At 50.0% G+C, this 144,179-nt stretch overlaps 2 protein-coding genes across 10 annotated transcripts; both read right to left on the bottom strand.

Annotated features, from left to right (window-relative positions):
• Window positions 1-12,607: 12,607 nt before the first annotated feature.
• On the bottom strand, window positions 12,608-62,608 carry KLHDC3 (kelch domain containing 3). Of its 9 annotated transcripts, none has more exons than XR_012945626.1 (13): window positions 62,208-62,608; window positions 59,541-59,793; window positions 54,530-54,608; window positions 51,909-52,070; window positions 51,332-51,447; window positions 50,159-50,230; window positions 42,398-42,611; window positions 38,794-38,880; window positions 32,850-32,958; window positions 22,190-22,263; window positions 19,296-19,374; window positions 14,193-14,442; window positions 12,608-14,138 (listed from the first exon to the last, which is right to left on the bottom strand). XR_012945626.1 is itself a non-coding variant. In XM_032962871.2 (13 exons), exons 2-12 carry the CDS (start codon window positions 59,613-59,615, stop codon window positions 17,981-17,983), a joined length of 1,080 nt encoding a protein of 359 aa, XP_032818762.1. In that variant the 5' UTR covers window positions 59,616-59,793; window positions 62,208-62,608; the 3' UTR covers window positions 12,608-14,442; window positions 17,941-17,980. The 9 variants fall into 9 exon arrangements, 7 of the variants coding, with proteins under 7 accessions (XP_032818762.1, XP_032818760.1, XP_032818758.1 ...); XR_012945625.1 differs by having other exon boundaries at window positions 12,608-14,159; XM_032962871.2 differs by adding an exon at window positions 17,941-17,993 and having other exon boundaries at window positions 12,608-14,442.
• A 10,129-nt stretch (window positions 62,609-72,737) lies between these two features.
• LTK (leukocyte receptor tyrosine kinase) lies at window positions 72,738-141,135 on the bottom strand. The gene is made up of 24 exons (XM_032962863.2): window positions 138,678-141,135; window positions 127,402-127,497; window positions 126,164-126,458; window positions 123,329-123,471; window positions 117,747-117,935; window positions 114,743-114,814; window positions 113,178-113,358; window positions 109,612-109,762; window positions 105,758-105,889; window positions 104,368-104,512; window positions 100,976-101,158; window positions 98,980-99,078; window positions 98,568-98,720; window positions 96,434-96,544; window positions 91,748-91,970; window positions 90,615-90,705; window positions 90,083-90,147; window positions 88,536-88,668; window positions 87,268-87,365; window positions 85,598-85,690; window positions 80,455-80,556; window positions 79,477-79,611; window positions 77,517-77,607; window positions 72,738-73,914 (listed from the first exon to the last, which is right to left on the bottom strand). The coding sequence occupies exons 1-24, from the start codon at window positions 139,528-139,530 to the stop codon at window positions 73,042-73,044; spliced, it is 4,707 nt and encodes a 1,568-aa protein (XP_032818754.2). The 5' UTR covers window positions 139,531-141,135; the 3' UTR covers window positions 72,738-73,041.
• Between the last annotated feature and the right edge of the window lie 3,044 nt (window positions 141,136-144,179).

Genomic DNA, 144,179 nt, shown 5'->3' on the forward strand with positions numbered 1-144,179 from the left:
GATTTCTATTCACTCCGTTGCTCTTAATTTTATTTGTTTTGTTTTCTGTTGTTGTTGTTATTTGTGTGACTCAGGCGACTCTTGCAATCGAGACTCGCTATTCCGGTGCTCTCTTGACTTGTCACCCGGGGTTAAGCGACATTAACCCGAGGCAGTGACACGGGCACGGAGATAGACGTCAGCAGCAGGAGGAGGTAGGATGAGCATCAGCCGGATTGACGCGCAGAGACAAACACGGACACACATTCACGCAATTACAAAATCCGCCCGTTTGACCTCAACGGGCTCTTGGGGCAAGTGCTGTTAGCGAGTAGCACCTATGAAGTGCCGGCACGACACACGAGGGTGTGGCCAACACCACGCCCGGCCGCCTTTGTCTCCCCAGCGGCGATATTTACACACCGCACTAGGGTACTCATTTGAGGCTGAGTCGACCTAGGGGAGCCCCAGGACCGGTTCAGATAATCGCCACCGGTGTTGGCCGCGAGTGGGAATCGAACTCGGGTTCGTAGCGCAGCGCGCTGACCGCTACGCTACCACGCACGCGCACACACACACACCACACGCACGCGCACACACACACCACACGCACGCGCACACACACACACCACACACACGCGCGCACACACCACACGCACGTGCGCGGACATACACACACCACACGCACGTGCACACACACACCACACGCACGCACGCGCGCGCGCACAAACACACACACATGCGCACACACACCACACGCACGCGCACACACACACACCACAGGCGCACACACACACACCACACGCACGCGCGCACATACACACACACCACACGCACGCGCGCACATACACACACCACACGCACGTGCACACACACACCACACGCACGTGCACACACACACACCACACGCACCTGTGCCGAGCGTGCGTGCAGCTCGCGCCCGCACGCACGTGAGCGCCATGACGTGCAGATGCGAGAGGCGCGCGCGTTCCCCGCGCGCCACGGGGAGGAGGTCCCGCAGAGCGCGCAGCTCCGCGCCGAGGAGCGCGCGGCGCGCCTTGGACGCTCCCTTCGTCGACCTGCGCGCGCGCACAAAGGCAAAAGCGTTTAGCGCCCGGATAGCCTCGGCACGCTGTCGGGGGCAAGTGCCGTTTAACGAGCGAGAGAAACCTGCGAAGGTCCGGTAACGGCACACGACGGGCCGGTGTGGCGAACACCACGCCCGGCCGCCTTTGTCTTCCCATTGTTGATGAGTTTTTGTTTGTTTTGTTTTACTATACAGCGCACCGGGTACTAATTTAAGGCTGAGTCGACCTAGGGGAAGCCCAGAACTGGTTTAGAATTCGTTAGTGGTTTGGGCCGTGAGCTGGCATTGAACTCGGGTCGCACGCTTCGCGCTAACAACTGACTTACAATGACAAAGATCCCACGTATAGCCTCAACAGACTCTCGGGGCAAGTGCTGTTAGCGAGCAGGACCTATGAAGACCGTCACGGCACACGAGGGGGTGGGTGGCCAGCAATCACACCCACGCGCGCATTCACACATCCGTACACTACTCGTCCACTCACACACACACACTCATCGACTAGCCGATGAGGATGATAAATAACAACCCAGGCGAAAACTTGGCAAGACCCCTCCTGAATATGAGTCATGAGTCTCGGTGAGGCTTTCTTGGGTAACGCAGCAGAATAATAATCATATAAATAATGCTCATCAAACCTCCCTTTCCCCGCTATTCCCTTTTCACTTCTTCTGCTGTCCAGCGTCTTGAGATGCGGGATTACGACGGCTTTATAAATCCGGAGAGTATTGTATCGTCACACCGTCACCGCGATCACCATCATCATCACCATGGTCATCATTATTATCATCACTATCATCATCATCATCACCATGGTCATTATTATCATCACATGGCATCATCACCATAATAATCACCATGGTCATCATCACTATGGTCATCATCACTATGGTGATAATTATCACCATAATCATCACCATCATTACCACCATCATCGCCATCACGTGAAGTGCGCACCCACCGGAATGGCTTCCGTGACCGGTGGCTGGGTGCTGAGGGGGCCCTGCTTAAAGGGACCCCTGTGAGCGATGGGGTCTTCTGTCCATTAGCCCAGCCGCCATGATCACAAGGGGGCTCTTCCCCTCCGTGGAGCTCCATCATCCTCCCAGTCACCTGGAGAACAACACGCGGGCACGCACACACGCCGCTAACTCTACTGCTGGATGGATAGTTAACATCGCAGGACACGTCGCTGAGAGAGGGGTGATCAGTGTTATATTCCCTGCTATGCAGTGGCGTAGTAACTACGTCATTGGTGGTGTAGTAACTACATTATCAGTGACGTAGTAACTACATTATCAGTGGTGTAGTAACCAAATTATCAGTGGTGTAGTAACTAGGTTATCAGTGGTGTAGTAACTACATTATCAGTGGTGTAGTAACTACATTATCATTGGCGTAGTAACTACATTATCAGTGGTGTAATGACTACATAATCAGTGGTGTAGTAACTACATTATCAGTGGTGTAGTAACTACATTATCAGTGGTGTAGTAACTACATTATCAGTGGCGTAGTAACTACATTATTAGTGGTGTAGTGACTACATAATCAGTGGTGTAGTAACTACATTATCAGTGGTGTAGTAACTAGGTTATCAGTGGTGTAGTCACTACATTATCAGTGGTGTAGTAACTACATTATCAGTGGTGTAGTAACTACATTATCAGTGGTGTAGTAACTAGGTTATCAGTGGTGTAGTAACTACATTATCAGTGGTGTAGTAACTACATTATCAGTGGCGTAGTAACTACGTTATCAGTGGTGTAGTAACTACATTATCAGTGGTGTAGTAACTACATTATCAATGGCGTAGTAACTACGTTATCAGTGGCGTAGTAACTAGGTTATCAGTGGTGTAGTAACTACATTATCAGTGGTGTAATAACTACATTATCAGTGGTGTAGTAACTACATTATCAGTAGCGTAGTAACTAGGTTATCAGTGGTGTAGTAACTACATTATCAGTGACGTAGTAACTACATTATCAGTGACGTAGTCACTACATTATCAGTGGCGTAGTAACTACATTATCAGTGGCGTAGTAACTACATCATCAGTAGTGTAGTAACTACATCATCAGTGACGTAGTAACTACATCATCAGTGACGTAGTAACTGCATCATCAGCTCAGGGGGTACGGCAATCGGTCAGGTGGGGGTCACCCAATTTTTGATTTGTCTCGCACGATCGCCCCTCGAGGCTCTTCTCCATTGCGGCTCCTCTTGCCCGAATCGCGGCGTCGGCGGCGGCGTTGCGCGAACGCGCTCTGTCTTTGCAAAGTAAGTGTTGTTGTTGTTGTTGTCTGACACTGTTGTTGTAAAGATATCTCATGGTGGTTGTCAAGGGGCCCCCCACCAACTCGTAGGTTAGGTCACGGGGAGGGGGTGGGGAGGGGACAAGGCACCCCCCCCCCCACCTTGTCCCCCAATGCTCGTCGTGAATCAACGCCGCTGGAACGGCGTTGATTCCCGCAGGGCGGCGCGGGGTGTCGGTGGGGTCGCTGGCTACAAACAAGTTTTAGTCGCTCTCTATTAATTCCTTTATTTAGACGCGCCGATCGCCGATTGCGCGAAGGGTTGGGGAGCTAAGCATCATGCGGATCCCAACCACGGACATTGACAGCTAACACGGAGGCGACGCTTCAGGAGCGCGCAAAAAGAGGCACGGCGAGACGCGATGCTTGGAGCTGCCTGCACGCGTCCGAGCGCACAGGGGAGTGCGATTGAGCGATCCACTGCTGGATGAAGGCCTCTCAAAGCCGCCACTCGCCGCCCGTGTCACGATCCTGGCGATGCAAAGATTCACCACCCAAGCCCCCAACCACCCGCAACGGATTTCGGATTTCATCGCTCCACCTCCTATCGATGGTTTACGGCCTCTCTCGAACGCGCTCAAATTTAATGCGGCTGCATCTCTATTATGGTTGTTGTTGTGGTTAACCATAGTCCATCATCCGTTCTAAACACGACCACATGTAAGCCTGTCTTCAGGGTGTTGAATGATCTCAGTTCATCGGCGTATGTTCCCCAAATGCACGTGCTCCTCTTTCCGTCACTCAAATGGGATGCCAAACATTCGTCTCAACAACAAGAATAATGATAACATATTAAAAATATATACTATATTGCTACAAGCTTGCGTGGAGAGAGAGAGTGAATTGAGTTCCATAAGCACAATAATTGGATGCAATTGAGAGGAGTATCCAATGCAAAGTTGGTGAGAAACGACGCACGGCTCATAGACACAGACAAACATTGCCCGTGGACTATCACTGTCCATGAACTATCATTGTCCATAGACTATCACTGTCCATAGACTATCATTGCCCATAGACTATCATTGTCCATAGACTATCATTGCCCATGAACTATCATTGTCCATAGACTATCATTGTCCATAGACTCTCATTGCCCGTAGACTATCATTGCCCATGGACTATCATTGTTCATACAGTGAAGGAAAAAGTATTTGATCCCCTGCTGGTTTTGTACGTTTGCCCACTGACAAAGAAATGATCAGTCTATAATTTTAATGGTAGGTTTATTTGAACAGTGAGAGACAGAATAACAACAACTAAATCCAGAAAAACGCATGTCAAAAATGTTATAAATTGATTTTGCATTTTAATGAGGGAAATAAGTATTGACCCTCTCTCAATCAGAAAGATTTCTGGCTCCCAGGTGTCTTTTATACAGGTAACGAGCTGAGATTAGGAGCACACTCTTAAAGGGATTGTTCCAAATCTCAGCTTGTTACCTGTATAAAAGACACCTGTCCACAGAAGCAATCAATCAATCAGATTCCAAACTCTCCACCATGGCCAAGACCAAAGAGCTCTCCAAGGATGTCAGGGACAAAATTGTAGACGTCCACAAGGCTGGAATGGGCTACAAGACCATTGCCAAGCAGCTTGGTGAGAAGGTAACAACATTTGGTGCGATTATTCGCAAATGGAAGAAACACAAAAGAACTGTCAATCTCCCTCGGCCTGGGGCTCCATGCAAGATCTCACCTCGTGGAGTTGCAATGATCACGAGAACGGTGAGGAATCAGCCCAGAACTACACGGGAGGATCTTGTCAATGATCTCAAGGCAGCTGGGACCATAGTCACCAAGAAAACAATTGGTAACACACTACGCCGTGAAGGACTGAAATCCTGCAGCGCCCGCAAGGTCCCCCTGCTCAAGAAAGCACATATACATGCCCGTCTGAAGTTTGCCAATGAACATCTAAATGATTCAGAGGACAACTGGGTGAAAGTGTTGTGGTCAGATGAGACCAAAATGGAGCTCTTTGGCATCAACTCAACTCGCCGTGTTTGGAGGAGGAGGAATGCTGCCTATGACCCCAAGAACACCATCCTCACCGTCAAACATGGAGGTGGAAACATTATGCTTTGGGGGTGTTTTTCTGCTAAGGGGACAGGACACCTTCACCGCATCAAAGGGACGATGGACGGGGCCATGTACCGTCAAATCTTGGGTGAGAACCTCCTTCCCTCAGCCAGGGCATTGAAAATGGGTCGTGGATGGGTATTCCAGCATGACAATGACCCAAAACACACGGCCAAGGCAACAAAGGAGTGGCTCAAGAAGAAGCACATTAAGGTCTTGGAGTGGCCTAGCCAGTCTCGAGACCTTAATCCCATAGAAAATCTGTGGAGGGAGCTGAAGGTTCGAGTTGCCAAACGTCATCCTGGAAACCTTAATGACTTAGAGAAGATCTGCAAAGAAGAGTGGGACGAAATCCCCTCCTGAGATGTGTGCAAACCTGGTGGCCAACTACAAGAAACGTCTGACCTCTGTGATTGCCAACAAGGGTTTTGCCACCAAGTACTAAGTCATGTTTTACAGAGGGGTCAAATACTTATTTCCCTCATTAAAATGCAAATCAATTTATAACATTTTTGACATGCGTTTTCCTGGATTTTGTTGTTGTTATTCTGTCTCTCACTGTTCAAATAAACCTACCATTAAAATTATAGACTGATCATTTCTTTGTCAGTGGGCAAACGTACAAAATTAGCAGGGGATCAAATACTCTTTTCCCTCACTGTAGACTATCATTGCCCATTGACTATCATTGTCTATAGACTCTCATTATTCCATAGACTATCATTGCCCATGGACTATGATTGCCCATAGATTCACATTGCCCACGGACTGACATTGCACGTAGATTGACATAGCTCTTAAGACTGATATTGCTCGTTGACTGTCATTGCCCATAGACCCACAAGATCTTGAGTGAATATCATGGAAAAAGGTGATTGAAAAGAAGACAATGATGAGAAATGACATGTCCGGCACAAAGAGAGAGAGAGAGAAAAAAAAAGGCAATTAATCAATACATTCATTATTATAATCTAGACCACTTACCGTGAGAGCGGCAGATGGCGCGCGTGCGCGCGCGCACGTGCCGAGATGATCGCTCCCACCCACCGCTGCAGTCCCCTCTCAGCCACCACCACCACGACCACCGCAGGGGGGGGCCACGGACTCCCTCCTCGCGCTCTCTGCAGCGCGGTGCGCGCAGTGCGCGGATTTTATGAAGCTCCGCCAAGGAGCCACGGGGCCAGCCCATTGGCTGTCCCAAATCGTGAAGGGCACGCGGCTTCCGACTCCTCCTACCGCTCCGACTCCTCCAACGCCGCAGCAGCAGCAGCATCGATTACGCTACAGCGATGGTGACGATGATTGTAATGAAGAAGGGTCATTGCTCGAAACGCGTACCTGTCAAGCCCTTATCAGTTCTGCCCAACTAATTACAGACCCATTCAGACCTTATTGGTCACCCCGTGCCCCTTATAAATCTCAACGTTCATCCTACGAAGTCCCATCACAAGGGAGAAACACAAACAAGACATTATATTTTTGTTGCCCGTATTGAAACGGCTGTACGCCGTGTAGAACTGACAACTCATTTTCCCTCGACAAGAATACGGGGTGAGCCGTATGGGTTGACACGGTATGGAAACGTCGAGTTTGTTGCTAATTGTGTTTGTGCATCACTGCCAACGCAACAGCGGAAACATCACCACATTATTCGTTGAATGGCATTGCGGTGGTCAGTTTGCCCTACAAATCATGCCGAACAAAGTTTTTGCTTAGCCACTTTTTTTTTCAAATTTTCTTGCCGTGGTTTTCACACCTGATGATGATTGCCTGTGTTGCAGTCGAAACGTCGTGACAATTTTATTGTTTTATATTTTTATTGTTTTATTGTTTCCCTTCTACGTGACTTTACTGAAAGAACCAAGAATATGTCTTTTGCTGTTGAGCGGCATGTTCTCTTTGCGTCGATATTATGAGCGGTCTGCGCCAGGCTACCTGGCCTCATCTGAAGCGTCCCTGACGTGAGCAAGCTTTCATCCAGCAGTGGATTTTAAAGGCTGTCAATGCATTATTGGAAACGTGAATAAGACATTTCTATTTGTATATTGGATTAACCATACACATGTTTTCGGGTTTATTTAAAGTCGTTACCACAGGGGGACCCATACTCACACACAGAGACCCATAGACTCACCACACAAGAGACCCATAGACTAACACAGAGACCCATAGACTCACCACACAGAGACCTATAGACTCACACACAGAGACCCATAGACTCATCACACAGATACCCATAGACTCACCACACAGAGACCCACAGACTCATCACACAGAAACCCATAGACTTATCACACAGAGACCCATAGATTCACACAGAGACCCATAGTCTCACCAGTGAACCATAGACTCACCACACAAATACCCATACTCACACAGGCCCAGAGACTCACACAGAGATCAAAGAATCACCAAAAAGAGACCCATAGACTCATCAGACAGAGACTCGTAGACTCACCGCACAGAGACCCACAAACTCACCACACAGAGACCCATAAACTCACCACACAGAGGCCCAGACTTATCACACAGAGACCCAGACTCATGACACAGATACCCATAGACTCACCACACAGAAACCCACATACTCATCACACAGAAACCCATAGACTCATACAGAGACCCATAGACTCACACAGAGACCCATAGACTCTCCAGTGAACCATAGACTAACCACACAAATACCCATACTCACACAGACCCAGAGACTCACACAGAGACCAAAGAATCACCAAAAAGAGACCCATAGACTCATCAGACAAAGACTCGTAGACTCACCGCACAGAGACCCACAGACTCACACAAAGACCCATAGACTCATGACACAGAGACCAATAGACTCAATACACATACCCCAGAGTCACCACACAGAGACCCGTAGGTTCACAGATATCCATAGACTCACACAGAGACCCATAGACTCACACACTGAGACCCAAAGACTCACCACACAGAGACCCATAGACTCACCACACAGAGGCCCAGACTCATCACACAGAGACCCATAGACTCATCACACAGATACCCATAGACTCACCACATAGAGACCCACAGACTCATCACACAGAAACCCATAGACTCACCACACAGAGACCCACAGACTCACACAGAGACCCATAGACTCACCAGTGAACCATAGACTCACCACACAAATACCCATACTCACACAGACCCAGAGACTCACATAGAGACCAAAGAATCACCAAAAGAGACCCATAGACTCATCAGACAGACTCGTAGACTCACCGCACAGAGACCCACAAACTCACCACACAAGAGACCCATAGACTTACCACACAGAGGCCCAGACTCATCACACAGAGACTCATCACACAGATACCCATATACTCACCACACAGAGACCCACAGACTCATCACACAGAAACCCACAGACGCATCACACAGAGACCCAAAGACTCATACAGAGACCCATAGACTCACACAGAGTCCCATAGACTCACCAGTGAACCATAGACTCACCACACAAATACCCATACTCACACAGACCCAGAGATTCACACAGAGACCAAAGAATCACCAAAAAGAGACCCATAGACTCATCAGACAGATGCTCGTAGACTCACCGCACAGAGACCCACAAACTCACCCCATAGAGACCTATAGACTCACACAAAGACCCATAGACTCACGACACAGATACCAATAGACTCACCACACATACCCCATAGACTCACCACACAGAGACCCGTAGGTTCACAGATATCCACAGACTCACACAGAGACCCATCGACTCGCGGTGACGTGGCCTAGCGATGCGAGAGGTTCGCGGTTCGAACCGAGCGTCCGCCCTAATTAACACTGCGTTGCGTATTCACGGTAAGCACACCCCGACGCGCCGCCTGCTTCGCGATGGACGTTAAAGATCCAGTGGCGTCTTTCGCGCAAGAGTAGGCCATTGTGTGTCGGCGGTCAATTATCCAAAATTTACCAAACTTGAAGTTATTCCGCGAATTACTCAATAAGGATTACACACGCAAATTACTCAATAAGGATTACACACACTCAGCGGCTATTATCGTCCCCCGCACCCCCCCCCCCCCTACTGCTGCGAACAAGTGGCAGGACCCTCCAAGGGAACAACACGCGAATCATGAGACTCGGTAAAGCCTTATCCGGGAAACAAGCGATATAATGTAAGGATTAAAGAATAATAGAAAATTCTCCCAAAAACCATCATCAAAGTCGCCGGGCCCTTGTGATGGGCGAGCCTCGACGCTCAAACGAGGCTTTCCCGGGCAAAACAACGGCCATCAGCATTGTATTGTTGTTGTTCTAAGCTAACGTTTCGGGTAATGGCCCTTTCTGCTCGAACGTGTTGTGGGTTCGGGTCACGAGGTCGCCCCCTCATCCGTCCACACGTCACTCCCCTCCCACGCGCGCGCACCTCCACACTGCCCCTGACGTCACGCAATGCTATTTTTAGCCACGGGGGCTATTTTTAGCATCGGCGTGCGACGGGGTGGGGGTCTAAAGGGGTTTGGGGGAGGCGAGGGAGGGAGTTTAAGGGGTGGCGGGGGGAGGGAGGTTAAGGCGGGGGGGTTGCAGCGATTAGCGCGCCGAGGACACGAATCGGGTGCCCCGAGTTCGATTCCCGCTCACGGCCAACATCACAGCAGTGACGATTGATCTGAACCGGCGCTGGGGCTCCCATAGGTCGACTCAGCCTCAATTGAGTGCCTGGTGCGGTGTGCAAAACATCGCCACTGGGGAGACAAAGGCGGGCGGCTGTGGTGCTGGCCACCCACCACCTCGTTTGCCAATTATGTTTTGAGACTAAATATAATTGATGGATTTTTCAAAGATTACACCTGTAACCTTTAAACAAAAACGTCCTGATTTACTTTCAAAATAATTAATGCACGGCCGCACACATGAATGTCAACACGTCAGTTTGACCATTTGTGATGTTAAAATAAATAATAATCCATGTGTGTCCTAACTTTTGGGCCATCATGTAGGTTCGGGAAATTTGTTGTGCTGTTGATGCTGCGTTGGTAATGGCGCAACAAGCACAGCCAATACCACGGTGCGTGGGCATAAAAGGGGGAAATAAATAGACGTTTCGAGCAATGGCCCTTCATCACATGGAGTGCTCTCAGTTGTGCTATGAAGGGTCATTGCCCGAAATGTTGCCCTAATGACGTGTGTTGAGCTTTTAAGCAGGGGTGGGGAACCTTTTTTTCTGCCAAGGGCCATTTGGATATTTGTAACATCATTAGCGGGCCATACACAATAATCAACTTAAAAATTAGCCCGTTATATTTGGTCAAACGTTTAATTAACTCACCCCTAATGTGATGGCTGGAACTGCTTCTCTTTGGCGAGGCGTGTGTGATGTTAGCCGGTATTGACGATGTTGCTGCTACTCGCAACTGCTTTTCCAGGTTTGCTCCTAGATTTATTGAATTTCGAGTCCCGCCTGCGGTTGCCTTGGCAGGGCCAGAGACCCAAATGATTTCGCGGGCCTCATACGGCCCTTGGGCCGGACGTTCCCCACCCCACTGTTTTTGGAGACAAAATTAGGTTGTCACCTTCAGCAAGCAGTGTATCCGTGCTCCGAGCCAGATATCCTAAAGCCAATTGGGGAAATTCCACACTACGATGTAACCCGTTGATATCTAGAAGAATATACAGTACACTGAAACTCTATCCTTAACACAACTCTTCAAAAGAAAAGGTAGAATTATTTGAACAAACTCTGCAAATGCTACCAGTTGGACGGTCATTCATTGAATAGAAAGCGTGCACGCGTACAGCGCTTTCGTCAACCCACTGCTGGATGAGGGCCTCCACCATGGCGTAGGGGGGGGGGGGGGTCGAGGGATGGTTATTTGAGCATACTTCATCACGCTGGTCAGTGCGGATTGAGTGAAGGAAAGCAGATGACGTGCGGGATTATATATATTAAAAAAAATCTGCACTGTCCTCTACTGCTCACCACGTAGCCCTAGAGTGGCCTTCACCACAACCGGCGTACATCGTGGCAGGTAACCATTCACGCACTGTCCAGGCTCACGCCTGCTTAGCCTTCCACGATCTGGCGAGATCCGGCGTAATTTGTTATTTTGGTCATTGGCAATGCTCCTACAATCTAACAGGATTGCAACAGATCACTACGTAATCCAATCACCTGTATGAAATAAATACTCTACAGACTTATTTAGTCTACGATTAAAACCCTTTCGCACCTCCCATTAGCACGGTTGGCTATGTAAGGTGCGAAAGAAGTTCGACATGCACACATTAATTATGGTGTATGGTCAATTTAACACTTCAACTGGAGTGAACAACACCCTCTCTGGCACCTCGTGGCGGTGGCGTTTGCGAGGTGGTAGCTACGTCCGCCGTTTCTTGCAACAGAGGCTCGTGGATTCGAATCGGGCAGGCTGCCCTGGCTTATTGCTGCGGCGTACGAATTCACCAGTCGGTACCACGCGCCGCCTGCTTCAGAGCGGGCGCTAAAAGATCCCGCGGGACGCTCTTCGACACGGGTGGGCCAATGTCGCGTGACGGCGACGCGCTACAACGAATGTAGCAAACTTGACGACAAAATGTTTTGACAATTTACTCAACCTGCTTTTGCACATGGCAGGCAACACGGGTCACGTTGCTGAACTTCTTTCGCACCGTACGTGGCCAACCGTGCTAATCGGAGGTTGGGCGCAGAGGTAGCACGCCGATTATTGCAGAGGGTTCTCTCTGAAATGCCACGGTGGCTGGGAGATGTTAACTCCCTCGCCTGGTATGCGGGAGGTCGTGGGTTCGATCCCGACCCTCACGCCTGCTGCTGCTGTATATTTGGAGTTTGCGGTGTCCCTCTCCCCGTGCTGGCGTGGGTTTCTCTCCGGGCCCTCCGGGTTTTCCCATTCACATTTAGAATCAACATCACGTTTAAGCGCATTTGGCTGATATACATTTCCTCATGATAAGCCACTTCTCGTTGAGCTATTATTTGCAGATCGGTCACTTCTGAAAAAGAGCTACTTAGCTCAGTGGGGCCTTACCTGGTAAAATAAAGTTTCGCTTTTAGTTTCGTTCCTTCCCTCGCGATAAGAATGCCGCGACTAACAAAACGTACCAATTACTATGACAGCAGATAAACCCACACGCAACGCGACGAGTTAACCAACGGGTGGAGACTTTAATCATTATTCTCCCATTTCAAACCTGCACATTTACAGCACACGCAGCACACATCCCTCCACGCGTACGTACGTGCGTGCGCACATACGTACGCACGCACGTACGCACGCACGTACGCACGCACACACGGCGAGCTTAGCTCTCTTGGCTAGTTCTCAAAAAGGCAAAAGCTGAACACGGCACACGCATTAAAATAACTCTTGATTACGGGCAAACCCCATGGCGCTACATAACACGCATACGAGACCTGGAGGTTTTTTTTAATAACTGGAGCACCAAGCTGTAAACAACTTCACCGCACAAGAATATGTCATTTGGCTTTGCTTCATTCTGTTGTTCAAAAACTGAAAGTGACAGCGTCGTGCAATTCTCGACATTTGGCTTAAAAAAATAATAGAGGAGAGCAACGCGAGTTCAAGTGGACGAGCGTACGAACGTACACACACGCACGAGATTCCTGTGTTGTACATGTACGCGCGCACGAGAATCCTGTGTTGTGCGTGCGTACACACACGCACGAGATCCCTGTGTTGCAAGTGTATGCACGCACGCACACATGCAAGAGATGTGTGTGTTGTACGTGTATGCATGTGTCCAGTGGCCCAAAAGTCAGGACGCGTAGGGTTATTTTAGGAATTTTAACATTGGCTTTTTAAAATATTAAAATCCATTTTTTCCGTTTTCCTTTTCAGGCGACATTCAAAAATGGCAGGGAAATTGACAAAAACATAAATTGATGAATGTTCTAAGAGTACACCAAAGAATCAAGTCTAAACTCAATTCCCCAAAAAATTACATGCATGCTTTCATGTTAATGGCAGTAAGTTAATGGACATAACGCACTGTGATCGGTTAAAATATAATAACTCCGTGTGTCCTGATTGTCAGAGCACTGTGTTTATATATGTATAACGTGTGCATGGTCTGTACGCGACGTGAGAGAATGCACTCGTAACTCGCCCGGTTAAAAATGTTTGCATCGGAACAAAAAAACCCGACATCTTCCAATTGTCATTTCTAAAATTCAGGCTAGTCTACCCAGTACTTAAAGAACACTAAATCACTATAAATACTGATTTTAAGAGGAAACGATAATGCAATCGGACTAGCGATGAAAAATAAAATACGACATTTCCGATTTGTGTAACGTTTAATTCATTTCCCTTTGAGTACGAGTCCCTGTGTGTTTTGAATTGTTTCTCACGCTCCGACAGCAAAAGCGTTCCATCATCCGTGTTAGATGTCGAAGCTCGGAAGAGACGAAATGTCTATCCAACTGCTGGTGGTCAGTCCGCTCGCTCTCTTTCTCTCCAGGCCACGCGACGTCACGTCGAGAAGCGAGGACACACCCAGGCCAGAACCGACCCTGTCCTGACCCAGGCCAGACCCGACCCAGGCCAGACCCGACCCAGGCCAGACCCGACCCAGGCCAGACCCGACCCAGGCCAGACCCGATCCAGGTCAGACCCGACCCAGGCCAGACCCGACCCAGGCCAGACCCGACCCGACCTAGGCCAGACCCGACCCGACCTAGGCCAGACCCAGGCCAGACCCAGGCCAGACCCAGGCCAGACCCAGGCCAGACCCAGGCCAGACCCAGGCCAGACCCAGGCCAGACCCAGGCCAGACCCCGATGATGAAAGCATCTGTTATGTCCGGGGCGAAATGCCAGGCGAGTCGCAGTCCAAGAATAAAAACCTCCACAAACAATCGCCGAGCAGCGAGGACTCAATATGTGCCTCCAATTCATCCGTGTGACGAGAAGATGGGCCGGCTGATGTTGCTGTTGGTCGTCATGGCCGTAATCTCCCACCTGATGGGTAAAAAAAAAGAACAGACAATGATAAACATCCGCCATGTGAGGGCATATTGGACTGTTGCTATTCGCTAGCACCCTACGCGAAGGCCGGCACCTCGCACGAGGGGACTGGTGTGGCCAGGCCAGCACCACGCAGTTGCATTCGTCTCAACGGGGACGACGATTACACACCGAACCTAAGTCGATGTTTAAGGCCAAGTTAACCTAGGGGAGGGCCCACGGCCAGTTAAAATATTCACCAATTGCGTTGGCCCTGGCTGGGAATCGAACTCGGGTTGTAGGGTTCGCACAGCGATAAACCAACCACCACGATGCTACTGCCCCCCCCCCCCAGGGGCACAGCTTGTCAATCCACTGCTGGATGAAGGGCCTCCCCCGTGCGGTGTCAGAAATGGGGGTTCCAAAATCACTCACCAACTCATATCAGCTTTGGCCCAGGAATCAAAATCAGGGTCAGAGGGTTCGTAGCGCTGGCACGCTAACCATTTCACTACACCGCTCCCCCAAGCAGACACACACATGCACGCACACACACACACAAAACGTTTGCAGAGTCATTCTTAAAAAAAAAACCATATCGCCACCTCCGCCAATTAAGCCGGCTACCGCGCGGATTACATCATCAACACCGCCGCCGGTGTAGAGTAGCGGTCCCCCGTAGGAGGCGTGCGTGCAATACGGAGGGCAGCCGTTCTGGGAAAAACGAAAAAGAACCACCCACACAGCACGGGGGAATCCGTGTTTACTTAAGCTGCTCTTGCAGGCAGTAGTGAAGAAGGGGTGTGGGGAAGGCAGGGAGCGAGGGAGGGAGGTCGGGTGTTGGTGGCTGATAACGAGAGAACCATCTGGCCCGTATGCTGGCCGCTGATAAGGACCCCCCCCCCCCTCTCGGCTCCAGTGGAGCCCTGTCATCCTAGCAGGGGCCGGTGGCCCCCTTTAACCCCCGACACATCCCACACTGAGAGACGCGTGCGCGCCGCTGCTCCTTCGCTGCTTTGGGGATTAGCGGCGGTTGTTTGTCTACGCCGACACCGCACGAGACCTTTTTTTCCGCTTCTCCATTCATCAATTTCATCGAAGGGTTCTCCTCTGCCTTTCTGGGGAATGGTGCACGGTGCGTGCCCATGCGCTGCAATGTATTTGCGTGTGTGCGAGGTGGGGGGAGGGGCTGTGGGGTGGTAGCGTAGTGGATAGCAGCGCACTGCACTGCAAATCTGGCTGCTCAAGTTTGATTCCTGGCCACGGCTAACATTCAGTGTTGATTAAAACGAAACCAAGCTATTTTATTTTACCAGGTACGGCGCACAGATTTTCCGAAGCGGTCCTGAATCTCGCCTGGTTTCATTCAGTAAAGGGAAGGGCTGGGAGAGGCACAGGCAGGCGAGCGTGGTACGGGCCACACCACCGCCTATTGCGGGTAGTTTAGATGCGCTTCTGCGATATTTGGAAGACACTGGAGCTATGCACTTTTAAATCTAGGTTGAAAACACATTTTTTTTAGAACTGATTTTTGTGTTAAGTTTGTTGTCCTTCCCACGCACCTCCGATTAGCACGGTTGGCTACGTACGGTGCGAGAGAAGTTCAACATGCATGTGTCCCATGTCGGCCTTCAAAGGTGATACTCACAAACAGCACTCGCCCCAACAGCCTGGTAAAGGCTATACGGGGGGATCTGTCTTGAGCAGTAGCATAGTGATTAGCCCACTACACTATGAACCAGGCAGCCCAAGTTTCATTCCCAGCCAAAGCTGACATCAGCGGCGCAATATCTGAACTCAGTCCCGGGTCTCGCCTAGGTCAATTACGCCTTAAATAAGTAGCCAGTGGGCTTTGTAAGCATCAATGCTGGAGAGACAAAGGCTGCCAGGCGTGTTTCGTGCTGGCCATACCACCCACTCGTGCACCGTGACGGCCTTCATAAGCACTCGCTAACAGCACTTGTCTCAACAATCTGTGTCAGGCTATGTGGGGGGTGGGAGCTTTGTATGTGCGCGTGTCTGCGTGTGCCCTCTTTTTTATCATCGCCACTTCAAATGGGGCTATCCTGTTACCTTCAACCGAGCCATAAACGCTTAACAATGCTCGGAAGCGGCACTAAAAGGCACTGCTGCTGCTGCGCCCGCCGGCGGCGCGTGCCTGCAATATCTACACTGGAAACCAAAGCCCCCTTGGCGCACGTGGCCAAGGCAATTTGGGGGGGGCTGTGTTCTGTCCTGCGGAGCGGCGAGGGTGCCAAGTTGGCGTAGCGGCGAGTTCGCTCCGGGGTTCCAGGAACGCCATTTGGGCACCCGAGCGGTTGTCAAGTGGCTGTGCTTGTGCTCCACTCAAATGACCGATGCGCGTTGAAGAAAGACGGGCGACACAGTGGCGAGATGTTAACTGCCTCGCTTGGTATACAGGAGGTCGCAGCTTCGATCCCGACCCTTGACGCCTGCTGTATATTTTGAGTTTGCATGTCTATCTCTCTCTGTGGTAGCGTGGGTTCTTCTTGGGTTTTAGGTTTTTCCCTCAACATTTAGAAACATGGGTTTATAAGATTCAGCCGCTATACATTTCCACGTGATAAGCCACTTCGTTGTGCTATTATTTTGTGGCCAGGTAGCTTCTGAAAGAGAGCTATATAGCTCAGTGGGCCTTACCTGGTCAAATAAAAAATAGTTTCGTTCATAGTTTTTATTTAAAAACAAGTAGATCTTATCTCCTTTGCAGTTCTTATCTTATAGACAGGGGTACCTTGGCTGTATGTCGCAGATTGCCCAACACTATGTAAATGAGAAAGAGGTTTTAAAGTTATCGAGGGAGTGTCGTCATGCGCCACTTGGATAAGAGGGTCGCTGTGGTGGCAGGTTGTTAGCTACCTCGCCTGATATAAAGGAGATCGTGGGTTCGATGCAGACCCATGACGCCTGTATATTTGGAGTTTGCATGTTTTTCTCCCGAGTGGTAGTCTGGATTTTTCTCCGGGTCCGCTGGTTTTCCCTGCACATTTAGAATCGACATGGGTTTAAGAGTATTTGGCTGCTATAAATTCCCACATAAGCCACTTCGTTGAGCTATCATTTGGGACGCCCAGATCGCTTCTGAAGAAGAGCTATTAACTCAGTGGGGCCTTACCTGGTCAAACACAAAAAAAAAGTGTTTATAGTTTCAGTTTCAAAAGAAGTAGATCTTCTGCTACGCAGTTCCTATCTTATACACACGGGTTACTTGGCTGGATGTTGCAGATTGCCCAACACTTCGTAAATGAGAAACAGGTTTAAAATGTACCCGGAGGGTATGTCGTCACGTACCACACTTGGATAAGAAAGCGAAGAATGATAGTGGGTTAGCAAAGAGGGGAGCAGCCTGTGACCGATTCAGATATCACTCGCCACCGATGCAAACCGTGGCAGGGAATCGAACTCGGCTCAGCTGGTTCATAGCAAAGTTTTAACCCCCACCGTGCCACTGCTCCACCACCATGTGACACATCATCATCATCACCCCCGCACCTCGGATTCCCACGCACGTCCAACTTCCTCGCACCTCCGATTAGCACGATTGGCTACGTACGGTGTGAAAAAAATGTCAACATACATAGACAACCATGGTCAATCAACTGCTGGATGAGGGCCTCCCCAAGCCGCCACCACCGCCGCCTCTCCAGATCAGGCGCAACGCATCTCGCGGCAAATACTTTAAAGTCGACGGGGGTTGAGCCGCACGTGGCAACAGACGGCAATGGGCAATAAACAAACAACACCATCACGCCTCGGCAAAAGCCTCAACAGATATACAAGTGAGTAAAACAAAACGGATGCGAGTTGTCCGCGTCTGATCTCTCCGTCTTATGGCATTAAGGAGGGGGTGGAAGGAAAAACAAAAGGGAAAGGAGCAGCGAGATTCGGGGGGGGGGGCGTGGAGGAGGAGGAGGAGAGAATCGCCTGTTGACACAAACGCACCTCCATCAGAAAACAAAATCCGATCATCGGAGCTTATTGTTTTTTAGACGAGCGCGGAGTTAATAGACCTCTGAGAAAGGGGGGAGGCACATTTCACTTGGCGAACCTGCAGCTGAGACAACACCCGGGGTGGTGACAACGTAACGGAGCGAAGGAGGGGAGGCGTGGAGGAGATGCGTAACGGCATCTCGGAGCCACGCGCCTCTCGCTGCTTTTCTCTCTCCGGCAGAGAATTTTGGCGCGGGCGGGCGGGGTGGGTGGGTGGGGGGCGTCAGATTACAGCCGAGATAACGAACGTTGAAATATACGCAAGCTGTGCAAATCCAACGATGCGTAATTGCACCTGTACACTAACTCTGATGACGATAACGGGGATTATAATTATTAGTTAATATGAAGGTGGGGAGTTGTACAGCGACGTTTGTATGTTCACGTCGATGTTGGCGAGCGAGTTCAGTCAGTGGACGACTTGCGAGAGTCGCCGCACGACGAACATCTGAAATGCCCCCCCCCCCCAGCCTCTGTAGAGTGGCGGCGGTCGCGTCGCTACGGTTCTCTGCGGTGAGTAACAACGTTTTTAAAAACAACGGCGCTGCTCCTACAACTCTCCGAGTAAAGTGTATGCAGAGCCGCTAGCTAGTCCCGAGATTCGGCGAAGGGGACCCCTCGCCCTGCAACTCGCAGGCGTCTCGCAACGGGGAAAGGGTTAAGGAGACTCGGAGATACCGACAGAGTGCTAACGGTGAACAACGCTGCATTGAGCTTTTGCCATCAATAGAGGGAAAATAAATGAAATTCTGCCTTAAGACGCACGTGAAAATTGAGATTAGACATTGCAACGTCGCCACCTGCTGCGAAAATTTTAATATTTAAGACGATAAAAAAATGTTCCTGCAATAGTTTACCGGATGTCATGAGGGAGGCTGGACAGATCCAACTTATACTGCACGACCGCCAGTGTGCAAAGGGTTTTCAAACTTGGTGCTGAAAGATAAAACGTACAAAAACAACGGTTATGATCGACAAGAGAGGGCAGTAGTCTACACACCTACACACAACAGTTAAAATCGTATGTTTCTTGAACGCAATTTTCAGTTGTAACGTAGTTGTGATTTAAAATAATAAACTAAACGATAGGAGATAAGACTACTTATTTTTAAACTAAAACTATAAACCAAACTTTTTATTTTACCAGGTAAAGCCCACTGAGATATATCGCTTATTTTCAGAAGCTACCTGGCCACAAATGAAAGCTCAACAAAGTGGCTTATCACGTGGAAATTTATCGCAGCCAAATAATATAAACGCACGTTTCTAAATGGACAGGGAAACACCGGAGGAAAATCCACATGACCACGACGAGAGAGAACAATCAAACTCCAAGTATACAGGTCAGATTTTGACTTAAAACTTTCGTGACTGCAGGAATTCATATTCTTTGGTTCTTTCGGTAAAGTCACTTAGATAGAAAAAAATAAAATAAAAATTTTAAATGAAAAAAAAAACTCATCGAAGTTTTGTCGACCATAATAATACCAAAATATATTTATTATGTTCTATCTACGTGACTTTACCGAAATAACTAAAGAATATACAGGTCAGGGTCGAACCCACGACCAGGGGTTGGTAGTTAACATCTCACCACCGTGGCACCCTCTCGTCTTGATTTGCCTTGGCGAATGCTCAGCCACTAACCCGACTCCTCTTGGGATTTGTATTGTAACGCTCTCTTCAAGCAATACCAATGCGGCAGACCTTTGTGGGCAATTAGGTTTTGATAATTTGTCTGTATTTAGTTGTTTACCCCTCGGTTTGTGCAAATGATGAGCAGATTATCTTTTCATAATAAAAACCAGGCAAAGTGATAGTGGATATTCATTTGTCCTTCCTGGGTTGAGTGATGACATTTACCAAAATTAGAATATTTATTTATACTGGAGGGAATCCGATGAGCTATAAAGCTCTTTTTCAACGATGTCCAGTAGGGGCATGGGGTCAGAACGTTACAACAACAATACAACACAATAGGAGTGGCATATATAGCAAAGGTAAACAGATCACTTAAAAAATAATATCCAACTAAAAAAAACTATTTTTTTATCTTGCCAGGTAAAGCCCACCGAGCTATTAAGCTTCTTTTTTAGAAGCGATCTAGCCTAAAATGACTCAACAAAGTGGGCTTAAATGACGGCATACGGTACGTCGTGTGATAGGATACGATGAATAAACATCGTACTACATACCACCGCAGTTAGTCAATCGACAGATCGCGTGCCATGGGGTAAAGTGTGGGTAGCTCCTATTTCAGTGAGTAGGCCAAACACCCTCCAGGGAGCTCTCTATAGATGAAGACCCCTTTTCACTAGCAGGGGCGTGAGCAGGCCATTGCAGGGATGCGCCTTTACCTTCAACTTCATGCTCTATACCAGGGGTCGGTAACCACAACAACAAGAGCCATGGTGTTTTCGACTTCGGTAAAAACCTTAATATTTCAAGAACCGCAATGGACGTGGTGAATATGAGACGGTGACTCTTAATAAATAACGTCACAAAGGAGTCCTTAATGAGCTGCATGCGACTTCGGAGCCACAGGTTGCCGACACCTGCTCTATACAATATACGGACGGTGCTTATTTTTGCAGTTTCCAGCACACCGCCGCATCCAACGGTACGGTACGGATGTCCCATTGTTTCTGGTGAACGTTTCCGAATAAGTAAGCACACTCAAGTCTTGCCAACGCTTAAGACGCAGCGGCCAGATCACGCGCGGTCGAAGCGAACGCACGTTTTTACTCTCACGGCGGCTTCCGAGGCCATCTCAAACGTCAGCGGAAACGGGGAGTGAAAGTGTATTTGGCGCACCGATAACAGTTCACTTCGCAGCTGTATAATGAGCAGGTTTGTTGAATCTTCGCCCTAAGAGGATATACGTCGCACGTGTACAATCGGGCCCCTTTTATAAATACACTTTCCCCTCGATCGTTTCCTCCCACACACCAAACCACTCGTTAACGGAAATTGGCCAACCGTCCCAATGCAGGACCCCCTTGACACGAAAACGTTGAGGCTCGGCAAAGCTCCCCCACACCAACTAAGTGGTCGACAACACCTTTTCACGTACAGAGAGATGATGGCAGAGCTTCAGTGTACACATCACCAATGTCGAGGTCCGCCCTTCGCACGGGATGCCCGACAAGTGCATGAAACGATCAGAGCCACAAGACTTTAAGCCGCCCTGCGGACACGTCGCCCGGGCGGACGCATCGACGGATCGCACCAGAGCTCTGCGCGCGATCCGTCGACGGGCCCACCGCGGCACCGGAGGGGCGCCGCCCCCCCCGGGGCAGACCACGGCCTGACGTGGACACGCCCCACCCAGGGACGATCTTCGACACCGCGGCCTTGGCGTGCATTCAGCGTGGCGGCTAGGGCAGGACAGGATTGCCTGGTGGCGGCTCGTGGGGACTGCTATGCCCCGAGGGACATGGTGATGATGATGATGATGAGAGCTTGAGGGTGGGAGAATTTGGCACTGGCTCGATGCCTGGCTGCTGCCTTCCCCGCTCCTCTGAATCTTCGCGCCTCCGAGTCGTTTTCTCTCTCTCCCTCTCTCTCTGTGCGAGCGCGAGCAGATGCTGCACGGGCGCGTTACAAGTTGCAATTATTATCATCATCATCATCATCATTTATTTCCCCGAGAATGTTTATTATCGATGGACGATTCTCGTACGTACGAAGCGCCATGTTAGGAACTATCGAGATCATGCACCAATGCTTTGCACGGAGATTCACGACGTACCAAAGTCGAGGATGTAGAGGTCTGAGTGATCCATCAAGTTGAACTCATCCCCCATGCCTTGCTCTGGACAGGGACTGCGAAAACATAAAAAAAACATCGTTATATTCTTAAAAATTTCACAAGGTGCACCAACACCCATATGCTGCCATCATCGCCATATTCATCCAAATCACTACCACTAACTCAATCATTCTCATCATCCACGGTACGACACAACCACTGCCGTCATCGCCATCATCATTGTATTCATTGTTATTGCCACCAACTGCACCACCACCATTATCATCATTATTATCAGCAGCCACAGCACAACCACCGCCACCATCGTCATCGTAAAGTTTATGTATTTGTACACGTGGGAAATTTAATTCACGATCTGAAATCTGTACTCCGGTCTATGTCCGACCTGAATAGGCAGTTTTCATTACACAAGCGTCTTTGCCGAGATTATATTTGCGAAATGTTAAATGTTTTTTTTTTGCGAAATCCGACGGCAATCCACAAAAACGACTGCTCCCTGTCAATCAGCCCCGCACTTAACGCGCCGACGAATTTTCCTACAACAGAAACCATCCTGCCGTGACCCCTCTTAGCCTGGCGAGTGACCTCGGGACCCTCGCAACTCCCTCTCTGCGCCTGCCCCTTGCCCACCCCGCAACCCCTTTCAATCTCTCGGCTGTAAATCTTGTGCGAGGGAAACGTGTTAAAAAAAAAGGGGGGAAAATAAAACAAATAGAAGAATAAAATAAAATAAAACAACGGCGGAAACAGCAGCTATGTGTAAACACCAGGAAGGGGATCATCTTTCCAGGAATGGGAGGGGCAGGGGGGAGCCTGCCTTCCTGCCTACACGTGTTTCGACCCACATGAACCCTCCCCGCCCCCCCCCCCCAAAAAAAGGGGCAAGTTTTACAAGCAAGGATTTTATCGTGGTAAATTACACCCAATGTATTTACAGCACCTTGGGACGTTCAACGTCGGTGTACGGAGAGGTGGGGGGATGCATATTCCGCTGCGTTTCAAGAGTACAAATGTAAGAAGCGTACAACGCACCAACTCGTCCCTCCGCCGGCAAGCCGAGCCAGCGGCCGGCAGATTGTCCATATTCCTATGGCAGGGGCCATTTTAAGCCGCCTTATCAAGACCACCAACCCCCGAGTGCACGAGCGAGGGAGACAACGGCTCCGAATCGACAGACATCGGCGGCTGTGGCCGGGGGGCGATCGCAATCCAGATCGCAGCAAGGCGAGACGACGCTGGGTGAAGCCGGCCCCGCACGCGCCAGCGCCGCAGCCGTTGCCTGTGATCTGCGTGGGTCCTATCAGCCGTCTCCATCTCGGAGAGCGTGCGCGGGTGCCTTTGTGTCAGTCACCGTTGCTCTTTCATGCCCGCTCGCTCGGGCTCTCGGGGAGAGCCGCTATCTCTCCCGCGCGTGCGTCTGCGTGCGTCTGCGTGCGTCTGCGTGCGTCTGCGCCGTGCCGGCGTGTCTGCGTCTGCGAGGGCGGGACAAGGGCCTGCTTAGCTTTACTGTGTCATCGGCCCCCCGGGGTCTTCCCCCGAGTGGCGGCGGTAGTGGCGGAGAAACTGAAGTGCGGAGACGTTCGGAATGGAACGGGAGAGGCGAGGCGCAGCTCAAATTATTTAAGAATCGGATTTTTTTTTTTTAGCCGATTGTAGTGACTGTAAAACGGTTGTCAAAACTAACTCGCGTTATACCGACACATTCTGCTGTTGTGTCCCTACGACAGATATTTACTTAAGATTTATTCTCAACGCGTGTATAGTACCCAAGTGGCGTATGGACATTGATGAGGCAAAGATAACAAAATCTGAAAAACTGTGTATAGACTTTGGTTTAGTCGATTTTCGAATTTGCCAAATTTTGCCGGCACGCAACGGCCGACTCTTGCGAATGACGTCACGGAATCTTTAAAGGCCATGGTGAAGGATTATTATTACAGTTGTTACACCCCGCAGGATTAAAATCAGGCCAGCCGCCTGGATTCGAACCGCGAACCTCTGCAACGCGTGACAAACACGCTACCGCGCGTAGGGGCCGGATGGGATTGTCACATCGCGGGATTGTCACATGGCGGGATCATGCGGGATGGCGATGGCTTGGGAAGGCCTTCATCCAACGGTGGATATGTTGCTGCATGAATTTTTATTGTTTTTCTAACATATCGATGACTGATTTGATCACTAAAGAAAAGTGGGATGATCTTAAACTTTAAAAAAACACCACATACCTTGAGTGACAAGGTATTTCAGTGAGCAACACGTTCTCTTAATAAACCCCAGTTAAATTAAACGACGGTGAAGGAAAGACGAGAGCTTTATTTGCCACGCAACATTAAGCAGGCATCATTAAGACACCCCCCGACCACACCACCAAGTTTATACAATGGGTGTATGGGGGGTGAGGGTGGAGTCCAGACTACGAGCCACCAACTGCTCAGAGCTACTGTTTACAAGGCTGCAACACCAGGGAGCATTGTGGGCGGGCGGCCGCCACAAGCCAGCTTATCACATCTCACTCTGCTCCTCCTCCTCTGTAGCATCGACCATACCAGCTCCCCCCTGCCCCCATACCTCTCCAACACACGACTCCTGCCACACACATCTGACAGCCTAACAAGCACTCACTCATTCACTCACGAACCCGGCCACTCCCAAGTCTAGAATTATAAGACTACATGGCCTATGTGGGCGCAAAAGATACCGATGGTAATGAAATGAATGTACGGTTAAATAATCATTTCATTTACAGCCAAGTGTTAATTCAATGCTGGATGTATTTTGAACTTCTTTTGCACCGTATGTAGCCAACCGTGCTAATTGGAGGTGCGGAGGAAGGACATCAAACTAAACACGAAAATCAGTTTGAAAGAAATTAGTTTTCAATCGAGATTTGGACGAAGGGACTTCCCCCTACACCGTGCCACTTTCATATGGGTTGTTTGACCAAACTTCGCCACACCGGTTGGAGGTTAGGTTGGTGTAGGAAAGGTGCCCTCTCATCTTGCCACCGAAGTTAGCCTCGGTCAGGAATAGAACTTCACAGTGCAGTGTGCTAACCGATTTGACACCGATCCCACCCACCACCTCCTCAAGTCCACGGTAATAGCCGACATTAATTCACCGAAACCATTCACAGACCGTTCTCGTGCCAGCACTGCTACAGCAGGCACTAGGAGCGAGTTGCCAACTCCAAGTACGTCTTTGACAACAATTCTTTAAACTGGCCTTTTTACCCCTCCGTTCTGGCCATTGCCCTGGTTCTGTTTATTTCACACTTTCAATACATGGCAACATTAGGCTCTTTGGATGAAATGCGCCTGAGAAATGGAAATTACCATTAATGTGGACAACTGTTTTCAAAGCAATTATATCAATAACCAACAATTATTAAAATGTACAGTCCCCTCGTCAATTCACTGCTGAACGAAAGCTTCCTTAGGCCGTGTCGGTCACGGGGGTCGTTTGACCATACTTCACCATGCCGGTCGGTGCGGCTTGGTGAAGGGGGTGGCCAGGACGAGGCGAGATGTCACACGCCACTGATATTCACCGTAGGCTTGGAATCAAACTTTGGTCGCTGGCTTCATCGCACGGTGCCCCATAACCATTGCGCCCATCCACTCTCCCTTCACAAATACAGGCTCCCCTCGCTCTATGCTGGTACGGCTTGAGCGATTTCACGCCGTATATGCGGCTAACATATTTCTATCCATAATCAGCAATATTATGCAGTTTGAATTCACTCGACATGCGGCTATGCGGTCGGACGTGGGACAACACTGCGTGTGTACTACCGCGTGCGCTGCTCGGCAGGCAGCGGTCTCACACACAAAGATACGCACGAAGATACCCTAGGACAAAAAAAACCCCACAAAGATTCTTCCATACAGCCTAAACATAGCTGGGGCAAGCACGGTTAGCGAGCGCCCATGCAGGCCGGCACGGGACACGAGAGGGTAGGTGGCCAACACCACGCCCGACCGCCTTTGTATCCCCAGTGGTGATGTTTTTACACGCCGCACCAGGTACTCACTTCAGGCAGAGTTGACACGAGAGAGACAAACACGGAGATACATACAGAGACACACACACACAGCAACAGCATTGCGTACTGTGCGGGCCGTGTGTGCTAGCCGGCAGGCAGCTGTCTCCTCGTGCGGGTTCTCCTTGTGCTCCACCTTTTTTGGAACGCACCTACTACTACCTCCACCGCAGAGCGCGAGCATAAATCAGCACATCGTGCAACGGTCATTCTAAGATATTTAAGTAGAAATAAAGCAACCAGCAATCAGATGTCAACAAGAGACAAGGGCATGCATGGGAGACACCGGTGCTCCCTCGGTGAACTTAGAAGCGAGTAGAAAGAGGGAAGATACTATACATAATCCCACTCCCTGCTGGTAATGAAGAAATGGCATTAAGGAAATAGTTGGGCTTATCACATGCAGTTGGCCTTTTCTCCTTAATTAAGACTGGAGGCCTATTCCAGCTGGGCATCTCTTCTGCATGCTTATCTCGTGCCAGACGACTGTTGCAAGTGATAAAGTAACATCTGTGCTTTAAATCTACCAACCGGTAGCCTCTGTGCAAGTATGCGATGGGGGGGGGGCATCAAGCCTACTGATTGGCAGCAGTCGCATTTAATTGGCTTCACGTGGTGCCTTGGTACAGAGAAGTCGCTCGATAGATGACATCATTTGCGTAGCTGGCGGAGCACAAATGTTTTGCGCGGGTTTTTTGTTGTTGCGAATTAAATAACAGCGGCAAACCCAAGCCGCAGCAGCGCATTTAAAAGTTTACCTCCTTGCTGTGACAAGGTTGACTTCCATGAACATACGAATTTAACTAAACTATTTTTTTATTTTAGCAGGTAAGTCCTACTGAGCTGTATTGCTCTTTTGCAGAAGAGACCTGGCCACAAATGATAGCTCGACAAAGTAGCTTATCATGTGATAATGCATAGCACTGCCACGTTTCTAATGTGGAGGGAAAAACCTGAGTGCCCGGAGAAAAATCCACGCGATTACGGGGAGAACATGCAAACTCCAATTATACATGCATCAGGGTCGGGATCAAACCCACGACCTCCTGCATACCAGGCGAGGGAGTGAACATCTCACCACCGCAGTGCCCACATTTGTCAATAACAATGCCTGAACGAGACGAGTGTTGAGGTTGTGCTGTTGGTGATTGGCTTTGACATGCACCATTGCCAATGCAGCTGTATCACAACATTATTTATTTTAACAGATTAATTATTCGGATTGTTTAAATAACTCAACTAAATTGTGGGCAGCAGCAGGCAGTGCAAAAAAATCCACCGTTATACTTCACTTCTATGCTCCCTGCCTTTACAAACCCACACTATTTAGCACCGTTACGCGTTGTCAAATCACTCGCATGACCCGCACAGGGAGGGGAGGGGCCCTCATCCACCAGTGGATTGACAAAGCGGCCGCACATCTTAATAAGATGACGAAGGTAAGAAGATGTACACTCTTCCCATCTCGATGTTGTATTACTTATTTACTTAATACAAGATCGAGTGAGAGCCTTAAATTAACATGTAATTCCTGTATTACAAACTATACGGTACGCATACAAAACACTTTTACGATGCATAATAATACTTTGACTCATGGATTAAGAATGATTCATGTATTGAATAATTTGTACAAAAAAAAAGAATTGACGTTTTTTTAGGTTTGTATATATTCTTTTTTGGGTGGAGTGGTGCCGTGCTATGAACCTGGCCATATGAGTTTGATTTCCAGCCATGGTTAACATCAGTGGCAAGTGACATCTGAACTGGTGCAGGGCACCAACCCACACTAACCCCCATGGAGAAGTATGGTCAAACCACCCCCAGGAACAAAAACATGTGGGGAGGTCTTCATCCAACAGTGGAGTGACAAATTAATGTAAAAACATGGGCACGATGAGTTCACATAACCACTGCAGCCACCAGTGGCTGTTGCAATTGTAAATGTGCCAAGGATAATAAATTCTTAAATATATAATCGTGGTCTCAAATTACTACATTTTCCGACACCTTTATATTTCTCTTCCAGGAATCTATTGGTATCCTTTATTGGCATATTTAGAGGCGAATCAACAAAGTTGGTGTTATTTATTTAACTTGAGGTGCTGAAAACCTCAGGCAGTTTAACTCATTGTTACTGAAGCCGAAATTGACGTCGTGACGCCTCCGCATTAATAGGCACCGCAAAACAGCCGTCGCAGCGCTGCAACCTTCCCATCGGCCAAAAACGAAACGTAAACAAAGCAGAGCCTCCAAAACGCGCGCACACACAGGGAAGGAAGAAAGAATAAAAACAATCGCCTCGCTCAAACCAAGTGCGAGGAGATTACACGGAGGGAAGGGGGGCATACACGGGGATAGAGAAAGGAGGAGATTCGAATTGGGTCCATCGGAGGAAGGGGAAGTGAGAGAGGAGCTAATCTAGCGAATTAACAGCCCCACGATGTTTTTGGAGAAAAAGCACGAGGGGGATTGTTTTCTTTTTTGTTCAACCTGAGAGGCCAAACCGTGAGCCCTCAATCAGCTGTTTCCTGTCCGAGGAAAGGGGTCCTGTCGTGAGCAGTGGCAAACTTCCGGTCGTGGAGACACGATGCCGAGGAGATCAAGAGATTCAACTTCACTGCCAACCTCGATGAGGAAGCCACCAGAGCTATTCACTTTTAAATCTAGATTGAAAACTCACTTCTTTAGAACTGCTTTTTGTGTTTAGTCTGTTGTCCTCCCCCCCCACCCACACCTCCGATTAGCGCGGTGGGCTGTGTACGGTGCAAAAGAAGTTCACACTTTCATGTTTTTCTAGAGCCGCAATGCTCACAGATCAGAATAAGATGCTCCCAATTGTAAGTGACGCTGACATTCATTCGGCTGCTCACAATTAATCGTCAGGAAGACATTTTGGTGATGAATTAATACTAAAAATGTCACTTGTAAAACAATAATACATGTTGCTTTTATAGAAGGTGGGCAAGCTGCAATGCAGAGATTCGTGGGTTAAAATGAACCCTTAAGCTCAGGACACACGCGTGGAATTGCACGTGTAGAAATCAGTTATTTAATAAATATTCAAAAAGTATATTTGCATATTAATTCCAAGGCAGGCTGAAAAAACGAAAACCTACGGGAGAAAGTGACCAAGAGAGTGAGAAACGATACAGCGAGATGGCAAAAACGAGACAAAACGGAATTGATTCCCCAATCTAATTGCAACCAATGCCCAATCGCGTCAAGTCGTCAAATCTCTTTCGATCAGGTGCCGGATGCAAAGAAATTTTTTCCGCACGCTACAGGAAGCAACGACCTGCTCTTGACGCTAATCAGCTTAAAAAAAACATTTGAGAAGGAGCAGCACCATCTATCTAAACTAATAAAACACTAAATCTATTTTCTTTTACCAGGTAAGGCCCACTGAGCTATGTAGCTCTTTTTCAGAAGCGACCTGGCTATCACAAATGATAGCTCAACGAAGTGGCTCATATTGTGGAAATGTATAGCAGCCAAATACTCTAAACGCGTGTTGATTCTAAATGTGGAGGGAAAAACCGGAGGAACCTGAGAAATAATCCACGCTCGGAGGAGAGACCGACACATCAACTCCAAATATAGAGCAGGCATCCGGGTCGGACCCACGACCTCTTGTATACCAGGTGAGGTAGCTAATATCTCGCCACCGCGGTGCCTTTTTGATATCTCTTCCTAGCCGACTCATCCCCAAGGAGAACGAGGCACAGATACGATACGACAACGTAAGAGGGCGGGAGCGGGCGGTGTGCGCGTGGTGGCAGACAGACAGACAGCCAGCCAGCCAGCCAGGAGAGGGTTAAGTGCTGGCCAAACAGGAAAAAGGAAAACGCAACAAGTGACAGTGTTTTGACTGAGGTTGCCCAGCAGCGGTTACCGCCTCCCCACCCCCCACCACCACCACCACCACCGCCGCGTCCTGAGCGAGCCGAGCAAAACACCGGCGCGTGCGCTGCTAACGAGCCAAAACGAGGTGGCGGGGTGGGTGGGTTACGCACACAGGAAACGGCGAGGCTCGCTTTTCACCACCGCAGGTTAAGGTTCTCGCTTCGATGTGCAGCGCGCGTGGAGAAAAGTGGAGCGCGCGTGGGGAAATGTGCAGCGCGCGTGTACGCCGCAGAGGTGCATCCGGGGAGGGGGTCGGGAATGGGGGGGGGGGAGTTGAACCCCCACACCTCCCCCCTACCCAAATGATTAAAACAGCTGTTGTACATAGCCGCTAATGATTATGCTGTGTTGTGTTGCGCCCGTCGAGAACAGGCGGCTCCGGCAACCGAAATAAGGAGCCATTTTTTTCGAATTCGGCAAGACAAAAAAATATACATTTCAAGAGCCGCCAATGCACACGTGGTGAATACGAGACGGTGGTCGTTGATTACATAACTGTCACGGAGCAGTCCTTAGAGAGCCGCATGTGGCTCCGGAGCCGCATGTTGCGCGCCCCCGATCTAGAAGCCATGCCTTGTAATGAAAGGCTCCTTGCTGATAACGTCCGGCAGTTTACAAGCAGGGAATCCAAGCGAGCCTGACTCTGCTGATGAGACACTGCTGTCGAAACCGGTGCGCTGTTTGCTTGTACTCAAGCGATGCTGTTGAAACTATGCACTCCCAGCAGCACATGGTGCCGACTGGTGTGACTAAGAAAACAGTTAATTTGTCCACTTAAATATTTCATTGCATGTCACGGATAATTTTTTTTTTTCAACTTGTAATTATCAATTAATCATTACCGATGCGCGTTTCATTTTAGAAACATTTCAAGTTCTAGCAATTAAAACGTTATTTACATGCAATCAATGTTGTTTCGCTGAATGGGTGACCATGCATAAGTCAGGGCTTAATATCAGCCCAGTCTCTCTGGGTAGGTGACCTGGAAATTATGCATCAAACACCCAGCGCATTAAGGTTGGCTACATGTGACAAACGCCTCTTGTGGGCGAATATAAATTATATGCCCCCTGGTGTGGATAAAAGGGTCTTTTGAAGTGATTTCAGTAGCAGTTCTGTGACGTAATCATTCACATGACATTCCCTGCCACAGTATGTAGTGGTTGGGTGCACTGCTCGCTGCAGGGTTATGAACGGAAGTAGACATGGAATCGCCACGCGGCGCAATTGCCGACAGCACAATTGTAATACATTGTGTGGCCCCAAACACAATTCTTGCTCGGACAAAGCAATTGCATTATTATTTGTGTGGTATTTAGTTATTCAGAATCAGAATCTTTCTTTATACTGGAGAAATCCGATGAGCTATGAAGCTCTTTTCCACATATGTCCAGTAGAAGTGGGTCAGATATCATGGATCACAACACGTTTTAAACCATTAATCTTCCGTCGGTGAACACACGAAAAATCTAACCGCTGTCGAGAGCGTTCCTTTGAGGTGAATGATTTTCCTGTTGATGGTGATAAGTGGTGGTACTGTGCAATGAATCGTACAGTGAGCAACATTAAATACGCAATAAATATTTCACAATCGACCTTTAAGAACGTACAAACAACCGGAAACATCTAGTGCAGCGGAGAGCACCACGACGCCCTTCGTACTGCACGTGTGCGACTCTTATTTTGGAAAGGCGTCTTCTCGAGTAAGCCTTCATCTTTTTATAGGTTTATTTTGGCTAATAGCTGACCAGCTTAGTTGTGAGCGCCAGTGTTTGATGTCTGCAGAATATCGAGTAAAGAGGCTTGAATGTCAGGACTATTCTAAAAAAAAACCACACGCACGTTGCCTACGCTGGGAAGCGGGGTGATGTAATTCTCACTTCTCGGGAACCCCGCCTGGCAATATGTCCAACGATGACAATGTTCTTTTTGCAAATAAAAAGCAACGTCTTCATATTTCTTATTTCACCACGCGTAAAAAAAAGCAAGTAGTAATAAAATGAATGTGAATTTTTTTCCACAAGGTTATTGTTTTACTACGTAACGATTATCGACCGTCTCTCCTTTGCAAGACATCAAATAAACCCCGCGGGCTTGCGTAATGGCAAAATAACGTACAATGCATGTACGTTTAGACTTCTTTTGCACCACACGTAGCCGTCCGTGCTAATCGGAGGTGGATTGCACAGGGCAGCAACCCAGCGTATAATTGTCACGTTAAGATATCTCGACAACAGAGGGAAAGCAAAGGCCTTATATAATAACACTCGATGAGCAAATTTCTAGCAACTGTGAATTGAATTGCAACTCGCGTAGCGAACGTCTTCAAAAGGCGTCTTGGTCAGCGTGCAAGATGAGGCTGCGATACCCTCTCAAGAGGGGCTCTATTAGAGCTCCCTCTAGTGGAGACGCCTGTGTCATCACATGTGTGAGCAAGATATTGCAGTGCTGCGCCTTTACCTTTTACCAGTACCAAATTATAACATTTAAAAGTTAAGCCCCAGCACGTGATAGGGATTGGAAAAAAATATACAAAGTTCCGGATGAACCCGGGAAAGCTGTTCCTATTCAGCGACACATTTAAAAAGCTGCCTTACTTAGCGGCGACTTTGCTCTTAACACTGCAGTTTAATTGGGGGGTGCTGCTGTGGGGGGGGGGGGGGGGGAGTTATTTTTCTCTGTTCCGCTGACCTTGTTCCGCCAAACAGAATGGCCTGGTCTCCGATCAGGCAGCAGCACTGGCGTCTGCGCGGGCAGGGACCCTTCTCTCGCACCTCCATCCGCTGCCAGGTCATCGTTTCTGAAAAGCAGATGGAAAACAGTGGTTAACACTAAACTATTTTTTATTTTACCAGGTAAGGCCCACTGAGCTACTATACAGCTCTTTCAGAAGTGACGTGGCTATCGCAAATGATAGCTCAACGAAGTGGCTTATCGTCATGTGAAAATTTATAGCAGCCAAATACTCTACACGCGCGCCGATTCTAAACATGGAGGAAAAAACGGGATGGCCAGGAGAAACATCCACACGACCACGGGGAGAACAAGGAAACTCCGAATAAAGAGGTGTCAGAGTTGGGGTCGACGCACGCCCTCCTCTGTACCAGGCGAGGTAGTTAACATCTCGCCACCGCGGTTACCGAATCGACGCCCATAGCCGCAGAGCTGGGGGCGCTCAACCTCGCGGCTCGGGACGGGAGCCGGGGGCTTGGTGTCAACAGATGCGGGACGTGGCAGCGCACTCCTCTAAGCCCGCGCTTTTGGAAAGGCAACGGCTTTGTGGATCACGTAGAGATTTGCGGGAAAAAAAAATTCCCGTGCCGCGTTTTCCGCCCGTTACCGCGTGTTGTTCTATTTTTAAAACTATACACTTTTTACTTTACCAGGTAAGGCCCACTGAGCTATATAGCTCTTTGCAGACACAACCTGGCTATCAGAAATGACGGCTCAACGAAGCGGCTTATCACGTGGAAATTAATAGCAGCCAAATACTCTAAACGCACGTCGATTCTAAAAGAGGGAAAAACCGGAGGAACCGGAAAAAAATCCACGCGACCACGGGAAGAACACGCAAACTCGAAATAGGCAGGAGTCAGGGTTGGGATCGAACCCACGGCCACCTGTATACCAGGCGAGGTAATTAACAGCTTGCCACCCTTTGGCATCTTGTCCCGACGTTTTGCGCCGCATGCAAGGAGATTCTCAAGAATGCAATTGCCCAAAAAATGTTTATGCAGGGCAGCCCCTGACAAAAAGAGCCTTCTGAATCATCGAGGCTCTGCTGGATTAATACATTTATCATCATCATCATCATCACGATCCATGGGCAGATAGCTCTTAGGTGTCCACTGCACATGTCGTCATTTGTTATTTTGGCCGTATCGCGTGTTTGGTCGGCGTGATATTCTAACGTGTTCCGGGAGCTTCTTCAGGAAATTATGAAGCTCTCAGCACATGATAGGGATTATTTGCACCTAAGATGGTACAATAATAATGTTACATTGAATTTGCATTCCACCCCACTCCCGAGGATTTAACTCTCATGCTCCCTTGAACCCTGGACAGACATGCAAATGCGATGTTCCATCTCAAGCTATGACTTAACCCTTTAAAATATTTCACTCCCGCTCCTCTCCGAGTGAATGGAGATAACTTGATTGATGACAAAGGGTATGCTTGGCCTTTGCACGGTTTCAATGCTGCCAAAGTGAGGTTTGGACAGATTACATCTGCAGCAATTGTTTTGGCAACAAAATCCCTGCAACCCCATCGTAAAATGTAGCATTTCAATCTCAGACTTTGCACAGCGTTCACACCGGACGTCTTTGTTGCAGCATTGCAATGTTAATCAGTCACAGGAAAGTGTGGATTCATAATATTTCCAGACACACACCATATAAAAAAATGATGCGTGACCGTGTGTTTTTCACACACCATGAAACTCTGCTAAATGGATAATGATGTACTCCCCCCCATGTAGGTCTTGGGTGCTGTTTGACCATACTTCACCGCACTGGTCAGTGTGGATCGGTGGAAAAGGGAAGCATAGACCTGGGGAGCATTGAAATACAGTACAACAATAGATTTTGCTGCTCTGCTCACCATGTAGCCCCACAGCCTACAAATGACCATGCTGAACTTCTTGATTGCGGGTACTCATTCGATCACCCATCGAATGAGAACCCGCAATCAATCCTGCTTAGTTTCTGAGATCTGACGCCAATCCGGGCGATTTGGTCCAAGGTGCTACATCTTCACGCGCTAACCACGCCCTACCTCTAACCCCAACCAAAGCAAACGTCTGGCACAATTAGTCACGTAAAATGAGTAATGCTCTGTGGAATATTACACCGTGTTTGTACGAAAGCACTCAAATAAAAAAATCCACCCGTTTGAATTCATACAAAAGAGGAGATTATAAATAACTGGAGAGCTGCGTCGAGCCATTACACTCAGTTCCCTTTTGAAACGTCAATGATGCCATATACGGAAATGATGCGACGCTGTCCTTCCGGGGAGTTACAGAGCAGGGGGGGTGGGGGGGGGGTGAGAAACTAAAACTGAAAAACACAACAAAAAAAATGAATGAGCAACCGCCCACACCCGCTGTCGCGCACATTAGCACATGTGAGTAGCCGACGCATGCGGCCTTTGTGAAACCAGCGGCGCAATGATGAAGGACGTTTTATAGCGGCGCGGGGTCCTGTGTTGCGGACGCGAGTCTTATTTTTCTCCCCGTTCTGACTAATGTATGATCGATGCGAGAAGACGAACACGGGGTTGCTGCAAGATTACGGTTTGATGAGAGAGAAAAAAACATTTCAATGTTGTGCGCAACATCAACGCGCAACCTTCGCAGCGCGACGGCTCGCTGCCGGATCTCTCTTGGCTACACGCAAACGTTAAAGGTAACGTGGGCTTGGGCAGAACAAGAATGCTACAAGGGATGCTGATGGCCGGAGGTCGAGACCTAGCTAAAACTAAACTATTTTTTATTTTACCAGGTAAGGCCCACTCTTGAGCTACTTGGCTCTTTTTCAGAAGCGACCTGGCGATCACAAATGACATCTGAACGAAGTGGCTTATCATCATGTGGGAATTTACAGCAGCCAAATTGCTCTAAACGCATTTTTTCTAAACGTGGAGGGAAAAACCGGAGGACCTGGAGAAAAATCCACGTGACCACGGGGAGAGAGTCACGCAAATTCCAAATATATAAACATGGGTCAGGGTCATGATCGAACTCACGACCTCCTATATACCTGGCGAGGTAGTTAACATCTCGCCACTGCGGCGCCCCAGACGTACGAATGGCAGACCAAAAGGTGGGAACAGGACCCGAGAGCGTGCCCGGACAACGGAGATGGGAGCGGTGAGAGATTGGTCACGTGTGCAGCTGCCAGATGGGTCGCTACATCACAGGGCCGCGAGAGACGCCGATGCCTCGGGGAGTGACACAATCATCCAGCGGTGGACTGAGCACGGCTGATGAATTATTGAGGAAACACCGTTGGATGATGGCAACTCTGCGTCGTACGCATCTGAAACACATTGCGTGCCCACTTGTTCAAGGTGCTTTCACCAGGTATCTCCGGGAATATGATAAAAAAAATCCGACGTATCAAGCAGCCAATCTGCAGTTCTTAATAATCGCCCGAAACTAGCGTTTTACATCCACTAAAATTAAAATGCAAGCAAATGTCGCATCGCTTTGTTTTTTTAATGAGAGACGTGAATTAATTAGCACCCCGCTTCTGTGAAATTCATTCAATCGTAAATTCAAACACGTACGAGCCAATTAATGAAAGAGGAACTTCCAGGCACTTTACCTTTGTAATCTCCATAGTTACAAGAGAGCTATCGCCATGGCTACAGCGGTTTCCTAGACACGCATGCACGCACGCACGCACGCACACGCGATCCCTCTTTCTCCGTTTCCAGCTACCAGAGGAGCCAAACGCACGACGAAAGCGGAAACCGTTGGTCGAAATGTTTGCAAAATTGTGAACTATTACACACCAAGTGGTCAACCACCAAGGACCAGTACCAAGTACTGTTGGATAATATTGGCCTGGAAAGCCAAAAACCTAAAAAAATATTTATTTTACCAGGTAAGGCCAACTGAGCTACGTAGCTCTTTTTCAGAAGCCAACCGGCCAGAAGTGATAGCCCAACAACAAAGCGGCTTATCACATGGAAATGTATTACAGCCGAAAATTCTGAAAGGACGTCTACAGTGAGGGAAAAAAGTATTTGATCCCCTGCTGATTTTGTACGTTTGCCCACTGATAAAGAAATGATCAGTCTATAATTTTAAGGGTAGGTTTATTTGAACAGTGAGAGACAGAACAACAAATTGTTTTCTTGGTGACTATGGTCCCAGCTGCCTTGAGATCATTGACAAGATCCTCCTGTGTAGTTCTAGGCTGATTCCTCACCGTTCTCATGATCATTGCAACTCCACGAAGTGAGATCTTGCATGGAGCCCCAGGCCGAGGGAGATTGACAGTTCTTTTGTGTTTCTTCCATTTGCGAATAATCGCACCAACTGTTGTCACCTTCTCACCAAGCTGCTTGGCAATGGTCTTGTAGCCCATTCCAGCCTTGTGTAGGTCTACAATCTTGTCCCTGACATCCTTGGAGAGCTCTTTGGTCTTGGCCATGGTGGAGAGTTTGGAATCTGATTGATTGATTGCTTCTGTGGACAGGTGTCTTTTATACAGGTAACAAGCTGAGATTAGGAGCACTCCCTTTAAGAGTGTGTTCCTAATCTCAGCTCGTTACCTGTATAAAAGACACCTGGGAGCCAGAAGTCTTTCTGATTGAGAGGGGGTCAAATACTTATTTCCCTCATTAAAATGCAAATCAATGTTTTTACATTTTTGACATGCGTTTTTCTGGATTTTTTTGTTGTTATTCTGTCTCTCACTGTTCAAATAAACCTACCATTAAAATTATAGACTGAGCATTTATTTGTCAGTGGGCAAACGTACAAAATCAGCAGGGGATCAAATACTTTTTTTCCCTCACTGTATATTAAAAGTGGAGGGAGAAAACCGGAGGACCCGCGGATATATCCATGTAACCACGGGAAGAACATGCAATCTCCAACTCAAAAATATAAAAGGCGTTCAAGGGTCGGGAACGAACCCACAACCTCCTGTATATTAGGCGAGGTAGATAACATCTCGCTACCATGGCACCCCCTCTTCAATAAATAGGTTGACGACCTAAAACATGTTTGTTTATGTGTAATTACAGAATGGGAGTTCTGCTTATAATTTCTTAAACTCAACATCGCTCTGCAACAATATAGCCCCCAGCTACTGTACAGTTTTAATATAATTTAACAGCAGCTGGGATTAATTAAAAATCATTTTTTTTTAATAACTCGTGGTGGAATAATGATACCATTGATTCATTGCCTTTTGCTTCTTAAGCTCACACGATTCATGCATTGAATTGCACGTTCAAAAATCAACGGTCCACAATTTATGCACCATCACTGAACACAAAAGTCTTTCATTGTTAAATTACTGTTATGAATCGCAACTTCGAATCGCAAGTAATTAATCGAATCGCCAGCACGGGGGGATACGAATCATTGAACTCATGAAGAGTCCACAGAGGTATTCTACACACCTCATGTACACCTTACGTACACCCCGTTTGTCAATCCACTGCTGGATAAGGGAGGGCCTGCTCAAGCCCCACACAAGTCGTGGGGGTCATTTGACCATACTTCGCCACGCTGGCCAGTGTGGCTTGGTGAAAGCACAGGCGAGGGAGCATGCAAGTACAGGGCAATGGTGGCAAGATGTTAACTACATCGCCTGGTATGCAGGTCATGGGTTATATAGCGACCCTGACACCTGTATATTTGGAGTTTGCAAGTTCTCCCCGTGGTCACATGGATCTTTCTCTGGGTCCTCCAGTTTTTCCCTCGACAGTTAGAATCAACGTGCATTTAGAGCATCTGGCTACGAGAAATGTCCACGTGATGAGACACTTCGTTTGGGCTATCATTTGTGATAGTCAGGTCGCTTCTGAAAGAGAGCTATATAGCTCAGTAAACCTTACCTGGAATAATAAACGTTATAGTTTTACTCTGCTGTGTTGCAGGTGTACATCTCACCTGGACTGAATTTCCACAGGTCATCGAAGTGCCTGTCCACCAAGGCGTTGTACCCTCCAAAGATGTACAGCTCTCCCTTATAGGCAACTGCAATGGGGAAAAAAACGAGTAGATAAGTTAATGGGACACACAGACACACGTAACACATATACACATATATAGAGGGTTCAAACTAATTATTTGGTGAGCTCTGCATTGGCAATGGTGCACAAGCTTAACAAACAAAAAATCTCACATTTGTCAACTACCACCGAGACCTTTAAAGGAATAATGTACAATAGGCGACGTTTTGGGCCATGACCCTTTGTTTACTTATGTGCCGTGAAGATGATAAATTTCCCGAAATGCCACATATTTTTTCATTTAAAAGCCACAAGTGTTATTTGACAAATGTGTTGAGTTTTTACACGCTTGTATTTTATAAAGACACTCACACACACAAGCTCATCCATTCAGACACGCAGCCGATTTGTAATGCCCCTAAATTACATTCAGCTCAACAGGTGACAATATCGTGAAAGCGTTGATTCCATGTGCACAGAACGACGCATGGAGATTCAGACCTGTGGCTCGCGCAAACACACACACACAATGTCAATTCCAAGAAAAATGTAGGTGTGAATCACTTGCAAAGGAAAACGATCCATAACGGATCGCAGATTTTTACGATGTGGGCTCATTACAAAAAAAACACAAGCAAAAAAACTGTGAAGAATTGTGCAGAATAAGTTGTTGCATATACAGCGTGCCACATGCTTGACAGCACTTCAATCACAATCTAACCTTGTGTAATTTCTATCCATCGTTTAAGCGGGGTGTCCATGAACGGATCGGATCGCTCCAGCGCACGCGACGTCAATCTATTTGCACTTGGGCAAAAATCATCAATCAAGATTCCTTGCCTGAGAGCAGGTGTGGTGGAGGTGAGCTGCTCAATCGCCCTTTTGATTTCCCATCCCCACGTGATGTCCGTGCTCCACCTTTTCATGTCCAGACGTTTCCTCCCTCGTTTCAACTCAACCGGCAGAGCTTTCATTATTGTGCCCTCTACATCTTCAAACACGTTTTTTTCTTCTTCTTCTTCTTAACAAGGTCTTCTGATCTCACCTACATGTTACCGTCAGCCCTTTGTCAATCCACTGCTGGACGAGGGCCTCCCCATGTCGGCCGTGCGTGGTAGTGGGCGCCACGTGACCGTATTCTCGACGCGCCCTTCATTGTGGGTTGGAGAATCCATTCTGCTGCACTGTTCCCGTTTGTCAACACATGGGCCCCCACAGCCTATAAACAACCTCTTGTGCCTGGGTGGTTGCCCATCTAATCACTTCTCCAGACTAAGTGTACCAGGTTACCAACGAAGGTCAACTATCGATTCCCATATAACCATCTTTCTGTACCTTTATTTTATGTGCCCAGCCCTGATCCTATGTACATAGCACATACATGGTTTTTTTTTATAAGGTACCACGGCACTCCCTGCATGGCATACTTTAAATCAAGCTAACTCTTCATATTTGTGTTTAAAGTACACAGTTTTATAGGCAAATTGTACAAATGATTGGCTGGTGCTTGTACAAGCTACTGCACGCTGTGCCCTGCTCAAAGGCAGAAAGGCACCCCCTACTGGCAGACACCAGAGTTGTATCTTCACAGTAATAATGTAACTTGTTAATGTGAGCATTCGAGGTTTGCCCCGTTCCTCGTCGTGTCTACGAGTTTAATACCAAGCATGTGCCTCTTTGCATTTCATTGAACACTGTTCAACTACTGTTGTACTTTTCTTTGTTCAATAGCCATATTAAAACAGTAACAAGAAGAGGGGCAGGAACAGGAAAACGTGGATTAAGAGATGATAACGCAAGTTGAAAACGTTATGGACTGTTAAGAAAAACAAGGCAGCCTGGGAAGGACACGTCGCTCAAAGGGATGAGGGCCGGTGGCGGTCACTGACGGCCAAATCAAGAAACACGACTGAGAGTCCCTCCTGTCGCGGAGAGATCAGCTCGTGCGCAGGAGCTAGACGCATGTTCGCGAGACTGGGAGGTATTCATACAGCGGTGGATAGATCGTGATTGATGACTGTTAAGATTCTCAGATCATAGTCTTAACAATTCACTTTTTTCCCAAATTAATCAACAGCATCAGTGAGCGTAACATATCGATGTCAAATCAATAAACGTACTTTAATCAATTCCTGCCTACGAATGTGCTTTCCAAATTTTATCACAATATCGAACATTATTCTTACTTTTTACGCTTTTCAACTCGGGTCGAAAGCATTTATGCATTTTCTCTGTCCGTCACGAACGGGAAGGGACACTGTAGCTCTCCTAATGATGATCCAACACAAATGTAACTTTAGTACACTATTGTGTTGCTATGAAGGACTTACCCGACCGAAAATCGGCCACATTGATCGAAGGGTTGCCTGCAGCTTAAGACGCAAACCAGAGTAACGCAGGACTATTTGTAAAGACGCCTGAAGCACCTTTCCATGGAAGCAACTCGTCAGAAATATGAACACGCATGTTACTGCGACAGCTATGAACTAATAAATTATGAAAGCTTTCGTGACTGCATAAAATCACTCGTTGTTTTTTTTCTGTAAAGTCACATACGTGACCAATGAGTAATTTTATGCAGTCACGAAAGCTTTAATAATTTATTAACACACTTCTACGCTTCTGTGTATGTGCAAGATGTGCCTTTTTTGAGCTGCCGCAAGATGTTTTTTTGAGCTGCAGCTCTCTCTCTCTGGCCCCTCCCCCCCCCCCAACCTTATTTCCTATTTGAGCTTCTGTTCATCCCTCTCTCTCCGTCTTTCCTACCGACCGTGTACCTCGTATTTTCACTCTTGTCTATGCTGGTGTGTGCAATCCAAAAGTTGAACACGAAATTTAACACTCCTCTGAAATTCGTGGTCTGCCAGGAAGTGTCTGTGTTGTTGGCCTGACTGGTTGTGCTTCACAATGTTTTTTTAGGTTTGTTAAATTCTCGTCTCATCCTTTTTGTTGTATTTACCTCCATGATTTGTTCTTGACACCTGATGATCAATTGTGTTGTGATCGAAAAGTCGTGATTGTTTTGTTTTAATATAATTTTATTGTATTACTACATACGTGACTTTACCGAAAAAAACCAATGAGCTATGAACTATTTTTTTATTTTACTAGGTAAGGCCCCACTGAGCTATATATAGCTCTTTCAGAAGCCATTTTGCCACAAATAAAAGCTCAAACGAAGTGGCTTATGTGGAAATGTAAAGCATCCAAATACTGTGAACGAATATTCCTAAATGCGGACGGAAAAACTGGAGGACTCGGGAAAAAAATCCACGCGACCAGCGGGAGAGAGACATGCAGACTCCAAATATACAGCAGGCGTCAGGGGTCGGGGATGGAATCTGCGACCGCCTGTATAAGCAGGCGAGGTAGGTCCCATCTCGCCACCGTGGTGCCTCTTACTTCCGTAACGCTCATTAAAATAACTTCTGGCGATGAGCGCGCATTCGAGAAGCTCCACGTAACATCCGCGTGGCGCCGTGCATAACTCCCCGGGGGGGGGGGGGGGGGGGGGGGGGCTTGCTCGACCGCCGTGTGCTTACACGCCGAGTGGCTCCTGCGTCCGTCGGGCGGCGTGCCGTTGACGGGCGGGTCAAACCAGTAGCGCTTCTCCGTGTCGAACACCTTGATGCGGTTGCAGTAGATCTCGCGATTGGAGTGCGACGGGCCCAGCATGTCGGCCCGCCCGCCAAACACGTACATCTTCTGGTCGATGAAGGTGGCCGAGTGAAAGTCCCGCCAGCGCGGGAGGCCGCCCTGCGTCGATCGGATCGGCGAGCGCGGAAGAAAGTGGGTTAAGGGGCGGCTCTCGCAAAGGTCAACAAACAGAAAGGGGGCAAAGATATACCCCGCACGTGGCATGCAAGGGGCCATCTAGGAAGGTCCTGTTGAGCGAGAACCTACGATGGCCGGCACAGAGCACGAGAGGGTGGCGTCGCCAGCGTCACGCCCGGCCGGCGGTCTCTACGGTGCTGCACTGCACGGGGTACTCGGGGGGGAGGGAGGGGGGCACGCACGCACGCAAAGTTTTGTTAGGGCCAGTGGTGCGGCTGTTGCGATTTGTCGACAATGGCAGAGTTGCATTCACTAATATTCTAAAGTGTAATACACTTTGTGGATGTGATATGTACAATTAGGTGGTGGTGGTAACGATGATGCGTGCAATAAACGAAGATGGAAATGAGATGAGTGGGTTGATGATGGGTGACCATGGGGAGTTTGGGGGACAGGGAAGGCGGCGTTCGTACGAGTGGGGAGGACAAGGGGAGAAGGATGGGTGGGCAAGAGAAAATAATAAGTGGTGTTTAAGAGAAGAGTGGAAGGTAGTGAGAGAGGGTGATTTATTGACCTGCAAGGGCAGTTTATTCCAGCGAAGACACTGAAGATCGAGACACTAAAGTTTGCAATATCATATATAACAAGCCAAAAGCAACACACTAACCTACTCTGAAATAACACATTCACCTGTGTACCGATTTAAAAGTAAACTGGGCTTTGGTTAAATTCCACTGATGAAAGCACGAACGCTGTACTCTACTGCCACCTACTGGACATTAAACAGAACACAGGCTACGGGTATACATGTTACAATACACTTTTTTAAAAGGTGGAAAAAAATCAAGGGAGAAAATTGGATTCATGTAAATGAATTTCACATGCGTTGGTTGTAAAAGTACACCAGTGGCAGTGTAGAAAACTCGAGCGAAAAATATGCTTTGTCATTTTGAGTAATCTACGTAGAGCGAAAACCCAATTAAGGTTATTACGGTACAACCAATCGCAGTAGGCGGTCTTGCAATAAAAAGTCTGCTCACCAACATGCAATGCGATAAGCTCTCTTTTTGATAAGCGAAAAGCAACTTACATAATTTTATCAATCTGTATTACGTACAGAATTTTCAGGTAGTATGGCAGTCAATCATCTTTTGGAATTCTCACATCCTAGACAAGGGGTCTCAAACTCAACTTACCTGGGGGCCGCTGGATGAGGCTGGGCCGCATCAAGTATTGCATCAAGTATTCAAAAAAAAAGGACAACTGATCCAATCTTCTCAATCTTTATTAATAACAGTTCAGAACATGAACGGTTCTTCAGAACATAGGCTTCTCTTACCTACTCCTTGCTGCCAGAGACCTGACAGCGCTTCCTCTTCTTACACAGCTGAGCCACATTTGGCTTGAGGGAGGAAGCAATTGAGACCCTCAGTATGGCTTGAAGATGCTCATCAGTAAGTTTGGACCTGTACTTTGACTTATTAAAGTTCATGGTGCAGAAGAGCTTTTCACACAGATATGTGCTCCCAAAAAGGCACATGGTCCGCTTGAACATCCTGGAAAGCTCAGGGAAGGTGGGGGGCAATTCTCTCAAAAATTGTCCAAGCTTGTCTGCTTTTTCACTCACCTCCCTGAACTTGGCCTTGAGTTCAGAATTGCACTGCAGGTCAATTAGCTCCATTTGAAGCACAGGAGGGGCATCTTGCACATCGAAGAAGGGGTCAGCAAAAATTTGAAAAGTGTCTGTATGTCTTGAAGTCTGCAAACCTGTGATCAAATTCCTCCTGTAGCTTTACAATGGCATCAGCATACTTCTCACCACTGAATGGTGTGCCCGCGTCCATGAGTGCCTTGCATGCTGGGAAATGGCAGAGGTTTGTCTGAGAGAGCTGGGCTTTCCATAACACAAGTTTTGTGGAGAATGCTCTGACTTTGTCATAGGCAGCACTGACAAGCTGCCCCTGGCCTTGTAACTTCTTGTTCAGTACATTCAGCTCCTGTGTGATGTCAACAAGAAAAGCTAAGTCCGTGAGCCATTTGTGATCACTTAGCACAGGATCAGCCATCCCATCCTTCTCCATGAAGGCTTTCACTTCTGCTCTCAACTCAAAAAATATGGTTGATGCATTTCACAACTACAGACATCACATTGTCAAACTTCAGGCATTTGCTGCAAAGGGCCTGCTGATGGATAATGCAGTGCAGAGCAATGGCCTCCTCCACACCCTCCTCTTCCAGTTTTCTTTGAACAAGTGCCACCAGTCTATTTCTCCTCCCTGTCATTGATGGTGCTCCGGCGGTTGTTATTCCAGCAAACCTCTTCCATGGTAAACCGGCATCCACAATGGCATCACACAGCTGGCACAATATCTCCTGAGCGGTGGTCTGGCCATGCATTGGATTCACTGTGAGCAACTCCTCCGTCACTTCAACATTGTCGTCAACACCACGGACATACATTGCGAGCTGCGCAGTGTCAGTGATGTCTGTGCTCTCATCAAGAGCGACTGAGTATCCACGGAAATGTTTGGCTTTCTAACGCAGTTGATCGTATATGTTACCTGACAGGTCAGAAATGCGCTCTGCCACTGTGTTGGCTGAAAGGCTGATGTTGCTAAACTGACCCTTCTTTTCTGGACAGACTATACTTGCAGCCTGTAACATGCACTTGTTGATGAACTCGCCGCCTTTGAATGGCTTTCCCGCCTTAGCAATCATCTCACTCACCACGTAGCTAGCTTCGACTGCTGCATCACTCTCTTTGCTTGCTTTCTTGAAAAAATCTTGTTGCCTCAGTAGACATATTTTAAGATTGGCGACCCGGTCCTCTCTCTCATCTCCCTGGTATTTTGCATACTCCTCGGTATGTCTAGTTAAGTAATGACGTCTGATGTTGTATTCCTTGTGCACCGCAACTTTCTCTGTGCATATAAGAAACGTCGGGGGTGCCCCTGTGCTCAACAAAAAAATATTCCGTCTCCCACTTTTCCTGAAATTGTCTGTGCTCATCGCCAACCTTTCTCTTCACGGCAGGTTTTGAGAAAGACATGACTGGGGCTGAGTGACAAAAAAAACACATTTAATAATAGAAAAAAAATTAATAAAAAAAACTACCATAATTTCCGGACTATTAGCCGCTACTTTTTTACACGCTTTGAACACTGCGGCTTAAACAATGATGCGGCTAATTTATGTTTTTTTTTGCACAAGCTTCATGCCGCCAAAACATTTACCGTCACAGACCAATTAAATTACCGAACAGGCCACATTGGACCAATCAAATGCACTCGCACTAAATTCTTCAGATCAGTCATTTTGCGCTTCATGCACACACCGTCATCATGGAAAACACGCGAAGGAATGCACATGATGCAGCTTTCAAGTTAAAAGGCGGTCGATCTGGCTGTCAAAGAAGGAAATAGAGCTGCTGCACATAAGCTTGGCATCGATGAATCAATGGTGAGACGTTGGAGACGGCAGCGTGAAGAACTGACTCAATGAAAAAGACGACAAAAGCTTTCAGAGGTAAAAAAAAGCAGATGGGATAGGCTGCAGCCCCCCCCCGCAACCCTGATTAGGACAAAGCTGGGATAGAAAATTTGATGGGACTGTTCCTGGTTGGCTACTGTTTGGGAAAAAAACATTTACAGTACGTATTTGTGTATGTTACCGGTACTATTTAATTAACAGTTAAAAAAATATTTCCGTGTAAATATCTCATGTTACAACGTGGACACCTGCGGCTTATAGACAAATGCGGCCTATATATGTACAACTTTCTTTTTAAAGTTAGTGGGTGCGGATTATAATCAGGTGCGCTCAATAGTCAGGAAATTACGGTACTATCATTGCTTTGGCTTCTGCCTATCATACACTTTTACAGCGCTTTGGTCACCCTTAAGGTGGGCTTTCCATTGTGATATATTTACATGTTTTTATCCCAATACCTGAGTATTTGGGATCTTACTTAGTATGCCCTTTCTATATATTCTGAGAGGTATTTGAAAACTTTATCATTGTTCGTAGATTTTTTTGAGCACTTCGTTTTTCTTATCATTATTAAATTGATCAATCGTGTTCTCTCAGGTGTTTATACCTTTCACATTCATAAATAAAGTGATCTAGATTTTCTTATTTTTGTTTACATCCTACATATCCTTCTGCTCTACCAAATCTCCTTGGATGCCATTGAGCTAACTCTGGTGTCCATGTTACTCCACCTGTCTTAATTCTTAACATCAAGTGCATTGTCTCAGGTTTTATATCTTTTAAATTCTTGCTCTTTTTGATTAAATTGTTCTTGGTAAATTCGTTTTCTTTTGCGATTGCACATAGCTGTCCCTTTTCCTTGTCTTTGTTTCTCTTGTAATAATAATCTATAACTTCTTCTTTATAATATTCAGGTTCTAACCACCATTTGGCTTTTGTTCTTGCCACCCATCTCATGCTATTTGCTATCCATGTAATTCTTTTCCCTTTCCTAATGCAACACTCCGTTGTCTTTATTAGGTCACCGATTACTCTTGTTGAGTCCGCCCACTTCCTAAGTCCTCTGTACCTTGCACTGGGTGACAGGATATATTTTCCTTCCACTTGGTGTCACTCCTGAATCACGTTTCAACCAAGTGACTCACGTTGCTAATTCGCGTTGAATAACTTGTCAACAAACACCGGAAGCTGTCACGAGCCTGAGCTATTGTAAAAAAAAATAATAATTGAAAAAAAAATTGATGTTAAGTAGGGGGCCACAAAATATCGTTCCGCGGGCCGCAATTGGCCCACGGGCCGCGAGTGTGAGACCCCTGTCCTAGACTCTGCTGGTTGTGTTAGAACATTGTTCTTGACTACTTCTCAGAGGGGGGCCACTTTCGCCGATGTGACATCAGTGTGAGTGAGGGCCGCCACACATTTGAAACTATTATGCTTTGACAGCAGCAAGGTGATGGGGGGGGCTGTTTTTAAATGTTGCGTACTGTCGGGGGCTGCACGTCAAGGGGCCGCATTAAAGGCCACCAGGGGCTGGGCCAGTGGCCCGCGGGCCTCGCAATAAAGAGCACCGGTTTAGACACAGTCACTGAAGCGCAGAAGAGTGGCCAAGTTGCGGGCGGAAGACTGGCTCGCGGTGAGGCAAGTCCATTGGGGGTGGAACGGGAGGGGATTTGGATTGCAAAGAGTTGGACCTCGAGTCAAACACAGCGTCCGGGGACCGATTCGCTCGTCCATAAACGAGCCAACGCACACGTGCCTCCGTGACTTACGCCCGAGTTGGCGATTGAGACATGGGGGGGGCGCGTTTCCATCGACGCCGGGATGACGAGCAACTCGCGGCAACGACACGCGCGAACCTGGCACGTGGTGGTTTATTAAAGCCTCTCCCGCCCCCCCCCCCCCCCGCCAAAGATTAGTTTTAACGTTTCTCAAGACAAGACAACAAACCCAATTACATTTAAACGATAAAAAGATAAGGGCTCCAGCGCGGTTGACAGACGAGAGGTTTTATTTAACCTCTAGATGTGGATGGATGTTCGTATGTATGTCTGTATGTATGTATGTTGAACTTCTTTCGCACTGAACGCAGCCAACCGTGATAATCGGGAGGTGAGGGGGAAGAACAACAAACTATGGGTCTGTGCGAGTCTATGTATGCTGAACTTATTTTACCACCGTACATAGCCAACCGTGTCCATCTGAGGTGGGGACACACACAGTGTGCATTGTCAAATATTACACAGGCACAAATGTTAGTGTAATATATGTACATAAAGGGCCATTGCTGCAAACGCTACCTATTTGTAGATTTTTCATTTTAAGGCCAAAGTGTTGAGAAACTTATTGCGCTTTTTGTTTATTGTGCTTGTGCACCAGTGCCAACGCAGCAGCATCGTCAAATAATGTTTTACACACGAAAACATGCAGCATTTATTTATATTACATACATCAACGTGTAGGCTTTAAGTCGATCAGAAGGTAACGCAGCCAAACCCCCGTTTACCAATTTGTACGTTTCATACATCTGAACCGTCTAGATTTGTAGCTAGCTCTGAAGTTACGACAACACTGCGGTCGTAAAAAAAAACATCAATCATAATCGAGGGATATTTTTAGAGAACACTATGAAATAACCTATGCAAAAAAAATCAACTGGCATTTAACTCACTCGATGTGTGAATGACGTCTCATTTTGTCGATCCAAACGCCTAACCATTTACTCTCCGACGGGTCCTCAATTTGTACCGTGCGGTGTCCCGCACAACGTTCGAAGAGTCGAATCCGCTCCCGGGAGGAGGTAGCGCGAAACGTCGGGACAAATGTGCCGAATATGCAGCACATGACCCACTCCACCCCCCTCCCGCCGAAAGCACGTCGGAGACCTACGGCAGCGCAGCCGCGGTAAACTACGTCACACCCTTATTTTGCTTACGAAAGCCTGAGGGACACTGAACAGAGTTACACGCGCCGCACGTACGCACTCAGCATTTACAGTCAATGCTATTAAAATAATTGTTTTCCCCCTTGCCGTTCCGGGTGCAGCGTGTAACGCACAGACCAAGGACTCGGTGACTGACAACTCTTCTACGAACTAAACTATTTTTTTTATTTTACCAGGTAAGGGCCACTGAGCTATGTACCTCTTTTTCATAAGCGACCTGGCCACAAATGATAGCTCAACGAGATGGCTCATCACGTGGAAATATATAGCAGTCAAATACTCTAAACGCGTGATGTTGATTCAAAAAATGGGGGGTAAAACCGGAGAGACCCGGAGAAAAATTCCACGTGACCACGGCGAGAGAGACATGTAAACTCCAAATGTACAGCAGGCATCAGGGTCGCGATCGACCTCACGATGTCCTGTATACCAGGTGAGGGAGTTAACATATGCCCTCGCCACGCCGCCGGAATATGCAGCCGTGCCTAAGTTGGACGACAGGACGTGCCGTCGATTTACAGAGAGCCATGGTAAGTATATCGTCTTCACGTGCACAGCTTGATCACGCGATATGAATCTGCTGTGGTCAGGGTGCTTCAGCCAAACACATTGTTAATATAGGATGGTTTTATAAACTTAAGTAACGTAAAGTTACGCACAGAGCACAAGGCAGTGCAGCAAAATCTAATGTTGCACCCCACCTGTATGCCTCCCCGCCTCCCAACAATCCGCGCTGTCCAACCGTGATGAAACGATTGCACGTTGTCGTGAGACTGCATTGGCAGTGGTGTAAAAAGCGCAAACTCACCAAATTTGTCAAAAACATTAAGAGACGATCTGTCTTATGCAGAAGGGCCCACTGCCTTAAACGTTACCTATTTGATATGCTTTCCATTTTAGGGCAGCGTTATCTACGAACGTGTTAGCGTGGTGAAAGTACGGTCGAATAACCCCCCCAGGATAAGCTCTGTGTGGGGAGGCCTTCATTCAGCAGTGGATTGATAAGAGGCTGCGGATACGTGCGCAAAGTTGGGCACGAATAGTCGCGTGAAAACACGTTAACAGCCGTAGCACAGGAATCGCACCACCGTTTCCTCACCAGCGCGTGGATTAGTGTCCAGGTCATCGTCGTGGTGTCCATTTTGTGAACGTCATTGGAAAAACAATCGGCCTGCGAGAAATATACAAAAAAATCACAAACACCCTCCCCCATACCAACATTTATTTACCTTGTGCATATATTTTGTTGATACGCTGTACCTGAAAATCAATGCAAAGTCACTTGTAAGCAAACACAAGGGAACTGTTTAAACTGGCGCAAAAGGACAACTGTGCCACGGCCTGTCAATTCTGTTTGAACCAAACATGTATTTTCCTTTATAATTATTCCAATCCGGCCGGCTAACAAAGTCGTTAAGAGCACATGCGGTTTGCAAACAGAAGGTTACAAGCTTAGGTTTGAAGTTTGCAACTTACCCTCCCGAAATAATGCTTTGTGTATTACATTTATTGTTTAACGTGTCTTTAACATGTAGGTGTTTGCGAGCAATATAATATATTTTTTAGGTTAGATCGCTGAAATATAAATGTGTCGCAAACCCTCCTCCACCTGACACAGCCAATTAGTAAGGTTTGTCACGTGAACAAAATGTGCCAATTAGTCACTATGAAGTGGCACGTTTTGTTGTGGGTTTGCTCTCAAACACACAACCGGTGTGCTGAAGCAGTAACTAATTGACACTTTTTGTTCATGTGACAAACCTTACCATTAGCCATGTCGGGTGGACGTGGGTTCACGGTGGTGCCACGGTGGCGAGATGTTAACTACCTCGCCTGGTATACAGGAGCTCGTGGGTTCGACCCCGACTCTATGACGCCTGCTTGATATTTGGAGTTTGCGTGTCTCTCTCCCAGTGGTCACGTGGATTTTTCGACGGGACCTCTGGGTTTTCCCTCCACATTTAGAAACGTGTGTTTCGGTTATTTGGCTGCTGCAAATGTCCACATGATAAGGCCACTTCGTTGAGATATCCTACGTAGCCAGGTCGCCTCCGAAAAAGAGCTATATAGCTCAGTGGGCCTTACCTAGCAAATGAAAAAAAGGTCTTTAGTTTTTCGGCACATTTGCATGACCTAATCAAAAAAACACGTGATCATGTTTTACGTGTGCTCATCATCATCAATGGTTTTGTGCTCAACGTCAATCTCCATCGTCGTCGTCTGGACGAAACGAGGCGACACACGGACGCGGGCGAACGCTGTGGCGGCTTACCAGCTGCTCGTACCCGCCGAAGATGTACATGCACTTGCGCAGAGCCGCCGCGGAGTGACCGTCCCTGGCGCCGGGCACCGGGCCGGACACGTGTGGGCGCACCCACCGGTGGGTGTCTGCGGGTTAACGGGGAAAAACGTGGCACGCACGCACAAGCACGTCCGCGCATCGAACGTCGCTTTTGAACGTCACGTAATTTTTTTTGTATTGCAATCGCTCCCATCGCACGAGTTAATAATGGAGCTCAAGAACGGCTTTTGCTTTGGCGCCTTGAGATGTCGTGCATGAGAGGTGCGATATAAATAGGTACTTTTGCAAACACAGTTGCTGGGTATAGGCCCAGAGGCCCAGGACGTCAACCGGCCATCAACAAAAAAGCATCAGAGTAGTAAACAGATAAAGAGTTAACACGTTTCACGCATCAAGAAAGGTTTTATGGACTTAGGAAATTCGAGACAAAGGGAGGGATTTTTTTTTTTACGATTATGATGATAATAAAGAGTGGTTAAATCGAGCACTCTGGCAGAACGATCAGCATCATCTTCACCAGCCAGGATCTATCCACTGCAGCACTCACAGATGTCGAAGGAGTACAGCACGTTGCAGGCACCATCTGTGTCGTTGCGTCCGCCCCAGACGTAGATGGCGTCTTCCACGAGCACGGCCGTGTGGCCGTAGCGCATGTACGGCATCTGCTTAGGGCCGATCACCGGTGGCAGCTTGCTCCACCGCATCGACACTGCATGATGCACGTGTGAATGTGAGCAATCAACCAACGACCCGTGCTTCGAATGTACGAGTTCGGCAAGTGACCATCCGTGCCCACCCACTTGCCCCCCGCCAGCCCACCTCTTACGGTGTAATTAATCTGTTGAATCAGTGCAGGGAATTCAACATTGAGATTACTTTTTTTGGGATTATTTGGACTTGGCCGCAGCAATGTGGAATATTCACTATGTCCTTGCAATGTTATGAACCGAGGGGGTGTCCTGAAATACTTGATAACCCACATATATATTTCATGAATGACAACCCACGCTTCATCCGCTGCTCCATCAATGCGTGGATGTGCGAGGTGAACGAGTGGGCACGCAATGGGTGTCCATCTCCTTCGACTCAACAACCCGTGCAACTAACCACAAAAGAGGCGTGTGACGATTCACAAACCACCCACACCCCCTCCACCCCCTTATGATTTGATGCAATGAAGGGGCGAGCACAAATAACCTGATAATCCACATATATACTTTATATTTTAAATAACATCATGTCAAGATGAATTTAAACACTTGACAATACACTTTGGTTTCGTGTCATCTCCCCACTCATGGGCACACAATGAACTTAACCTGGCTGCAACTTATAGCTCAACGAAGGGGCTTATCATGTGGAAATTTATAGCAGCCAAATACTCTAAATGCAAGTTGATTCTAAATGCGGAGGGAAAAACCGGAGGAGCCAGAGAAAAATCCACACGACCACGACGAGGAGACACGCAAACTCCAAATATATAGCAGGCTTCAGGGTCGGGATTGAACCCATGACCTGTTTTGATTTAAAGCTTTCGTGACTGCAGTCACAAAAGCTTCTTGGTTCTTTCGGTAAAGTCACGTTGAAGGGAAACGTCGTGAGAATTTTATTGTTTTATATATATTTTATTATTTTATTGTTTCCCTTCAACGTGACTTTACCGAAAGAACCAAGAATATAATAACATGACCTGTTGTATACCAGGCGGGGTAGTCAACGTCTCACCACTGCGGTGCCCGCCGTAGCAGTGGTACGGTGATTATCGGCACCGCGCTGTGAACCAGGCAGCCCGAGTTCAATTCCTAGCCACGGCTAAAATTGGTGGCAAGTCATATGAAAGCTGGCATTGCCCTCCGACACCTATTCATCAACTCACACTGACCAGCGTGGTGAAGTATGGTAACATACAAAAAAATGATGACTTGCATGGAGTGGGAAGTCCTAATCCCATTGGCGAATTGAAAATAGCTGGAATTTATTTGTTTTTAGTCATTTATATTATTTTAAGTTTTTTATAGCGTCTGTACAGTTGTTTGCTCCAATAGACTAGTTGTTTCATTATTATTTCCATAAACGTTTGCATTAATCATAATAGATTCCCACAAACGCAATTCAATGTATGTATCGTGAGCGTATTAATCCATGTTAAATTATTCATCAACGCCTTGTTACATGCCCGATATAGAAGGAACCTTCACCCGCTCGCACAATACGTTGTGGCCTTAACAGATAAAATTATTATATGATTGCCGACGGTTTGGGCAATGAACAAAGGGCCAATGCCAGAAACATCACGAATTAAATAGATTTATTTTTCTTCGAAGGCCAGTGTTGTTCACGAGCATGCCGAGTTTGTTTCTATCTGGGTGAATAGTTGAAGACTTATTGCTGTGCAGTGTTACAAACAAGGCATTCGCAAACACGCAACCATCCGGACCCGTCAAGGCTATTTTAACAATGCTGACAACGCACTTTAGTTTTCAAACGACATTGGTAAATTTATAACCATGAAACGATATACAACTCACATGGTGTTTTTTTATCATTTACAATTTAAATATTGGATGTGTTAAAGAGTTGACGTGAGACTAGGTGTGGTATGCGTATTTTGGCCACTGTAGAACTGCGCGGGGTTTTAAGTTGTAGATTTTAACATGCTTGTAAATAATAAGATAATAAGTGTCCTTACGAAGTTTGCTACGTGTATATCCCACTTCGCACGCTGGACAATCTCGCAAACGAGAATATCTTCATAAAATAACAATCCTTAAACTCAACCAGTTATTCATTTACAAACAGACACTTATCATAGGAAACATGATTTAGTGATGCTCCATTTGGCATTGGTGCACAAGCACAACCAACAACAATAATCTACACCATAATCTAAAAAACACACACAACAATTAAACCCGGCTTAATTCATTGTCCTTACTTGACAAACATTATTTAACACGCACCTCCAATAAGCACGGTTGGTTATGTACGGCGTGAAAACAGTTCAACATACATAGACATACATACTACAAAAGAAGCCTGCTTACACGCACGAGGCATGTGAAATGTATTCTAACAGTGGTAAACCTCATAATACGACGCCGATTAAGTCAGCTTCTATTCCGAGCGACACAAACTTTACACGGCACTTTCACATCGCTCGAGACTCACCCAGGTTAAAGATGTGCACGTCGATCTGCCGCAGAGTCTCGTAATCTTCACCGGAGCAGTATCCGCCAAATGAGTAAACCTGCCAAAAAAATTATCAATCGCACACCACCGGATGTCTCGGCACAAGGCTTGGCATCTCACTTTACGGGAAAGAGTGTTTTACGGAATTCGGCTCCAGGGGGTGAAACATTACCGACGTAAACACCATCGTGCATGTTTCGAAGACTACGTGGCGCTAAACGCAGTGTGATTTGTCATATCAGATCTCCCAACAAAAGCCACTGACCAGTTTCTGGGAGAGATCTTAACTCAAATCCCCCCTGCTGCAGTGTGTATCCACACCGCGAAATGGTACGGGTCCATTTAAAAAGAGTAGGATTGTACCATCGGCAGGTGAAAGTGGTTGGCTTTTGATGAAACATCTTAACGAGTTCCTCACCACAGTTAGCATCCTGTAGTTTTGAAATCGTTTATACCTGTTTAACCACCGTATATATATACTGGAGAAGTCTCTACAATTGAAAATACGCTGTTAAGTACCTGTAAACTCTTATAGACGTTAGGGGATCTGTTACTCCCTAATACATGTAATACAAACCCAGCATGTATTTACATGGATTGTTAAATTATTGTTGTTACGCTTGTTTTCCAGGAATGCCTCACCGAATATCAAAAGATAATTTTTTTCAGAAGGGTCCTGCAAAGATTTCATTGTTTGCAGGGCGTGATGTTGCTTCTTGTAATCCTCAGTTATTTGCAGGTAATGTTTTGAGCACTGGAATGTTTATATACGCTGTGTGCATTTCATCTAGCTATGGCAAGGACACGGGAGAACCCAGAGGGAACCCATGCAGAACATACAAACTCCACACAGACAGGTGCCAAAGTCATGAATCTAACTCGAGCCTTTCTTTGCTACGAAGGAAATCGATGCAAAAAAGTTCCAAAGTTGTTTCCTACTCAAGCATACGTGCGCTGGCATCCATCACTTGTGTACAGCCCTGAGCCAATGTTGAAAATTGCACATTTCTATGGTTGGGGATGGGCAAATATATGAATAAGACAACCACTGTTGTATAAATCACATCAATTGATGCAAACATTAAAACTCTTACCAAAAAAAGTGCGGGTTACATCTACGGTCTGGAAAATTATACAAGGTAAATTATGTGAATGAACTAAACAAAGTTGAACCAGTCTCATTTGGAGAAAACGAACACCCCCCACGGACGAATTGTGTTGTGGTCACAGGCAGGCCCCCTCACCCCGCCGTGAGGGTCACATCTATTTATGTTGAGAATATACGTGCGAGCCCCAGCATCGTCAGGCAGGCTAACAGGGCACCCAGGCGCTGTTCTCAGATTAGCTCTGTTAATTTCGTTTTCTCTTTACCATGCCCGCATGTAAAGTAAAAAAAAAAAAACGATTATTCGTTTACCAACCTTCACCGAGCTGCACTGACCAGCACGGTGAAGTATGGTCAAACAAGTCCCAAGTGTGACACGGCATGATGAGGCATTCATCCAGCGGTGGTATGACATGGGGCAGAAAAGTTTTCAAATACCGTGTGACAATTGTTTAGATCTTTACTAAAGTTGTACTGGATTCGAGTATAAATTCCCATGACTTTTGGAATTATAACAGATTCCGTAAACAATAGAAAAATGGACAATAGATTAATACCCCTATCTTAAATGGTCAAAGGACATGGGTTTGTATTAAATTATGCAACGTTTAAGTCAGAGTGGTTTCCCATATCAACGCATGCAGAGGGGGTAAGGGGGTGATTCATCACCTGTTTAAAGCCACGAGTCATTGGTGGAATGTCCACATTCCCATGGCAGGGCGAGTCTATTCATAGTACAACCACTGCTGATGTCTCACAATGGGGTGGTGGGGTCTATTTTATTGACTTTGGAGAGGATTAGGGAACGTGTCAACCCCCAAGCAGGATTCAAACTCGCAACCTTCAGATACTGACAGTGAGATCTAACAACAGCCACATCCAGTCAAAAAATAAAATACACAGAAGACATGTGCCAAGACAAAAATAACTTAATGTTCAGCCCAGGTCCGGTTTTTCCATAAAATTAAAAAACACCTGGGACCACATCAATTCCATACACCCAGCCATCAGATTTACCATGGAGGTGGAAAAAGATGGCAAGCTACCCTTTTTGGATGTCTTAATTAAAAGGAGACCTGATGGCTCAATGAGCCACTCTGTCTACAGGAAAGCTACCCATACAGATGCTTACTTGAAACCGGATTCCGACCACTATCCATCCCAGAAGAACTCCCTCATCAAGACTCTATACCATAGAGCCCAATGCATTTCCGACCAGGAACACTTTACCTGTGAACTCAAACACGTACACCAGGCTCTCAGGGCTAATGGTTACTCCGACTACACAATCCGATACTGACAGTGAGATCTAACCACAGCCACACCCAGTCAAAAAATTAAATACACAGAAGACATGTGCCAAGACAAAAATAACTTAATGTTCTGCCCAGGTCCGGTTTTTCCATAAAATAAAACACCTTCTTTAGTTCTTTCGGTAAAGTCACGTAGAATGAGAATAAAATAATAAAATAAAACAATAAAATTCTCACGACGTTTCGGCCACAACACAAGTGGCCATCAGGTCTCCTTTTAATTAAGACAGCCAAAAAGGGTAGCTTGCCATCTTTTTCCACCTCCATGGTAAATCTGATGGCTGGGTGTATTCCGGGACCACATCAATTCTATACACCCAGCCATCAGATTTACCATGGAGGTGGAAAAAGATGGCAAGCTACCCTTTTTGGATGTCTTAATTAAAAGGAGACCTGATGGCTCAATGAGCCACTCTGTCTACAGGAAAGCTACCCATACAGATGCTTACTTGAAACCGGATTCCCACCACCATCCATCCCAGAAGAACTCCCTCATCAAGACTCTATACCATAGAGCCCAATGCATTTCCGACCAGGAACACATTACCTGTGAACTCAAACACGTACACCAGGCTCTCAGGGCTAATGGTTACTCCGACTACACAATCCGCAAAGCCATCACTCCAGTCATGAAGAAGGATCCTCTTGTGGAGCCACTCAAAACCATCACCTTACCCTACATTGCAGGGGTCACTAAAAAGATCTCCAAAATCCTGAATAAACACAAGATTCAGGTCCGATTCAACACAGTACATAAAATCCGTGATCTGGTTCCATCTGTAAAAGATGCTGTTCCAGACATACAGTACCCGGGCATTTACAACTAAAGTGCCTCTGTGGTAGTAGCTACATTGGAGAAACCAAACGACATATCTCGGACCACATCCGCGAACATAAAGCAGACTTGAAACACGGTAGAACAAACTCCTCCGCCGTGGCAGATCACTGTTATAATTCAGTGGGCTCACATGACATTGACTTCTCCAAGACGGGAGGTTCTTTGCAAGCCAACCGGCTACCATGAGAGATTCGTTCATGAGGCTATCCACATATACAAGCAAAGAGACAATTGCAACCGAGAAAATGGATTCTGGCTTAGTAACCATTAGAAAGATGATTTAAACCATTTCGGTTCTTAATTAATTATTTTATGGTGACCTTCAGACCGCAGCTCTTTCGCTGGCATTGACTCTTAATACTTCTAACACCACGGTTAATGGTATGGTTTAAAACATGATTATAACAGCGCCTCGCAGCTGTTTCTCTCCTCCCTCCTCTGTTCCGACCATGGATGGACTCGTCCGTCTGAACGGGGCTCGTAGCGGTCCGTGGTGCTGATGTGGAGGGTAAGAATCCACCCATTTTTTCGCCATATAGCATCGTGATATATAACGACTTATTGTTGGTAGCTCAGCTGATTGGAGAATATATAGAGTTTATTGATAACATTGAGGTAGATTATATTTTAGTTTTTTTATCTGTTTACTATATGGTATTCAATATATAGTGTAGTGTATACCCAGTTGCTGTTAATAGCTCTGCTTTGTGAAGAATATATTGAGTACATTTATTATATTGATGTAATTTAGACTTAGGTTTTTTTCACATCGGTTTACTGTATGATAGTTGACTTGTTGCAGCCCCTTTGCCGTCCTTGTACGAAGTGCCTTTGTGGATGTGTAGGCTTTGACTTTAACATAGCTATTTCTGTGACCAGTCACAAGCTAATCCCTCAACTGTTTCAATGCTAAATTCTCCTGTTTGATATGTAAGCCCCTTTGTCAAGGTGCCTCACTTCTCTCAACCAGCTTAAAAGACGCTGCGAATCTTAGCAGCGTTCATAGTAGCTCTGTTGTCCCGACAGGTTTGTTCCTTTCACCTGAAGGCCACTTGTGTTGTGGCCGAAACGTCGTGGGAATTTTATTGTTTTATTTTATTATTTTATTCTCATTCTACGTGACTTTACCGAAAGAACCAAAGAAGATGAATCCTTGCAGTCACGAAAGCTTTAAATCGAAATTTAAAAAACACCGTTTCCACCTGTTAATGAGTTGATGGTCAACCTCAAAGAGGGGTGTGTGATGATGAAGAAGTTGACAAAGACATATGTTTATAAAAAAAAAAATAACAACCACACGGCCCAACCAACGTCTCCTCATTGCAAACTGCATTTTGGTCATTCGAAGTAGTCGGCCTCATGGCGTCACACGAGCCATATGACAAGAAGCCGCTTGCCATATGACAAGAAGCCGCTTGCCGTGTGACAAGAAGCCGCTTGCCGTATGACAAGCCGCTTGCCGCATGAAGCGAACCAGCGGGGCGGTATAAAACTGATTTGTGTCTAGTTTGTTGTCCTTACCCTGCGCCTCCGATTAGCAGGCTTGGCTATGTACGGTGTGAAAGAAGTTCTACATACATACACACAAACATGCATACAAACGAAGCCGCCACGGGCGGTATAAAACGAAGTAGCGGGGCGGAGTGAAACAAAATCGCGGGGCCATGTGAAATCAAGCAGCAGGCTGTATATTCAGGCTCATGGCCCCTGACACAAGTCAGCGGGGCGCGCTACCTTGTGCCCCACGGCGACGGCGGCGTGGTTGACCCTGCGGGGGCCCCCCTCCAGGTGCGTTGTCCAACGAAGCATGGCTGCTTCCTGTGTCGCACCCACGCCTCCCCCACCCTCCAGTGGCCACCGGGTAAAAACGTGAACTCCAGTTGTGCTTTGGTATATCCCTCGCCTCCTTTCTCTCCGCCCACCCCCTTCTCACGCCATCATCTCGTCCGTCCAGCGTGCACCGCCTTGCCCATGGAAGCGAGCGCTGCTTTCTCACACACCAACGACAGTTCGACGAGAAGCGTTGAATAATACTAATCTTGTACGGCTATTTTTTTCGTAATCCACTGCTGGATGAGAGCCTTCCCATGCCACGCACGTCGTGGGAGTTATCTGATCAAACTTCATTGCACTAGTCGATGTTGGCCAGCAAAAGGCGGGGAGAGCACACATGACAGCATAGAAGTACAGGACAACAATGGGTTTTGCTATACTGCTTTGCCTGCGAATGAAAGCCGCCTCCTCCTCTCCCCACACTAAGTCATGGGGGTTGTTTGACCATACTTCACCACGCGAGTCAGTTTGGGTTGAACGGGCGAGGTTGGGTTGGACTGGTTAAAACATCACTCGGCCATCACATTTATTTTGATGATATACGACAGGGTTTGGCAACCTGTTGCTCTGGAGCCACACGCGGCTTTTTAAAGACTGCTTCATGAGATTATTTATTAAGGGCCACCACCACCTCTTATTCACGTGCATTGCGGCTCTTGAAACACCGAAATATAAAGGCGTCAGTGTCGGGATCGAACCCACGACCTCTCCTGCATACCAGACGAGATAGTTAACATCTGGCCAACAACAGAACAAATAAGCATACAATGCGTCTCCTTCACATATCTGTCCCTTGTTTTTTTTACAGTCGTTCACTTGGCCAACAACTGACTGGACCCACTGCACAATGCAGTAAAATGTACACATCTTGGCGTGTAATGCCACTGCCATTACGCGTTTTAAAGTACCGTCGCCGTGGAAATGGCAGCGATTAAGACTTGCTCGTGCGCAGGTGCCTGGCGGATAATTTCTATGGCAGGGCCGTGAGAGGTGACAGCCGATTTAGGACGGAGGCCCTTCATCCAGCTGCGGACTGATCGTGGCCGGGAATCGAACTCGGGTCGATGGATGTTGCGATCGTCGAGGACGACAGGTAGCGCGGGCATTGTCCTTCGGCGGGTTTCTGTCACGGGAATGTGGAATTCACTACGCTGGTTCACAGGAGCAGCAACAACAAGAGACGTTGAACTTTGAATACCGCAATCCCGCTTTGGCCAGGGACAAGGGAACATCACCACAACACCATTAATAGAACAAGGCAACTCGATACGAGAACTTCTGCGATACCCAAGTGGCGAACTATTAAGCTGGTATTAAATATGGGCATGTCATATGCCTGTTGTTCTTAGTGGGATTAAGTGGATGCAACCGCTTTAGAATGTTAATGGGCGATATGATCATTATCATCGGACTGAATTACACACCTTATTACAACGCATCATTTAGATATCGGTGTCCGAACACCACATTAATACACTTCTAAAATATAACTCTCGTTAGTTAGGACATAAGATGCTTTATTCAGAATTATTTGCGTAACCTGGGACTAATATAGAATAACGAACCAACAATTTTAGAATTGTCTACAAACCCTGTAATTTATCATCGCCCCACCCCCAATTCGAATCTTCCAGAGCCCGAGTAACTTTACACAGAGCAATTCGCGCAAATGAAGGGGACTTTAACGCGAGACAAATAACTTCAAGCGCTTTAACTGATCCACGGAACATCGCGGGCGTCTTGTAGGCGCATTTGTCTAACAGACTGCCGGCAATGCAACAGGCACACGTCTCACACACACACACCCCCCTTAAATAAAGCGTGTGCCGGGTGCCCCGTAAACTCGTACAAAACCCGGGTCTCTCGCGCCATTACGACGCACACCGGATTACAAGACGCGCCACGAAGGACATAAAAATTGCACTTTGACAGCATTGGACATTGTGTTAACATCCGCGTGGGATTACAACGACACACGCAGACAACGCGTCTTAGAATAGAGTATTTGTCCGCTAGAAATTTCCGCATAAGCCACCTCGTTGAGCGACCAACTCGTGAAAGGCGGAGTTTGCTTGTGCAAAAAAAAATAAGTACGTAGCTCGGTGGGGCCTTACCTTAGTTAAAATAAAACAGTTTAGTGTTGACACTTCCTATGAACAAGCGAAATAAGCAACGCTCGTTTACATTTCATAGACCGCATTGGAAAGCATCCCCCCTACCCCATCTCACCCGGCCAATCGCGTGCTAACGTTGGCCAGGTCACGTGGTGCGCTTGCGGCCAATCCACGCGCGTTCTCCGATAGGGGTGGTGGAGTACCCCCCCCCCGCGCGTATGCGCTGTACGAATTCCACCTCCCCTCGTGTACCACACAAACAAACAAACTCAAGCGGGGCTAAAGCGAATTGCAACAACTTTCTTTTTTTCTTTAAAGATTATTAAAGCACGGTCGCCGGTGTCGGTCCGCTGCTGGATGACGGCACCACGCCCGCCGGCCAAGCGGTGAAGCGATACAGAGAACAGGGCGACTTCAAACATTTGTGTAAACCGTCAACCAAATGCAGTCCTACCTTGTTTTATTCCTTACCAAACCCCGGCGGGAGCAGTAAACCACCGGCGGCGGTCGTCTTGAGCTTGTGAGGGCGACACGAACGACGTTTTATTTGTGTTAATATTTATGTATTTAAAACTACTCAAAAGTTGGAAGGTTTCAGCTACGACGGATGTCTTAATTTGGTGGTAAAATTTTTTTTTTAAAAAAAATAAAGAAACGCCGTGACAATAACAATTGTTCGTAACTTTGTACCAAATGTAATTTTAATATTGCTTTAGAAAATGTTTTAAGAACTATTTTACGACAAAAAATATGAAAAAAGAACGCCGAGACACTGCCCCCCAGCTACGCGTGGCCCGAGTCGCGGGCGTCTCTTTGAAGGACCAACGCCGGCGGGCGCCGCTTTCAGATTTCAAAGCGCGGATAAGCGGCACGGGCGCGACGTCCGCGCTCGTCCATTGGTCGAAGGTGCGTGTGGGGTTGGTGAGTGGGGGGGGGGGGAGACACGACGGCCAATAGGCGCGCGTCTTTGACCTCGCCGTTGGTTTAATCCGCGCTATGAAATTAAAAAGGGTCCGTTAACAAACAAAAAAACACGCGCGCACAACTTTTGGTTGTCCGCGGCGATGCCTGACAAGAAGAGAACACAAAGTCACTGAGCTGTTAACCCGTACGGTTTTATTAAGCCCGTATTCTTTGGTCTGTAGTAAGGTAGCCAGCACTGATAAGGGGTTGACAGGCGTGTAGTGGTTTCTTGTTCATGTTTTTGTTTGTTGCAGTTGCACCCGATTCAAGAGCCGAATGGCTCACAGGGCTATACCTGAAATCCTGCGTCCTTTCACTGGAAAAAAACACCTCTGCGGTACAAAATTCTACTCACCTGCTATCGACAATCAAGGGTATTTCCCTGTCCCCAGACGACCTGCTTGTCAGTTTTGATGTAGTTTCCTTATTCACCAAAGTTCCTGTACCTGACACCATCGCAATCATTGAAGGCTTGGTTCATCAAGGACTAAACACTGAGGTACCCTCCCCTGGTGAGACACTGTTTAACCAATACATACTTCACTTGGAATGGAACTTTCTACAAACAAACTGAGGGCACGCCAATGGGCTCCCCCCTTTCTCCAGTTATAGCTAACATTTTCATGGATAAATTTGAGACTGACGCCATCCAGACTGCCACTCTACGCCCGACCTTATGGAATCGGTACGTGGATGACACTTTTGTCATCTGGCCACATGGCCGGCCTGCTCTAGACCAATTCTTCGACCACATCAATTCCATACACCCAGCCATCAGATTTACCATGGAAGTCGAAAAAGATGGCAAGCTACCTTTTTTGGATGTCCTAATTAAAAAGAGACCTGATGGTTCAATGAGCCACTCTGTCTACAGGAAAGCTACCCATACGGATGCTTATCTGAAACCGGATTCCCACCACCACCCATCACAAAAGAATTCTCTCATCAAGACTCTGTACCATAGAGCCCATTGCATATCCGACCAGGAACACATAGTGAACTCAAGCACGTACACCATGCTCTTAAGGCTAATTGTTACTCCGACTTTACAATCCACAAAGCTATCACTCAAACCATGAAGAAGGACCCTCTTGAGGAGCCTTTCAAAACCATCACTTTACCCTACATTGCGGGGATCACAAAAAAGATCTCCAAAATCTTGAATAAATACAAGATCCAGGTCCGTTTCAACACATTACATAAAATCCGTGATCTGGTTCCGTCTGTAAAAGATGTGATTCCGGACATACAGTACCCTGGTGTCTACAAACTAAGTTGCCTCTGTGGTAGTAGTTACATTGGAGAAACCAAACGCCATGTCTCGGACCGCATTCGTGAACACAAAGCAGACCTTAAACACGGTAGGACCAACACCTCGGCCGTGGCAGATCATTGTTATCATTCAGTAAGCTCACATGACATTGACTTCTCCAAGACAGAGGTTCTTTGTAAGCCATCTGGCTACCATGAGAGATTCGTTCATGAGGCTATCCACATATACAAGCACAGAGACAATTTCAACCGAGAAGATGGATTCTGGCTTAGCAATCATTGGGAGGATTTTATAAACCATTTCAGGTCCTAATTGATTGTTCACGCTTACGGTGGCTTTCAGACAGCATACATTAATTTTTTGTCTCCCCCCTCTTTTCAGAACATAGATGGACTCGTCCTTCTAAACAAACTGCCAAACCGCTGCCCGTGGTGCTAACGTTTTTTTTTAATAAATACAAACACCGTTTAAAATATATAAATGCCAACCGCCACTTCTTTCAAATGTTTCTTGCCGTTGGTTTTCACACCTGATGATGACCGTTTGTGTTATGGTCGAAACGTCGTGAGAATTTTTATTGTTTTTAACATATATTTTATTATTTTATTGTTTCCCTTCAACGTGACTTTACCGAAAGAGCTAAGAATATGAATAGGGCTATACCTAATAAACGAAACTGAAAAAAACACTGAAACTGAGTGTAAACTAGTCCTGAATACCTCCAAAACCAAGGTGCTTGCTTCTCACCAGGACTAAAGCAGGAAGTTGTTTTTCCACAATTACATTCCTTAAATAATTATCAAATAGAGCAAGTCAAGATCAATTCCTTACAGGTGCGTCACATGCTGAGTGGCTGATTATTTATCTATTACATCACCTCCACCTCTGATCTCGAATGGTCATCCTGCTGCACTATTTAAGACTGGGAGCAAGTGAATGTCTTCACGATTCTGGCAAATCGCCCGAAGATGCTGGATGTAATTTCCAGCGAAACGTCACGCTACTCAAATAGTAAATGTTGTTGATCCACTCTTCAACACACACCGGTGGGCTAAAGTAGTGAACTATTTGGGCTTTCAACGTGTCACTTTTTTACTGATTGTCTGTGTCGGGTGGTGGAGGGCTACGACACAGCGTTGGTGTACGGTGCTATTTCAGGAATATTTTGATGTTTTTTTTTCCCTGGATTTTCTGTTTGCACAAAGTCACATAGTCACTTTAAGATGTTTTTCTTGTTCGTGTTTTTGTTTTTTGTTTGTTGCGGTTGCACCCGATTCAAGAGCCGAATGGCTCACAGGGCTATACCAAAATAATTGTAAAAAAAAAGAAGTATCTTGGGGTCATCCTGGATTCAAAACTGAATTTTGAAGATCACATTGATTATATTGGTAAAAAGACAAAAATTAAAATTGGTTTTCTGTATCGACACAAGCACTGCTTCCCCCCAATTTTCCGTTTGGAATTGATAGAAGCTACCATACTGCCTCTACTTGACTACTGTGACATCGTGTATAAATCAGCCCCAAGTACTGTACTGAAGAAGCTTGATTCCATCTATCACTCTGCCTTAAGATTTACATTGAACTGCCCATATAGGACTCACCACTGTGATCTCTACATTGGGTCAAACTCAACATCTCTTAATGTTCGACGGCTTGTGCACCAGATCTTATTTATTCACGATGTACTTACAAAAAAATCCGCAGACTACCTGCTGGATCTCCTCTCTGTTTCAAAGAACAAATTTGACCTCAGGTCTTCGCTCATTTACCAGCTTCACATTCCCTATTGCCGTACAAAAACTGGAGGAAGGGCCTTTGCTATTGATGCTCCCAGGGTCTGGAATGCTATTGCCAATAAACTGCAACTTGAATCGCTACCAATGAGATCTTCTCTCAAAACTGCTCTAGACGAGTTGTACACCCCTAGCTGCCACTGCTATTCATTGGCGTAAAATAAAATAAAAAATTTGCTCCGGATGATGCTGCAAAGTATTATCTGTATTTTGATTTAGCGTGCTGATCTTAAAGGTGCATTGAAACATTTGATACTCCGACTGATGCTTCTGTTGTTGTGGAGTAACTCATACAGCCAGCTATGGCTCTAGGATTTGGTGTTACATGTTATTTATCTTTTATTGTAAAAATTCGGTCACAGTCCCAATGATCACTGTTACGTTGCAATTATGGCTTTATTTATCGGTGATTTCGAAAAGTTTTTTGGTTTGGACATGTTTGTTTTGTTCTATTACGGAGTTAGACTGATGGCCTTAATCTAAGTTTTCTTGTGGTTGTTGTTGTTGTTTGACTTGCATCCCACTGGGATTTTTTGCACACAGAGTTGGTGTACGGTGCTTTTTTCAGGAATATTTTTCTGTTTTTTTTTCATGGATCTTCTGTTTGCACAGTCACATAGTCACTTTAAGATGTTTTCTTGTTCGTATTTTTGTTTTTTTGGTTTGTTGTGGTTGCACCCGATTCAAGAGCCGAATGACTCACAGAGCTATACCAAAATAAATAAACTGAAACTGAAAAAAAAATAAACTGTGTGTACTAGTGGTGAGTGTAGTGGTGGTATTTGTCTATTTGTGTTTCTCCCTTGTGATGGGACTTTGTAGGAAGAACGTTGAGATTTAAAAGGTGCACGAGGTGACCAATAAGGTCTGAATGGGTCTGTAATAAGGTAGGGCACTGATAAGGGGTTGACAGGTATAGAGTTGGCGGGCAGGTGACATGAAAATAAAGTGTTGGTTGTTTTATTGTGTGTGTTAACGAGATAGAACATTTGAAATCAGGGGAGGTGCATCATCATCTTCATATCGTGTCTACCCGTACGGTTCACCCCGTATTATTGTCCAGGGAAATTTAGTTTTTAGGTCCATACGGCGTACAGCCGTTTCAATACGGGCACACAAACAAAAACATTGTCTATTTGTTTGTGTTTCCCCCTTGTAATGGGACTTTGTAGGATGAACGTCCAGATTTATTAGGGGCACGGAGTGATCAATGAGGTCTGAATGGATCTGTAATAAGGTAGGGCACTGATAAGGGGTTGACAGGTATGCAAATACTGTCATGAAATTAAAATAATTACATCATACTCAAGTACTATTATTTAATCATATCAGTTTCCTGGCTGGCTGCTGGCTGGGCTCCTCTCCTCCATAAACAATAACTCCATTTTGATTTAAAGCTTTCGTGACTGCAGGGATTCATATTTTTGTTTTTTTTGTTTCCCTTCTACGTGACTTTACCGAAAGAACCAAGAATAATAACTCCATTGTTCGTGGCTGCGGGCCGTTGCCACCCAAACTAGCTGGGTAGCTGGCTGCAGGGGATTTTCCGTGTAACAAATGTGGGTTGTCCGGCATTCCACAAGTAATGCATTTTAATTGCATTTAATTACATTTGTGCAGATTTAGAAAGGGTGGTGCAGTGGCTCGTGCACTGGGCACTCCTGGTGACCTGAGTTCGATTCCCAGCCATGGCTAACATCAGTGGCGAATGGTGATGGTGAAATCTGGTCACACAACCCCAACGGCTGACGCGGCGTGGGGAGGCCTTCGTCCAGCAGTGGATTGACAAAGGGATTAATGTGTATTACTTAAAGGTTCAGGAGGTAAGGGTGCAGTCCTGCAATTTCCTGCTCACACCAATGCTGATGGAAAAGCCTCTACTAGAAGGAGCTCTAGAGAGCCACTATCTCGTCGGTGTTTTGGCCTACTCTTCCACACTGGCCAGGCGTCTTGGAAGGGGTGGGAGTACGTACCCACATATGTCTAAATACAGTATTTGTGAAAATTCCACATTCACATGGCAGGGCCCGGCATATCCTTGATTACATTAGCACAAGCAGCCTCCGGTGTGTTCCCTTGCCCTGGACTCAAAGGTCTTAGCGGCATCGCAAAACGTAATTCTGCTCGGCAGGAATTGCATGAGATGAGACATTTTAAATAAAAGTGTTATTCAATTAAATACTTTTTTCGTAGTGCCCATATGGGGGCGCTGTCTCACTTTAATCGTCACTACCCTAAATTTTGATTTAAAGCTTTCGTGACTGCAGGGATTCATATTCTTGGTTCTTTCGGTAAAGTCACGTAGAAGGGAAACAATAAAATAATACAAAATATAAAACAATAAAATTCTCACAACGTTTCGACTGCAACACAAGCAATCATCATCAGGTGTGAAAACCACAGCAAGAAAATTTGAAAAAAGTGGCGGTTATTTTTAACGTTAGCACCACGGAGAGCGATTTGGCAGTTTGTTCAGATGGACGAGTCCATCTATGTTCGGAAAAGAGGAGGAGGACTAAGCGGTTGATGTTTACATCGTTGGTATATGTCTGCGTTTGATTTCTGCAATACAAGCTTCAGAAAATATATTATCTTTAAATCAGCTGGCGACGTGGCCATGGTAACGTCCGATGGGGCATTGACCTCAGTAAATGTTAGAGCCGAATAAAGAAGGCTGCGAAGTCAGAATAATTACGAGAAATACAAAGGGTATCAAATAACAGGGTCGATAAACCGTTTGTTTTAGATATCTGACAATTGGAAAAAAAAACAGAATATGGAGTAGAGTGAGATGAGAGGGGAGAGGTAGGAGAGTGGGTGGAGGGGAGTAGAGTGAGATGAGAGATGAGAGGTAGGAGAGTGCGTGGAGGGGAGTAGAGTGAGATGAGAGGAGAGACGTAGGAGAGTTCGTGGAGGGGAGTGGAGTGAGATGAGAGGGGAGAGGTAGGAGAGTGCATGGAGGGGAGTAGAGTGAGATGAGAGGGGAGAGGTAGGAGAGTGCGTGGAGGGGAGTAGAGTGAGATAAGAGGGGAGAGGTAGGAGAGTGGGTGGAGGGGAGTAGAGTGAGATGAGAGGGGAGAGGTAGGAGAGTGCGTGGAGGGGAGTAGAGTGAGATGAGAGGAGAGACGTAGGAGAGTTCGTGGAAGGGAGTAGAGTGAGATGAGAGGGGAGACGTAGGAGAGTGCGTGGAGGGGAGTAGAGTGGCAATTTGAATCATCTGGAATTCATAGATGAGTGATTTGATGAAGCAGTTGCGGAAAATGATTTCACGCGTGGGGCGAACCTGTTGGCTCATCATTCGTCCGAAGACTTTGCTTTAAGAGCCCTCTAGCGGCACCGCGCATTAATTTTAAATGAGCCGGCTATTTGAACTGCGGTAAATGTAGCCGAGTGGCGGCTAGCGAGGCACGTGGTCTGTAATCCAGCACCGTGTTGGAGAGGGGTTGGACGATCATTCCCCGTTTAGACGTTCAGGAGGTGTCATATCGTGGCCCACCGGGAGAAGGTGGTCCAGCAAAGTGTAAAGACTAATATCCATCTGTCCCTTCTGTCTGGGATACTAATGTTGCCCCCACGTAGGCTTTGGGTTTCCTCCGGGCGCTCCAGTTTCTGCCCACGTGCGTAAGCATTCATCGTCAATCCTGGACCGGTCGTGGTCCATTCCTGGCCCAGTCCCGGACCGGTTCTACCCCTTGGTGTACAGAAGAAGAGGAGGAGGTTGACCCTGCTGACGTGGTTGGAAAGCCAATCGAGGCCCACTGGGCTATGTAGTTATTTTTTTCAGAAGCGACCTGGCCACAAATGATAGGTCAACGTTAGTGGCTTACGGTAAAAAAAACCCACCGTGGACCACCGCGCAGTGGGGATGCCTTCATCCAGCAGTGGAGTGACAAGAGGGCTCCAGTTGATTTCATTATATTAGGCGGTGACGGTTGCCTCGTGGTTTATCGAGTTCGCCACGTGCTGTTGCAGATATTCGCGGTTGGAATCTAGCGGCCGCCCTGGTTATTATTGCGTCGTGTGTAATACCCGTAATAATGCTCACAGCAGACATTTAGAAACATGCATTTAGATAATGTTGCTGCTATACATTACCACGTGATAATCCACATTGTTCAGCTATCATTTGTAGCCGGGTCGCTTCTGAGAAATAAGCTAATAGTTGAGTGGGCTTTACCTGGTAAGATTAAAAAATAAGTTTTATTCGCATGTTTTTAAGTTATTTGTTTACCCTTCCGATAGTTTGCATTCCGATCGTGTTTTTGCATTGTTTATTGTTGAAACTTTCTGACCCGCCCATACTGGACATGTGTGAAAACGAGCTTTGTAGCTCATCGGATTCCTCCCAGTATAAATACATATATTCTGATCCTAATTAAAGATCCAGTGACGTCAATCTCAAGAGTAAGTCCTCGTGTGTCAGCGTCAGGGTCCGGATTTTGGCAAATTAGAAAAATTTATCATTTAGGATCGCACACGCACAGGAACAGCAGCAGCAACAATCATCACGCCCTACTGGCAGACGAATGCCCCCGGTCACTCTTGCACACGTGGGGCTAATGCTCATGGTCCCTTGAGTTCTCACCTGGTGCAAAACAAGATGAACCTGAAAGCTCAGAACTTGAAACTTGTTTGACACTTTCTCAAACATCGGCTTCCGTGTCATACACAAGTGGGCGTCTTTCGTGTGACGTGACTTTCAAACAGGCGCAGAGTTTCTATTTTGTTCCTTTTTATTTATTTTTTTAACACAAGCACATATCGGTGAACGTTCATAACACGATATGTGAACATCCTTGCGGAGGACTTTCGCGGCTGTGCCGTATAGCTCGCTCCTCTCTCTCTCTCGTTCTCTCTGTCCGGGGTTTCTGGGTTTGTACCGAGGTGATCACGTGCTGGCTCGGCGCAGTGTCCGGCACGTGAGGACATCGTGCCGAACAACACGCGGTAGGACCCGAAAACAACATCAAAGATTTGGTTATAAATGTGACGATGTTGATTACAAAGTGCGGCTGTCAATTATTTTAATCGAGGGTGTGGCGGTGGGGGTAGGTGGGGGAGTGAAAAGTGCCGATTAATTCCACCTAACGACGCGCGATTACAATTTCACAGCAAAATGAGCTAAGCAACGGTGTTTCGGTGAGCGCACCACGTATATACAATGCCCTGCGCTTCGGATGGCACCCGGGGTGGAGCTGTGGCGCAGCGGTTACCGCACCGCGCTACGGCGCTCATGAGCCCAGGAGTTTAAACTCCGGACAGAGGGGTAAATGAACATCGGTGGCGAGCGATGTGTGAACGAGCAAATTGGCCGGCCGGCGGGCGTGGCGAAGTATGGTCGAAAACCATCCCCGCTACCGGCACGGCGAGGTGACATTATGGAACTGCAACGCTGCCCAGCAGGTAGCTTTGCCTCCGCCCGGAGCAGAAGATTCGCGGTTCGAACTCGGCAGGCCACCCTGGTTCATGCTGTGGTATTAACCGCAAAATACAGTGGTAGTACTACGCGCCGTCCGTTGCACAGTGGGCTTTTGCAATTATCCCTCGACGTCACTTCGAAAAGCGCGGGCCGTTTGCGCGCCCGCAGTCAAAGTCCAAAATTGCAACAACAACAACAAAAATGCGCGGACAAAAAAAATTACACCGCAAAATACTCAGTTTGAGATTACACGCGGCAACGTCGGCCCCCACTGCGCCGAGACTACTGCCGGCCTGAGTCTGCGAAACACAGCCGGCGTCTCTCCTCCGTGGCGATCACACCCCGCGTTCAAATCATTGCGCGAATACCAAATGCACTAAATCGTAGTAATTCATTATCACCAGAGTAGACATACAAAATATCGAAAACTTCAGCTGCATCTCAACGTATATAGGAAAGCACGTTTTTTTCCCCCTCTAACACGGTTATATTTGACCGTACTCTAACTAATTTCGCGTTGGCACTTCGCTAACGCACGTGACAATTCCCCCAAAACCTCGGCGCGAGTGCATCGGCAGCTTTGGGGCGGCGTCCCCTGCAGACACGATCACCATGAAGTCCTCCATTCATTCAGAAGTCCCCCATTCTCCAAAATAGACGCCTTTGGGTTAGATCACGTAAATATGAATGCGTCGTTGAATATAAATGTATCGTTTACGCGACCTAACCCAAAAACATCGATTATATGATCATATTGGTCGCGAAAGCCTACGTGTTACAGTCCTCCATTCATTCGTAAGTTCTTTATTCATTCACAAGTCCTCCCCCGGTACAATCCATCGTCTTTACAGTGACGTTCCGTCGTGCACGCAATGCATATACTATATATCACCGTAGCATCATTCAAAGTCATACGTAGGTAAGAGCGCCAAGGTGCAGCCCCTGCATGACAAGCAAGTGAACCGATGAAGTATTTTGGCCTACTCAGCTACGACGGAAGAGTTGGGTGTGCTGCACTCACGCGTCGCACCCCACCGCGCGTGTCCTGCAGAACATCGACGGACCGCGACCGTTCCCATTTTTCCACTTTTCCACATCGCTGGGTGTGGACAGAGGCGGCGGGGCAGAGGGAAGAGAATGGGGCGGGCAGGCAGCGGGGTAGGAGAGGTTCAAGAAACTCGCCACCATCGTTTCAAACGCTTCGCCGGGAGACGGAATCGACCCGGCGACCCTCTGAGTCGCGGGTCCGAGTGTGCCAACCTTTACTCCGCCGCGGTAGCGGCGGCGTCCCAAGCGATACGTTGTTTAAACAATAAAAAAAATGTGCCCGTGCTCTCTCACTCATGCGTGCAGCGTGCACCTTACGCGGACAGACCACCGCAGACGTTTCCGGCTCGCGTCCGCGTTGCGTGAACCTGCCGTGCCATGGCAACGTGGTTGGCACCGACCCCCGGTGCCAAGGATCGAATGAGCACCCCACCCCCCGCTCTGTTCAATGCACCCCCCTCTCCTTCCTGCCCCCCCCCCCCACCCTTTGTGTAACCCGGCGCCCGGAACCCCTCCACCACGTGGTTCTTCGGCGCTCGGGCAGCCGATCCCGTTTCGTTCCGAACGCAAAACCGACGGCGACATGTAAAGCGGCTCCGGCCTCGGAGAACTATCCGCAGCGTTCGCCTTGCCCCGTCTTGCACGCGCGTCCACGGGGAGCCAGAGTCCTGTGCCCACCCCTCCCCCGTCGCGGTGGATGTCCATCGCTCGCGCCGGCGGGGCCGACCGGCGGCCCGGAGGGTCCTCGCTGCCGCTACGCGGGCGCCGAGCGTCAGAACGGACGGAGCAGTTCAGTGCTCGGCCGCCAGGAACGGCTGCAGCGGTTCATCGACCGCCTCCGCCGTCGCCCGCGAAGATAACGACGACGAAGAAGACGACGGTGACGACGACGACGACGGCAAGGCGGGCGAGGCGGCCGAGGCGCTCGTTTCGGCATCGCTGCCGTCGCGCCCCAGGGAGCCCGGCCGCCGCCGATCGCCGAGCGCCGGTGCCGCGCACCCTCCGATTCCGGAATCCTCGCGTGCCGGCCGCGGGAGCCGCTGCGCGTCGCTCGGCTCGGACCCCCCGCCGGCCGCTCGCTCCCGGACGGCCGCGCCGCAAGCGCAGCCGGCGCCGGCGGCGGCGGCGCCGCACCCTCGCTCCGTGCACGCCCGCTCGGGCTTTTCGCACACGCACGATCCGTAGGTGGGGTTCCACAGGCTGGTGCTGTGGCTCTTGGTCAGCTTCCCGGTCGAAACCACGGCGGCGGCGGCGCCGACTCCGGGATGCGCCGGTGGCGCCGGTGGCGCGGGCTGGCACCAGGCGCCCATCTCCGTGTACTCGTTACACGAGTGCCACGGCGGCCTGCAGGGGCCCTCGGCCTCCCGCTCGCAGCCGAGGAACGCGGTCGAGGATTCGTCGTCGTCGTCGGAGGAGGAGGGGGGGGCGGCGCCAGCGGTAACGCCGGAGACGTTGGCGTCGGCGTCCCGGAGGTAGAAGCCGGTGGGCTGCGCCCCCCGGGGCCGCCGGCGCGACCCACCAGCGGGGTCGGGGCGCAGGGCCGGGGCGCCGAGGGGGCGGCGAGGCAGGAGGGGCTCCGTGGGGCCACTGGGACGGCCGGCCGGGGCGTCGCGAGGGACGTGCAGCAGCTCCATCGGGAGAGGGGAGTTGATCACGTCCGGATCCTAGCGTCCACAGAGATTGGGGGAGGGAGAGATAGAGAGATGGAGCGACAGATACATCGGCATTCGTTCCCTGGGAAAACCCAATGAGGTATTCGTCATCGTAGTGACATTCAGCAGGATGTCCGACGTTTTGGCATTCGGTCTTCATCCACCCACTCACCCACCCACTCACCTACTCACTCACCCACTCAATCACGCACCCACCCACCCACTCAATGTAGCATGTAATTATCTATGTTTATAATTATGACTGTGACAGCTCTTTGAGTGGCAGATTTGTGCCAGAGAGGCACAGCACACACGTGTCTGCTAGTGACACAACAACAAACTGGGCTTGACTTGACTCACTCACCCACCCACTCACCCACCCACTCACCCACCCACTTACTCACCCACCCACCCACTCACACATCCACTTACTCACTTACTCACCCACCCACTTACTCACCAATCCACTTACTCACTCACCCACCCACTCACCCACCCACCCACTTACTCACCCACTTACTCACCCACCCACTTACTCACTCACCCACCTACTTACTCACCCACTCACCCACCCACTCACTCACCCACCCACTCACCCATCCACTTACTCACCCATCCACTTACTCACCCATCCAATCACCCACTCATGCACGTGTGTGTGTGAGACACAACAACAAACTGGGCTTGACTTGACTCACTCACCCACCCACTCCCACTTACTCACTCACCCACCCACTTACTCACCCACCCACTCCCACTTACTCACTCACCCACCCACTCACCCACCCACTTACTCACTCACTCACCCACCCACCCACTCACTCACTCACCCACCCACTTACTTACCCACTCACCCACCCACCCACTTACTCACTCACCCAGCCACCCACTTACTCACTCACCCACCCACTTACTCACTCACCCAGCCACCCACTTACTCACTCACCCACCCACCCACTTACCCACCCACTCACCCACCCACTTACTCACTCACCCAGCCACCCACTTACTCACTCACCCACCCACCCACTTACCCACCCACTCACCCACCCACTTACTCACCCACCCACTCACCCACCCAATTACTCACTCACCCACCCACCCACTCACCCACTCACTCACCCACCCACTCACTCACCCACCCACCCACTCACCCACCCACTCACTCACCCACTCATGCACGTGTAGTGCCATAGCGCTGGCTGCTGCCAGAAAAGGGTAACTGTAGTGTATGGCAGTAGCCACGTCTGCAGGCCACGATAGACACGAGAGGGGGACATCTAGGGGGGGACGGTCACAGAGGGGGGCCCATCGGGAAGCCTCGAGAACCCGCGAGTAGGTTCCAGAGAGGGGGCGTGGCCTCGCTCCGCCCCGACCACGCCCCCCCAAGAGGAGCCCCTGTGAGGGACCTCGTGGCTGTTGCTGGAGTGGGATCCCCGTCGTGCTGTTCAAGATCGTCGTCACCACCTCGTCGCCATCGTCGCCGTCGTCTTCACTCGACATTGCGCTGCTAGATAGTTGTTGGCTGTCTCCGTTCAGCGCCGTCAGTGTTAGACGGTTCGTGTTGTGTGTAGGCGAGCAACAGTAATAGTGTGTACCCACGTAGGGTGTCTATAGGCTAGCAACAGTAATAGTGTGTACCCACGTGGTGTTGTGTATAGGTGAGCAACAGTAATAGTGTGTACCCACGTAGTGTTGTGTGTAGGCTAGCAACAGTAATAGTGTGTACCCACGTGGTGTTGTGTGTAGGCGAGCAACAGTAATAGTGTGTACCCACGTGGTGTTGTGTATAGGCGAGCAACAGTAATAGTCTGTACCCACGTGGTGTTGTGTATAGGCGAGCAACAGTAATAGTGTGTACCCACGTGGTGTTGTGTGTAGGCTAGCAACAGTAATAGTGTGTACCCACGTGGTGTTGTGTGTAGACTAGCAACAGTAATAGTGTGTACCCACGTGGTGTTGTGTGTAGGCTAACAACAGTAATAGTGTGTACCCACGTGGTGTTGTGTGTAGGCGAGCAACAGTAATAGTGTGTACCCACGTGGTGTTGTGTGTAGGCGAGCAACAGTAATAGTGTGTACCCACGTGGTGTTGTGTGTAGGCTAGCAACAGTAATAGTGTTTACCCACGTGGTGTTGTGTATAGGCTAGCAACAGTAATAGTGTGTACCCACGTGGTGTTGTGTGTAGGCTAGCAACAGTAATAGTGTGTACCCACGTGGTGTTGTGTATAGGCGAGCAACAGTAATAGTGTGTACCCACGTGGTGTTGTGTATAGGCGAGCAACAGTAATAGTGTGTACCCACGTGGTGTTGTGTTTAGGCGAGCAACAGTAATAGTGTGTACCCACGTAGTGTTGTGTATAGGCGAGCAACAGTAATAGTGTGTACCCACGTGGTGTTGTATATAGGCTAGCAACAGTGATAGTGTGTACCCACGTGGTGTTGTGTATAGGCTAGCAACAGTAATAGTGTGTACCCACGTGGTGTTGTGTATAGGCTAGCAACAGTAATAGTGTGTACCCACGTGGTGTTGTGTGTAGGCTAACAACAGTAATAGTGTGTACCCACGTAGTGTTGTGTGTAGGCTAGCAACAGTAATAGTGTGTACCCACGTGGTGTTGTGTATAGGCTAGCAACAGTAATAGTGTGTACCCACGTGGTGTTGTGTATAGGCGAGCAACAGTAATAGTGTGTACCCACGTGGTGTTGTGTGTAGGCGAGCAACAGTAATAGTGTGTACCCACGTGGTGTTGTGTGTAGGCTAGCAACAGTAATAGTGTTTACCCACGTGGTGTTGTGTATAGGCTAGCAACAGTAATAGTGTGTACCCACGTGGTGTTGTGTGTAGGCTAGCAACAGTAATAGTGTGTACCCACGTGGTGTTGTGTGTAGGCTAGCAACAGTAATAGTGTGTACCCACGTGGTGTTGTGTATAGGCGAGCAACAGTAATAGTGTGTACCCACGTGGTGTTGTGTGTAGGCGAGCAACAGTAATAGTGTGTACCCACGTGGTGTTGTGTGTAGGCTAGCAACAGTAATAGTGTTTACCCACGTGGTGTTGTGTATAGGCTAGCAACAGTAATAGTGTGTACCCACGTGGTGTTGTGTGTAGTCTAGCAACAGTAATAGTGTGTACCCACGTGGTGTTGTGTATAGGCGAGCAACAGTAATAGTGTGTACCCACGTGGTGTTGTGTGTAGGCGAGCAACAGTAATAGTGTGTACCCACGTAGAGTTGTGTATAGGCTAGCAACAGTAATAGTGTGTACCCACGTGGTGTTGTGTATAGGCTAGCAACAGTAATAGTGTGTACCCACGTGGTGTTGTGTGTAGGCGAGCAACAGTAATAGTGTGTACCCACGTGGTGTTGTGTGTAGGCGAGCAACAGTAATAGTGTGTACCCACGTGGTGTTGTGTGTAGGCTAACAACAGTAATAGTGTGTACCCACGTGGTGTTGTGTGTAGCCTAACAACAGTAATAGTGTGTACCCACGTGGTGTTGTGTGTAGCCTAACAACAGTAATAGTGTGTACCCACGTGGTGTTGTGCATTATCCTGATGGTGTGTGTGTGCCACAACAAGACACTGGACTTGACACTGGCGGTGACGCACACCTGCGTGCAGTACTCGATGCGCTCCAGGATGGAGGCGAAGTTGGGTCGGTCCTCGGGCCGCTGCTGCCAGCACTGCGTCATGATGCGGTACCTGCCGACGAGGTCACGACAGGGAGGGGTGGCGCAATAGGTTACGGGGGTCACCAGGGGTCACGGGCGCACGCCGAGTCACGAGGTGACTCGGCTCTGGGTTGAGGAAGCTTACGAATCCCGCCCTGGGTTTTCCGCTTGCCCTGGTGATGACGCATGCAGGTGGAGTCGTTGATCGTATGAAACGCAAGGGTTGCGCGTGGTGACGATGATTACGGTGATGACGACGACAACGATGATGAAGCTGCACCAGTCCTGGGCTCCACCACACCAGTTCCCCTTGGAAGCTGCGCGGGCCGTGTGCGTCTGACTGGTGGAGAGAGCGGGTCTCGTTGGGAATGGGTCTCTATGAGACTGTATGGGTCTCTATGGGAATGGGTCTCTATGAGAGTGTATGGGTCTCTATGAGAGTGTATGGGTCTCTATGAGACTGTATGGGTCTCTGAGAGTGTATGAGTCTCTATGAGAGTGTGTCTCTATGAGAGTGTATGGGTCTCTATGAGAGTGGGTCTCTGTGAGAGTGGGTCTCTGTGAGAGTGGGTCTCTGTGAGAGTGGGTCTCTGTGAGAGTGGGTCTCTGTGAGAGTGGGTCTCTATGAGACTGTATGGGTCTCTATGAGACTGTATGGGTTTCTATGAGAGAGTATCTCTATGAGAGTGTATGGATCTCTATGAGACTCTATGTGTCTCTATGAGACTGTATGGGTCTCTATGAGAGTGGGTCTCTATGAGACTGTATGGGTCTCTATGAGAGTGTGTCTCTATGAGAGTGTATGGGTCTCTGAGACTGTATGGGTTTCTATGAGAGTGTATGGGTCTCTGAGACTGGGTCTCTATGAGAGTGTGTGGGTCTCTATGAGAGTGGGTCTCTATGAGAGTGTGTGGGTCTCTATGAGAGTGTGTGGGTCTCTATGAGAGTGTGTTGGTCTCTATGAGAGTGGGTCTCTATGAGAGTGTGTTGGTCTCTATGAGAGTGTGTTGGTCTCTATGAGAGTGTGTGGGTCTCTATGAGAGTGTGTTGGTCTCTATGAGAGTGTGTGGGTCTCTATGAGAGTGTGTGGGTCTCTATGAGAGTGTGTTGGTCTCTATGAGAGTGGGTCTCTATGAGAGTGTGTTGGTCTCTATGAGAGTGGGTCTCTATGAGAGTGTGTGGGTCTCTATGAGAGTGTGTGGGTCTCTATGAGAGTGTGTGGGTCTCTATGAGAGTGTGTGGGTCTCTATGAGAGTGTGTTGGTCTCTATGAGAGTGGGTCTCTATGAGACTCTATGGGTCTCTATGAGAGTGTGTTGGTCTCTATGAGAGTGTGTGGGTCTCTATGAGACTGTATGCGTCTCTGTGAGAGTGTATGGGTCTCTGCGAGAGTCGAGTTGCACTGCGGCCCATGGGCTGGAAGAGGGGCCTGGGTACCGGGCTATGGAGAGAGAGGGGGTGTCAAGTGGGCTAGGAGAGGGCCCATTCCAACCAATACCAACACAGCCGCCATTCGCCACCAAGTGACGGTGACACCACGGTGCCTGTGCCAGGCCAGGTGCACTTTGAGGTCACGTGTCGAAGGCTCGCAAGTGTCGAAGGCTCGCTGACAGGAGGTATCGGGACAGACCCAGGTGCCATGGGTTGGCCGACTGAGATGACTGGTAGATGCACACCAGCTGTAACCCCTACTCTACCAACTTGCTGCGTTTTAGCCGCCCGGCGCTCCGCTCGTCGCTCCTCTGCCCTCCGTCGTTGTTGCTGGAGGGCGACTGCATCCAACTGCCCAGTAACAGCAGTGTCCTTCACGAGCCTCCTCTTAAACAGAGGCCGATCTTGACACCGATGGCAAGATCGGCCTCTGTGGGCAGGCGACACGCAGGGAGGTCGGGGAGACTCACACGGGGCCCGGGCAAGAGCCGGGCGGGTCCATGCGGCCTCCGCCCATCACGAACTCCATGACCTCCTGGTTGCTGCGGCTGGGGTAGGGCATGAAGCCCAGCGAGAATATCTCCCACAGGAGAACCCCGAATGACCTGGGCACGCGGGGACACGCGGACGTGAGCACATTGGGGATGCGGTGACGCAGGCACGCGGAGACACAAACATAAGGGGACACAATCATAAGGGGACACGGGTGCATAATCACACGGACACCCGGGAATGCACAGACACGTGGGCACACGGAGACACGGACAGACACATGGACACTCAAATACACGGACATTCAGACACACGGACACATGGACACGTGGCCACACAGACACACAGACACATGGACACACGGGCACACGGTGACACGGACACATGGACACACGGGCACACGGACACGTGGGGTCATGGAGACATGGGGACACGGGGACATGGACACTTGGGGACGCAGGCACACGGGGACATGGACACACGGGGACACGTGATATAAAATCCACCTTCACCATATGAACAGGTGCTTGCCTCCATGCAACAGGCCTTCGCTGGGCTGTTACTCCAGAGAGTACGGTGATGTGTGTGCGCGTGAGCGAGCGAGTGTGCGTGTGAGATCGAGTGGGGAGCGGTGACGTAGTGGTTAGCGCTACGCTGTGCCACAAACCCGGCCGCCCGAGTTCGATTCCCGCTCACGGCCAACACCGGTGACGATTTATCTGAACCGGTCCTGGGCCTCCCCTGGGTCGACTCACGCTCAAATGAGTACACGGTGTGGTGTGTGAACATCGCCACTGGGGAGACAAAGGCGGCCGGGCGTGGTGCTGTTACACCCACCGCCCCGTGCGCAGCCCGTTACTTGCCCCAAACACTCTGCTAAGGCTATCTGGGGTGGGGGGGGGGGAGGATCTTTGTCTTTGTGAGATCACGAGTGGTAGCCGCCGGGGTTACGGTACCACGTGTCAGTCTTGGATGTGAAGATGCCCTCGAGGAAAGCCTCCGGGGGCATCCACTTGACAGGCAGCATCGCCCGGCCGCCCTTCCTGTAGTAGCTGGCCCTGCAGGAAGAGTGGGCAGGGAGCGGTGTGGAGGGGCGAGCGGGGGGGGGGGGTGCAGCAGTTAATATATTGAGCCCGGGACTCCGCGATGTGCCTGCGGGTTGTGCCGCTAGTTGTCCTGCACGATGTCCGACGTTTCGGCATTCGGTCTTTGTCAGTAGTCATTTGCTGAAAGAAGCTGCCGGCGCGTGGGGCCGAAGCGTCGCCGGGCACTGTGCCGGCGAGGCGTGCGGTTTGACTGACAGTCCACAGGGGACACGCGGAGGTTTGTCGTGAGAGCGTGAATTCTTTACGAGTGTGAACCGCTGGGTGGCTCGAAAGGCCGGGTCGCTGAGCTGGCACCGGCGAGGTCCTGAAATCAGATTCTGGCAGCTGCCCCGGTGACAAGCCTGGGTCAGATTCTGGCAGCTGATTGAACTGGGTTCTCAAGAGCGGTGACTTAATCGGCAGCAATAAGAATCATCATTATCATCATAGCGAGCCTTTTCATTCGGCATCTCACACCGCAGAGCTATCCGCCACACACACAGAGGCACGTGCATAGATTACGATGTTTCCAGGAAATTGTGCGTACGTATGTTGAACTTCTTTTGCACCGTACGTTGCCAATCGTGCAAATCGAAGGTGCGGGGAAAGCGCAACAACACGAAGCGCAGTTCAAATAAAACGAGTTTTCAATCTAGATGATTAAAACGCGCATAGCTTCAGTGGCTTGCTCATATCGGAAGGACGAGAGCGTCCCAGGCGGTCGCAAAAGCGCATCCGAGAGCGCCGCGCGACGCGGTGACCGCCGCCGCTGTTCGACGGCCAGCCAGAAGCCGCCGCTGCTGTGACGACGACCGGACGGAGCCCGCGCGAGAATTGACGACGAGCGTTGTCCGTGCGTCCGGGAGGAAGGCCGGGGCGCCGGGAGAAACCACGCGCGCGCGCGCGCGCGCGCGAGAGAGGGCAACGCTTTATCCCGCGCAGATGGGACAGACGGAGATTGGCTCCCCACTTGGCTGCGCCGCGCTCTCCCGGGCTCACCACGGTTAGGGCTCGCCACTCCTCGACGGCGGCGTCCGCGTGCGGTGATCCACCAACCCTCGTTGACTACCACCACAGTGCGCGGATTATAGGCGTGAAGCCATCACCGCCCGGCTACAAAAGAGAGGAGCTGGATATTGGGACAGGGGACGGCCGCATTGAATTCATTGCGCCAGGGCCCTGTGGCAATCTCGCACGCGTACCGTGTGTGGCGGCCGCCGCGGCGGTGTAGCCACGCCACCACCCTCATCGCCACACCACCGTACCGGCCACCACACCGACATTGCTGCCACCACACCATCGCGACCGCCGCTCCGGCCTCCACGCCACGACTCTGGCAGCCGCACCACCACTCTCCCCTTCCACACCACCACTCTCCCCTTCCACACCACCACTCTCCCCTTCCACACCACCACCCTCCCCTTCCACACCACCACTCTCCCCTTCCACACCACCACTCTCCCCTTCCACACCACCACTCTCCCCTTCCACACCACCACTCTCCCCTTCCACACCACCACTCTCCCCTTCCACACCACCACTCTCCCCTTCCACACCACCACTCTCCCCTTCCACACCACCACTCTCCCCTTCCACACCACCACCCTCCCCTTCCACACCACCACTCTCCCCTTGCACACCACCACTCTCCCCTTCCACACCACCACTCTCCCCTTCCACACCACCACTCTCCCCTTCCACACCACCACTCTCCCCTTCCACACCACCACTCTCCCCTTCCACACCACCACTCTCCCCTTGCACACCACCACTCTCCCCTTCCACACCACCACTCTCCCCTTCCACACCACCACTCTCCCCTTCCACACCACCACTCTCCCCTTCCACACCACCACTCTCCCCTTCCACACCACCACTCTCCCCTTCCACACCACCACTCTCCCCTTGCACACCACCACTCTCCCCTTCCACACCACCACTCTCCCCTTCCACACCACCACTCTCCCCTTCCACACCACCACTCTCCCCTTCCACACCACCACTCTCCCCTTCCACACCACCACTCTCCCCTTCCACACCACCACTCTCCCCTTCCACACCACCACTCTCCCCTTCCACACCACCACTCTCCCCTTCCACACCACCACTCTCCCCTTCCACACCACCACTCTCCCCTTCCACACCACCACTCTCCCCTTCCACACCACCACTCTCCCCTTCCACACCACCACTCTCCCCTTCCACACCACCACTCTCCCCTTCCACACCACCACTCTCCCCTTCCACACCACCACTCTCCCCTTCCACACCACCACTCTCCCCTTCCACACCACCACTCTCCCCTTCCACACCACCACTCTCCCCTTCCACACCACCACTCTCCCCTTCCACACCACCACTCTCCCCTTCCACACCACCACTCTCCCCTTCCACACCACCGCGACTCCGCACCACGCCCCCGCTCCTGTGTCTCCCGTGCAAAGACAGCCTTTCCACGCGCCAATCATCTGATACACGAGGCACAAAGTGTGCACTGTGTAGATTTTTTTTAATCTCACTCCGAGAGATGGGCGCTGGAAATTAAATTGGATGGATATAAAAAAAACGGAATTTAATCCGGGAGCCCCCGACCAACCGGAATGAAAAAAATGTCAAACGCGCAGAGCGCTTCGGAGTCCGCGGTTCACGTCCATTCGCCTTCACGGAAAACACCGCGACCTCAAACGGTGGAGATGACACGACCATGATGAACCTCTCAACGCGAACCCAGCCCCCCAACCCCACCCCCTCCACCCCACCCCGCCCCTCCACCCCCACCCCGCCCCTCCACCCCCACCCCGCCCCCTCCACCCCCACCCCGCCCCCTCTACCCCCACCCCGCCCCCCCACCCCGCCCCTTCCACCCCCACCCCGCCCCCTCTACCCCCACCCCGCCCCCTCCACCCCCTCCTCTCCACCCCCACCCCTCCACCCTCACCTCGACCCCCGCCCCCTCCAAACCCCACCCCGCCCCCTCCACCCCCACCCCGCCCCCTCCACCCCCACCCCGCCCCCTCGACCCCCACCCCGCCCCCTCCACCCCCACCCCCCGGCCTCGAGGGTCCGTAAGGTTCGCTCCTTGTGTCCGCGATGGGTCGCGCCAGCGGTGTTTCCACGGTAACGGGACGCTTCGAGATGCTGAACCGCACGCGATGGTAATGATGATGACGACGACGACGATGGTCGTGATGATAATTGATGATGATGAGGGACGGATATGGGATTATTTACCGTGTTACCTCGATTCTCTGCAACGACCCTGGTGATTATTCTGTGCCGTGTGCGACAGAGTTTTGCGAAGAAACTCGTGGCAGGGCCCAGACATTGGTTCAAGCAAGCCTGACTCTGCTGCTGATGAGACATCACATGCCGAAAACCGCACCAGTTTCGCTCAAATTATGAACTCCCAGAAGACTGTGTGGCTGATGGGATGGGTGCAAAATATATATGATACGTGGAGGGACAGGTATGAGAAGGAGGCGTCTGCTAATTTATTTTGAATAATGATGATGATGAAGTTGACGTCTCTGCTGCTGCGGATAATAATCATGATGAGAGTGACGTCTGTGATGATGACGGCTACGACGAAAACTGTGACGGCGGTGATTGACGAGGTAGATGATGATGAAAACAATTATTTAAATTACGATAATGACGTTAATTAATTGGGTCAGCAGCTGGAGCTGGGGGAGCTGGAGGAGATGGGGGGGCTTAGACGGGGCGGCGGTGGGGGCACTCTGAGAGTGCTCGGTTGGGATCGGGAGGTCACGCCGTGGTGAGACGAATGTGGGATTGAACAGCTGAGCCACAGCATAATTAATACGCTCCTTCAAGGATTAATTTGCATGCGTTTGAAAAAGGCACGGGCTTAGCTTGACTAGGGTGAAATTTCAATATTTAAACAGTAAAAAAAATGTTGGGTGTGTTATATCCATAATTATATGCCAAGTTTGAGATCGGCTTTGTGCCATGAGTCAAACTTTCTTATTCTCTTTATTTATTTATTTTTTACCCAGGAAAGCCTCACCGAGTCTCGTCACCCATTTTTAGGAGGGTCCTGGCAAGTGCTTGCTGTCTGCAGTGAGCAGCGCATCACCCGGGGTTCAGACGCAGGCTCTATAGTTTCAGACTTGCGACATTTACAGGACATCGCAGTTATATAGACTTGTGTAGAGATCCATGAACTTGCATAGAGATCTATAGAGTGACAAAGAGATCCATAGAGTGACATAGATATCCATAGAGTGACACAGAGATCCATAGAGTGACACAGAGATCCACAGAGTGACAGATCCATAGAGTGACACAGATACATAGAGTAACACGGAGATCTATAGAGTGACAGATCCATAGAGTGACACAGAAATCCATAAAGTGACACAGAGATACATAGAGTGACACGAGATACATAGAGTGACACAGAGAATCATAGAGTGACACAGAGATCCACAGAGTGACAGATCCATAGAGTGATACAGAGATACATAGAGTAACACGGAGATCTATAGAGTGACAGAGATCCATAGAGTGACACAGAAACCCATAAAGTGACACAGAGATACATAGAGTGACACGAGATACATAGAGTGACACAGAGATTCATAGAGTGACACAGAGATCCACAGAGTGACAGATCCATAGAGTGACACAGAGATACATAGAGTGACACGGAGCTCTATAGAGTGACGCAGAGATCCATAGAGTGACACAGTCACACGTAGATCATTAGAGTTATACAGAGACTCATAGACTACAGCCAAATACTATCGGCAGTAGCGGCAATTGTAGGACAACTATAACCAGACCAACAAAAACCAAAACGTTATTTCTACGAAACCTACACCAGGATTCAGCGAACAAGATAAACAATAGGTTCTTGAGTACAAATAAGAGCTCAAGGGAAGCCCTGGAGTGGATTTTTGGGTCCTAGTCTTCCACACTGGCCGGAGACGCTTCGGAAGAGGTGGGACTTACCCACACTTTACCCCACCACCACCGTGCGTGCAACACGCACCTGTAAATGTCTCGTGCCATCCCAAAGTCTCCAATCTTGGCCACCCTGTCCGGTCCTTTGCAGGTCAAAAGGCAGTTCCTCGCTGCGATGTCCCTGCGCAATGTACATAAAAAATTTGAAAAAACCACACCAGGTCAAGTAAACCGCCATTTGTCCACTGGCACGTCGGGAGCCGTGCCAGCACGGGGTCATCATGGCACGGTTGGTTTTCCACTGGCTACGAATTGAAAATGGATCATTAGTCTGCCACTAGGTGAGGGGGGGGGGTGGTGGGGGGGACATTGTGCTATGTGGTTTTCCTGATTAATTAACCCTTTCCCGTTCCGAGACATCTGCGAGTTTTCTGGTGTGTTGTGTCCCGTTCACTTCTGAATTTCGGACCGCGCAAGCGGCTCGGCGTACATTTTATTTAGAGAGGCGTAGCAGCGTCGCTCTTTGTAAAGACATTTTACTCATCGTAGAGAACTGTAGCAACACGACCACCGCACTCTATTATAGCTGACGTCAAACTGTGCCACACGCCCTCCCGTATGGACTTGTGGGAGCCTCGGAACCGATAACGTTATTTAATTTAAAAATTTTCTTCCGGTTTCGTTTCGATGACATACGTGTACGTTATCGGAACGGAATCAGAAGAAAATGTGATGACGCACACGTCATCGGCACGAGAAAGGATTACATTTGTGGGGTCGTGGTTTTTCCGACCAGGTAGAGCAGCGAACGGCATCGAAATCGAAAGATCGGAAGTTCACATCCTGATTGAGGCAGGGGGGAGTAGCTGTCTCAGCCCATCATCCCTCCCTCCAGGGTCGATCAAAAGATCACTAATTTGTGATGGGAAAGTCAACAGTGGATGTCCTATGGCAAAGCTCACCCCCACCTCCCCACTATCATAGGAACGTGGAATTTCCACAACTTTCTAGATTTGAAGTATTCGTGGCTGCAAGGATCCATACTCTTTGGTTCTTTCGGTAAAGTCACGTAGGTGAAAAAATAAAATAACAATAAACGGCGTGAATTAATAATTTATTTTTTATTTTTTTCCCACAACTTACTCTGAAGGGCTGTGAACAAGAAATGAGCACCATGTGCTTCGCCGGCTCACTTCGAAATCGACTTTTTCTGGTAACTTTATTTTATTCGGGCCAGGCCAGCTGACGCCGCCGCACGTGCGCCTGTCAACTCTTTAAACTGTGATCCTTAAATGTGTTATTGTTAGTTGTAATGTTAGCTAGACACACTGACTCTGCGCTGTCCAGTTAAATAAACCAAACCCACTGAGCTATATAGCTCTTTTGTTAAGAAGCCACCTGGCCACAAATGATCTCTCAACGAAGTGGCTTATCGTTTCGTGGAAATTTATAGCAGAAGCCTAAACCTGTAAACGCGTGACGTTGACTCGAAATGTGGAGGGAAAAATCGGAGGACCCGGAGAAAAATCCACGTGACCACAGGGTGAGGGACACCGCAAACTCCAAATAGACAGCAGGCGTCAGGGTCGAGATCGAACTCACGACTCCTGCAGTTAACATTTCCTAGCCACCGTGTTTTTTTTCTCTCTCTCTCTCTCTTTTCATTCATTTGCCAGTTGCCTTGGTGAAAAGTGGACACCCTCTCCCCTTCCCCCCCCCCCCCTCCACGAGTCGCCCGTGTGCCCAGACGAAGCGCACCTGTGAATGAAGTGGCTCTCCTCCAGGTAACAGCAGCCCTGCGCGATGTCCCGAGCCATCTGCAGCAGCTCCAGCGTGCACAGCGACGCGCCGCCCGGCTGGGAGTCGGGGCAGGAGGTGGGGTGGGTGCAGAGGCACGGGGTGGGTGAGGCGGTGGGTGAGAAGGGGGAGCATGTGTGCACCTGGAAGTGCCTCGAAGTGCACCTGACCTGGCACACGCACCGTGGTGACCTCACCACTTAGTAGTGAAGTGTTGTTGTATTCGTGTGTGTGCGTATTCGTGTTTCGGCATGTCTGTGTGTGTGCGCACGCCGGTCTGCAGGACATGTCTCATTTGCCAGAGTTACCTGGGTCACGAAAACGACAAAAGCCAAGAACAGCAACAACAACATCAGCATCAGGCAACGTCACAGAAACAACATCACGTGAGGAATTGAAAATGTTCGCTAAAAGCAAAGACACGCTTCTCTGCTGCAAATCTGGCCACCCCAGTTCGATTCCCGTTCATGAGCAATAATCAGTGGTGATTATTAGAACGGGGTCCTAGGCCTCCACTAGGTGGACTCAGCCTCAAATGAGTACCTGTTGCAGTGTGTGAACATCAAAGCTGGGGAGACAATGGCGGCCGGGCGTGGTGCTGGCTACCCACCCCCTCGTGTGGCATGCCAGCCTTCAAAGGCACTCGCTAACGGCACTTGACCAGCCCGTTGATGGCTGTACGGGGAGGGGAGGTTGGATCGGTGTCTCCGTTTGTGAGTCCGTGCACGTGCGTTGTTGGATGAAACCAAAATGTATAAAAAATAAAAAATTATATTTTACCAGGTAGGTAAGGTCCACTGAGCGACCTGGCCACAAATGATAGCTCAACGAAAGTGGCTTATCGACCCGGAGAAAATCCACACGACCACGGGGGAGAGAGAGAGAGCGAGACACCGCAAACTCCAAATATACAGCAGCAGGCGTCAGGGTCAGGATCGAACCCACGACCTCCTGTATACCAGGCGAGGTAGTTAACATCTCCTAGCCACCGTGATGATGATGAGAGAGAGAGACACCGCAAACTCCAAATATACAGCAGCAGGCGTCAGGGTCGGGATCGAACCCACGACCTCCTGCATACCAGGCGAGGTCGTTAACATCTCCGAGCCACCGCGGCGCGGTGTAGGACGCCACGACGTGACAGCGGCACATCGCCGGCTGCCACCAGACGGCGCGGCACGGCCGCAACCGGGCGCGTGGCCGATACGGCCACGGTGGGGGCCACTCACGAGGCAGGCGGTCCGGGCCTCGCGCAGGAACGACTTGAGGTCCCCGCCGGCCATGAGCTCGAGGAGGATGAAGCGCGGGAGGCGCTGGAGACTCACACCCACGCAGCGCACGATGTTCCCGTGGCTGAACTTACTGGGGGGGGGAGGGGAGGGGAGAAAGGGGGGGGGGGGTCGTCATGGCGACAAAGGAATGCACACTGGAGCCCGCACGGCCTTCACGGATCCGCTGGGGAGAGAAGTGCAGCACCCACGGCCCGGTCGCATTTGTCTCCCACGCGGTGATTTTTGCACGCCGCAGCAGGTGGTCATTTGAGGCTGAGCCGACCTAGAGGGGTGGGGGGAAGCCCAGGACCGGTTCCGTCACCGGGCCCCGCACTTTCAAGCTATCAATTCCGGTTCAGTGATTCTGCACTGGCTCTCTTACTATATTACTATAGTACCATACTGCCTTCAACTTTTATGAACGACTGGATGTTTAAGGTTAGCGATTTGTCGTATTATCTGGCTGCATAGCAAATGAAAAAATACAATTACATTACTATGCAAGTGAAAAAATGTTGTTTAAATATTTACGTGTTTTTATTTTTAATGTAGGACCTCTTTATTAAATATGCTACAGGGCCCGCACTAGCTTTATCCGGCACTGGGTGTTGGTGGGAATATCGAAACTCGGGTTGCCGGGTTCGTAGCGCGGGATCCCGGCAATGGCCCTGGGTCGTAGTTTCGCTTTCTACTCGAGCTTGCCGCCCATCGCGTTTCCCGCGAGAGACATTCTGCGGGAGTGTTACTGCCGGACCGCGCTCTCCCCCTCCCCTCCCCTCCCGCCCGCTCGCCGAGTGGGAACACAGTACTCATGACGGCACCGATTTGATTCCGTGGGAGGAATCGTGCCGCAGGCCAGCGCGGCGCCAGCGACGTCGCGTGGAACGTCTGCCTCCGGCGATAAGGAGGGCCTCTCGGCGTCGCGGCTATTTGTGTCGTGGGACTTGACTGTGACCCGCCCCCCCCCCCCATGTTTATATAAATAAATAAAATTGTTCCCGATTGCGCGCTCGGTTGCTGGGCGTCACGACGCGAAGAAACGCGCTCGGAAAACTCTTCACGGAGCGACGCTGACGGGTGCTTTCGTCCGCTGTCCGAATTTCGTCGTAATTAATAGCGCAGAAAACCAGCAGCAGCAACAACAGCAGCAGCAGCAACAGCAGCAACAACAGCAGCAACAGCAGCAGCAACAGCAGCAGCAACAACAGCAGCAACAGCAGCAGCAGCAGCAACAGCAACAACAGCAGCAACAGCAGCAACAACAGCAGCAGCAACAGCAGCAGCAACAGCAGCAGCAGCAACAACAGCAGCAGCAACAGCAACAACAGCAGCAGCAGCAACAGCAGCAACAACAACAGCAGCAACAGCAGCAACAACAGCAGCAGCAGCAACAGCAGCAGCATCACCGAACGACGTGGCCGGGGAGGAGTCATCGCGCAACACCCGCGGGGGGATTCGAACCCAGGGCCCCACGGGCTCGGCGGCGGAACCAGCGCCTTCGATACCTGATGATGAGCGCCTCCATGAGGAAGTCCAGCTCGTCCTGCTCCGAGCAAACCTCCGGCAGCGTCTGTGCAGCGGCACAAAGACAAAGATCCACCCCCCATAGCCTCAGCGGAGTGTCGGGCCAAGTGCTCCTCTGAAGCCCGGCACTGGCACGCGAGGGCCGTGCGTAGCCAACACCGCCTCCCGAGACCACCTTTGTCTCCCCGGTGGCGATGTTCACGCGTCTCGCACCTCCCGAGCGGCACGCTGCGGCTACGCACGGAAAGTTCGCTCGACGCGCACGCGCGCGCGTGCGCTTGTGTACATCTCGCGCGGTGTAAGTTCTCATTTGAGGCCAAGTCGACCTATGTGGAGGCCCCGGCACCGGTTGAGAAGCTCGGCCCGCGTGTTGCTGGTGGTGCCCGTGAGCGGGAATCGAATTTTGGTTTCCGGGGTTTGTGGCGGTGGCACTGCGCTGATCGCTGAGCCACCGCTCCCCTGCACGGCAGATAAAGGGGCACGGGAGGGGGGGTGGCAGCGCGCCCAGCTCACCTTCACGGCCACTTTGAGGGGGCTCTGGTCCCCCGGGTTCCCAGTCACGTGACCCTCGTAGACCTCGCCGAACGCGCCGTGACCCAGCGCCCTGCGTGCAGGGACACCGGGGGAGGGGAGGGGGGGGCACCGGTTATAAGGGTGCCGGTGGCCCCCCAGACGTCACTTTGCCGGGGGAAAAACGGCGCCTCCCCCTCCTGGTTAATGCAGACATGAATCCTTGTAAAAAAAAGGTTTCAGTTTTGTTGCCAGAAAAAAAAGGGGAAAACCCCTATTATGAAATCTGTACTCTTTCGTTATTCCGGTAAAGTCTGCTGAAACAGGCAGTTTTCCCTGCTGTGATTGTCTCACCTGATGACGGTCGCTTGCGTTGCGACCGAAACGTCGTGATCTATTACATTTTTCCACCCACGTGACTTTACCGAAAGAACAAAAGAGTATGGATTTCTGCAGTCACGAAAGCTTCAAATCAAGATTGAATGAATCTGCTTACACCACGAATAATAACAGCAACCATTTGGACCATGATAACAATAATACCCCGGTAGGCTTTGCCTGGTAGGATGGGGATGGTTTATTTTATGTTTTATGTCTTTGGATGATTTGTTTACATTTCTTGTACTGTGCACTACTGTCGTGGTTTTGTATTGTTTGTTGTTGTGACGTTCTTACCCCGTGTCCCTACTGGACATCTGTCAAAAACGAGCAGCATAGCTCATCGGATTCCTCCGGTATAAATAAATATTCTGATTCTGATATTATGATTCTGGATCACAACAACAATGACAACAACGAAAACAACAGCGACAACAACAATGATAGCAACAACAACAAGAGCGACAACAACAGCGACAACAGCAACAACAACGACAACAACGACAACAACAACGACGACAACAATGACAACAACAACGATAACAACAACAAAACAAAGATAACAACAGCAACGACTACAACAAAACAAGGATAACAACGACGACAACAACGACAACAATGACAACAACGAAAACAACAGCGACAACAACAATGATAGCAACAACAATGACAACAACAACGACAACGACAACAACAACAAAACAACAACAACAACAACATTGACGTCACGACGACGTCACGACGACGACGCGCGGCACCTGACGAGGTCGATGTTTCGTCGCGGAACTTCCTTCAGCTCGCTGAGTGCGCCGGTTGAGCCCCCCACGGTGGCCCCCGCGCCGCGGGGCTCCCCCCCCGCGTGGCAGTAGTTGGGGTTGTAGTCGGTCATGATGGTGGAGGCGTGCACCTTGCTCAGGTTGTACTCGGGGCTCAGCAGCTCCAGGCGGAAGGCGCGCAGCTGCCGTTGCTTGCGCCTGTACGCTGCTCGGACGCACGGGGCAGACACGCGATGATGAAGATCCCCCCATCCCTCCACTCCACTATCCACCACACTATTAGCCTTAACTATAAAACTATCATTTTTGTTCGGTTATTTTTTTGTAAAGCAGGTTAAGGGTCCCCCCCCCCCCACTGAGCTATCGTACGACGAGAGCGTGAACGAATGTCGGCTTGTCGGCTTCGTGTGGAAATCAGTTTCAGTTTCGTTTGTTAGGTAGAGCCCTGTGAGCCATGCGGCTCTTGACTCGGGTGCAACCGCAACAAATAAAAACATGAACAAGGAACATCATCTGACGCTGATTCTTAAGTGTTGGAGGGGAAAACCGGAGGACCCGCAGGAAAAATCCACGCGTAACTTTTTATTTCAAATTTGATGTGGGCCAGGCCAGGCCAGCTGGCGCCGCCGCACGTGCGCCTGCCAACTCTTTAAACTGTGGTCCTTCAACGTGTTATTGTTAGTTGTAACGTTAGCTAGAAACACTGACTCTGCGCTCCAGTTAACTAAACCAAACTATATATATATTTTTATTTTACCAGGTAAGGCCCACTGAGCTATATAGTTATTTTTTTTAAGAAGCGGCCTGGCCACAAACGATACTAGCTCAACGGAGTGGCTCATCGTCACGTGGACATTTACAGCAGCCAAAACCTGGAAACTCACCATTCTAAATGTGGAGGGAAAAACCGGAGGACCCGGAGAAAAATCCACGTGACCACGGGGAGAATGAGACACCGCATACTCCAATTACACAGTAGGCTTCAGGGTCGGGATCGAACTCACGACCTCCTGTATACCAGGCGAAGTAGTTAACATCTTGCCAACGCGGCACCCACGGTGTATGGACTGTCGGGGCAAGCGCTGTCAGCGAGCACCTATGAAGGCCGGCACGGCACACGAGGGGATGGGTGGCCATCACCACGCCCGAACCCCCCAAGTTGATAAGTGTAAGCACCACGCTAAGTACTCATTTGAGGCTGAGTCGACCTGGGGGAGGGAGAGGGGGTGGAGGGGTTCAGGACCGGTTCAAATATTCGCTACCGTTATTAGTCGTTAGCAGGAATCGAAACTTTGGTCGCTGGATTCATAGCGCATTGCGCTAACCACTGCACCACCGCTCACGCACGGATAGACACGCACGCACGGATGGACGGAGACACCAACGACGGACAGATTGGACACACGGATGAAAGGAGATGCCCACAGAGAGATGGACCGGATGGACACGTGGACAGACAGACAGATGGACAGACAGAAGACACGAGCCGATACGGATGGACGCACTGACACGTGGATGACGGTGTTTGGGGTTAGCTTTGCAATTCGCTTTAATGACTAAGGTTACTCAGCGTCGGAGGCACGGCTCACAATAGCTATGGCTGTGTAATGTGAACGCACATCAAATGGGTCTGCCTCACCTCCGCTCCCCATTGTACTCCCACATATGGAAATTTCACGAACGAACAAAACCGCCGAACTACCCCCCGCACCCCCACCTCCATGACTATTACCACATTTGAATAGACTATACAAGGTCAGAGGCACGCACGCGGCATATCTCAGTCGTAGAGTGGGTGGACAGAAGATGAGTAAGAAAGGAGGTGAGGGAGAGGAAGGGAAATAAGGGGGGAGGAGGTGATGGGGAGAGGAGGGAGGGCAGGAATGATGTTAGGAGGAGGGAGACGCGGAGAGGGAGAGAGATAGGTAGGGTTGGGATAATGAGACGAACAGGACCCGTCGTTGATGCTTTTAAGAAATTCCACATTCATATGGCGGGGTTCATGCCGTCCGTACGGCAACCGCCGTTTGACTTCCCAAGAATGTGGCGGGGCCTTGCGAGGCGATACCGATTTTATCCACCGCAGAGGCCTGGCGATGATGATACATTTTTGATTTAAAGCTTTCGTGACTGCAGCGATTCATATTCTTGGTTCTTTCGGTAAAGTCACGTAGAAGGGAAACAATAAAATAATAAAAATATAAAACAATAAAATTATCACGACGTTTCGACTGCAACACAAGCAATCATCATCAGGTGTGAAAACCACAACAAGAAAATTTGAGAAAAGTAGCGGTTATTTGTTGTGGGTTTCACACCTGATGATGATTGCTTGTGTTGCAGTCGAAACGTCGTGATCATTTTATTGTTTGATATTTTTATTATTTTATTGTTTCCCTTCTACGTGACTTTACTGAAAGAACCAAGAATATGATGATGATACAGTTTTAGTAAAAATAACAACGAAGCTGCATTTGTTTTGCTCACGCAGCGCCGGCCACTCTGCCGCAACTGTCGGCAACAATTGCCAAAGCTCTGTGACCCTATGGCTGGGGGTGATGTTTGTCCAAACTCCGCGGCGATGTTGACATCGACGTCGATGACAACAACGGTTTGGGCCGGCGGTTCCACGGTGGCGTTCGCCGCTCGTCACAAGACGTCTGCTGCTCCGTGCCAGGCAGGCCGCCCCGGTTATTACTCGCGAACGCAACCGCGCAAATCGGCCCCACGGTGGGCGCCGGCGTCACGGTGAAATTTGTGACTCAACTGGGATTGCAGGTGACTTGACTGGGATTGCAGGTGGTGACTAGACTGGGATTACAGGTGACTTGACTGGGATTACAGGTGGTGACTTGACTGGGATTGCAGGTGGTGACTTGACTGGGATTGCAGGTGACTCAACTGGAATTGCAGGTGACTTGACTGGGATTGCAGGTGGTGACTAGACTGGGATTGCAGGTGACTCGACTGGGATTGCAGGGGACTTGACTGGGATTGCAGGTGACTTGACTGGGATTGCAGGTAACGCAACTGGGATTGCAGGTGACTCGACTGGGATTGCAGGTGGTGACTCGACTGGGATTGCAGGTGGTGACTCGACTGGGATTGCAGGTGGTGACTCGACTGGGATTGCAGGTGGTGACTTGACTGGGATTGCAGGTGACTCGACTGGGATTACAGGTGGTGACTCGCCTGGGATTGCAGGTGGTGACTTGACTGGGATTGCAGGTGACTCGACTGGGATTGCAGGTGGTGACTCGCCTGGGATTGCAGGTGGTGACTTGACTGGGATTGCAGGTGACTCGACTGGGATTGCAGGTGACTCGACTGGGATTGCAGGTGACTCGACTGGGATTACAGGTGGTGACTTGACTGGGATTGCAGGTGACTCGACTGGGATTACAGGTGGTGACTCGCCTGGGATTGCAGGTGGTGACTTGACTGGGATTGCAGGTAACTCGACTGGGATTGCAGGTGACTTGACTGGGATTGCAGGTGACTCGACTGGGATTACAGGTGGTGACTCGACTGGGATTACAGGTGGTGACTTGACTGGGATTACAGGTGGTGACTTGACTGGGATTGCAGGTGACTCAACTGGGATTGCAGGTGACTCGACTGGGATTGCGAGTGACTCGACCGGGATTGTAGGTGACTCAACTGGGATTACAGGTGACTCAACTGGGATTGCAGGTGACTCAACTGGGATTACAGGTGACTCAAATGGGATTGCAGGTAACGCAACTGGGATTGCAGGTGACTCGACTGGGATTGCAGGTGACTCGACTGGGATTACAGGTGACTCAACTGGGATTACAGGCGACTCGACTGGGATTGCAGGTGACTCAACAAGTGATTGCGAGCGTACTGCAGGCCGCGTCTGTGAAGCACAGGCAGCTGCCTTCCTCTGTGATGGACGATATCGCCCTGCCTCTTCAAGAATTGCACAAATAATAATAGCCCACTACATTACTAACGTGAATCATTCACGTTGTATTGCAGTACGAAGCCTGTGCACGTGCGATGGGTAAAATAAAGAGCCAATTTTTTAAATGTAAAAATGTCCGGCGTAATAATTATTATTGGCAGGTGAAATATTGCAAATAATTATTATAATTATTAATAATAACCAATAAGCATGATCATAATGTAATTCATGATTATCATAATATCACATTTTTATAATTGTGATAATAATTCATAATACAGGTTTTGAAACGTCGTACTCAGATTGTAAATGTTGTGGCTTTGCTCTCCAACACACCGGTGGTGCTGTACTGGTAACGAATTGGCACGTTCTGTTCACGTGACAAACTTTACTAGTTGGCTGTGTCGGGTGGTGGCGGGTTTAACGACACATTTATATATTTACGCGATCGAACCCAACAAAAAAAATCCTTGTATTATGGATGATATTGGTCGCGAAAGGCTACGTGTTAAATGATAACAATTATTTATTAATGATAGTTACAAATAGATATGTAAAATTACTTTATATTATATTTGCATGTATTTTGTCAATATAACACAACAATGTATGATCATAATTATATATTATACAAAAAAAAATGTGAATGATATTACGTAATGAATACATAAGGTCATTATATACTTGCTTATTATCGTAACATAATAAATAATATGATAATATTAATTACGAGCACGCACCAATGAGGATCCCCGTGCACGCCAGGGCCAGGATGACTGACGTCGTCACGGTCGCCACGGCGAGCACGAGCGGCAGCGAGAGATGCCCCTCGGGAATTCCCGTCACCATGTCTGGCGGTCAAAGACACAAGGACGCGTCGCCGTTATCGTTATTGACTTCACTGTGACAACAACAGACGACAACAACGACGACATTATTAATATTGCAGCAGTGTCGCCTCGGGTTTTACGTCGGGGGTGGGGGAGGGGGGCACGGGGGGATGCGACGACGAGGATTGAAAATCGACGTCGATCGAAGCGATTTACAGGGGTTGGTGGTTACCAATCGATCAAACTTTATTTCTCTAGCACTATTCGTTCAAACAAATGCAATGCATCGTGCTTTACAGGCACGAGCAATGAAAGTGAAATTGTAGGCAAAATTAAATCACGTTGTTACACATTTCTAGCAAAGACATCATAACAATGATACGTAAAGAAAATCCTAATTAAAAATAAGTTTAATAAAGTAAGTTTTTAGATGTATTTTAAAAGTGCTTAATGATTCTGAAGCCCTCAGGATGGGTGGTGGGTGGGCGGTAGGTGGGTGGTGGGTGGATGGTGGGTGGATGGATGGGTGGTTGGTGGATGGGTGGGTGGATGGGTGGTGGGTGGTGGGTGAAGGTTGATGATGGGTGGATGGGTGGTGGGTGGGTGGGTTGGTGGTGAGTGGATGGGTGGTGGGTGGATGGGTGGGTGGTGGATGGATGGTGGGTGGTGGGTGGATGGGTGGGTGGGTGTTGGGTGGGTGGATGGGTGGTCGGTGGATGGGTGGTGGGTGGGTGGATGGGTGGTGGGTGGGTGGAGGGTGGATGGGTGGTGGGTGGGTGGTGGGTGGGCGGTAGTTGGGTGGTGGGTGGATGGGTGGGTGGATGGGTGGTGGGTGGGTGGTGGGTGGATGGGTGGGTGGCGGGTGGGCGGTAGGTGGGTGGTGGGTGGATGGGTGGGTGGGTGGTGGGTGGGTAGGTGGCGGCGGCTGAGCGGTGACAGACAACGAGAAGGAGGCTTGTGAGCGACGTGAGCGCGGGGGGCCGAGGCGACGTTCATCGGCGGCCGCAGCAAAGTGACGGCGTCAGAAGGCGGTGGGTGGTAGTGGGTGGTAGTGGGTGGTAGTGGGGGGGGGGGGTAGACGCGCCATCGGGGTCTTCCGGCAGATCGAGGAAGCACGCACCACCTCGCTGATCTCTCGCTCGTGTGCTGTCATGGTGGCCCGTTGGCCACTCATCGATGCCGATGTACAGGGTGGCAGTAGTGGGTGGTGGTGGTAGTGGGTGGCAGTAGTGGGTGGTGGTGGTGGCGGCAAAGGCAGAGAGGCGACCGATAACGAAAAATGAGAGGGACAAGGATGATAATGATGATATCAGCGACGTCAGTGTCGGGGGTCAAGGCGATGGCCATGGGGGTAGTGGTGGTAATCATCCAGTGACGACGTTTCTTGTGAAACGACGTTAAAGAAGGTGGGGGGGGGGGGGAGTTGAGGGGGAATTTCGGGAGGGGGTGGGGAGAATGGTGGGTGATGGTCGGGGGGGGTGGTGGTGGGGGAGGGGTGATGTTGGGGGAGTGTGATGGTGGGGGAGCGGTGTGGGGGTGGTGGGGGATGGTGGGGGGATGGTGGGGGGATGGTGAGTGAGTGTGGGGGGGTGGTGAGTGAGTGTGGGGGGGTGGTGAGTGAGTGTGGGAGGGTGGTGAGTGAGTGTGGGGGGGTCATGAGTGAGTGTGTGTGGGGGGGGTGGTGAGTGAATGTGTGTGTGGGGGGGGGTGGTGAGTGAGTGTGTGTGGGGGGAAGGGGGGGTGGTGAGTGAGTGTGCGGTGGTGAGTGAATGTGTGTGTGTGTGGGTGGAGGGGGTGATGAGTGAGTGTGGGGGGGTGATGAGTGAATGTGTGTGTGTGGGGGGGGGGGGTGATGAGAGAGTGTGGGGGGGGTGATGAGTGAATGAGTGTGTGGGGGGGGGGGGTGATGAGAGTGTGTGGGGGGGTGATGAGTGAGTGTGTGTGTGTGTGGGGGGGGGTGATGAGTGAGTGTGTGGGGGGGTGATGAGAGAGTGTGTGGGGGGGTGATGAGTGAGTGTGTAGGGGGGGGGGGGGCGTTCCGTACCCAGGCAGCGGACGCCGTCTGGAGCGAGCGCGGTGCCGGCGGTGCAGAGGCAGACGAGGCCGCCCGTGGCGTCGTCCCTCCGGCACTCGCCCGACTCGCAGCGCTGGCAGTCGACGTGCTCGCGGACAAACACCTCGCCGTGGCTCTCCGTCACTGTGCGGCGACCGCCGTCACCACCACCACAACCACCACCACAACCGGTGTTGTTGTTGGTGATGTGGTTAATGGTGGCATTGTGGTGTTCGTACTTTTATCGTGGTTGTTGTGGATAATGACGATGTTGTTGTTGTTGTTGGCGATGTTGTCGTTGATGTGGTTAATGGTGGAATTGCGGTGTTCGGACCGTTTTCGTGGTTGTAGTGGACAATAATGTTGTTGTTGACGATGTTGTTGTTGATCGTCCGTCTCTCACCAGCCAGGGGGAATGTGTAGAGTTCGCCCAGCGAGCTGACGAACGACACACCATCCTGTCCGTCTGAAAACATCCCATTCCCAGCGTCTGCATCCCCACCTGCACACGCAGAAGACAAAAATCCCCCCCGTGCATTAAGAGGACACTGGGAGCTATGGCACTTTTAATCAGCATCAGAATGTTCATTTGTACTGGAGGAATCCGATGAGCTATAAAGCTCTTTTTCCGTAGATGTCCACTCGGGGTGGATAAGAACGTTACAAGAGTAAACAGGACAAAAGACACGATTGGAGTGCAAATTACAACAAAAGGTTAAACAAATCACCCAAACACGTGCAAATAAAACGAAACCGTCCTCATACTGCCAGACAACACGACCACTGAGGTATTCACTTGTGTTCTTTGGTTCTTTCGGTAAAGTCACGTAGAATGAGAATAAAATAATACATTAATAAAATAAAATAACACAATAAAATTCTCTCTGTCGTCCCGACAGGTCTGTTCCTTTCACCTGAAGAAGGCCACTTGTGTTGTGGCCGAAACGTCGTGAGAATTTTATTGTGTTATTGTATTTCATTAATTTATTATTTTATTCTCATTCTACGTGACTTCACCGAAAGAACCAAAGAAGATGAATCCTTGCAGTCACGAAAGCTTTAAATCGAAATGTATTCACTTGTGGTTCAAAAGCGACCTGGCCACAAATGATAGCTCAACAAAGTGGCTCATCATTTGGACAATTATAGCAGCGAAAAAAAATCTAAACAATCTCAACGAATGTTTCTAAATGTGGAGGGAAAAACCGGAGCACCCGGAGACTGAAAACTCGTTTCTTCAGGACTGCTTTTTGTGTTTAGTTTGTTGTCCTTCCCCCCGCACCTCCGATCAGCACGGTTGGCCGCTACGCACGGTGTGAAAGAAATTCAACATACGGACATACAACAGTCTGTTGGGGGCAAGTGCTGTTAGCGAACACCTATCAAGGCACCAGGCACATCATTTGTACGTATGTTTAACTTACTGCGCATTATACATAGCCGACCGTGCTAATTGAAGGCTGAGTCGACCTAGGGGAGGCCCATGACCGCTTCAGATAATCGTCACCGGTGTTGTCCGTGAGCGCGAATCGAACTCGGGTCGCCGGACTCGTAGTTTGGCGCGCAAACCGCCACACTGCCGCTCCCAAGTTTCGCGTAGCCTTCTCGAAACGTGGGGGCAAGCGCTGTCAGCGGGTAGCAGAAGCGCCTACGAAGGCCGGCGTGGTGCACGAGAGGGGGTGGGCTGGGCAGCACCGCACCGCGCCCGCAGCGCCCGGCCGCCTTTGTGCGATGACTTCGACGAGGAATCGACAACCTGCGGCACCGGAGCTGCGTTCACCTCTTCAAAGACTGTGGTGCGGCCCTTGAAATTCGATTTAAAAAAATTAAAAAATGTCCCCTTCTTGTTTATTTTGATTGCCACATGCGGCTCATTGAGGACTCGGGCCGTGATGTCGTTCGTGGAGGTCTGTCTCGTATTCACCACGTGCATTACGGGGCTCTTAAAATATTGGTTGTTGTTGTTGTTGTTTTGACCGAATTTTAAACAAAATAACGGCTCCCAACAAGTGACGCGATCACATCTACCCCCCTCTATTTAACGAACGAAACAGGAGGATTTCTCCACAAATCTGTCTGCCGCCTGATGATGCCGATTGTAATTACTGGCGAAACGTCGTACTCAGACTGTAAATGTTGTGGATCTGCTCTTCAGCACACAACCGGTGTTGCTGTACTCGTGACGAATTGCCACGTTCTGTTCACGTGACAAGCCTTACTAATTGGCCATGTCGGGTGGTGGCGGGGTTAACGACACGGTTATATTCACACGATCTAACCGCCCCCCCCCTCTCCCTGTATTATGGCCCTCATTGTTGGTTTGATTGCAGACCCCTGACTTGGACGATGTGAGACCTCTCACAGTCTTAACTACCACACCCCCCCCCCACCCACCGTACCAATGTATCCTCCGCCACCCCCTCCGGAGGTGCAGGCTCCCCCGCCCCCACCGAACCCCCCAGAGGTCGCCCACCCCCAGGCCCTCGTGGCCTGGGCGCAGCCGGAGCCCCCCGTGGCCCCTTCCATGAGCGAGCGGCCCGAGTGGGGAGCCACTGCCGTGTCGTTCCAGCCCCCGCCCCCTCCTGCGCAAACAACAACAACAACTAGCACATAAACAACAACAACAACAATAACCGTTAGAATTACAACTACATCCGTTATGTTACTACTGGCAGCAGTGCTTTACTATTGCTGCTAGAATGGTTGAAACAATAGCGACCACCACGACGACATTTAACAAACAACAGTAATGAAAAACAATGACCGTCCAACAGCAACAACAACGATTACAACAATGACAGCAACAACGGCATAAAAAAGGAACAACACAACAACAACAACACCATCATACCAGCTTCTACCACCTAGTACAACAACAACATTATCATCATCATCATACCAGTCCCTACCACTATATAGTATAACGTCGTCATACCAGAATCCTGCAGCTAACCGATACCCAAGCTCCATATGATCTTGCCGTTGCAAACAAAGATAAAGAGGCCCCGTGTAGCCTTAACAGACTGTTGGGGCAAGTTCTGTTAGCGAACATCTTTGAAGGCAGGGACGGCACACGATGGGGTGAGTGGCCAACACCGCGCCCGGCCCCCTTTGTCTCCCCAGTGGTGATGTTTACACATCGCACCAGATACTCATTTGATGCCGAGTCGACCTAAGGGAGGCCCAGGACCGATTCAGATAATCGTCACTGGTATTGGCCGTGTTGGCTGTGAGCGGGAATCGAACTCAGGTCGCCAAGTTTGTAATGGAGGCTGCTAACCGCTACACTACCGCTCCCCCCCCCCCCACCACACACACATGCATTCATATAGGCATGTACACACACGTATAAATGCTCGCCCATCAGTTGATCCCATTAATATGAATACTGTTTCATGGGTGAGTGCCATCCCACGGATGAGTACCATTGGATATAGCCACGATATGAATTTGAACAACATGGAATATTACCATCAATATGATCAGTATGGGAGATTGCAATTCCATCAATATGAACGGTATGCGATGCAGTATTATCATGCCATCAACATAAACACTATGAGACATTTCCATCCCGTAAATATGACGATCACGGGGCATTGACTCTGAGGTTAGGTGTGAAGCGGATCCGGCGGGGGATGGCATTTCAGCTGCGAGTGTGGCATGGGCACAAACAAAAGGACAACTCGATTTGGGGAAATAAAAAAAAAACATTCGTCCATTGTCAATTGAAACGCTTGGTCCATGTGTAACGCAATCAGCGAGCGCCCGTCTGAGCAGCAGGTGTCCCCCCACCCCCCCTTACATCCCCCCTCACCCCCCCCCCCTTTCGCTCCCCACCCTCTCCCCCCCCCCCCCCACCTTCAATGAATCACCGGGTCCGAGTCAAGAGAATGGCGTCCCAGACGGATACCAAACCCAGGGATTACTCACTGTGAGGCGCGGGTGTTGCCACCGCTGCCACCACTTTGGTCAAGTGTGCATAGATATCGTCATCGGGCAAACGCAACAACAGTCGCCACTCGTAAATATATGAACAAATGAATGAATGGAATCAGATTGCTCCGTTTCCCAGCAATGAATGAGTAAATAAATGAATCACCAAATGAACGCTTATAGCTGAATTGCGTGAGCAGCGGCATGCAACCTACTGATAAGGCAAACAATCACTTACAACGGAATACATTAACGTGGGATTACAGCGCCATGGACTTAGGGAGGGACGTGTGAGTGCAGAGTAACAAGGCTGGGTAGCGATGGTGGTGGTGCTGACGTGGACAGCAACAAGGCTGGGTAGCGATGGTGGTGGTGCTGAAATTGACAGCAACAAGGCTGGGTAGCGATGGTGGTGGTGCTGAAGTGGACAGCGACAAGGCTGGGTAGTGATGGTGGTGGTGCTGAAATTGACAGCAACAAGGCTGGGTAGCGATGGTGGTGGTGCTGAAGTTGACAGCAACAAGGCTGGGTAGCGATGGTGGTGGTGCTGAAGTTGACAGCAACAAGGCTGGGTAGCGATGGTGGTGGTGCTGAAGGCTGGGTAGCGATGGTGGTGATGCTGAAGTGGACAGCGACAAGGCTGGGTAGCGATGGTGGTGGTGCTGAAGTGGACAGTAACAAGGCTGGGTAGCGATGGTGGTGGTGCTGAAGTTGACAGCAACAAGGCTGGGTAGCGATGGTGTTGGTGCTGAAGTCGACAGCAACAAGGCTGGGTAGTGATGATTGGGTGCTGAAGTGGACAGCAACAAGGCTGGGTAGCGATGGTGGTGGTGCTGAAGGCTGGGGAGGATGGTGATGGTGCTGAAGTGGACAGCAACAAGGCTGGGTAACGATGGTTGTGGTGCTGAAGACTGGGTAGCGATGGTGGTGGTGCTGAAGGCTGGGTAGCGATGGTGGTGGTGCTGAAGTGGACAGCGACAAAGCTGGGTAGCGATGATGGTGATGCTGAAGTGGACAGCGACAAGGCTGGGTAGCGATGGAGGTGGTGCTGAAGGCTGGGGAGGATGGTGGTGATTCATTCACCGACTCATTCACCGATTCATCCTCTGTCTCATTCTCTCATACTACTAAATTATTTATTGCCTGAACTTCTGACGTATTCACAGATTTATACAAGAAGCTTCTGTACAGACTCCCCCTTGTCTATCCACCACCCCCTCCCCTCCCTAAGTGAGATGCTTCCACCTGCACGAAATTGTGTCAGCAGAGCCATTCGTTCATTTAAATGCACATCACGGTAACATCTGTATGAGGCACTCGCTCGCTCCCTCCCTCGCCTGTCTGTCTACCTGCTCACTCACGCTCGCCTGGTCACTCTCTTAGCCTCTCATTCAATCACTCACGTGCTCGCTTGCTCACTCGCCAAATCACTCTCTCACTCGCTCTCTCCCTCACCCACTCGCCTGCTTTCTCACTCACTCGCCCACTCACTCGCCTGCTCACTCTCTCACTCGTCCAATTGGTCTCTCACTCACTAGCCCGCTCGCTTGCCCACTTGCCCACTCGCCCTCTCACTCACTCGCCCACTCACTCACCCACTCATCTAGTCGATCTCTCACTCACTCACCCGCCCACTCGCCCGCAGTGAAGTGCAACCAAAGTCGTGGCTCACCATGTCCAAGCGGCTGTCGCTGCTAAATCGACGACCACTGCACAGGGCGATCCACCTATAGCAACCAAACCCATGTGCTCCCGATCTTTTGTTCCAAACGTACAAAGTGTGACTCTGCCTTTGGGGACAAGGGGGCGGGGGTGGGGGAGGGGGCGTTGGAGGGGGAGAGGCAAGGGAAGTCACCGGCCGCCCCCGTGTGCCCGCTGGCTGGCCGCACGGATGGGTCTCGCTCGTAGCGTTCCTCGACGGCGCCCTCGCGGTTGCCCAGGTACGCGTTACCTCCTCCGCCAGCCGCAACCAACAGCGGCACTGGGACCCCCTCTTGCATCTGAGGGGGGGGAAGACGAGGGGGGCGGGGGCCGAGGGGGTGGGGGCTATGGATCAAGTCTCAAGTTCGTGTTGTTCAACCAGGATGTGAGGTTCATTTGCCACAGTGACCAAATAAAAAGAGGACAAAGACTTTCAGCGATGATGCAAATGAGAATCGGCGCAAAAGCAACTGCGTTGGACGAGAAATGTTGCACAAACGTCGATCAATGTTTATAATAACAACTTGCCTTGAGCGCAAGTCGAACCGGAAATATTCATGGTCCGATCAGAGCACAATTACAAAATTAAGTAACAGGAACATTAAACAGATATAGAATCATAATCTGTGGTTCTTTCGGTAAAGTTACGTGGATAGAAAAATAAATAAAATTAAACCACGACTTTTTTGATCGCAACACGAGAAATCGTCTTCAGGTGAAAAAATACAGCAGGCGGACTGCTGAGGCAGGAAGAAATGTAGCGAGAGAGCTACCGCAGCCAAAGGTGATTGAGGTTTCAGGTGGGGACAACCCAAGGGTAAGTGGGCGGGGCTACCACCCTCTCGCACGTTACGGCAGCCCCTCCCCTTCCCCCCCCTCTCGGATTAGCCGAGGTGTGCCTAGCTCTGCGATCTTACATTGACTTGCAAATTCCATCTCTAGCCCCGCCCACTTACCCTTGGGTTGTACCCACCTGAAACCTCTATAGCCTTTGGCTGCGGTAGCTCTCCGGCTACATTTCTTCCTGCCTCAGCAGTCCGCCTGCTGTATTTTTCCCCTTGAAGACGATTGCTCGTGTTGCGATCGAAAAGTCGTGATCTCTATTCGTTATTTTTCTACCCACGTGACTTTACCGAAAGAACCAAAGAGTATGGATTCCTGCAGTCACGGAAGCTTCAAATCCAGATAGATATAGGATCACTATTGTATTAGCATAAACGTAGACAAGGAAATGTGATGTGAAATGGGCGATGTAAATCTATGGGAAATGTGCGTCTCGGGGCAATGCAGGTCTAAAGGCAATGTAAGTCGTTGGGCATTGTATGTCTATGGGCAATGTAAGTCAATGGGCAACGTTAGTGTGTGGGCAACGTAGGTCTGCGGGCAATGTAGGTCTACAAAGGTCTCCCAATGGCATGTCATTCGTTGGGGTTATTTGACGATACTTCCCGAGCAGGATGGCTGAAGGGGGTGGGTGTGGGGTGAGGGGTGGGGGGTTGGGGGGGGCCGGGAGGGGGAGTGGGGGGGGTGGGGGGGGGACAAACCCGGAAGACGAAGGTGGCTCCGCCGCCCCCGCCGCCGCCTCCCGCCCACCAGCTGACGCTGCCGTTGGTGCGATGTTCCTCCTCGATCCGATCAGACTCCCCGAGACAAATCTCCTGGATGTCCTCGACCGTCTAGAGCGGCACGACAGGGCGAGCAACTTCAGACAGGGCGAGCAACTTTTTTTGGCATGGTGAGCAACTTCTTCAGACAGGGTGAGCAACTTCTTCAGACAGGGTGAGCAATTTCTTTAGGCAGGGTGAGCAACTTCTTTTGACAGGGTGAGCAACTTTAGACAGGGTGAGCAGCCTCAGACAGGGTGAGCAACTTCAAACAGGGCGAGCAACTTCTTTAGGCAGGACAAGCAACTTTAGACAGTGTGAGCAGCTTGAAAATGTGTCCTGGATGGGTATTCCAGCATGACAATGACCCAAAACACACGGCCAAGGCAACAAAGGAGTGGCTCAAGAAGAAGCACATTAAGGTCCTGGAGTGGCCTAGTCAGTCTCTAGACCTTAATCCCATAGCAAATCTGTGGAGGGAGCTGAAGGTTCGTGTTGCCAAACATCAGCCTCGAAACCTTAATGACTTGGAGAAGATCTGCAAAGAGGAGTGGGACAAAATTCCTCCTGAGATGTGTGCAAACCTGGTGGCCAACTACAAGAAACGTCTGACCTCTGTGATTGCCAACAAGGGTTTTGCCACCAAGTACTAAGTCATGTTTTGCAGAGGGATCAAATACTTATTTCCCTCATTAAAATGCAAATCAATTTATAACATTTTTGACATGCGTTTTTCTGGATTTTGTTGTTCTTTTTCCGTGTCTCACTGTTCAAATAAACCTACCATTAAAATTATAGACTGATCATTTCTTTGCCAGTGGGCAAACGTACAAAATCAGCAGGGGGTCAAATACTATTTTCCCTCACTGTACCTGTTAGAATAAAAAATAGTTTAGATTGATAATAATAAAACAGTCTCCCACGTGGGCCAGCAGAAACTATCAGTACTCGCAGGGTCCATGGCCAAACGCCCCAGCGTGGCACGGAGGACAACTTCTGAGACCCAGCGGGCAAAATTTAATAATAACAATTCATAATTCACAGCACAGCTACTCCACTGCTGAATGAAGGCCTTCCCCTTGCTGTGCGTGCGTTGTTCAACCGCGTATATACGTGTGCATGCTGCACTTCTTTCGCACCGTACGTAGACACCGTGCTTATCGGAGGTGCGGGGGAAGGACAACAAACTGAACACAGAAAGCAGTTCTAAAGAGAAGAGTTTTCAATCGAGATTATGTGAAAGTGGATAGGTCCAGTGGCTTCCTAATATCGGAATTAAGAGTGTTGTATATGTAGGTTATGAAAATTTGATGACAATAATGAAAATTAAATGAAATTTGAAATTCGCATAATCTATCCGAAATTATGTAAATATGTTATTTATACCTATAAATTATGCTAATTCGAGAGATAATCGTATTAATTTATGCGAGTGGGTGTGGTTATGATAATGCAGGTCGTTATGATAATCGGGCCCAGCCTCGGTGATGAAGGTTGGTTATTAATTTGAATAACGCAATTAATCGTATGCAGTTATGCAGGAATGAGAGAGAGTCAATTCGACTTCGTTGTTTAACTCAGTATTATCAATAAGGATACGATTATTCTCGCTTTAACATGTACTGAATGTATTATGTGTGTTAGTGTGTTTATGATAGGTCCACCAAGATTCAGATCTCAATCGCAGAACAATTCTTATGCGGAATTTCAGAAAGAATCACACACAACCCTTCTGCTTTAATCAATTTTATTTTATAGCTAAACTTTCATTTTTGGATAATATGATAACTCTCAATCTCGGAATTTCAACACAGCATTAACACGGTAACCATCACGATTGCGTTGTTTCACTTCGATAACGGCACCTGTGGTTAATTCCCGACGTGTCACGCGACCTCGGTTGTTGAGAGAGAGATTAAGACATGTATACTATTCTACCAAAACCTTAACTCTGTCATATGAAAATTCGTATACTTAAATTGTTACACAACACGGCACTCGGTCATTGATCATATGCGACCCATAATGCAAATCCTTGTCACGTTGTTAACCAGTAGGACGATTGATTATTATGCAATGCTATTCATTGAAAAGGCACAAAGGCACAAATATGCGTTCATAGATTCGTCATGTTTATTCATGGATACATAAACAAGATTATGCAATTTAAGACGACCGACTAAAATACTCCTAAGTGACCGTATTCACGTAACTCGATGGCAACAATGTCCTTCGTTATCAATTGATTTTTAATGCACCACCTTGGATTGGCAACCCTTCTTGATTATCCCGATATGCGTATCGTGTCTTCTTTATCACTGGTTCAATTCTTTGCGTAAAGCAGACGCCGAGGTTGGCATCTCCTGTGTCAAAAATGTGTTGGTTCCCTGCGGACTGGTGGGGGTGTGAAGGTGAGAGTGTGGGGGAGGGGGGGGCATACGAACGGCTTTGTTCTCTTGCTCGGCGTCTCTCACACTGCGGGGTGAGGAGCTCTCGCTCAGCGTTGGTCCGTAGTGGCTACGGGCTCTTTCCACTGCTGTAGTATCTGACGCTGCGCTCGCGGGCGGCAGGTCAAGCTTTTCTTCTGCTGTGTGATAAGTTGCTTGGCGGGTTGGCCGCGCTTTTTCTTCTGCTGAGTGAGTCGAGTCGCACGCGCTCTCTCTGTTGAGGTGCCCGAGCGCTCTCAGCGCTGGTTCGATGGCTCTCTGACAGCAGGTTTCCTCCACTGCTGTATGACTCAATTCGCACGCGCTTGGTCACTAGTTTGCTGAAAGCAGGCTCTCTCCACTGCTGTATGTTCTCGTTCGAGGCGTCGGCTTGGCTGCTCGTGCTGGCAGATACAGGCTCCTTCCGCTGCTGGATGACTCAAGTCGGCACACGCTTGATCGCTGGTTTGCTGGCACTCTTGCTTGGTGCGTCGGTCGCGCTACAGCTGGACTCGATGTAGAAAATAAAGGTCTTTAAACGAGACTTTGCGTGTCGGCTCCGAACCCACCCTCGGAGGCGCCTCGCCACCCTACGAGCCTCGCCATCCCTTGTCGATCTTCTGCAGCTCGCCGGCTGACAACTTGCTGAACTCCTGTCCTTGTTGAACTGAACTTTTTAAAAGATGCTCAGCCGTTATATTCAAAGAAAATTATCCGCTCTGCGCAATGAAGGGGGGGGGGGGCGTGGTCTGTGTGTGTGTGTGTACATGCGTGTGTGTGGCATTCCACAAGCCATCTGCGTTATACGATCCTGGGGGGCGGAGGGGGCGACCCTCCTTCCCTGACTGGTTTTATTGTTGTTTATTACTCATCTCCTGGACTTTCTGGTTTAATGGCCCTGTTATGATGGGCATCTGGTTTTCTGTGCTCGGCTTACGTGTTTCTTTATATGTAAAAAAAAACATATATCTATAAGCAAATATTATTAATATCAACTTTGGAAAAGCCTTGTATATCCAACAAGAGCGATCCAGAGGGCTGCAGAAGGGCATCTGAAGGCGCGCGCGATGCGGCGACTGTCTTTGTAAGGGAGGTTGGTCCAGGGGGTGGCACAGGACCGGCGCGGAGACCGCGCGCCACTGACGTTAGCCGTGCACCACCGGGAATCGAACTCTCGGCTTGTTCCTCTGACTTTCCGGGATCCCGCCGTGACGACGCTCGACGCAGCTGCGAGCGGAACGACGCGCATCGAATCGCCGCGTCGTTCCACGTCGGCGAGCCGCGCGATCCACGTTCCCGGGGGAGGTTGGGATGGGGGGTGGTGGGGTGGGGTCTCGCGAGATGGGGGGGGGGGGGTGTGCGGCTCACCGAGGGGCAGGCGTCCTCGCCCTGCTGACCCACGAGGAGGTGCAGCACCTCGTCCTGGTAGAGCGTGAAGATGGCCGCGATGAAGACACCGTGCGACCGCTGGTTGCTGTTCTTGCCGCCGCTGCCGCCCGCGGCGCCGTACGCGGAGATCCTGGGAGAGCGGGGAGAGCGGGCGGCGGGCTTCTCGTAAAGCACGGTACAAAGAAGACAAAGATCCCCCGTGTAGCCTTAACAGACTGTTGGGGCAAGTGCTGTTAGCGAGCAACGCCTATGAAGGCCGGCGCGGGCACACGAGGCGATGTTTTTAACACACTGAACCAGGCACTCATTTGCGGCTGAGTCGACCTAGGGGACGCCCAGACAACGGTTGAGATATTCGTCACAGGTGTTGGTGTTGGCCGTGAGCGGGAATTGAACTCAGGATGCCGGGTTCGTAGCTCAGTGTAGCACTAACCGCTACGCTACCGCTAGGCTACCGCTCCCTGTAAACACGATAACCCCCACAGCCACAACTGGAAACTTACCAACCGTGGGCTGGGGGGCAAGGGAGGGGATGGGGGTGGGGCTGGCGGGGCGGAGGGCGAGGGGGCGTGGGGGGCAGTGGTACCGGACTTCAGGTTTTTTACAACAAAAATGAAAAAGTACTACTTTAGTGCCATGATCCTGGAGGAATCGGATGAGCCATGAAGCTCTTTTTCATATGCTGTCCCACGGCAGTGATAAACCAGGGAGGCCTGCTGGATTCGAACCGCGAACCTCTTCTGCTGCAACAAGCGCTGAATCTGGCTTGGGGCCCAGCAGGGCCAGGGGCTAACGACGCGGTCGATTCGCGTGCTATGTCTTACGCTCCACGCCCTCGCCGATCCATACCGACCAGCGTGGTGAAGTATGGTCAAATAACCACCCCACCAACTGCATAGACGTGAGACCCTCATCCAGCGGTGGATTGACAGAGCACCTGTATGCGTACAGGGGGACTTGCACACGGACAAATGTGATTATTCATAAACGCCCTGGTGAGGTGAAAATTGGGGAGAAAAGGGTTTGCGGCACATCGAATCCGCGAATCCACATTCATCTGAAAATGATATCCCGACAATTTCACACTAGCCCTGCAACTGAGACATCATCGATTCGAATCTCATTTAAAGTGGCAGCGCAGTGCTGTCCGTGGCGTTCCTCAGGTAGGGCTCTTGCTGCTACCGGCGAAGCTCTCCCGTGTCGCGTGTCGTTCAGCGTGAAGTCCGACGTTTCGCCCCGCGTGCCGGGAGCTTCTTCAGGAGCTGAAGCGGCAGGGTGGTTCGAAGATGCGGAGAGAGCTGAGTTGGAGTCTGGGTTTTAGCCACCGGTGATTAGAAGTGCAGTGAGTTGATGGTTTTCACTCGGTCACTGATGACTTGCACAGAGACCCATAGGTCTCTTTTAGACCCATAAGGAAACAACTTGGAGAGCCATAGGCTTGACAGAGAGCTGCAGAGCCACTTAGAGACCCATATACTCACCCGGAGACCCCCAAAGACTTGTTTTCGACCCATTGAAAAACTTAGCGACCGCATAGATTCACACGTAGAGCGACATAGTTGTGATTAAACCACATTCTCAAAGTGTAGAGAGTTGATGGTCTCAGCCTGGTCACTGAATTTCGCAAAATTCCAGCTGCATGAATAATAATAATAATAATGATAATAAAAAAGCTCTATGTTGGCCAGATTGCCGAATGACGGAGACTCTCAGCAGGGCAGGTATGCGTTGGGCCCCAAGTGCGGAGAAAGGGGCCTTATCGAGGTGACCTCAGAAGTAGCTCTGCAATGTCAACCTCTGGGTGCCGTTCTCTGACACGGGGGTGATGCACCGCTGCCTGCAAGAGTTCCCAACGGATATTTAGTTTATTTTTTCTTTATTTTGGAAACATGACACCGATAGCAACAAGCGGAATATTATTGGTGAGAAAAAAAAGGTAAAAGATGACTTTTTTTGCAACAAAAAATATAAGAGAATAAATCGTTATAAAATATTACTACATATCTCCTGGTGTCATTAACGGGTGAAGATTTCCCCGGACACCAGCACACGCTGCCGCTGGGTGATGTGACGATGCCCGCGATCTCCGAATGTCAATGATCGGCTTCGCGGCGATGGGAAACCCACTCCCCCCCCCCCCCCACACGCCCCCACCAATTCCCTGGTCTCGTGTTGTCGCTTCCTTGAATTGACCGCACCTGGTGCAGACGATCGGCGATTACACGGCGAGCCTCGGACACTCTGCGTCTTAGCCAGAGAGAGGTCCTTGTTCTGACGGGAGACCTTTCCTCCCGCTAGGATTTTGTTGTTATTTTTAATTTTCAAATTATTTGAGCGACAAAACTTACATGGGTACAGGGCACCGCAGGGTTCGGGCAATTGCCGGACGGCCAATTGCGAACTACGTCTCGAGATGACACGTGACCACTACCGGGCCACCACTACGACTGTCCCTGGGCATTTCCTTCCCGATCGGCGCAAACCCTTGGTTCGAATGCTTCACTCTCACCGGGAATGGCCGTTCGCCACGAAAGTGGCGGCGATGTCACCACGGCGCTTATGCCAGGCTAGGTGCACACTGAGGCCACTGTGAAATGTTGAAGGCTCGCCGCTGGCAGGAGGTCACGGGGCAGCATCCAGGTGCCGCGGGTCGACTGACTGAGACGGCTGACAGATGCACCACCCGGGCTCCCCACTGCGCCATCTCGCTGCGTTTTAGTCGCCCGACGCTCCGCTGGGGGTTGTGAGCGTCGCTCCTCTGCCCTCCGTTTGTGCTGGAGGGCGGCTGCTTCCAACTGACCAGTAGCGTCACTATTCTCACTACTAAAAACAAATAGCCAGATTATAGCCTTAACAGAATGTTATGGATTGTGCTGGTAGCGAGTAGCACGTATGAAGGGGGGGGGTAGTTGGCCAACACCACGCCCGACCACCTTTGTCTCCCCAGTGGCGATATTTACTCACCTCACCAGGTACTCATCTTGGGCTGAGCTGACGTAGGGAAGGAGCCAGAAAAAGGTTCACACAATTGTCACTGGCGTTGGTGGTTATGAGCGGGAATCAAATTCCCGTCGCCGGGTTCGTAGCGCAGCGCGCTAACCGCTCTGCCACCGCTCTCCACATGAGCACACGTTGGCTATGCACGGTGCGAAAGAAGTTCAACATACATAGGATCACCATGACTACCACGGCCACCACGATCACCACCAATATCAACACAGCCGTCATTCGCCACCAAGTGACGGTGACGTCACCACGGCGTCTGTGCCAGGCCAGGTGCACTATGAAGTGTCGAAGGCTCGCTGCTGGCAGGAGGTCTCGGGACAGACCCAGCATGATCACCAAATACCACCACCGTGACCATCACCACCACCATGACCACCACCACTGTGACCACCAACACCATGACCACCACCACCACCACGACTAACATCACCACAATGACCACAACCACTGTGACCACCACCATCATGACCACCACGACAACCTCCACGACCACCACGACCATGGCCACCACCACCACCACCCGTGACTGCGTGACCTACTGGTACTTCTTGGTGGAGGGCACGCGCCAGGCCTGCACTCCGCGCAGGCGAGCCCCCCCCACCAGCACGCTGTGGTTCTTGTTGCGGTAGGCGTTGTTGCACTGCGCCTGCGTGGGGCCGCGCGCTCCGCTCGCTCCGCACGACGTGAAGAGCCAGTGCTGCAGCGAGTCCTCCCCTCCTGCTGGAACAAGCGACAAAGGTGACCCGCGTTGCCTCGAACTGTGGCAAGTGCTCGTTTAGCGCGGGGCTAGCGCCTGCGACGGCCGGCGCGGAGCACGAGGGAGGTCGGGTGGCGGGCGACCGCGTGGCGATGTTTACGCATGCAGCGCCGGTTACTCATTTGAGGCCGAGTTGACCTCGGGGAAAGCCAAGGACCGGTTCAGATAATTTTATAGCTGCCACTGGCGTTGGTGGCCGTGAGCGGGAGGCGAGCTCGGGTCGTCGGGCTCGGAGCGCAGTGCGCTAACCACTGTGCGTGTGTCGTCCACTGCTGGATGACAAAGATTGCCGTTATAGCCATAACAGACTGTTGGGGCGAGTGCTGTTAGCGAGCATCTCCTGGATGATACACACACGCACACGGAGGGAATGAGAATGAGAGAGACCGAGAGAGATGGATATAGATGGATATGGAGAGGGGAAGCTTTAATCCTTCTGTAGGGCGACAGAGCTTTGCGCCCTTGTGCAGGGTGTGGGTGTCCTCCAGGTGCTCCGCTCTCCTTCCCACGTGTGTAATAAAAATAAATAAATAAATATCCAGTGTGACAGCAGGACCCCTCGTAAAGAGAGTCCCATGACTCAGTACCGCTATCCTGGACAAATAAGTAATTATAATAATAGTATATTACTCCGACATATAATACACTTATCTACAAAAAAATATATTTTAGATGAATTAGAACATTTGGCTGCTATACACTTCTGTGGGTCTATGGGTCTCTATATGAGTTAGAGTCTCTATGGGTCTCTATGAGTCTCTATGCGTCTGTACAAAGATGTGTTTAGATCATTCGGCTGATCTAAATTTCCACACGATAAGCCTCTTCATTGAGCAACCATTTGTGGCCAGGTCACTTCTGACAAGGTAATAGCTCAGTGGAGCTTTACTAGGTAAAATAAAAAAAAATGTTTAGTTTTACGATGGTTCTCTGTGGGTCTATGGGTCTTTATGGAGTAAGGGTCTCTGTGGGTCTCTATGTGTCTCTACGCGCCTGCAGGAATATATTTTTAGATAATTTGGCTGATATAAATTTCCACACGATAGTGATGAGGCTGAGCTTCCTACACTGTGCACTCCTGTCGTGTTTTTTGTTAACGCTCGTCGTTGTTGTTGTTGTTGGGACGTTCTCACCGCGTGCCCCAACTAGACGTCTGTGAGAAAACAAAAGCGCTTCATAGCTCATCGGATTCCTCCTGCAGTCTGAATAAATATTCTGATTCTGTTTGTCAGGCAACGCAGCAACTCTGACAGCACGCGGCCTATCCACGGGGGGGGGGGGGGGGGGGTTAATCCTGAAGGTGACGGAGTGAGTGGGATGGGGGGCGGGTGTATATTTATTTATTACCCGGTCCACGGCTCAGGGAATCTCCCAGGGCGCTGGGATCAGGAATGTGGTCCCTCTTGGCAATAACGATGTCTGCAGCACGCACGCACACACACACAAAACAAGACAAAGATCACCCGTATAGCCTTAACAGACTGTAGGGGCAAGTGCTGTTAGCGAGCACCTATGAAGGCCGGAACGGTACACGAGGGGGTGGGTGGCCAGCACCACACCCGACCGCATTTGTCTCCCTAGTGGCAATGTTTACACACCGCACCATGTACTCATTTTAGGATGAGTCGACCTAGGAGAGGCCCAGGACCGGTTCAGATAATCGTCACTGGTGTTGGCCGTGAGCGGAAATCGAACCTGGGTCGCCAGGTTCATAGCGCAGCACGCTAACCGTTACACTACCGCTCCCCACGCACACACACACACACACGTGTTTGTATGTGTGTCAGTGCACGTGTCTGTGTGTCAGTGCACGTGGGGAGCGGTAGTGTAGCGGTTAGCGCGCTGCGCTATGAACCTGGCGACCCGGGTTCGATTCCCGCTCATGGCCAACACCAGTGACAATTATCCGAACCGGTCCTGGGCCTGCCCTAAGTCGACTCAGCCTCAAATGAGTACCTGGTGCGGTGGATAAAAAACATTGCCACTGGGGAGACTAAGGTGGTCGGGTGTGGTGCTGGCCACCCACCCCCTCGTGTACAGTTCCGACCTTCATAGGTGCTCGCTAACAGCACTTGCCCCTTCAGTCTGTTAAGGCTATACGGGTGATCTTTGTGTGTCAGTGCATGTGGGTACATTGTACATATGTCCGTGTGTGTGTGTCAGTTTTTTTGTCAGTCCGTATGCGTGCAATGCACTGCGTGAGCGCATTGCACGCGCATAGAAACGTGCACACGTGAGTACACGCGCGCGCAAGCGCGTGTGTGTGTGTATGTGTCGGCGGGCGGTCGGCAAGAATGTTCCAGAGCGACTTTGCCGAGTCACACGAGCGACAGAGAGGATCTCCGACACCCGCTCGCTCCCGCGAGACTCGGCCGAGCGGCAGAGCGAGTCCGAGCTAATGAGGCGAGACGGCTTTGCTCACATCGCGGGTGTTTTCATTGCGAGCCCATGGACCACGCGGTTGAAAGTCTCGACTGAAACAACGCAATTACATCCATTATTATTTACACTGCAACGGCTTTCCTTGTGAAATGTTATACATCCCTCCCCTTGCCCATATGCATCTGGCAGTTCCATGGCGTTGGTTCAAGCACAGCCTGACTCTGCTGCTGATGAAACACTGAATGTCGAAACCAGTCCTTGCCTATAAACATCTTGGCAGTTCACCAGCATTGATTGGTTCAAGCTAAGCCTGGCACTGCCGATGAGACACTGAATGTCAAAACGGGTCCTTGCCTATACATATTTGGCAACCTACCAACATTGGTTCGAGCAACGTCTGACTATGCTGCTGATGAGAAAATGAACGTCGAAACCAAGGCAGAATGGCGCTTCTCTTCGGCCGATAAAGCTCTGTCAGAAAAGGCCGTGTGGCTGCCGGGATGTGTAAAAAACAGAACAAAGAAAGAGTGGAGAGACGGGATATGGGAAGGATGTGCCCTGTCTCCTTGTTTTCCCTTTCCAATAAAAACTAAATTTTAAGTGCCACATCTCGCCGTACATTCATTTGACCTGGACGGCTCTGCAGTGTCACAAAATCCATCACACATCCTCCTCCTCCTCCTCATCGTCATCGTCGTCATCATCTGGGCCAACACGGACGATGCTCGCCCCCAAAAATCATCGCCCTCGGGGGTTCCTGCAAAGATTCGCCCTCCGATGATCTCACGTGAAGTTCGGAGATTTGAAATAAAAAAAAAGTCATCTTGACTTTCGACAGCGTGAGGTTATAAGTTTTTTTCTTTCGCGGTTGTGTTGATGCTGCTGCTGCGTGCCCCCCCCCCCCCTCCCCCATGTGTTTTCAGTTAGTTCAGTAAGATGTCCGACGTTCCGCTACCACGGGCCGGGTGGGGGTTGGGGGAGACTTCAAATGCATGTAAACCTGGTGTCATGTGTAAACATACCTGGTGTCGCGTGTAAACATACCTGGTGTCGCGTGTAAACATACCTGGTGTCGTGTGTAAACATCATGAGAATTGGGGAGACAAAGGCGGACGGGCTGGGTACTTTTCACGCCATCCATTGGAGCGACCATGCTGGCTATACGCGTGATGTTATATGTGGCGTGCATAAATATTACGTGATATCAAACCGCTAATTATTTACAAATCCAAGTGCTGTATATTTGTTTTGTAACGTTTCTCAAAGTCGTCCCTCGAATCTATCGATCGGCTGGTGGCGTGTGGTGGGGTGAAGTACTCCCACCTCCTCCAGCGTAGAAGAGAAGGCAATTTAACTTCTTTCGCACCGTACGTAGCCAACCACGCTAATCGGAGGTGCGCGGGGGAAGGACAGCAAACCAAAAGCGAAAAGCAGTTCTCAAGAAATTAGTTTTCAATCGAGACGACGATTTAAAAGTGCATAGCTAAAGTGGCTTCCTAATATCGGGGGGGGGGGGGGGGTGGGAACCGAGGAATTTGCTAACTTCATTCTATCACGACGCATCTCGTCTTCACACATATCCCCCGCGTGCACCGGTCTTTGGTCTTCACTCGCGCGACTCCGCCAGCGGCACTCTAAGCAGTTGCATTTGGAGGCCTGCCTCCTCTTTTCTCTCCGCCTGATGAAGACCGCTTGTGTTGCGATCGAAACGTCGTGTTTTTTTGCTGCTATTTTGAATTTATTTTCTATTTTATTTACAATTCTTTTCTATCTACGTGACTTTACCGAAAGAACCATGAATATGAATGTGACCCCAACTCGCCTGTTCGAGAGCTACACGGGGGGGGGGGGGGGGGTGGGACCTTTGCCCCGTGCACATTGTTTTGTGCACGTGCGGGCGAGCGGTGACCACGTGCGGGCGAGCGGTGACCACGTGCGGGCGAGCGGTGACCACGTGCGCATTGCTCGCCTTCAGTGTTCAGGGACGGCCGCTTCTCCGAGAACTCAAGGTTTGCGGGCTCCTCTTCCCGCCGAGCCGCGCGTCGCTCCTCTGCGGCCGCCGCCCGATGCTCGTCCTGGGATTCTGGGGCGCAGAGTGGCAATCCGTCTCCTCCTGGGAGGTCCCGAGTAGCCCCGCACCTCCGATCGGCAAGGTTGTCTACGTACGGCGCGAAAGAAGTTCGGTATACGCACGCGTACACACGCACGCACACACGCGCACGCACGCACGCACGCGTATGTGCACGTGCACACACGTTGTCTGCTGTCATGCGTTGCATCTCATCGGAACGATACATCGATTCCTTGCTCAAATGTCCCAGCAATATTTTTTTAAATATAAATGCGTAATGAGTTTTATTATTGCTATTGTCTGTGACTCAATCGCTACTATTATGTAGGCCTAGCTATTTTTTTTAGAAAGTGGTTATCAGAATATATATTTTTCATTCTCATCAGGCTCCATGGTGTTAAGTGCAGTCTCCAAGTCTTATCATCCTCTCTCTGGCCTTCCTGTTTATGTGCCATGAAGAAGACCCCTTGCCCGAAACGTTGCCTATTTTATATCCTGTCTAATGGTTTCCTCGTTATGGTCGTGCTTTTTGACGAATGTATTGATTTTATAAATATCATTTGTGCTGATGCAACCGCGGTGCCAACGCAGCATCATTATAATTTGAGGCTGAGTCGACTTAGGGGAGGCCCAGGACCGGTTCAGATGATCCTCACCGGTGTTGACCATGAGAACTCGGGTCGCTGGGTTTGCAGCGCATCGCGCTAACCGCTACACTACTGCTCCACATACTTACACACATAACCACACGTACACACACACAGAACCATACGTACATATACACACAGAACCACACGTACACACACACACACAGACACACACGTACACACACACACAGAACCACACGTATACACACACACAGACACACACGTACACACACACACATACAGAACCACACGTACACACACACACGTACACATACACAGAACCATACGTACACACACACACAGAACCACACGTACACACACACACACAGACACACACGTACACACACATACAGAACCACACGTATACACACACACACACAGACACACACGTACACACACACACAGAACCATACGTACACACACACACAGAACCACACGTAGACACACACACAGACACACACGTACACACACATACAGAACCACACGTACACACACACAGACAGACACACACGTACACACACACACACATAACCATACGTACACACACAGAGAACCACACGTACACACACACATACAGAACCACACGTACACATACAGACACACACGACGCGGACACCACTTGGTTTGAAACGCACGCGCGTGTCTGGGCAGGTTGCATGGCGATTGGAGAGTTTCGCGCGAGCGGGCGGGCGGGCGGTGGGGGCAAACATGGGAGTGGTAGGACCTCGTGCATGGGACGAAATGCTGTGGTCCTTGCGTTTCAAGTGGTTCCAGGGGACAGACACGTGGTCACACATTCCGCCACGAGTGGGGACCCGATTGATTTTCTTCAAGGATGTTTGTCTGCTCGTGCGATGAACGTAACACCCGGCAAAAAACACAACGATGCACGCGAACCCACATCAGTCCGGATGCCCACCATCTCGCCGGGTCTCAGAAACTAAACTAAACTATATATATGTTTATATTTTTTTACCAGATAAGGCCCCAAGGAGCTCCGTAGCTCTTTTTTCACAAGCGACCTGGCAGTCGCAAATGATAAGCTCAACGAAGTGGACTAACACGTGGTCATTTATATCAGCCACATTTTCTAAACGCATCATTCTACAGACTCATTGAGACTCATAGAGACCCACAGAGACCCATCAGAGACCCATACTCATAGAGATCCACATACCCACAGAGACCCATAGGGGCCGTCCATAAATGACGTCACGCACCTGGGGTGGGGGGGGGGTCAGACATTTGTGACGATGTGTGGTGACGTCACATCAAAATGCGCAACTTTAAGTAAATATAGAATTGTTATAACAACACTAATTGTTATAACAACACTCCTACAACATCAGAGTGCAGCGCCACATTAAATACGCACTACAATGACAATAGTTTAAAGCAATTTGAAGCATGTTTTATTTTCAAAATGGAAATATAGTTTATGGGGGGGGGCAGAGCTTTGTGACGTCATATTTGAGGGGGGGGGTCTGACTTTTTGTGATGCCGTGTGACGAGAGGTAGGGGGGGTCAAATATCGTGTGACGTCATTTATGGACGGCCCCATCGGAAAACTTAACTATATTTTTTTTGTTAACCACGTAAGGCGCACTGAGCCATACAGCTCTTATTCATGAGCGACCTGGCCACAAATGACGGGTCAACAAAGTGGCTTATCACGTGGAAATTATAGCAGCCCAACACTCTAAACGGCCATGAGCGTTATTAAATTCATATACACTCCACGCATAGCAATCAACACTCGTCACCACCCTCCCTCCCCGACTATCAGACAAGTACCCATCGCGTAACATTCGGTTACATTCCAGCTCCGATGAAATTAAGTATCGGTTTGACCGTCACGTGACAAACATGACACTCGGTGGCAGAGCCGGTGACGTTGCGCCGCTCCCAGCCGTGCGAATGGATCTCAGAGCTGTAGTTCTGAGACATCAACTTCCGCTGACCGTTCGCGAATACGAAGCGGGCGGGGGGCGGGGGGGCGGGGGGCGAGGGGCGGGGGGCGAGGGGCGGGGGGCGGGGGGAGTGTCGCGTTGCCTCCGCGGAGATTTCTGAATGGATTCTTCGCCTCGTGACGCCCGTCGTTGCGCAATCGGGATTAAAATAACGACTTGGGAGGGGGGGTGGAAATGTAAAAAAAACAAATTGTAGAAAAAAGATCCAGCACCGTAAATTTGAAAACAAAAAATCGTAAAGCTGCACCGCGAATTACTCAATTGGGATCACACGCAAAGCAGCAATCATCCCCCTCCCCCCGTACTGCGAAAACCTGGAAGGGCCCTCCTGAAGAAACAGTCCCGAGACTCAGTGAGGCTTTCCTGGGTAAACGAGCAGAATTATAACAATTATGATGATGATAATCAGAAAATGAATAACAATATTGAGCGTTCATAAATGTGAGTGGGCCGTTGCAGGACACGTTGGTGAGGCGGTGGTCGAGACAGACAACAACGCAGTGACAGCCAAAGGCTGGCGCATCGCGACGTTTGTGAGCACGCTGCTATTGCTGATTATGTTGTTGATGATGTGGTCGGTTGGCAGGGAGGGACATCCCAGGGCCTCCTCCCCACCCGCCCCCTCCGTAACACCCCTCCCTCTCTGTACCCCTCCCCCCTCTGTACCCCCCACCCTTCTGTACCCCCGACCCCTCTGTACCCCTCCCCCTCTGTACCCCCCACCCCTCTGTAACCCCCTCCCCCTCTGTACCCCTCCCCCTCTGTACCCCCCACCCCTCTGTAACCCCCTCCCCCTCTGTACCCCTCCCCCTCTGTACCCCCTCTGTACCCCCCACCCCTCTGTACCCCACCCCTCTGTACCCCCTCCCCCTCTGTAACCCCCTCTGTACCCCCTCCCCCTCTGTACCCCCCTCCCCCTCTGTACCCCCTTCCTCTCTGTACCCCCCTCCCCGTCCACCCCTACGAGCTGGGCCCTTTGAGGTCGCAGGAGTGCGACGCGACCAGCGGCTCGTTCTGGCTCAAGTCTCACACGAGGGCACTCGAGCCTCGAAACCGGGGCGCGTCCACACGCGGACACACTCATAACTTCACTTCATTATTATTAATAATAATATCATACTGCTACTAACAACGATAATGATACTCTTTGGTTCTATTGGGTAAAGTCCTACGTGACTTTACCCAATAGAACCAAAGAGTATGGATCCTAGGAGTCACGAAAGCTTTAAATCTAGAAACGATAATGATACTGATACAATGATACTGTACCCCCTCTGTACCCCCTCCACCTCTGTAACCCCCTCCTCGTCTGTACCCCCCTCCCCCTCTGTACCCCCTCCCCCTCTGTATCCCCTCCCCCTCTGTACCCCCTCCCTCTCTGTAACCCCCTCCCCCTCTGTACCCGCTCCCTCTCTGTACCCCCTCCCTCTCTGTAACCCCCTCCCCCTCTGTACTCCTCCCCCTCTGTACCCCCTCCCCCTCTGTAACCCCCTCCCCCTCTGTACCCCCTCCCTCTCTGTAGTTTATTTTTAATTTTGTTTATTTTGGTATAGCCCTGTGAGCCATTCTGCTCTTGAATCGGGTGCAACCACAACAAACAAAAAAAACAAAAGCACGAACAAGAAAAACATCTTAAAGTGACTTTGTGTGACTGTGCAAACAGAAAATCCATGAAAAAAACAGCAAAATATTCCTGTACCCCCCACCCCCCTGTACCACCAACCCCTCTGTACCCCCCACCCCTCTGTACCCCCCACCCCTCTGCACCCCCTCCCCCTCTGTACCCCCCACCCCTCTGCACCCCCTCCCCCTCTGTACCCCCCTCCCCGTCCACCCCTACGAGCTGGGCCCTTTGAGGTCACGGAGTGCGACGCGACCAGCGGCTCGTTCTGGCTCAAGTCTCACACGAGGGCACTCGAGCCTCGAAACCGGAGCGCGTCCACACGCGAACACACTCATAACTTCACTTCATTATTATTAATAATGATATCATACTGCTACTAACAACGATAATGATACTGATACAATTAATGCACACACCCCCTCCCCCCTACCCTTGTCGATCCACTGCTGGATGATGAACGCCATCGCAATCAAAAACAAAAACAGCGTAATGTGGCGACGTTTCGGGCAATGGCCATTCTTGGCGCACACATCATCATCATCACCGCACACACCACCACCACCACGAAGATCAGGATTCCCCCGTATAGCCTCTAGCAGACTGTTGGGGCAAGGGCTGTTTGCGTGCACCTATTAAAGCCAGAACGGCACACAAAGGAAGTGGGTGGGCACAACCACGCCAGGCTGCCTTTTCCTCCCCCGCACCAGGTACTCGTTTAAGGCAGCCGAGTCGACTGTTGCGAGGCACAGCACCGGTTCAAATATCCGCCACTGTGATTGGTCGCGAGCGGGAATCGAACTCTGACGGCAGGCTGGTGTGGTGCGCTAACCACTACACTACCGCTCCCCCCACACCACGCACACACACACACACGGACGGACGGACACACCATCCCCGCAGCGGCTTTTGTCTAGCCATCGAACAAAGACGGTGGTCACTGCCCTTCTGCGGCCGTCTGGAACGCTCTTCCTGCCGTTGTTACAAAGCCACTGGAGCAGCGCACATTTCAATCATCGCCTATAGCGACAACAAATTTTTCTAGAGCTTTTTTTTACGATTAGTTTGTTGTCCTTCCCCCGCGCACCTTCCGATTCGCACGGCAGGGCTACGTGCGGTGCAAAAGAAGTTCAACTTACACGAATGAGAAGCTGGCGCGGCGTGTTAAGCATCGTGACGGGGGAGGCAAAATGAGGACCGGGCGTGGGTGCTGGCCGCTCACTCCCACTGCGCTCACTGCACCTGGCTGGCAGTCGATGAGTCCCAGGTCGTCGAGAGCCAGGGCTGTCCACGGAGAGCCACGGGAAGAGAGGGAGAGCCTGGACGAAGACCCCAGCCGCCCAACGCTCACGCACACGCGCCGCCAGTGCCAGCCATCAGTGGCCCTGTGTGTGTGTGTGTGGGGAGGGAAGCGGTAGTGTAGTGGTGGTTAGTGGCGTTCTCGCCTTCATCGGTAACAGTCTGTTAAGGCTACACCGGAGGTGGTCTTTGTCTTTGCACCCCTGTCAAATCAACAGCGGCGGCAGCAGCGGCAGCAGCAGCAGCGCCAAATGTATTGCAAAGCTATGCGAGGTCAAGAATTTGCGCGTTGACCTGCTGGAAAATGATCGCGACTTCAGGGTCATATTTTCGCGATTGTTTCCTTGAGGTTATAGCCCGAGGCCGCGTTACGGCATCCAACGTAAGCGCCCCCCGCCTCCCAGCTGACACCCCACCCCGACCTCCACCCAGCCCCCCGTAATGCAGTGGTGTAAGCTCTCTGCGCGAGTAGCACCATTAACCTGATGGGAGCGACAAATTGTTGACATTCTAAATTACAATGAGGGGGTGGGTGGCCAGCACCACGCCCAGCCGCCTTTGTCTCCCGAGTATCGATATTTTTTTAACGCACCGCACCATGTACTCATTTGAGGCTGAGTCAACCTAGGGGAGGGCCAGGACCGGTTCAGGTAATCGTCACCGGTGTTGGCCGTGAGCGGGAATCGAACTCGGGTCGCCAGGTTCGCAGCGCAGTGCGCTGACCGCTGCACTACAAACAAAACCACCAACAACGAAACGGGTTCATCAATAATAATTATGCGTGTGTATGTGTGACCTTAAAAGGAAAATAATACTTAAAATAAATACGAGAGTTGACGTGTCGAGCAATAGCCCTTTTTCATAGTGCATCAATTATTGATAGCACAAACACTCCGCTCATATATTTGTTTTATTGTAAGGTCGGACAGTGTTATCGATGAACATGTTTATTAATTAAACACGTGATTTCACGTGTGTGTGTGTGCATGTACGGGGAGCGGTGGCGCAGTGATTAGCGCGCTCATCCGCTCACGGCCAACATCAGCGGCGAATATCCGAACCGGTCCTAGGCGATACCACCGAGGCCGACTCAGCCTTACATGAGTACCTGGTGCGGTGTGTAAACATCAGCACTTGGGGGGAGACAAAGGCGGCCGGGCGTGGTGCAGAGGCCAAACCCACCCAATTCTGCATCACGCCTGCCGTCATAGGTGCTACTCGCTAACAGCACTTGCCCCAACAGTCTGCTAAGGGCTATATGGGGGTTCTTTGTATGTGTGTGCACGTTCTGGGCCTCCCGTAGGCCGACTCAGCTTCAACTGAGTACCTGGTGCAGTGTGGCGTAAACATCGCCACTAGGGAGACAAAGGCGGCCGAGCGTGGTGCTGGCCACCCACGCCCTTCGTGCACCGTTCCGTCCTTCATCGGTGCTATTCGCTAACAGCACTTGCCCCAACAGTCTGCTAAGGGCTATATGGGGGATCTTTGTCTTTGTCTATTGTGCACGTGCTGCATGTGTAGATGTTCTTCACGAAACAATGTTTTTGCGCCTTGTTCGGAAATTCGTTTCCGTATTGGGGTCAACGCTCGGGTCAATTTCTATAAATTCGCACGGGGGGGGGGGGAGCAGTAATACATTCTTACCTCTCATCGTCATCGTCGTCGTCTATATTAATAGTATTACGATGTGAACGCGGTGTCGTGATGCGAGAGCTTGTTTCTCGTTGCTCGTACATACACGCCACGTGGACGACCATTCCATCTTTGCGTGCCAGGGTTCCCGTTGGGTTGACCCTGCAACTTCTGTTGTGGATTTATTGAGCACAGATGCTCTAGAGGAGTTGTACACCCCTAGCTGCCCACTGCTATTCAGTGGCCTAAAATAAAATAAAATGTTTCGCTCCGGATGACCGCTGCAAAGTATTATCTGTATTTTGATTTAGTGTGCTGATCCTAAAGGTGCATTGGAAAATTTGATACTCCGACTGATGCTCCTGCTGTTGTGGAGTGACTCATGCAGCCAGCTATGACTCCAGGGTTTGGTGGTGCATGTTGTTTATATCGTTTATTGTGAAAATTCGGTCACAGTTCCTATGATCACTGTTACGTTGCATTTATGGCTTTATTTTTTTTTCGAGAAGATTTTTGGTTTGGCCATGTTTGTTTGTTGCAGTACGGAGTTAGACTGATGGCCTAAATCTAAGTTGTCTTGTGGTTGTTGTTGTTGTTTGACTTGCATCCCACTGGGATTTTTGCACACAGCGTTGGTCTATGGTGCTTTTTCTGGAATATTTTGATGTTTTTCATGGATTTTCTGTTTGCACAGTCACATAGTCACTTTAAGATGTTTTCTTGTTCATGTTTTTTGTTTGTTGCGGTTGCACCCGATTCAAGAGCCGAATGGCTAGTAGGTTCCAGAAGGGGGGCGTGGCCGGGGGCGGGGCCAGGCCATGCTGACAGTAAAAGAGGGGCCCCGGGAGGGGGCCTCGGGGCTGTCGTGTGGAGTGGGGTCTCCGTCGCGCTGCTGCCGGAGTCTTTACCGTCTCGGCGTCGCCAGTCAGGCATTCTGCCAGCTGCCCTGACTGGGAAGCGTAGCCACTGAGTGTTACTGTCAGGCCGTGTTAATAAACAGAGTGCCTCCTACTCTTAGTGTCTCTGACTCAGTCACTACACAGATTTACTGGACACGTGTGCTAAGGACATGTTCCATCTGATGGGATCGTCGTACAAATAACGGCGTACTTTATGGTAGATACATAAAGATCAGAAGCCACTCACCGGTCCTCACCGAGGGTAAGGTTCGCGAAGGCGATGACACGCGCGTTAGAGGGGCCGTGGACGGACACGAGCAGGTCCCACGAGGGACCATCACGGGTGGCCCCGAGCCGCCGGGCCGCGACCCCGGCACAGAAACGGCAGCCGCGGGCGGCGAACCCCAGAGCCGGACTCCTCGCGAGGACGGCGTCAAACCCCGACCCCGGCACCGCACCGGGATCCTCCCCTCCATCGACCCCTGCGTCTCCATCTGCGAGCCACTGGGGGTGGCTCGCGGGGCTCAGGGTGAGAAAGTGTCCTGTGGCAACAGGGAGGGTGGAGAGGGAGGGGGAGCGGTGGGGGTAGTGGTTAGCGCATTGCGCTACGACCCGAGTTCAACTCCCGCTCACCGCCGGTTGATCTGCCGTCGCGAGGTCGACTCGACCTTAAATCGAACACCTGATGCGGTGCGTAAACATCAGCACTTGGGAAGGAAAAGGCGGACGGGCTTGGTACTGTTCACGCCACCCATTGGAGTGACCATGCTGGCCTTGATAGGTGCTCGCTAACAACACTTTATACAATGAGGCTACTCGCGGGATGTTTTATGTGGTGTGCATAAATATTACGTGATATCAAACCCCTAATTATATTTGTTTTGTAACGTTTCTTAAAGTCGTCACCCATATTTATCGATCGGCTGGTGGCGTGTGGTGGGGTGAAGTGTGGGTACTCCCACCTCCTCCAGCCTAGAAGAGAAGGCCAAGTACCGTATGTATGCAAGTTGAACTTCTTTCGCACCGTACGTAGCCAACCGTGCTCATCGGAGGTGCGGGTGAAAGACAACAAACTAAACACAAAAAGCACTTCTAAAGAAATGAGCTTGTCAATCTAGATATTTTAAAGTGCTTAGCTCCAAGTGGTTTCCTAATATCGGAACGGAAGAGAACGTGCCAGACGGCCGCAGAAGCGCATCTGAAAGCGCCGCGCGATGCTGTGACCACCGTCTCTGTTCGATGGCCGGCCCAGAAGTCGCTGCTGCTGCTGCGAGGATGTCCACCCGAGTTTGCGTGATGGTGGTTTATGCCACTTGACGAGCTCAACCAGCGAGGTGTCGTGGTTCATCTAGAGCCGCCCTCTCGAGCTCCCGCAATGCGGAGGCACCTAGACGTGGGATATCCTGGAACCGTACCTCTCGGTTAGAATATTTTGTCGCTCAGGGCGGTGGGGGGAGCGGGGGGGGGGGGGGGGGGGTCACTCACCCGATCCAGAATCCGTGTCGGATGAGTTTACGATCCAGTCCGGGATTTCTCGGCTCACCTCCCACCGGCACTGATCCTCAAAGTCGCACCACAGTGCTAGGGAGACGAAGAGGGTGGGGTTCCAGAGAGAGAGAGAGAGGGGGAGGTGAGTGGCGACTAAAGGAGTGGGCAATATGATGAGAGGTGAGCAGAGTGGGGGTGGAGGCGGAGGCGAGATGTGAAATGAAGAGAGCAGAGGTGAGGAGAGGGACATGGGAACAGTGAGTGGAGACATAAAGGGGAAAGGGGGAGGTGAGTGGAGGTTAAGGAAGAAGGGGAGAGGTGGGGGGGGGGTAGAAGAGGTGGAAGCGAGGAGGGGGTGATGCAATGAGTCGGCCGGCCAGGGATTGAAGGCCACGGAGCGAGATTGCAGAAGACACACACACAAAGACAATGATGTACACACACACAATGATGTACACACAAAGACAAAGACAATGATGTACACACACACACAAAGGCAAAGACCCCCGTGAAGGACCACACAGGCTGTTGGGGCAAGTGCTGTTAGCGAGTCGCACCTACGAGTCCCCAGGAACGAGGTATAATGGGGTTGGTGTGGACAGCGCTCCTCCAGGCCGTCTTTATATCCCCAGTGCCGATGTTTACACACCGAAGCAAATCCTCGATCTAGGGTAGTCCCATGGCCGCTTTAGATAGCACGCGCCAACGGGTGTGAACTCAGGTCGCCGAGTTCATAGTGCGGCGAACACACCTGCACTAACACACGCCTACGCAGTACAAAGACAAAGACCCCCTGTATAGCCTTAACAGATTGTAGGGGCAAGTGCTGTTCGCGAGCACCTGTGAAAGGCCGGAACGGTACACGAGGGGGGTGGGTGGTCAGCACCACGCCCGACCGCCTTTGTCTCTCCAGTGGCGATGTTTACACACCGCGCCGGGTACTCATTTGAGGCTGAGTCTACCTAGGGGAGGCCCAGGACCGGTTCAGATAATCGTTACTGGGTGTTGGCCGTGAGCGGGAATCGAACCCGGGTCGCTACCGCTCCCCATTACGCAGTACACAAACACGCACACACGTACACTAGCACAATACAAAGACCCCCCGTGTAGCCCACACAGACTCTTGAGGCAAGTGCTGTCAGCGAGACGCAGCACCTATTAAGACCGGAAATTGTACACGAAGGGGTGGGATGGCCAGCACCACACCCGACCGCCTTTGTCTCCCCAGTGGCAATGTTTTTTTTTACAAACCGTACCAGGGACTCATTTGCGTCTGAGTTAACCTCAGGGAGGCCTGGGACCGGTTCAGATAGTCATCACCGGTGTTGGCCGTGAGCGGGAATCGAACTCGGGTCGCCGGGTTCGTAGCGCAGCGCGCTAACAGCTACCGCTCCCCATCAATGCACCTCCGCTAACACACCTACACTAACACACCTACACTAACACCACTACACCAACACACCTACACACACAATGTGGCGGTATTGAAGGGCACTGTCACAACACCCATATATCATTTAGTATAAGCGAATCGGCAGCACCCCCCCCCCACCTCCACTTTCATCTCCTTCCCCAACCACCCTCCACTACTCCCAACAACACCCCCCCCTCTCCCACCATCTCCACCACGTGTGAATATGGGAAGACAAAGGCGGCCGGACGTTCACGCGCAGCGCCGTTTCCCCGTGCAAACACGGAGGTGGCGTGAAAACACGCGTGCTACAAATATCCGACGGTTGCTAAGCGCGACAATGCAGGTGGCAGATAAACGCCGCTCGCACACATAGGCAAAGACAAAAGTTCCTCCACCCCCCCCCTCCTCCGTATAGTCTCGCCAGTCTGCTGGGGGCAAGTGCTGTTTTCGAGAAAAGCTATGAGAGCCAAAAAGGCCCATTGGGGGGGGGGGGGGAGTTGGTGCGGCCAGACCATCGATCGTCCGCCTGTGTGGGCGTTTGCTGGTGGTAACGCATCGCGCCAGGTGCTCACTTGAGGCTGAGTCGACCTAGAGGAGGCCCCAGATCATCGTAACTGGTGTTGGCCATGAGCGGGAGTCGAACTCTGGTTCTCCCCGGGTTCGTGGTGCAACGCGCTAACCACTGCGCCACAGCTCTCCACACACTCTCCAAAGATTCCCTCGTTATAGCCTGAACAGACTTTTGGGGCAAGTTGCTGTTCGCGAGCACTTGTAAAGGCCGCCACGGTACACGAGTGGATGGGTGTCACACACTCTCCTGACACACACAAAGACACACACAAACACTACCCACGTGCGCTGTGCGTCTGTCTTGCGTGTGTGTGTGTGAGTGTGTAGTGGGGAGCGGTGGTGTAGCGGTTAGCGCGCTGCGCTACGAACCTGGCGACCCGGGTTCGATTCCCGTTCACGGTCAACACCGGTTACGATGATCTGAACCGGTTCTGGGCCTCCTCTAGGTCGACTCAGCCTCAAATGAATACCTGGTGCAATGTGTAAACATCGCCACCACGAGGGAGACAAAGGCGGCTGGGCGCGGTGTTGGCAACCCGCCCCCTCGCGTGCCGTGTCGGCCTTCATAGGTGCTCGCTAACAGCACTTGCCCCAACAGTCTGTTAAGGCTATAGAGGGGATCTTTGTATATGTGTGTATGTCGTGGGGAGCGGCAGGGTTGCGCTTATCGCTACGCCGCGCTACGAACTCGGCGACCCGAGTTCGATTCTCGCTCACGGCCACCACCAGTGACCATTGTCGGAACCGGTCCTGGGCCTCTCCTAGGTCGACGCAGCCTTAAATGAGTATCTGTTGCGGTGTGTAGTAAACATCGCCACTGGGGAGCGTGGCGCTGACCGTGATAGGTGCTCGCTAACAGAAATTGCCCCAACAGTCTGTTTAATGCGATATGGGGGATCTTTGTCTTTTGAGTTTGTATGAGCGTGTGCCAACAGCACTTATCCCAACAGACGAGACTGGGAACCTTTGCTTTGCGAGTGATTTGTATGAGCGTGTTGCGTGTGTGATTGGTGATGAGAGTGAATGTAAGTTTGTGTGCGCGTGCATTTAATGTGTGAATTTGTGTGATTATTATTATGTTTCATGATTCCTATTTTTATGATGACGCTTGCTTACCCAGGGAAGCCTCGCAGACTCTCAATCCTGTAATCTTTTTCATGATTGTGTGTGTGATGATTGTGTGTGAGTGTGTGTGATCTGACAACCCAAGTTCGATTCCATCACTGATGAATGGATATCTGAACCGGTCCTGGGACTCCGCTAAGTTGACTCAGTCTTAAATAAGTACCAGGTGTGGTGTGTAGAACATCAGCGCTCAGGAGACAAAGGCGGCCGGGCGTGGTGTTGGCCAACCACCCCCTCGTGTGCCGTGTCGGCCTTCATAGGTGCTCGCTAACAGCACTTGCCCCAACAGTCTATTGAAGGCTACAGGGGGATCTTTGTCTTTGATGTTGCTAACTACGCTCCACACACACAGCCAACGTGATTTTTGACGCGTGTGTGGGCGTGTGTTTGAACGTGTGTGTGTGTGAGGTGTCTGTGTGTGTGCGCGTGAATGTGTGGGGAGCGGTGGCGCAGCGGTTAGCGCGCTACGCTACGATCCCGACCACCCGAGTTCGAAATCCGCTCACGGCCGACATCAGTGGCGTTTATCACGAACCAATTTTGGGCTTCCAATATGTCGACCCAGCCTTAAATGAGCATTTGGTGCGGTGGCTAAGCATCAGCACGGGGGAGACAAAGGCGGTCGGGCGCTGGTGCAATACCGCGCCCTCGTGCACTGTGCTGCTCGCTAGCAGAGACTTGCCCCAAAAAGCCGTGTGGGCTATACGGGGGATCTGCTTCTTTGTCTATTGCCTGCGTGTGAAAACAGTTTAGCAGCCGAAGAAAATGCTACTTTCCTCGACGTGTTCATCATCTTCATCAGCCACGGTCAATCCACTGCTGGATGAAGACCTCTCCACCTCATCGCTCCATCTCCGGGTTGGACGTGCCCCCCACTCGCCAAACCCCCCCCACTTCCTCCCCCCACTCCCCCCCCACCTCCCCACAACCGCCCGCCCGCCAGCCCGCCCACCCACACGCCCCCCCTCGTTCCCTTTGAATCCATCACGTTTGAAGGTTTCAATGTACAATAGATTTGTTTGTGCTTTTAGACAAAAATAACAGCAAAGCAACAACAATAATAATAATAAATTAAAACACGTCAAAGCTTAACCAATGTGAAAAGTAGATAGATTGTTTGTTACGTAAAATTTTTCGTGTGACAATGTAGCACACAGTCCCCTCCGTTGACGTTTCGTATTCCCCGACGTTGCACTTCGCTGCACGGATTGGAGAGGGAGGGACACAAAACATTCACCTCTCGAGGCTCTACACTCTTTGGGTATCTTTCCCTAAAGTCACGTATGTAGAAGAAAAATAATGATATAATAATAGGGGTTTTCCCCTTTTTTCCGGCAACAAAACTGAAACCTTTTAATAAGGATTCATGTTACTGCATTAACCACAATATGCAAACAAAATAAACATACTATGATAATATATGCATTGTCCTTGAAACTGATTGGTCCACACCAAGGGACGGCTTTCTTTTGAGCCTCGACCCAATTGTCTAATGAGGGTCCTCATTACTTTGATAGCGGCATTGTCTTTGAGCTGTACGCCTTTTGGCGTCATCTGGTCGAGCACCAATTGGGTCGAGGCTCAAAAGAAAGCCGTCCCTTGGTGTGGACCAATCAGTTTCAAGGACAATGCATATATTATCATAGTATGTTTTTTGTTTACATTTTGACTGCAGGTATTGTGGTTAATGCAGACATGAATCCTTGTAAAAAGGTTTCAGTTTTGTTGTCAGAAAAAAAGGGGAAAAACCCTATTATTATATTTTGGTACTGGCAAAGGAGGTCTAATGATGTAGATGCTCACCCCGAGCCCTCATTACTTTGATAGTGCATTGTCTTTGAGCTGTGTGACGCCTTTTGGCATCATCTGGTCGAGCACCAATTGGGTCGAGGCTCAAAAGAAAGCCGTCCCTTGGTGTGGACCAATAAGTTTCAAGGACAATGCATATATTATCATAGTATGTTTTTTGTTTGCATTTTGACTGCAGGTATTGTGGTTAATGCAGACATGAATCCTCGTAAAAAGGTTTCAGTTTTGTTGCCAGAAAAAAGGGGAAAACCCCTATTATTATATTTTGGTACTGGCAAAGGAGGTCTAAAAATAATGCTGCTGCGGTGGCACACTTGACTCCAGTGACCCGGGTGCTGCTGCAGGGTCCACTTCCTGCCCCGCCTCCTCCCCAGTCCCCCTTCTCTCCCCCCCCCCTACTGCCGAGGCCTACACTATATAACCTCTTGCCACGGCAGGTCTCGCGCCTACTTCAGCAGTTTTTGTCTTGCTGTGGTTGTCCCAACCTGATGACGATTGCTTGTGTTGCGATCGAAACGTCGTGATCTATTATTTTTCTACCTACGTGATTTTACCGAGATAATTAAAGAGTGTGGATTTTTGCAGTCACGAAAGCTTCAAATCTCGAGGCTCTGTTAAGCGTGGCCTCTGTGCAGTGCCGGATTAAGCTATTGTGGGGCCTGTAGCATAAATTAATTAAAAAAAACACGTAAATATGAAAACACATCAATGTTTAACTTGCATAGTAAAATAATTGTATTTTTTCATTTGCTATACAGCCAGATAATACGACAAATCGCTAACCTTAAACACCCAGTCGTTCATAAAAGTTGAAGGCGGTATAGTACTATAGTAATAGAGCAAGTGCAGAATCACTGACCCGCAATTGATAGCTTGAAAGCATGTAGCGCCGGGGCCCTTGAAAGTGCGGGGACTGTAGCTACTACTACATATGTAGTGTAGTAACATATGTAGTAGATACTACATGCGTAGTAGCTACTACATATGTAGGTACTAGCTACTACATGTGTAGCTACTACATATGTAGCTACTAGCTACTACATGTGTAGCTACTACATGTGTAGCTACTAGCTACTACATGTGTAGCTACTACATGTGTAGCTACTAGCTACTACACGCGTAGCTACTACATGTGTAGCTACTAGCTACTACATTTGTAGCTACTAGCTACTACATGTGTAGCTACTACATTTGTAGCTACTAGCTACTACATGTGTAGCTACTAGCTACTACATGTGTAGCTACTACATGTGTAGCTACTAGCTACTACATGTGTAGCTAATACATATGTAGCTACTAGCTACTAAATGTGTAGCTACTACATATGTAGCTACTAGCTACTACATTTGTAGCTACTACATGTGTAGCTACTAGCTACTACATGTGTAGCTACTAGCTACTACATATGTAGCTTCTACATGTGTAGCTACTAGCTACTACATGTGTAGCCACTACATGTGTAGCTACTAGCTACTACATGTGTAGCTACTACATATGTAGCTACTAGCTACTACATGTGTAGCTACTACATGTGTAGCTACAACATATGTAGTAGCTACTACATGTGCAGCTACTACATATGTGTAGCTACTACATGTGTAGCGATTCTTGCTACGAGGATAATCCGGCACTTGACCTCTGCAGTGTACCCGGCAGGATCCTCTTGACAAGGACGCTTCACTCTCAATGGCTCCCCTCCCCCGGGGTACCAAATAATACAAAAGGGGCCGAGGCAATTCAAAATGTTATTTCTGGGACACCATTTTTCCCCAGGGGCGTTACTTAACTCCGCGACTGGGTTAACCAATCAATCCGAAATCGGTGGTGCTAAATCCACGATGTCGAAAACGCAACGAGGACGACGATTGCGCCGAAACCCTGAACGCTCGCGGCACGCACCGTGGTGGTGGCGGTGGTGGTGGTGCATCGTGAGCACGGCTCGTCGAGATGAGTCGGTTGCCGCATCGCCGACCATCAACAGACTCAAAATGACTGCATCACGACCACAAGGTTCACGTAGGTTGTTTTTTTCTTATTGCAGTCGCCAGCGCAACCCGTAAGAGATCCGCGTCTGCGTGCTTCCACAGTCGCGCATTGCGAATACAAAACGACGGAGCAATAGTCACACACACACACACGCGCACGAGACTTTGCAAATATCGACCGGCGGGGGGAAGGGGGCGGGTAGCGGTTCGGTAACTCCATCTCCCATGCGCAGCACTTGAAACAACCGGGGCGAGTTTCTTAAAATCCACCCAGACCCCACCCCTTTGCCCCCCCCCCCCGCCCACCCCGGCCCCCCAGCCAGCCAAGGCCTACCACCGCTTTTGTTCCAACAGTATTGAGTATACATTGTTTCACGGTTACATCGATCGGCAGGTCGCGTGCGGTGTGCTAACGAGTGGGTACTCGGCCACGTCTTCCAAGACGGTTTTTGTCTTCTTGGTCGTTGGCCGGCGTGGAAGTCAAAAAGTGATTTGCCTGGCTCAAGAGATCATCCAGTTCCGTTTACATTCTCGAAGCCCCGTGGTGGAAGTTCCTCTCGCCTATGGTACTCAAAACTATACTAAACTATTTTTTTTTATTTTTTTGCCAGGTAAGACCCACTGAGCTATATAGCTATTTTTTTTCTGAACCGACCTAGCTATCACAAATGATGGCTCAACGAAGTGGCTTATCAGCATCATCACCACGTGGAAATGTGTAGCAGCAGCCAAATACTATAAATGCGTGGTGTTGTTGACTAAATCGTGGAGGGAAATACCGGAGGACCCGGAGAAAAATCCACGCGACCACGGGGAGAACACGCAAACTCCAAATATACAGCAGGCGTCAGGGTCGGGATCGAACCCACGACCTCCTGTATACCAGGCGAGGTAGTTAACATCTCCTAGCCACCGTGATGATGATGAGAGAGAGAGAGAGACACGCAAACTCCAAATATACAGCAGGCGTCAGGGTCGGGATCGAACCCACGACCTCCTACACACCAGGCGAGGTAGTTAACATATCCAGGCCACCGTGATAATGAGAGAGAGAGAGACACGCAAACTCCAAATATACACAGCAGCAGGCATCGTCAGGGTCGGGATCGAACCCACGACCTCCTGTTGACCAGGCGAGGTAGTTAACATTTCCTAGCCACCGTGATGATGATGGTGAGAGAGGGAGACACTCAAACTTCAAATATACAGCAGCAGGCGTCAGGGTCGGGATCGAACCCACGACCTCCTGCACACCAGGCGAGGTAGTTAACATCTCCTAGCCACCGTGATGATGATGAGAGAGGGAGACACGCAAACTCCAAATATACAGCAGGCGTCAGGGTCGGGATCCAACCCACGACCTCCTGTATACCAGGCGAGGTAGTTAACATCTCCTAGCCACCGTGGTGCTCGTTTCATTGACCGGAGGCACGATGGCCTCTCAACTTCCAACCAGATTTTAACTCGCAACGCTTCCGACTGATAGCCGCTCGCCCTACAGCCCGATATGACTCGCGGTGGCGTGGGAAGAGTAGGCCAAAGTGCTCCCTTAGAGGCGCACTGCAGAGTTGCCTATAGTGGAGAGCTCTATCCGCCAGCAGGGACGCGAGCGAGCGTTTGCAGGCCTTGCGCCTTTAGCTGTGTACCCTTTTTGTCGTCCCGAGTCATTGCTTCGTGATGTCAGTAGAAGCTTCGCCCCCTCCATTGATTTCCCTTTGTACGTTTGGCTTTTCAATCTCTCGTCTGTGTGTTCCTGTGGCTGTGTGTGAAATGCAGTTATTATCTGTGTGAGTGTGCGTGACCCGTATCATAGCCAGGCTCGCGTGGCAGCTGGCTAGCACAACACTCTTCCGTCCGCACACAATATAGTTTTGGTTTGAAATGACTTTTCAAAACGATGTTGTTATTTCTTTACATTTTTTTTGCATTTCTGCCCTCTCCATGGAGTTTCTGAACAAAATGAGCCCGAGTCCATGAATAACTTCTGCATGTGTGTGTGTGTGCCTGGGGCAAATGTCCAAAGTCCGTGCAAGGCTATAGGGGGGATCTTTGCCATTGTTTTGGGTGTGTTACATTAGTATGCTTGTCCGTGCAATTTCTGCCTATTGTATATGTGTATAATAATAATGATGATGATCGTCTTCATTTAACCCGCGGCACACCACGAAGGGGAGACGAGTCAAGGATGTAATGCAATGGAGAACGAGGGAGACGGGGACGGAAGAGAGAGAAGAATGAGAGAGAGAGAGAGAGAAAGACAGAGAGAATGGGGAAACGGAACCTAGAAACGAGAGGAGAGGGGTCAGGAGAAGAGACGAGGAGGAGAGGGAGGAGGAGGAGGAACCCAAGACAGAGAATTTGCGTGGCCATGCTAATCTTCTCTGTATCGTGCCAATTTTAGTCGAAGTACTGCCAGAGCAAGTGCCCAAGACAGGGAGGGTAGGGCATGGCTCAAGACCCAACGCAGAAGATCCCCGGGGTTTTGACCTTTCGCGAAAAATCGCGGTCCACTCTAAAATCGCATTCACTGCACAAACCGTGGCAGCAGCGGATTCGGATGATCCTCCGATGTTGCACGAATGGAAACGTTCAAAACTCTCCCCCGGGTGGTGGTGCGACTGTGGCGATCTTCCGGAACAGACGCCGGACAACCGCGTAACGACGCAATGCGCCGATCCACAAATACGAAGGAGAAATCACGGCGACGGTGATGCACGACTCGGTTGTCTGGCTTGACCACCCGAATGTTACATTGTTGTTGTTGTTATTCTGCATCCACATCGGCCGTACGGAGGAAGAAGAAGGTGGCGGCTCAAGGTGAGCAGCGGGAAGGAGGAAGGAGGAGGGGGAGAAGGAACGACGGGGCCAAGATGTTAGGGATGATGAGAGGGGGGGGGGGGGGGTGATGATGACGAGAGAGTGGTTATGATGATGAGCAGGGAGGAGGGAAGAGAGTGAGCGAGAAGGGAGAATGAAGGAGCGAGAGGATGTGAGCTGCACGGTGAAGCGTCTCTATTCACAGCGAGCGGCCAGGGAGATGGAAAGGGATTCAAATTGGGAGGGGGGGGGGCTACAGAGAAGTCACGTGATTTACGGAAGGCTTGAGCTGATTTAAATAACAATATCACCACTGTGTGATGATTGTGATAATTATAACGTGCGACAAGGCTTCGGTGAGTCTCTGGGACGTCTTTTAATGAGGGTTCCCCGTCACGTGCTCGCACCCCTCACCATGAAGACGTTTCGCCAGCCCCAGGAGGGAGCCTCTGTGGGGGAAGAGCGAGCGGCTGTCTCAAGCCCTGGTCGGGTGTCAAACTCAGCCGTGCATCCCTCGCTGGCCCGCTTCATTCGGCGGAGTGGCGTCTCCAGCGCTTCAACAACCCCCCCCCCACTACACGCGAAATGACCACGGGATAATTGTGGTGCAGCTTCCCATGTAATGACATTGGTAAACAAAAAACAAACACAAGCTTTATAGTTCATCGGATTCCTCCAGTAGAAATAAATGTTCTGATTCTGATGCACGCCGGCTGGGTGGACAGAGAGAGAGGGGGGGAGGAGGCGGCTGGGGTAGGCAAGTAGTCGGCATGACCGCAACGGGAGAACTTGAGGATGACATCTTCACAATTCTGGCTAATCGCCTGATGAAGCTGGTTGTAATCACCAGCGAAACGTTGTTCTCGAGTTGTACACGTTGTGGGGGGTCACTCTCACAACGCGCAGGTGTGCAGATATAGTAGCAACTATTTTTACACTTTTTTGTTCACGTGACAAACCTTACTAATTGGCCGTATAGGATGGTGGCGGGTTTAACGACACATTTATATTTACGTGATCTAACCCATATATATTTTTTTATGGATCATATTGTTTCGCGAAAGCTTACGTGTTAAACAGGCATGTATACAGGGAGGTAGGCGGGGGAGGGGGGGGTGTATATACAGGAAGGTAGGTGAATAGGTACGCAGGCACGCAGGCAGGCAGGCAGGCAGATAGGTATTTGTATAGATTGATAGACACGCGTGCAATATACAGGGCGCTTCAAAAGAATGTGAACACTTGGGATAATTTGCAACAATAACCACGGGAAATGTGCTGCCTCAGGGCTCTGGAGATCACCTGGAGAAGATTCCAGGCACGCGTTGACGATAATGGCGAACAAGTGGGAGACTCTTTGACTTTTTGAAGCTATTAACATTACACTTGTTATCACGTTGCAGCGTATTATCCATTCTTTTTCTATTAAAACGAAAGTCCCATATAAGTGTCAACAATTTGTTTTGAAGCACCCTGTATATATAGGAAGGTATTTGGGTAGGTAGGTCGACGAGCATACAGGTAGCTAGGCAGGCAAATACGTAAACACCCACCGGGCAGAGACACGCGGAGCACTGTGGGGGGCTGGGAGCCGCTGGGTCCCGCGGAGAGCAGCGAGACCCCGACACGAAGGGCGATCGGCGGCTCTCTGCCCCGGGCGCCGCGTACCCAACGCCGCAGATCCCGGGCCAGGTCTCGAACCAGGACGCCCGGCCCGCGGGGCCCGCACGCCGCGTCCACCTCGTGCCGCGGGAACGAGAGGTCGAGGTCGAGACCCAGAGTCGATCCGTTCCGACCTTCCCCGAGGGTCGGCTCTCCGGTCAAATCGTGAAGCAAGGCCGTGCCGGCTAGCGGAGACCTCCAAACGTATGACGATGATGTTGCTGCTGATGATGATGCTGCTGATGCTGCTGCTGCTAATATTGCTGCTGATGATGTTGTTGCTGATGATGATAATGATGACGGACAGCTGATTGCGAGCTGAGCCGCAATGAGCTCGGACGCATCTGCCTCAAGGCGATCGCGCAGCTCCGCGGAAACGGTGAACTCCATCGCCATCGTCACCATCAGCGAGTCGCCACTAATGCCATCACCACCGGCACCCGACAGCGATGTCGATGACGACTCTGACGATGCTGAAGATGATGCCCCTGCTCCTGTTGACGCTGCTGCTGTTGATGCCCTTGACGCAGATGACGGTGATGATACTGACGACGCTGCTGCTGATGATGGTGTTGATACTGTTGCTGCTGCTGCTGCCGATGATGATGAGCGGGGAGCAGCGGTGTAGTCGAGACCAACGAGACTGCGAGCCACGAGGAGTTGCGCGCAGAGGCACGCGCATCCGAAGAAGAGTCGCAGCGAACCTATCGTCCCTCCTTCGCCTCTTCTCGTCATCTTCATCATCCTCCACCACCACCTCCTCGTTGTCGCCAACGCGAGACGAACGAGCGAGCGACGGCCGCGTTGAGGGTGCGAGCGAGGAGGCTTGCGTCCGAGACCACCGAGGTTCGCGGAGCTTGCAGTTCGATACCCGGCCGAGGTCGGTCTAGGCGTGTGTGTGTGTGTGTGTGAAAGCGTGTGTGTGCGTGTGAGCGCGTGTGTGTGTGTGAAAGCGTGTGTGAATGTGTGTGTGTGAGGTGCTCGCTAACAGTACTTGCCCCTACAGTCTGTTAAGGCTATACGGGGGATCTTTGTGTGTGTGCACGCGCGTGTGTGTGCGTGTGTGTGCGCGCGTGTCTGTGCGCGTGTGTACGCATGCGTGTGTGTGTTCAGGTGTGTGTGTGTGCGTGTCTGTGTACGCGTGCGTGTGTGCGCGCGTGTGTGTGTATGTGTGTGTGTGTATGTGTGCGTGTGCCCCCGACCGATTCGCCAAAGTCCGTAGTGGAACGATCAAACTCAGCGTGTTCGCCAATGACGCTCTTGCTTGCGGCTTTGCAAAATGGAAAGTCTATATGTAACAGGCGACGTTTCGGGCACTGACCCTTCTGTATCGCGCATACATGCAATGTTTTATAAAAATTATTGCAATACCCCCCCCCCCTATAATAAGGAATGCTTAGCGCTGAGCTGCGATTGTGAGTGGTTGGTGACTGTTGTTGCTACAGGTGGTGTTGGTTAATGACTCAGCATTCACGAATGAACTCATTAATTGGTGCGACATGCTTTGAAATTGATCTATTTTACATAAAATGTTAAAATCGCGGTTTTCTGAGCGCATTCGCCCGAAACTGGTCTCAAAAATGCCAAGCGGTCAGCAACAAACGTCACTGCCGAACTGTGCAATATAAGGTACGAATGTGTTAAGATGTTTAAATGTAAGAAATATCAATTCGTTTAAGTGAGGAAATGCTGATTGTGATTAAGTTATTGTAGGGCTTGTGTGTTGTATTATTGTTGCTGTGTTGTTATGGGTGTGTTGTTGTGTTGCTACTGTTGTGTTGTTTTTTGTTGTTGTTGTTGTTGTGTTGTTGCGTAAGACAAAGGGAAGCTGACACGTTTAGCCACGCGGAAACCTCTTGCGGGGGAGTCTTGAGACTCGGGTAAATATTTCGTTGATTCACACAACACGAATGCTATCATTATAATCACCAAGTAATGATCGATATTCACGTAAGCATTCATTTTACTTAATAACAGGGAACTAGCCCTGCTGTCGTCATCATCATCATCATCATCCTTAATGATTATAATAATCGATTAATGAGAATGATCATCATCGCCCCCCGATACAGCTGCGGCGCTAACACGTGTGCCGCGGTAACGATGTCGATGGACGCTGCTACGCACGAAACATAAAACCAGAACGGCACTCAAGAAGAAGACATCACCTTTCTCGCCCAAAGTGACGCTGATGGCGATGATGCTGCTGCTGCTGGCGGTGGTGGTGCCGTTGCTTCTGATGGAGACCACCGTGTCACGCGTGTCATCATCTCGGCGCTGGAAACGCAAATAGTGCCAGAGTCGCACCTGGAGGTTGTCCCACGCGACGCTTCCGTTGCTCACGCCTTTCTTCCCCTCCTCCTCCCTCCTGCCCCCCTCCTCCTCCTCCCTCCCCCCTCTTCCTCCCTCCTTGGTCTCCTCCCTCCCTCCGTCCTCTTCCTCCCACCAATTGACCATTAATTATTTACACACACACACACGCGCGCACACGGCCATAGTCACACACGCGCACACAGAGTCCCATGCGCGCATACGAACGCGCGCGCGCGCAGTCGCGCGGAGGGGCACACACACACACACGGTCATAGTCACACACACACGGTCATAGTCACACACACGGTCATAGTCACACACACGGTCATAGTTACACACACGGTCATAGTCACACACACGCACACAGACAAGACAAAGATCACCCCCCTCCCCCCGTCTTGTCTTAACGTACTTTTGGGGCAAGTGCTGTTCGCGAACGCCTATGAAGGCCGGCACGGCACACGTGGGGGTGGGTGGCCAGCACCACGCCCGGTCGCCTTTGTCTCCCCAGTGGCGATGTTTACACACTACACCAGGTACTAATTTGAGGCTGAGTCGACCTAGGGGAGGCCTAGAACCGGTTCAGATAATCGTCGCTGGTGTTGGCCGTGAGCAACGCGCATGCACTCAAGTAGTTGCATACACGCACACACGCACTTGCACAGGCGCGCACACACACATACGCACACACATTCACACACACACGCACTCGCGTACGCACATACGCACACACGGGCGAATGGCGGCTTTTGTGGAGTGTTACGGGTCTGTGTATGTGTGTTGGTGTGTATACATGGGAGTGTCTGGGTCTGTATGTGTGTTGGTGTGTATACGTGGGAGTGTCTGGGTCTGTATGTGTGTGTGTTGGTGTGTATACGTGGGAGTGTCTGGGTCTGTATGTGTGTGTGTGTTGGTGTGTATACGTGGGAGTGTCTGGGTCTGTATGTGTGTGTGTGTTGGTGTGTATATGTGGGAGTGTCTGGGTCTGTGTATGTGTGTGTGTTGGTGTGTATATGTGGGAGTGTCTGGGTCTGTGTATGTGTGTGTGTGTGTTGGTGTGTATACGTGGGAGTGTCTGGGTCTGTATGTGTGTCTGTGTTGGTGGGTATACGTGGGAGTGTTTTGGTCTGTATGTGTGTGTGTTGGTGTGTATGTGTGTGTTGGTGTGTATGTGTGTATGTGTGTATGTGTGTTGGTGTGTATGTGTGTGTTGGTGTGTATGTGTGTGTTGGTGTGTATGTGTGTATGTGTGTGTGTTGGTGTGTGTGTGTATGTATGTATGTATGTGTTGGTGTGTATGTGTGTGAGTGTATGTGTGTGTGTGCGTGTGTGTTGGTGTGTATGTGTGTATGTATGTGTTGGTGTGTATGTGCGTGAGTGTATGAGCGGTGGCGTAACAGTTAGCGCGCTGCGCTACGAACCCGGCGGCCCGAGTTCGATTCCAGCTCACGCGCGACACCAGTGCCGATTATCTGAACCGGTCCCGGGCCTCCCCTAGGTTGACTCAGCCTCAAATTAGTGCCTGGTGCGGTGTGTAAACATCGCCACCGGGGAGACAATAGCAGTTTGGGTGTCGTGTTGGCCACCCACCCCCTGTTGTACCGTGCAGGACTGCATAAGTGCTCGCGAACAGAACTTGCCCCAACAGTCTTCTAAGGCTATACGGGGGAACTGTGTTTGTCGTTTATGACTCTGTATGTGTGTGTTGGTCTGAATGTGTGTAAGTGTGGAAGTGTGTGAGTGTATGGGTCTGTATGTGTGTTGGTCTGAGTGTGTGTATGGGTCTGTATGCGAATGTGTGCGTGAGTTGTTTCACGTGGAGTGCCTCAGTAAACCCTCGTGTTGACACGGATACGGGTCAGTTCCGGGATCGCGTGTCACCACACCACAACCATCACAATCATCATCACAGCAACAATCACAACCATCACACAACCACCTTACAAACCATCCTCACCAATAACAAAGCACCTATGTTACGCACCGCACCGGTTAAAATACGCGGCGTACCATGCCCCAGGGCCGGTGATGGCCGTGAGCGCAAATCGAACCTCGGGTCGCCGGAGCGCAGTGGTAGCGCTAACCGCTGCACCGCTCGCTCGCTCTCTCTTTCACTCGCGATGCGAGCGTGGAGATGGAGGCGAGAGGGCTTGAAAGATTACATTGCTTTTTTTTTGCCAAACAAATCGGATTGGAGTTGTGAGGTCAAGAGACAGAGTGAGAGAGAGTGAGTGAGTGAGTGAGAGATCGATAGGCACGCAGAGGGAGACACGAGAGATAGGGAGACACAGACAGCAGACAGAGAGATAGATAAGAGATCGAAGAGATCGGAGGGACTCAGAGAAAGAGATTGAGATGAATGAGAGAGACAGAGTTGTAGAGAGAAGAGATATAGATAGTGTATACAGACAGAGAGGCAAAGATAAAGAGAGATTTTAACACGTAGTAAGCTTTCGCGAACAATATTATTCATAATAAAGTTTTTTTTGGGTAAGTATAAATGTGTCGTAACCCTCCACCACCCGACACAGCCAATTAGTAAGGGATTTGTCACGTAAACAAAACGTCAATTAGTAACTACTTCAGCCCACCGGTGTGTTGGAGAGTAAATCCCCAACATTTACAATTTGAGTAGTACGACGTTTCGGGTCAAATCGCTCGATGATGCTGGATTTGCATGGCTGATGATGATGGTAATGATGGCGATGATGATGATGATGATGAAATTCCCAATCATATTTCGCGAGTCGCGGAGTTCCAAGTGGGGGGGGGGGGGGAACTCACCTTGAAGGACCTATCCAGGCATTAGGAGTTCCCCAAAAAAATGTTTTTGCAAAGTATTCCGTCAATTCAGCAAAATGTGTGGTTGTCATTTATTCATGTTGGAAGGATATGAACGTGTGCGCGTGTGTATTCATGCCAGCCTGCGTGTAAAACACGAAACAAAGCGCACACAGACACACGTATAACGAAGACAAAGCAACCCCCACCGCGCACGCACACACACAGACAAACAACGCAGTCTGAATTGAAAATCAAAATTGCAATCTCAGACGCCGGAACGCAAATGTTGCGAGACA

This window comes from Petromyzon marinus, chromosome 29, assembly GCF_048934315.1.
Source record: "Petromyzon marinus isolate PM22_M1 ecotype Great Lakes invasive population chromosome 29, UKy_Petmar_22M1.pri1.0, whole genome shotgun sequence".
Lineage (NCBI taxonomy): Eukaryota > Metazoa > Chordata > Hyperoartia > Petromyzontiformes > Petromyzontidae > Petromyzon > Petromyzon marinus.

Coding starts and splice junctions, on each gene's coding strand:
- LTK (XM_032962863.2), bottom strand. CDS start 139,530: ATGATGAAGATGACGAGAAGAGGCGAAGGAGGGACGATAGGTTCGCTG. Junction 88,669..90,082: donor ATGGAGGCGCTCATCATCAG/GTATCGAAGGCG, acceptor TCCCCCCCCCAG/TAAGTTCAGCCACGGGAACA. Junction 79,612..80,454: donor ACATCCAAGACTGACACGTG/GTACCGTAACCC, acceptor CCGCGTGCCCAG/GTCATTCGGGGTTCTCCTGT.
- KLHDC3 (XM_032962869.2), bottom strand. CDS start 59,615: ATGCTTCGTTGGACAACGCACCTGGAGGGGGGCCCCCGCAGGGTCAAC. Junction 32,959..38,793: donor CCTGTGGAAATTCAGTCCAG/GTGAGATGTACA, acceptor TCTGCTTTTCAG/AAACGATGACCTGGCAGCGG. Junction 22,264..32,849: donor ATTCTGTTTGGCGGAACAAG/GTCAGCGGAACA, acceptor ATGTTTTCGCAG/TCCCTGTCCAGAGCAAGGCA.